This window comes from Musca domestica, unplaced genomic scaffold (genome assembly GCF_030504385.1).
Source record: "Musca domestica strain aabys unplaced genomic scaffold, Musca_domestica.polishedcontigs.V.1.1 27, whole genome shotgun sequence".
Lineage (NCBI taxonomy): Eukaryota > Metazoa > Arthropoda > Insecta > Diptera > Muscidae > Musca > Musca domestica.
In genome coordinates, this window is record NW_026712286.1 from 5534402 (window position 1) to 5650646 (window position 116245).

A 116245-nucleotide genomic window follows, 5' to 3' on the forward strand; every position below is an offset into this window, starting at 1 on the left:
ATCGACTCTTTCAGGCGTCAAATAAAAAAAAACCTGAAAAAAGTCGATCAGAAAGGTAAAGAAATATTTTCGATTTTTTTCGGGAAATTGATGCAAAAATACTTGGGGATATAATGGAAGTACAGATTTCTTTCCTTGGTGACCTGTAGTAAAATTAGATGAAGAAAATTTTTGTCTTTGACGTTAACCTTCGGGTCATTTTTGCACAAACTCACACAAGGTACGGCTTTAACCCTAAAATGTGTTTTAATATTTATGAATTTTTGGCGTTTAGATAAGATGTAGACCCTTGACGTCTTCTAGAGCCTATAGTAGAATTTTATGACAAATAATTTTGTTAAATATTTTGATTTGCTACGATCCCGTTAAAAGGGTGAGATTTACAATATTTAAAAAATGGACCAAAAAGTCCCCTTTGTTGACTCGTTCGAGGGTTAAAATCTTTGAATAAAAAATTTCTCGTATTTTTATCTGCAATATTGTCGAAGACACCATATTCCTATTACGCACAGATTTCATGGAATCTCAATCGGAAATTTTCCAAAAGTGCGGAAGAGGGGGAACTTGAGTAACTCCTCTATTTAGGTTACTTTGCGATGTAAACTTACAATTCGCCAATGCACGTATCTTTTTTTATACCCTCCACCAAAGTATGGAGAGTATATTAAGTTTGTCATTCCGTTTGTAAAACCTCGAAATATACATTTTAGACCCCGAGAAGTATATGTATTCTTGATCAGCATAACATTTTATGTCCGTCCGTCTATCCGCCTGTCCCTCTGTTCGTCTGTGGAAATCACTTTAGCTTCCGAACGCATTGAAGTAGATTGATAAAATTTTACCCAAATGTATATTAAGTCTGAAGGACTTTTGGTATTGAAAATGGGCCATGTAGGTCCACGTTTTGATATAGCCCCCATATAACGGTACTTCCCGATATTCGGAATTTTGATGATTTTAGCGACATTATTCACTGGAATAGTTTCAAATTTGGTATTAGATGTTCGAAATGGTTACTACAGTCCAAAACAGAAAATTGTCTGTGCAAGTCCAAGTCTTCGTATAGCCCCCATATAACGGTACCTTCCGATATTCGGCATTTTGATGATTTTAGCAACATTATTCACCGGATTATTTATCGTAATGGAACTACAGCCTATGACAGAAAATTGACTGTGCAGCTCCACGTTATGGTATAGCCCCATATAATAGTACCTCCCTATATTCGGTATTTTGATGATGCAAGTCCACGTCGTCGTAGACCCTTATATAACGGTATTTTTAAGATTTTAACAGAATTTTTAACGGATTTTATTTAATTTTTTTTCTTTGAAAATTACCAAATTCGTTCCAAGTGGTGGAGGGTATTGAAAGTTCGTCGCAGACGAACTTATAGCTTCTTTACTTGTTTTTGCCATACTTTCATAATCTGTTGGATTTTCCCCGTAATTTTTTTTTTGTTTTGCACCTCCATATCTTAACCACAAACTCAAACAGTGACATCTATATCAAATTTCAGGATTTCAACTCTATTCCGTCACTCAGTACCCAATTTAGTAGCACATAGTACTTTTCGAATAATTATAGTGCGCATTTCCAAAACTACCTTCATATCTCCATATCCGATACAAATTTGTACCAAATGTAGTACTTTTTTGTACTTTTCGTACAATTGCACACATTTTCGAACCCACCTTCACAGCTGAATTCCAGATATCAACAGAGAACTCAATATCAAATTTAAGGATTTCAGCCAAAAACAATCGCTAAATCTCTAAAATCTCAGAATTTTATCCCGATCTCTTCACCCAATACCAAATTCCATACCATTCAGTATTTCTCGTACAATTATATACTTCCAAAATCACCTCCACTTTTCAAACTTCAATCAATATTTGATCATTCAATACCAAATTATACCAAATATAGTACTTATTAGTACCTTCGTCGAAATATGGGACACATTTCCAAACACATCATCATTTCTCAATACCAAATAGTAAAAAAGACCTCATTATTCAATTTGAGGATTTTAGCTCCAGCCCCTTATCCCATACGAAATATCGTACTATTTAGTAATTTTTGTACAATTGTATATGGCGTATATTACGGCGAAACATTAAACAGAGAACTTGATATAAAATTTAAGACTGCAAACAATACCTGTTTCCGCAACACCAAATTGTATCAAATATAGTACTATTTAGTGCTTTTCGTGCACTTGTAGTACACATTTTCATAACCACTTCTTTATCAAAAACCTCAAAAAATTGTGAAATTTTGACGAATTTTTCAAAAAATCTTCCTTTCCTGAATCTTGAGATATATAAAACGCAGATTCTGTAGAGACCAGTTTACCATCCAGTTTGAAGTTCTCTCCAGGAGTCTTTCAGACGATTTTTTTTAATGTAAGGAGAAGCTCAGAAAATCTCCCATGAATGATAGTCCTTTACAGATCTTCGTTAAACAAATAAGTCCCGAAGCTTTACCATATAAGACTCTCTAAAATTTTTTGTAATTTTTTTGTTTTACTTTTGACAACATAAAATTCCTTTGCTTCCATCTCAAACCCCTTTTGAATTCTTGGTCTACATCACTGAAAAAAAAAATTCTGTTTTAAATTTATCTCCCCAAAACATATGTCCTCCAACACTAAGTGGATATCAGAAATCATATTTGTTTAGGTTTCAAGGAAGAGCCAACAGCAGCTACCTTTTTATTATCCTTTCGTGGGCCAGGAGTATTCCCAAAGCTAATTTTCTTTGTCTTAACACTTCAATAACTCTTGAAATGATATGTCCTTTGTAAACAAATAACTTTCGGTCTCATCATTGGGTACAACACCCACCCAACCAACACACCATCGCACAACACCCCCAAAAAACACCCCCTTTTCCGTTCAAACATGAATTCGATTAATGCACCAGCTTCTGAGGCTAACATATTGAGTGAGGCGGTTGGGCTTGGGGGGGGGGGGGTTATTATTGGCACTTTGTAAAATTAAAACGAAATTCACATAAAAAAATATTTTTTTTTGCAACCACAGAAAATATTTATAAAAATTTGTTATTATCCGGCCAAACCACACACACACGCACATACACATATATATTGGATATTTCAGTCTGACATACTGTGGCAAGTGTGGCAGTTTAGTTTCAGTGGTTTTTGAGAAGAAAATCTAATAATTCCGTTTTTGAACAAAACATTTTTTTCCTGATGAGGGGGGAAACTTGAGGGGAGATATGAGTAGTCTAGCCACAACTAGCCTTAAAATTGCAACAATGCATCCTTGTTCGATATGGACACGTTCCATGTTCCGCACACATAAAACAACAATAATAAAGAATTGGCAACACTTGTTACGAAAACATAAAGACAAGAAGGGGAGGAATATTTCCGACCGCCTTAAAGAACATCGTTTTTTTTTTTTTTTTTGGGGGGGGGGGTAGATATTTTCAACCCCTGTTTTCTTCCAGCCAGAAAACGCCTGCCAAGTCATCATTGTAATAATTGTAATCAAAACCAAATTATAACAAAAAGTTTTTTTGTTCTCGCATCTAGCCAAAAGCCGGATGAATGTTGGAGGGGTTGGGGGGAGGGGAGGGAGGGGGTAAGCATATTATTTGAATTTTTTGACAAGAAGATGACAATAGTGCGGCATAGTATATGACACTGTTTTGGAGTATTGAATCCTTTCACCAAAGACGTAGATTTTCCTTTTTGGGGGAGAGGGGTGACAAGGTCTAGAGATTCATGAAAATTTATGGGAAAAGTACAAAATATGTAGAACGAACTCGGTGGAAGACTATCGGTAGGTAAGAAAAATCAGATATTTTCCACATTTTCCAAACTTCACCAGGTTTTCTAACATCCCTTTAGATTTTTTCGTTATATTTTCCTATAACTTTAGGATAATATTTAGAAAAAAAATCATGAGAAATCATGAGATCTAATTCTAAAATATTGAAATATATTTCCCCAAAATATTGAAAATCTACATCAATATTTAAATTATGATTTTTCTAACACCCCCACTCCTAACAAACCTCATACGCCCCTGCCATAATGCCCAACTATTTTCTTTCCTCACAAATTTTTGGGGGTTGGCCAAAACGTCACAGCCGCCCCCAAAAACCCCGAAAATTATTGTTCAGAGCGGGGTAACTGTCACTTGTTAATATGATTTTTCGTTTTGTTTTGAATTTTTTTTTCGCCTGATATATGAGAGGCTATAATTAAAGACACCCCCCCCCCCCCATCTAAGCTGTGGCTTATGGCCCAACGGCCGAGTCGAGACATCTTCAATGATGCAGAATAATGAGAGAATATTTGGGGTTAAATGGATACAATGCCATGTCGTCGTCGTCGTGTAGTGTTTAATGGCATTAATCAAGGCATATTACGAATGAAGGGTAGGAAGAGTCGGGAAGGGGAAAAAGGGGGAGCAACGAATATTTTTAATTTAAATGCAAATTGTATTGTTGTTCCAAATATTAATGTGTGAAAGGAAATTTAAGGCAGTTTTTTGAGTAGCAAATGCCTTGGAAAGTTTTCTCTGTCTAGAAAAAAATCAAAAATATTACACTGTGCAACAAAACTCAATTCCGTCATAATTACAGTAAAAACTCAGAGGATTATGAAAGCAGAGTTAAAAATAGAACCCATGTGTATTGGTGTTTTGAAAGTTTACATTGCATAATAACCTAAATAGAGGGGGAGGGGGCTAGATTCTCCCTCTTCTACATATTTGGAAATTTTCGGATTAGTATTCCTTGGAATCATTGTATTTTAGGCTTAAGAAACCTTATTTAGTATTTTCGTACTCTACAGCGATTTACCAAAGGTGTCCTTTTTGAAAAACACCCATTAAACGGGATCATAACGAGTCAAAATATCCTATGAAATAATCTACATATGTAAGAGAGAGAGAGAGAGAGAAGGAGAGAGAGAATGACTGACTGAACGAGAATCAACGCCCTGATGAAACGGCTAAAGCCAAAATCTTGATCTTTTTTTTTTTGTGATAAAGCTTGGTTTTTGGAAATTCGTAAAGTACGTAAAAGTGTACGAAAGTCTCAATGAGTAACAGATGGAGTGCAGAATAGCTGAACCAAAGGGTATTTGTGAAGTTTGAACTTTAAGGTTACGAAAAGTTCTAAAATGGTACTAAATTTCTAAAACGGTACAATTTGGAATTATGTGAACAAATTTCAAAAAAAATTGAAATTTGGTATAAGAATGGAGGATGGAAAGTATATTTAATATATGAAAGTGGTCCTTGAAATGTGTAATAAGTGCGCGAACTGTACTAAATCGCACTAAATTTGTACCAAGTTGAACGGGTGAAGCCGGAATTTTGACATTTTGTACTGAGTTGGTGGTAGTTGGTGTTGGGTAAACAGATTGTGCTTGAAATCTGAAAATTGTTATTTGTTGTCTGAACATATGGAGATGGTTTTGAAAATGTGAACTATAATTGTACGAAAAGTACTAAATAGTACTATATTTGGTATTGGGTGAAGGAGTGGAGATGAAATTTGGTACTTAGATTACTGATGGAAATGCGCCCTACATTTGTACGAAAAGTACCAAATGGTACCAAATTTGATATTGGGTACAGGCTTAGAGTTTGAATCCTCAAGTTTGGCATTGAGGTCTCAGTTGGAATCTGGTGTTGAGATCTGGTGATGGTTTTGAAAACGTGTCCTACACGTTCACGAAAAGAACTAGAGAGTATTCTATTTTTGTACAATTTAGTATTTAATTAAGAGATTGTACTTGAAATCTGAAATCTTGGTATTAGGGTCCCTGCATGTCATGTGTAGCCTGGACATATGGAGATGGTTTTGGAAATTTGTACTATAATTGTACGAAAAGTACTGAGTGGTACTATATTTGGTATTGCATGAGGGAATAGAGCTGAAATTCTGAAATTTGATATTGAGTTTTGTTTTGGTGTATGAAAGTGGTTATGAAAATGTGAACTATGATTGTACGAAAAGTACCAAAATTTGGTACTGGGTAAAGGAATAAGCCTGGAATCCTTCAATTTCATAAAAGAGCCTCTATTGGTATCTGGAATTGAGACATGGAGGTGGTTTTTTTAATTTGTACTGTATGAAATTTGTACTTGGACGAAAAGTACTGAATTGTACTAAATTTGGTAGTGAGTGAAAGGATAGAGTTAAAATCCTGAAAAACTGAATAGATGTCACTGTTGGTGTCTGTGGTTAAGATATTGCGGCAGTTTTGGAAATGTGTACTATAATTGTTCGAATAGTACTTAGTGGTACTAAATTAGGCATTGGTACTAAATTAGGCATTGGTACTAAATTGGGCATAGGAATTTCGAAATTAGATATTAAGACCTCTGTTGGTATCTGGAATTTAGGCATGGAAATTGTTTTTTTAAATTTGTACTAAAATTGTGCGAAAAGTACTAAATAGTGTTAAATTTGGTATTAGGTGAAGGAATAGGGTTAAAATCATGTAATTTGGTATAGATGTCACTGTTAATGTCTGTGGTTAAGATATGGAGGTGGTTTTGAAAATGTGTACTATAATTGTTGGATAAGTCCAAAGTGGTACTAAATTGGGCACTGGTTGAAGGTATAGATTTGAAACTCTGAAATTTGATATCAATCTCACTGTTGGTGATATGGAGGTAGTTTTGGAAATGTGTACTACAATTGTTCGAATAGTATTTAGTGGTACTAAATTGGGTACTGACGAAAATATAGGTATTAACGCCTCTTGCTGGTATCTGGAATTGAGACCTGCAAGTGGTTTTTCAAATATGTACTATAATTGTGCGAAAAGTACTAAATAGTACTAAATTCGTTATAAGGTGAAGAAATAGAGTTGAAATCCTGAAAAAATATATAGATGTCACTGTTGGTGTCGCAGGTTAAGATATGAAGGTGGTTTTTGAAATGTGTACGAAAAGTACTAAATAGTGTCGAAGTTTTGTATTGGGAGGAGAAATAGAACTGAAATGCTGGAATTTGATATAGATGTCACTTTTGGTGTCTGTGGTTGTGTGGATAAGCTATTTGTGGGAATGCGTACTAAAGGTACTAAATTTGGTAATGAGGGAAATTAAGGAGCTGAAATACTGAAATTGGATATTAAGGTCACTGGAGGTTGAAAAGTACTCAATAGTACTTAATTTGGTATATGGTGAAGGAATAGAGCTGGAATCCCGAAATTATTTATTGAGGTCTCCCCAAATGCGCACTACAATTGTTCGAAGAGTATTACTTGATACTTATTTTGGTTCACTGCTGGTGTCTAGTTTGGAGAGATTTAGATTGTTTTGGATTTGCGTATTAAGGTTACTAAATTTGGTATAGGGTGAGGGCATAGAGCTGAAATTCCGAAATTTGATAATAAGGTCACTGGTGGTTTCTAGGGATTACATACGAAGTCATTGAAATAGTTTTGGACATAAAAAATGCCACGCACAGAGGATCCGTGAACTGGTTTTACTAATATCCTCCGCGGTAAAATTCAAAATTAAAGATTTTAAAGACTTTTTGGTGGAAAAAGTAAAAATTTTCCTATTTCCTATTTTTTCAGAAAAAGGAAAAACTTGGATAATATATAAAACCTTGGAAGTCTGAAAATTTTGCATGATATATGAAGTTTTGATTGAAATATTCTGTCAAACTGAACAAATTGTGAATTATGTATACTAAAGCCAACCTAACACGAAGTCTTGGAACAAATCTAAAATTTTAAGATAGAATTTCCGCTGACGAAGTAGTGGCCAAATATCTATAATTTCAAAAATTCTTCTACGGAAATCGTATGTCGCTTAAAGACCTCTCTGTTGCAGATACTTCCATTATCCTAAAAGTCTTTGTGATGTTTTATTTAATTAATTTTGGTTTCTACCCCACTCCCCCTCCCCCCACCTTTCCATTCACCACGCTAGACCACAAAAACAAATAGTACAAGTTGCAACATTACATTATTATGGTCTCACACAAAAAGTTTTGATCTTCTAAGTCAGGCATGAAAATGAGAACCCCCCTCTTGCAAAAGCATGACAATATTTTTAATGTTTTCAAAAATTCGTTCCAAATTTCACGCTGCCGTATGTTTTGAAAAACGCAAAAATATTGTCATTAAATCGAATAATACGGGGAGGGGGAGGGGGGCGGTGTCAGAAAAGACAAAAGGATGCAATGTTACCCCCAAATCGGAATTCAGTTGAGGCGAACAAGTGTGTGTGTGCGTGTGAGTGTGAGGAAATTTAATAACAAAAATAGCTTTAAATTCTGGAAAGTGGTGACAACAACAATGCACAAGAATTCTAGGTTTTTTTTGAAAATTTCATGAGACAATTGCCAATGTTTGACATTGAGTTATGGCTGCAAGACGTTGAAATGACAATGGCAGTGAGAGAGAGGATGAAGGCATTTCTGGATTTGGGGAACAGTTACATTTTTCCGAGCCGGGGATTACATGGATATTAGCATATTTTGAGGGGGTTTACAACACATGCACGTGTTCCCTGGTCTCAGCAGTGGGTGGATGGAAAGTGTCGATGAGGCTGGTAGTGGGAGTCAATGCAAAATGGGGTGGAATTTTTGTAATGCAATTTTGGGGGTGGTTTCGTTGATTAAATTGGATTGCGTTGGAGTTTGGAAAAATATTTTCATATTTCGATTTAAAAAAAAAACAACAAAACTTTTTTTCGAGTTATGTGTAAATATTTGATTTGTTGCTTTCGGATTTCATTTGTTTTTTTTTTTGACCACCATTAGCCAGGATTAAGGAAATAAAATTGAGTTTTATTTCAAACACTTTATGTTTATTACAAATCCAAAAACAATTTTCAATTTTGGGTTATTTTAGCCGACACGTGCTGCTAAGGAAAATGGAAATTTCCCTTTTTTTTAAACAATTTACAATTAACTTAATTCGCATCCAACAACATAAGTAAGAGACCATAATCTTTCCCGCTCTCTGGTCCCCCTCTCTCATTCTCTCGGAGGAAACATTAGTTTATCTATTGAGAAGGGGGAGACCAAAACATACTCAACATCCTTGCAAGGCAAACCAGACATGTGTCACAGATCTTGATAAGAGAGATCCCCCCTCGTCATAGGAATTAAGTCAACAGCCAAATTCATTTTAAGCTTCCAGTCAGAAGTTATCAACATCCTTCCTGTCTCTCTCTCCCTCTCTCTCTCCGAAGGCAATGTTACGCTGAAAACTGTAAATGTGAAAATAAAATCATTTAACAAATTTTACGTGATTGCGATCATTGTCTAAATCCACATTTAATAAACTCAATTTTAAGTCCTTTGCCACACACACCACCCCACCACCTGTTCCCGAAGATGCCTCGGGGCATCAAAAGTCATGATAGAATCTCTGATGTTTGCCACTTTTGCCAGTCATTGACATTAATAAAGTGTCAACATTTCTTCTCACCTCCTCGCCACCTTAACTTGATTAGCTTCTGAAAACACAGGATAACACGAAAATGAAAAAGAAGAGAACTTGGAATTCCGTTTCCCCCTTTCATCAGTTAGATGTGTTTACAGATAAACGCCGTTGATTTGTTTGCTACCGAAAATTTTTGCGACTTTTTTGCATTTCCAAGTATTTGACATTTAACTGTGTTTTTGTTGTTCTTGAATATTTTTGTTTATATCTCACCTTTGTCAATCATCCAAGTGTCTTCAGAGAAAATTGAGTTTTTCTTTTTCAAGAAAAAAATTTTTTTTTTCCTGGAGCAAAGTTTATTGCCAAAAGGAACAATGATGAATTATGTATTATTTAATGAGGCTGCATAAAAATATGCCACAAGGAGGTATTATGTAGGCAGAAGAGCTTTCACAAGAATTCTAGGTAAATATGTTGAGAGCGTTGTCGCCAAACAGCAGTACTCGCGTGCGGTCCCACATAAAACCATAAAGAGGAGGGTAAGAGAGTATAAAATTAATACTCTTCGAGCACTACCATCAGAGAATATTTTTCTCTGGCGAGTAAAAGCTAGCATATTGGAGCTCTGATGACATGACCTTTTGGTTGGAACATTATGAATCCATTTTACAATGACAGAGAGAAGTGTTATTTCCTTTTCACACAAGAGGACGCCACACCAGTTTTGTGCAACCAGTACGCAACTAACCCATTCGACTCCCAAAAAAAAAATATGTAAAAAAAATAATTCTCTCTAAATCGAACACCTTCATCTCTCGGAGAGAGAATAAATTTCGTCTAAAACTCCTACACTTCAGATACTCCTATTCGCGGTTATTTTTCTCTGGCAGGTAAAATCGAGCAAATCGTAGCTCTGCTAAAAAAAATGTAGCCTGTTTGAGGATTTTCTACAAAAACAGATCCCAAAAATGCTGCTATTGCATAAAATACTCCATAATCGTTTGTAGTGATTTCAAGACCCTCTAATTTTTGGTATTGAATTGAAGGACTTCTTAAGATCTGCAATAAAAAAATACCTTTTTATGAACTTTTCTGCATGAAAGGCTATTAAAAAGTGCCAAAAATTAAAAGAATTTCTGAAATTCGACGGGAGACATTCAACAGATTTTCTATGTATAGGGGACCCTCTAGCACATTTCTTTAAATAGAATACCCTCCAAATGGCTTCGAAGATAAAAAACCTTCCCATTATCTTTAATAAGACAAAATATTTTAAGAAACCCTTTTAGCGGTCTCCTATCCATGGAAGGTATTAGATCGCCATGAGAGAGTATCTCATAGACAGATAACCAAATGTCACTTATGGAACATTCTGTCATTCTCAGGGAGCTTACTTTTTAAAGATTTAAGGGACGTACACAGAAACGTCGAAACCATTTTAAATAAGGAATTGGTTTATCCCATCACCTTTTCATTGAAAATGCATAAAAATAGCAAAATGTATCGTAGGGAGCCCGAGCTTCCAGAGTCCCATCCTGCGCACGTCCATGACAGGTGCAACACCATGAGAAAAAAAGATTTTGTAAGATCTTCTAATAATTAAAGAACTTTTCAAGCTTTTTGAAAGACCTTCTAACTCCTGCTGCTATCCTTCAGAAGACCTTCAAATGATAACCGAGCTTCTCCAAATGCCAAAGAGCTTCCACGTACGTAAGGAACTCTTAAGGAATGCATGTCCAAACAATTTTGAGATGGGGTCAATTGGCAAAGATTCCTTTTTCAATATAAAATATATCAATAAAGTAATCATTTTTTTGGGGGAGCCTGGAACCGTGCACCAGAACCCCCCTTTATACGTGGGTAGATACTTTAAGGTCTTCTGAAGATAGAGTTTGTATAGAATTGTTTCTACATTAGACCCCATGCATGACGACTTTCTACAGACAGAAAACCTTCTGTGTTATCCTACAAGTCGAACCCCTATTAGAAATAGGAGACCTCCTGCAAGCAGTTTACCATATGGACGGAAGACCTTCTGAGGGGTTTGAAGGGACTTATATGGCCTTTGGAACAACTCTAGTTCAGCAAAAACTCTCGATTTTTTTCAGAGTTAGGTATTTTTACCCTGACTCCGGGAAAGTTTTTTTTTTCTTGGGGAACGGACCCGAGTACCCGGATAACTATCCCCAGACCTACTAAAACGATATGGACTGTATGGTAAGAAAAATAGGATAGGAAATGAAAATACCTATCCAACAAGTGGGTTATTGGTTGGTTCTTTGAGCTATTATCTTTCTTGGATCCAGAGATATGGGTCTTTGAACCTGGTCGAGCCGATTATTTTCAGTACATTCTGTTCAGTTTTTCTAAATTTTATGCTATATTGGGTAGCCCGGGTAGATGGTCTAGGCCGGGGATTGCGATTTACTCCTCTGGGTATGTCCTACAAGAGCTGCGTGAACTAAAATTTTTTAAAATTTAATACTCCTTTTAAGTAGGAGGCCTTCGGCCGGGGCTTATGAAACGGCTACGCGAACTAAATTTTTTCTAAATTTGATACTCTTTTTAAGTAGGCAACCTTCGTCTGGGGCTTGAGATTTTCTTCTCTGGGTATGTCCCACACCGGCATCGCGAAGTAAAGTTTTGTTTATACTGGAAACACAATTCTAACATAATCGCCCATCCAAGTTCTAAGACCCATATCTCTGGTTCCAAGAAAGACAATAACGAAATAAATGATTCAGAATTTTGGAAGGATATAGTGTCAAAAATAATTTGGCAATGAACAGCCTTTTTCGACTTTTGGTGGGTTTTTTAAAAAATCCGAATCTAAAATATCAATAATTTCGGGGCAACTACGGAACCGTTTTAAACTTGTTTGATAGGTATTTTCATTAACTTTCAGATGATACCTATATTGTCCATATCGGTTTAGTAGGTCCGATCTAACCCGGGTTTTGACCTGAATTGTCGGGTCAAACATCCGGGTATCCGGATCCGTCCCCCAAGAAAAAAAAATTTTCCGGAATCAGTGTACAAATACCTACATCTGGCATACATTTCCAAAAAAAAAAACAGAGTTTTTACGAAGCCCGAGTTAATCCAGATCTTCTATGCAGAGGATATCTTTAGCCTTTTCCATCTAATCTCTAAGGAATTCAAACTTAACAATTTGAATCATTTATCTTGATTCAAAATATAACAAATTCTGAAAATATTTTCATTTTCTTTTGCCTCTCTCTATCTCTCTCTCTCTCTCTCTCAGTGAATTTATACATTTCCCCCCATAAAAATCCTGATTAACATATTTATTATGTTGTTATTATTATTATTACGATTTTTCTTACAGTTGAGTGGTGATTCTTCCGTCTTCATCTCTTTTCCTTTGTGTTGGCGTTTTTTTCAGTCTGACACCAATCACGTCTTCTGACACCATGTTATTGTTGGATTTTTCTTGTGTTGTATTGGAAAAAAAACTAAGTTTCACAGAGTTTCCATAGAAATTGTTCGGGCATTTGCATATGGATAACAACAACAACACAGAAAAGAAAAAGAAGAGAAAAAACACGTCATGTAACCTAACAACAGATTTGGTTGAGAGCAAGTATTGCATTCTGTAATAGCTACTCCTTTGGTGGCTTTTGGCCCTGTAATCGCATAACGAGGTGTGATGTTGTATCCCGCCCAAACTCCCTTTGCCATCATTTCTTATTCAAATCAAATTATCATCATCGCCCAGAACATCACATCATGTTCATCTTTTCACGCTTTTCCCCCTTCCCCTCCCCTTCTTTCACCCTGTGACTAGCAGAAGACAGAGTTAGAACATCACCACCATTTCGTCTTATGCATATAAAGTACTTGATTTTCCTAGCTCCATGTGGAGCCACTGGAAACCTATTTGATATGCGTGACCATGTCACAAAACCAAACGAGAGCATCCAAAATGCAGGCAGCCATGGGATACCCCTCCTCCCCCTCCACCAATTGCAATGCAGTTCTTAACTGCTGTAGTTCAATCGAAGATTTGTTGCAGAGAATTGCTCCCTAAGCCCTAACCCAACAAAAAAAAAGAAAACGAGGAAAAACAAAATGCGCTGCTTCAATTTTTCCAAGATTTTTCTTTTTCAAAACTGTTTTGACTTCTTATGGGATTGTGTGGCTGAATGTGTGTGTTTTGATTTCTTTTCCAATAAATATGATTGCATTTTATTATGTGCACACACAGACACACCAACACACACATACAAACCTGGGGAATAAGCATTTGTTACTGGCTTCTATTGACGAAGTTCTTTGGCTGGTTCTTGGCTCTGCTGCTGCTGCTACCGCCGCTTGAAGTTCATGGAATTTTTTGAATGTTTTCACAAGAAATCCTCTTAAAGTGTTTAGATTTTTTTCTGGGATTTCTTCAAGAAAACAAATCAAAACTATTGCCACAGCTATCTACAGACGAGACAGTGGAACCCTTCTTAGGTGAATTCAAACAAAATTTGAGCAAAGAAAAGAGAAATTGTTAAAAATTAATTTCTGAGGGAAATACAAAAAAAAGAGGTTGCATAAATGATAAATCGTTGGTGAGAGGTTCTACTGTACCTGAATTATATAATAACTCCTCATAAAGTAAAGTCAACGAAGGTGAATTGTGGGATAGTGGAAAAACAACTTATGAGTGAATTATGTAATTCAAGGAGGTATTTTTTGGATAAATCAGAAATTTATACGAATTTAGAATGAATTTGAAAAAAAAAAAACAACAAAAAACCCAAAATGAAAATTTTATTGAGAAGAAGCAAGGCTGGGAAGTCCTGGCTGATCAGGAGATGTCCTATAGGGAAAGCTCTATTCAGCCCGGGCTGAATAGGTGATTTCACATAACTGTTATACACTGCAACATTTATGTACTTCAATACATTTTGAATGCTAGTGCTCGTCGATATCATATAGAAGAGTATATAAGTCGTATAACAGTTGCTCATAACTGTTATACTCTGCAGAATGCATATTTTTTACTATATTGTGAATGCCACTGCCATTATACATCATTAAGATGAGAAATAATGGTAGTATAACAGTTTCACACAACTGTTATACACGGCAAAATGCATATATTTTGATATATTTTGAAAGCCGCTGCAATTCGACATTATTTAGAAGAGTATATAAGTTGTGTAACAGTTCTACAAAACTGTTATACTCACTAAAATATGTATATTTTTGATGGAGTTTGATTATAATGGTTGTAGTTGGAGGATATGATGGTGACAGTGAGAAAAAATCAAACCACGTATAAGCTATCATGACCGACTGATTCAAAAAGGCTGTCAACGAAGAAACTGCCAGAAAACTGGCACCTGGAAGCCACTTGCAGGTATGCATCTCGCTTTGTTTACATTAGTAGGCCCGATCTAAGTATTGTGGTGGACATATTGACTGGCCACTGCAGTATCAGATAGATGTGGACCATGTGGGGACGAAGGATGTTTTATCCACTTATAAGCTATTATGTCAGCCTGATTGAAAAAGGCTCTGGTAGAAGACCTGGCACCTGGATACCGTTTGCAAGGTACTCGAGAAAAAGAACTTGTTCCCTTTGTTTTAATTAATAGGATCGATTTTAGAATCGTGGTGGACTTATTGACTGGCCCTTATTAGAAAGCTAACGGCAAGATGGGATAATGGTATCCTCGACTACTGGGGACCTCGTGAGGACGAAGAAGAGGTAGGAAAGGCTGAATATTTTGTATAACAGTTTGTCAAACTTGTTGTAGATATGAAAATGTGTGGATTTAAATATTTTCTTTTGTCATTACATCAATTTGGTACCAGTATAACAGTTTCACATAACTGTTATACTGTACAAAATGTGTGTATTTTGATATATTTTGAATGTTACTACCCGCCGACATCATTTAAAAGTGTATACAAGTTGTATAACAGTTTAACAAAACTGTTATACTCACGTAAATGAATGGAACGGCATCTAAAGATCTTCTTCTATGGATAAAATAAAGTTCTTCTAAGGAAAAATATCTTCCCAAGGATTTTCTGTGGCTAGAACACCTTTTAGATATCTACCATAGAAGAAATTCTGGAGCTCTTCAATCTACGTTCTCAAGACCCTGTGTTTCTTTGAATAAAACCCATTCCAGCACATTTTGGAGTCGATTTAGCCATGTTCTTGATTCCCCCCATCTCTCTGCCTGGTGTACACAAGAACTTCAGAAAAAGAGTATCGGATTTTATCCAAAATATCGGAGTATTTCTATGAACTTTAAATCGAGTTGGAAATGGACAATTTCGCTGCACTCCTTTTGGTAATTTTGGTTTCTAGCGCTCTCCCCCTTCCCCCACCTTTCCATTCACCACGCTAGACCACAAAAACAAATAGTAAAAAAAACATTACATTATTGTGGCCTTTCACGAAAGTTTAGGTCTTTTAAGTCAGGCATGAAACTGAAATCAGGATAAATAGAACTTTCCCCATGGGAAATCTACTATTCAGCCCTGGGGCTGATTATGGCTATAGGAAATTTACTATTCAGTCCCGGCTACATTCAGTTTTCAACATAAATTCTACCTACTTCAGTTTCCTTTCATCATAAAATGTGTTAAAAAGTATCTTCACTTTTATCGCTCCCTAACTTCTTTCCGCTCGCAGAGATCAAAATTTTTTCCGCAGAAAATAAATCGTAACGAACTTCAAGTACATTTCAAATATTATTTAACAGATAAATCCTTGCATCAATAAAAAAAATTGCAACCCAAAAAAAAAAATTCCTCCATGAAATCCGGGCAAAGCATTTTCGCAGAGCTTTAGCTTGGAACGCTTCAACAACTTCTCAACTCTTCATTTTTATCAGCTACTTCAAGCAAAAACTACTTTTCGAAACTTTACTTTGCTGTTGCAATCACTTTGCGGCTTGTTATCAAGCTCATCATCGGCATGCTTACCCTTATCCCTGGCTCTGCGGAGCTTATGGCCAAGGGGAAGCGATGGCATGGTTCTCCCCTTTAGAATTTCTGTTACATTCTGACCATTTGGGAAATGTTTCATTTGCTTACTTTATCACCTTTAAGTACTTCAGCAAAAAAAACTGGAAATGCTGGAGCAACTTGTCGATGACGATAATGGCCACGATGACGATGATGGTCACTTCTCTTACCCGTCACAGCTCAAGAGCTCTCCTGCACTGGACAAACTTTTGGGTAAAGTTCTATTCGTTTTTTTTTTATTTTCGTGTGGTTTCATTTAGTGGCTTTGTTGTAGGGTCTTCAGCACCAGCCAGAACAACAACAACATCACAAAAACTCCTCGAACCGTTGTTATTTGGTCTGGGTGATACTTGAGTTTAAGCGCCATACACTTCAAACACCACAGCAGCAATGGAGTCACTTCAGTGGTCGTCATTATTACAAAATGATTGGAAATGAAGGTTTAATGAAATTGAAGGAATGGAAAAAACTAAGAATTTTTGTTACAAAAAGTTGTTGGAACAAAAAAATCGAGGGGCGAGGGGTGGTGGTCAGGGATTCTGAGAACTATTTAACATAATATTGAAATGATTCGGGGGAATTATTTAAGAGGTATTCAGTGACAAAGTTCAAATTGAAAAGAAAATGGAGTTTAAGGCAATGAGTGAGAAATTGGTTGATTTGATGTAGAAATATAAATAGGGCCTCTAGCTCAGAGAAGGCCTATAAAAATATATAGCATTGGGAAGAAGATCGGAAATGTTTCTTGGTACAGAAAATCAGCAGAGTTCATTTAGAAGGTATTCTGTGAAAAAGGGATATTCAATGCGGAACTGTAAACCGATTTCAATAAATAACAGGTTTTTCTCTATGAAAATGGGAAAAAAGTTCTCCTGAAGAACCTCCATTTTTTGAGGTATATATTGATTATACAAATTCCTTTTGTTCCGAGACTCCTAATGAAATTTTGTCTAAAATGTTTCTTTCTTTGACACTTGGCTGAAAAATTAAAAAATTAATGGAGATTTTGGCTCAAAATTGAAAAATATAAAGTAAAGAGACAAAAATGCAAACATGTGATTTCCATTTTTAATACATAAATTCAAATGGAAATTTTTCTTACAACTATTATACCTAGATATATAGTTTATTCTAGGACTCATAGTCAAATTCGGTGTAGATCATTTTCTCTTCTGGTACTTATTGTCTAAAACGACATTTTATGTTACTTTCAGGTGTCAATTAGAAAAAAAGTCGAAGAAAAAAGCATGGAAAAAAATAGGAAAAAATTTCGCGTTTTTTTTTTTCGACAAAATTAAAATAAATATTTTCTTAATATGGAATGGATTTATTTTTTCTGAAGACTTACAGTGAAATTTTGTGTGGAATATTTTCTCTTTTAAGACTTCAGGTCTAAAATGAAGTTTTGTGTTCCTTCCATTCATTAAGTCAAAAAACGGCCAAAGGAAAATCAATGAAAAAATATTGAATTTTTTTTTATTTTTTTTTTTTTTTTCAAATTTGAAATAAATAATTTCTTGTTACATAATGGAAATAGAGATTTCTTTTCTGTGGAAACTCATAGTGGAATTTGATGAAGAATATTTTTGCCTTTAACGTCATCCTTCTAAAGTGGTGTTTTGTGGGAGAATTTTACATATGCTCATATGAAGTAGGGTCATAAACCCAAAGTGTGTTTTTTTATATTTATAATATAGTTTTCTTAAAAACTATTGTACCCAGATACATAGTTTATTCTGAGACTCATAGTAAAATTTGGTGTAGATTATTCCGTCTTTTGTCACTTTTTGTCTAATATAAAGTTTTCCGTACCTTTATGTATCACATCCCAAAAACGTCAAAGAAAATTGCCTTACTATACAACAAAAATCGCGTTTTTTTTTTTTTTTTTTTTTTTTTTGACAAAATTGAAGCAAATATTTTTTTGATACAAAGTGGAAATATAGATTTTTCTTCTTTGATGACATATAGTGAAATTTGATGAAGAATATTTTTGTCCTTAACGTCATATTTCAAAAATGATATTTAGTAGGAGGATTTTGCATAAGTTCATATAAAGTACTGCCTTAACCCTAAAATATGTTTTTAATATTTGTAATGTAATTTTCTTAAAAACTATTCTACCCAGTTATATTGTTTATTCTGGGACTCATAGTAAAATTTGGTGTAGATTATTCCCTCTTTTGTCACTTTTTGTCTAATATAAAGTTTTACGTACCTTTATGTATCACATTCCAAAAACGTCAAAGAAAATTCCCTTAAAGATACAAAAAAAAATCGCGTTTTTTTGGCAAAATTGAAACAAAGATTTTTTTGATACAAAGTGTAAATAGAGATTTCTCTTCTTTGATGACATATAGTGAAATTCGATGAAGAATATTTTAGTCTTTGAGGTCATCTTTCTAAAATGATGTGTTGTACGAGAAATTTGCATACTCTCATATGAAATATGGTCTTAACCCTTAAAAGTGTTTTTCATTTTTTTTTTTTATAATGTAATTTTCTTAAAAACTATTATACCCAGATATACAGTTTATTCTGAGACTCATAGTAAAATTTGGTGTAGATTATTTGCTCTTTTGTCACTTTTTGTTTAACATAAAGTTTTACGTACCTTTATGTATCACATCCCAAAAACGTCAAAGAAAATTCCCTTAAAGATACAAAAAAAATTGAGTTTTTTTTTTGGCAAAATTGAAGCAAATATTTTTTTGATATGAAATGAAAATAGAGATTTCTCTTCGTTAATGACTTATAATGAAATTTAATGAAGAATATTTTTGTCTTTGAGGTCATCTTTCTAAAATGGTGTATTGTACGAGAAATTTGCATACTCTCATATGAAATATGGTCTTAACCCTTAAAAGTGTTTTTCATTTTTATAATGTAATTTTCTTAAAAACTATTATACCCAGATATATAGTTTATTCTGAGACTCATAGTGAAATTTGGTGTAGATTATTCCCTCTTTTATCACTAATCGCTAATATAAATTTTTACGTACCTTCATGAATTAAATCCAAAAAAAGTTCGAAGAAAAATCGCTTAAAAATATATATTTTTTTTTTTTTTTTTTTTTGAAAATCTCTTTAGGGTTAAAATTTTCATATTTTTAATCAATAATATTGCCGAGGACACTGTTTAACTAAAATGCAAGAAATCTTAATCCGAAAATTTAAAAAAAAAATCTGGTGGCCGTTTACTTGCCCCCTCCTTTTATGTTAGTTTTTGGGCTGCAGACTTTAAAAATGGCAATACATGTGTCTCCTATTTCTTATCTCACTTTTATTTTTCTACAAAAACTATGAAAATATACTTTAAATATCGTAAAAACGAAGAATTCCTTTGAATTTCTCCTCATCAATGCTGCTTATTTTTTTAGGCGTTTAAAAAAAACCAAGACATTGACATCACTGAAAAAAGCTCAACTAACAGTTTTACACACACACTCACTCTCCCTCTCGCGTATCTCAGGTGTTAAACAGTTAACTAACAACCCAGACTCTCTCTCTCTCTCTTTTGCCGCTCAGGTGTAAACAAACATCGATTGCCCGCTAACCAGAAGTTCGCAGATGCCTAACGAAGAATTGCCATTAAACAAATAGAGGCCCGATAAAAGAAAATAAAATAAGAAAATTATTTTTTTAATAAAAATAAAAACAGTTTTGGAGATCAGGCAAAGGTGGCGAGAAGCTGGCGGAACATACATTTCAAGATCAACAACAACAAACAAGAAAAACCGATGAGTGTGTCACCGAGCTGGGGGCCTTGCAGTTTCCTTTTCAAAGCGTTAACAAACGGACAGTGAGATAAAAACGATTGACGCGCACTCCTCAACACACAAAAGGCAAAAACAAAAATGCCAAGCAACTCCCCCAAAGACTCCCACATTGCCGAGGATCAGTTGCTGATTATGGTGAACAGTGGTGTAGCATCGCACCTGGAGAATCCCATGGAGAATGTGTTTATCGTCAGCATGATGGTATTGGCCTGGTTCCTTTTAATTGTGGGCTTTTCGTTTTGTTTTTGCAATCAATGCGGTCGTACGGGTTGTCTACTCTTCCGTCTATCATGCTGTGGCCTGCAAGGGGTACACAGTGAGCAGGGCGATTTTGATAGTGACAGCATTACGACCGTGGGAACGGTGAGGGGTAAGTGAAGAGCTAGTACTGTAGATATAAGATAGAATTTGATAAAAACAAAAGGCGATAAGAGGCGAACTAACTCGGTATCTTTGGCAATGTGTGTTGCTTGAAATTCAAAGCATACTTTTAGGCTGGCAAATAGCAAAACACCACTTCATTCATCATTGGGTAAATTTGAACGTTTTTTTTTTTTTTTTTTTTTTTGGTTTTGAGTGTGTGTGTGTGTGTTTTGCCCCTAACATTGCATGGCAAATTAACAATTTGTTCGATGTCAAATCCTACAAAATGTTCTTCTTCAAAGTTTTTGTTGTTTTTGTTTTTTTTCGTTATCTGTGGCCAAAAGTCTATGTGGCAACATTGTTGGCCCATAAACTCCAGTGTTTTATGGTTTCAACATATATTGCTGTTTGGTTTGGTTTTCAAACAAATTGTTGCTGCTGGCTTTCTCTACTCGACTGTTGCTGCTGCTTCTGCCATCCATTTGTTTGCCATAGTTTTGTTAAAAAAAATGAAAGAAAAATTGCAAATTGTGGTATAATTTTTGTACAGAGAAAAAAATTGGCTCCAGGCCAAGTAGTTTTGAAAACCAACTCGGTTATCTGTTGAGGAACTTTTTGTGGAAGAGGAGGTTATTTGAGTAAAAGTTGTTTTGGTGAAATGAGACAATTTTTTTTCTTTATTTGACCATGACTATGGAAATAATGATCATGATGAAGAAGAAGAGAAGACAGTTTGTTTTGAAATATTCTATAACAATATTTGAAATATTTTCAAAATCTTCAAATTTATTATGGTGACCCAATGTAATAATAAAATGAAAAAATATATATTTTTATACCCTCCACCATAGTATGGAGGGTATATTAGGTTTGTCATTCGAAATATACATTTAAGACCCCACAAAGTATATATATTCTTGATCAGCATTAAATTCTATGTCGATTTAGCAGTCCGTCTGTGGAAATCACTCCAGCTTCCGAACGAATTCAAGCAGATTGATGAAATTTTACTCCAATGTATATTCTGTCTGCAGGACTTTTGGTATTGAAAATGGACCATGTAGGTCCCCCTTTTTGGTATAGCCCCCATATAACGCTACCTCCCGATATTCGGCATTTTGTTGATTTTAGCGACATTATTGAGCGGAATTGTTTCAAATTTGGTGTTTGATGTTCGTAATAGATACTGCAGCCTATGACAGTAGATTGTCTGTGCAGGTCCACATCTTCGTATAGCACCCATATAACAGTACCTCCCGATATTCGGTACTTTGTTGATTTTAGCGACATTATTCAGCGGAATTCTTTCACTTTTTGGTGTTTGATGTGCGTAATGGATGCTTCAGCCTGTGACAGGAGATTCCACGTCCACGTCTTCGTATAGCCCCCATATAACGGTACCTTCCGATATTCGGTATTTTCATAATTCAAGCTATATTATTACCGATGTTTTTTAAGTTTCGAATATTGTAATGGCTTATGACAAATTATACCTATACTGGTCCCTGTCGTCGTATAGACCCTAATATAACAGCTACATTCGGTATTTAAAGGATTTTAACAGAATTTTTAACGGATTTTATTGTTTTTGAGAATTGCCAAATTCGTTCCAAATTGTGGAGGTTATTCAAAGTTCGGCCCGGCTCGGCTTTTTTTACTTGTTTTCTAATAATATAATCTTGGAATCTTTTCAACACTGAAAGCTTCCTATAAGACAATCAGGGTTTACAATGTAGGTGGTTGGGATGTTGATGCCCAGGTCTTTGGATACGGGTAGGGGACTTTTGGTATAATCGTTAGGGGACGGTAATTCAGTGTAGAAATACTCAGGAGAAAATGTCAAGGTCGTGTTAGGTTTTTCGGAATCGGCTGCCCATGTTCGTTACTAGCTGTCCAGGTCTTCTAAGATGAATCGGGATTTGTTAGAGTTCGGCAAGTAACATGGTTATACTCAGGAGTAGTTGTCCAGGCCTTGGTAAATGGATGGGAATTCGTTGGGATTCGGCAGCTCGCTGTGGGTATGTTCGATAGGAAACTATTCTAGCTAGCATTACGGTCTATGACTACTCTAAATAATTACCAATGTTTGAGCTACGATAGGGTACAACGAGCCAAAGACTCATGTTGTTGTTGTTGTAGCAGTAGTACACATAAGTGTTTGTTTCGTGAACGACTTGAGGACTAGTGGGATATTTGTTAGGGGACAGCAATTCACTCTAGAAATGCTCGAAAGAATATGTCCAGGTCGTCTTAGATTTTTCGGGTTCGGCAGCCCATGGGTGGTATGTTCGGGAGCAGCTGTCAAGGCCTTCATAGATGAATTGGGATTCGTTTGGGTTCGGCAACTTACTGTGTGCTTGCACGGGAGTCGTTGTCTAAGCTAAATCAGATGGATCGGAATCGTTTGTATTCGGCAACTCGCTGTTCGGGTTTAGCTGTTTGAATCGTTTATAATGGCTAGGAAACTGTTCTAGCTAGCACTATGGTCTATAACAACTCTAAATAATTAAGAATGTTTGAGCAATATAGGGTACAACGAGCCGAAGGCTCCTGTGAAACAACGAGCAGAAGCTTCTGCGGAACATCGAGCCAAAACTACTGCCGAAAAACGAGTCGAAAGGCATGCGAAACTGCGAACCGAAACTCCTGTGGAACAGTGAGCCGAAGCTCCTGCGGAAAAGCGAGCCGAAAAGCAACTCGAAACCCATGCGAAGCAGTGACCCAAAACTCCTGTGGAACAGTGAGCCGAAGCTCCTGCGGAACAGCGAGCCGAAGTTATTTACGGATAGTTACTGTGTCAATGAATTGCCGGCCACTTAACTTTATGAGAGGCAGTTGAAAAAGTATTCCCAACTAACGATTCGGTTAGTTGGAGGACAGAAAATGATTCAGAAAATCACTAACTATCCTATGACAAGCCATCGGCGGAAGCAAGCCAGTCTCATCGTAACCCATACCGAACACTATCTGTGAACGGCATTACCAAGTGAATGAGAATTATTTGCCTTATTGGGTAAACGGCATAAAATGTGTAAACGGGGCTCAAAATGTGTTTGAATTTAATTTACTCAGCTTGTGTTCCGTGAGGATAAGTAAAAAAAAGGAGCGCCTAAAATTATGTAATATACCCTTGAAGTTAAGTTAAATGTGGAATAAGTCACTTTACATATGTCTCTTCCATGAAGTGTAAACTAGCCTTTATTTGTAATTACCCATATATGTCTATACAAACGTTTTTCCAACTTATTTTCTTTCTGCACCCAAAGGTATGCCTCATTTCCGCATTATTTCATTGAAAATTCCAAAGTTACAAATGTTTGCCATTTTTGTCTTGAATTTAATTTCCTTAGCTTGTGTTCGTTGAAGAAAAGCAAAAAAGCAAAAGCGCCTAAAAGTATGCTATAAAAATGGTAAAATTGACTTACTTTACATATGCCTCTAACATGATGTGTAAACTAGTCTTTAATTGTAATTAGCCAATAAATATATTTAGAAACGTTTTCTTTTTCAACTTCTTACCGACCCTGCCCCCAAAGGTATGCTACAATTTTGGGCTAACTCATTGGAAATTCCAAAGTTTTCAAACAGAGAAAAAAAAACAACTGCTCCAAATGTTTGCCATTTGTGTTTTGAATTTAATTTACTCACCTTTTTCTACGTTTAGAATTTATTTCACTTCATTCGTTTTCTCAATCTCTGCCTTACAATGAGCCCCTAAATGTATGCCATGGATTATTGTAATGGATTCCTTATAAATCATTCAAGTCTTGGAGTCTGGTCTGGTAAATATTTAAAGAAGAGCATTCAAATGGAATGTTAAATTCATCTGCTTCGCATTTTTTTTTTTTGCCAAAGTTATTTTCAATTTAATTTACTTCAAAAAGTCCTTTTGATTGTGCCGGGGGGTGGGAAATCCTCCTTGAGAAAATTTATTTTCATTCAAGTTTTGGCATCTTGGTTGTTCGGGGGTCTTTTTTCTGTTATTGTAAAAAACAGAAACAACTGAATTGATGCCAATTGCTGGTCATGAATTTAAATTAGTTGCTTCACAACATCAATGACAACATGAAAAACATATTCCTTGGCTCATCAGTAGCAGCAGCAGCAACGGCCGCTGTGGAGGTGGAGGCGAGGCTTACTGGAGCAGAACTTCGAGCAGCAGCAGCAGCAGCAGACGAAGTTGAATTGGGCGCCAAGAAATGTGGCAAAACATTTGCATCCCCAAGACATTGACAAACGGGACTTAATGTTTTTCTTTTGCTCCTTTTTGCCTGGGAGGGAGTCCTCTCCCGAATTCCCTCTCTTCCTGCATCTCCTGTATAAATTACTAAATTATGCAGAAATTTTTACAGGCTTTTAAATTGATCAACAAACGTGAGGTGTACAGCAAATTGACAATATTTGCCCGTGGTCTCATTTATCTTCATTCCATCATCAAATGGCAGGAGTAACACCTACCTCAATGCCATTGTAAAATTCTCCAAAGGTCCATAAAGAGCCTACAAATAGGCTAAGTAATGGCCTCGAAAATGGTGTTCTCTGTCGAAAAGGAACACAACTTTTATTATGTGGCTTCATGAAATATTTAGAAAGCGAATAAATGTTCGACACGAGACATTAAGGAGAAAATGGTAATGACTACAACGAAACAAAAAACCGAAAATTAAAGCATATGCCAGAGCACCAGCACACAACAAATCATTGCGGGGTATAACTTCAGGGAGTCAAGTTGTGGTTTCATTTTCAAAAACAAATCCAGGTCATTGCCTAATGAATGTTGGCATCCTTTACTCATGAATTAATTACCCAATTGTAGTGCATATCTTAAGGCTTTTCTTGGACAATTAAAAAAGGCTTATATTGTCTAGGAGATACTTCAAAATTCATACAAATTCATTATTTTAAACAACAGTTTTTCAAAATTTATTCTCTTTTCAAACCAAGTGGTATTTGTGGTTTTTGTTGGTCACAAAAAGCCTTCTATGCATGGGTGCGTGTGTGTGTGCGGATTTCTCTGTTGTTGGCATCATAGTTTAAGCCTTCAAACATCGTTCTTTTGTTCTTTGCAGCATATCTTAAGGCAAATTTGTTATTATCATTATTTGTAATTAGTTACGGTTCATTGAACTGCAACACAGCCATCGAAATAATCGACAATATTTTGTGGATTTGGAAATCATGTTTCAGTAGTTGTTGTTGTTGTAGAGCTATGGAGAGCTAGTTGTTGTGGTTTTTGTAACAGAAAACTGAAATATTTGAATTCAAATCAAGTAGAAAAAGTAAATCAAAAATAAACGGGTTTAAGGGACTATGGAAAAGGATCAGGGTTTTAGGATAACCAGGAACCCGCCAACCACTCTCAAAAATGGTACATTTTCCGAGATTTTTCGCACATTTTTATACCCTCCACCATAGGAGGGTATATTAAGTTTGTCATTTCGAGTGTAACACCTCGAAATATACATGGATTTCAGACCCCACCCGAAGAATATATATTCTTGATCAGCATAAAATTCTATGTCGATTTAGCGATGTCCGTCCGTCTGTCCGTCTGTAGAAATCACTCTAGCTTCCGAACGAAATGAAGTAGATTGATAAAATTTTACTCAAATGTGTATTATGTCTGCAGAACTTTTGGTATTGAAAATGGGCTATGTAGGTCCACGTCTTCGTATAGCCCCCATATAACGGTACCTCCCTATATTCGAAATTTTTATGATTTAAGCCACATTATTCACCGGAAATGTTTCAAAATTGGTATTTGAAGTTCGCAATGGATACTACAGCCTATGACAGAAAATTGTCTGTGCAGATCCACGTCTTCGTATAGCCCCCATATAGAGGTACCTCCCGATATTCGTTACTTTGATGATTTTAGCGACATTATTCACCGGAATTGTTTCAAATTTGGTATTTGTTGTTCGTAATGGATACTACAGTCTATGACAGAAAATTGTTTGTGCAGGTCAACGTCTTCATATAGCCCCCATACAACGGTACGTCCCCATGTTCGGTATTTTGATAATTTTAACGAGATTATTCACCGGAATTGTTTCAAATTTCGTATTTGAAGTTCGTAATGGACACTACAGCCTGTGACAGAAAATTGTCTGTGCAGGTCCACGTCTTCGTATAGCCCCCATGTAACGATGCCCCCCGATAATCGGTATTTTGATGATTTTAGCGATCCTTTTCACCGGAATTGTTTCAAATTTGGTATTTGAAGTCCGGAATGGATATTACAACCTTCGAAAAAAAATTGTCTATGCAGGTTCACTTTTTCGTATAGCCCCCATATAACGGTACCTCCCGATATTCGGTATTTTGATGATTTTAGCGACAATATTCACCGGATTTGTTTCAAATTTGGTATTTGAAGTTCGTAATGAATACTACAGCCTCTGACAGAAAATTGTGTGTGCAGATCCAAGTCTTCATATAGCCCCCATATAACGGTACCTCGCTATATTCGGAATTTTAATGATTTAAGCCACATTATTCACCGGAATTGTTTCAAATTTGATATTTTAAATTCGTAATGAGTACTGCAGCCTACGACAGAAAATTGTCTGTGCGGGTTCACTTTTTCGTATAGCCCCATATAACGGGACCTCCCGATATTCGGTATTTTGATGATTTTAGCGACAATATTCACCAGAATTCTTTCAAATTTGGCATTTGAAGTTCGCAATGGATACTGCAGCCTATGAAAGAAAATTGTCTGTGTAGGTCCACGTCTTCGTATAGCCCCAATATAACGGCACCTCCGGAAATTCGGTATTTTGATGATTTTAGCGACATTATTCACTGGAATTCTTTCAAATTTGGTATTTGATGTTCGTAGTGGATACTGCAGCCTATGGCAGAAAATTGTCTGTACATGTCCACGTCTTCGTCTTCGTATATAACGGCACCTCCCGATATTCGGCATTTTGATGGTTTTTGCGACAATATTTACCAGAATTGTTTCAAATTTGGCATTTGAAGTTCGTAATGAATACTACAGCCTCAGACAGAAAATTTTTTGCACGGGTCCACGTCATAATATAGCCCCCATATGACGGTACCTACCCATATTCGGTATTTTCATGATTTTAGCGACATTATTCATCGGAATTGTTTCAACTTTGGTATTTGATATTCGTAGTGGATACTACAGCCTATGACAGAAAATATTCCACATTTTGGTATTTGCAGGTCCACATGTTGGTATAGGTTCACCGATTTTTTTTTTCAAGTTTCGCATTTGAATATTGTAATGGCTTATTGCAAAAGTTGCCTATGCAGGTCCAAGTCGTCGTCTAGGCCCTACTAAGATGGTATTTTCAAAATTTTAACAGAATTTTTAACGGATTTTTTTTTTTTTTTGAAAATTGCCAAATTACTTCCAAAAGTTCGGCCCTGTCGAACTTACAGATTTTTTACTTGCTCTACTTATATTGTTATCATTTTCCTGTCGACTTAATTCATGCCCGAAGTCTGTATTTTTTTGCAAACAATTTCCCCCGCTAATTATATGCTAAGTGTTTAAAGTTTGTCTACGATGACGCCTAAAAGTATACTCTTATTCATAACATAAACTTGCATATTTTGTGGACAAACTATTGCGGCAATGTGTTTATCACAATTTAGGAAAATAGTTTTGTTTTCTGCAAGGTGTGAAATAAGTTTTGCACAAAAATTTAGTGCATACATTTAGGAGTTGGGAAAGAAAGTTTGTGCTGCATACAATTGGAGACAACATTTTTAAAATATTTTTAAAAAATAATAAAATAAAAAGAAAAATTGCGTGTAATTAATGTGTGGTGCATACTTTTAGGCAAACCATAATATGAACAGCTGAGTTGCCTTCTAACTAGTTTACTTTTCTTCCATTTTCAGTTAAATTATTTTCCTTAAACTCAACTTTAAATTTTCCATCTTCAAGAACATAGAAGTCCACACATAACAACTTCCTCAAGATCCAAAAGATAGAACACAAAAAAAAGTTCCAAACAGAGACACATAAAATTTCTTATGACCATCATTATTGCAGGGCATTGTCAATACTTGGGATATTTCCAATACGTTTTGTTATCACATTCGTTATTGCATTATTGTGAGAACCATTGTCACCAATCTGCCAGGGCAGGGTGTTGGAAGCCAGGATCCATATGTGTGGCTGAGTCAGTGTGTGTGTGTGTATGGGTTCGAATATAAAGCCATCATAAAAAAGTCAGCAGATTGTTCTTTTCTGTCGGGGAGTAAATTCAAATATAAATACTCAATACCTCCCTCGTTCTCCCTCTGTGCTTGCCCCTCTCCACACATCCCTGCCTCACTCCCTCCCTCGTTCGAGCTATTAAGGTGCTGATATGTTCCTTCGTTGGCCATTATTCCAATGATGTCTGCATAATATTGGTGGAGCAAAATGCACGATAAGGTTTGTGCTCTCCTCTACGAACACACACATATTTCCTTTGAAGCCATTCCCCTAATACCCCACCAAGCACCCACACATGAAGCTTCCATACAATAAACATAATCATTTTTTGTTGTTCTTTTTGCTGTTCTTGTGGTTGTTGGGGGTACATGTGTAAAACTTTTACTCACGCACACAATGCCAAATGAAATGAAAAAAAAATTGGAGGGAATAACAAGGACTCGCAAATGAAACCTCAATGAAATTTTTATTGTGCATGTATTTGCATTACAATGACAACTTTTTTGTTGTTGTTGTTCTCTTCGTTTATCCTGCTTGGTATGATATTGCTTTGGTAATTGTTGTTTTTGTTGTTGCTGTAGTTTTTTTTTTTACTTCATAATAATAAGGAGTGAATACACATAATGATCACTTGCCATAGGATGCGGTTGGAAAGTGAGCAAGGAAAATCGGAATGGAGGGGGGTGTGAAGAGGTTTGATTTGGATTTGTGTCTAGAGGTCATGGATAACTTATTCGAGTTATATACAGAGCATGAATAGCTCATCTACGCTCTCTAGAGGCCGTGGATAACTCGGCAACATGATCCGCAAGCCCTGGATAACTTTTTTATGTTATCAAGAGACCATGGATAACTTATCCGCATTATCCGCGGTGGTGGATAACCTTCTTATGTCATCTAGAGTCGGTGGATAACTTTTTTATGTTATCTAGAGCTCATAGATAACTTATTCGCTTAACCCACAAGCTTTGGATAACCTACTTATGTTATCCAGAGCCAAGGGATAACTTATCCACTGGCGTGGATAACCTCTTTATGTCATCTGGAGGCCGTGGATAACTTACTTATTCTATCTAGAGGCCATGGATAACTTATCCGCTTTATTCCCAGGCCTTGGATAACCTATTAATGTTATCTAGAGGTCATGGATAACTGATCCGCATTATCCACAGGCAGCGAATACCCTGATTATGTTATCTAGAGGCCAAGGATAACTTATCCGCATTATCTAGAGGCCGTAGATAACCTATTTATATTATCTAGAGTCCGTGGATAACTTATCCGCATTGTCCACATGCCCTGGACAACTTATTTATAGGTCATGGATAATTTATCCACATTATCCGAGACAGTGGATAATCTATTTATGTTATCTAGAGACCATGGATTACTTATTCGCATTATTCACAGGCCGTGGATACCTGATTAGGTTATCTATAGGCCATGGATAACTTGTCCTCCCTATCCTCAGGCCGTGGATAACCTATTTATGTTATCTTGGGACCATGGATAACTTATCCGCATTATCCACATGCCATGGATAACCTTTTTATGTTATCTAGAGGTCATGGATAAATTACCAGCATTATCCAAGGCCATGAATAACCTATTTATTTGATCGAGAGGCCATGGATAACTCATCCGAATTATCCAAGGCCGTGGATAACCATTTATGTTATCTAGAGACCATTGATAACTTATGCAAGTTATGAACATGCTTTGGATAAATGTTATCTAGAGGCCATGGATAATTCATCCACATTATCCGAGGTCGTGGATAACCTCTTTATGTCATTTAGAAGCCATGGATAACTCATCCGCATTATCCAAAGGCCGTGGATAACTTATTAATGTTATTTAGAGACCATGGATAACTTATCGGCGTTATCCAAGGCCGTGGATAAATTATTTATTCTATCTAGAGGCCATGGATAACTTATCCGCATTATCCGCAGGCCTTGTATAACTGATTTATGTTATATAGAGGCCGTGGATAACTCATCTGCATTATCCGCAGGCCGTGGATAACCTTATTATGTTATCTAGTGGCCATGAATAACTTATCCGCATTAACCTCAGGCCGTGGATAAACTATTTATGCTATCTCGAGTCCATGGATAATTTATTCGCTTTATCCTCAGGCCGTGGATAACCTATCTATGTTATCTAGAGGCCATAGATAACTCATCCACATTATCCGAGGCCATGGATAACCTATCTATGTTATCTAGAGGCCAAAGATAACTCATCCACATTATCCGAGGCCATGGATAACCTATTTATGTTATCTAGAGGCCATGGATAACTTATCCCCATTACCCTCAGGCCATGGATAATATATCTATCTTATCGTAAGTTCATAGACACTTATCCTTAGACCGCGGATAACTTATTCACGTTATCTGCAGGCAATGGATAATTTATCCACTCTGTCTAGAAACCATGAATAACCCATATATAATATCTAGAGGTCACGGATAACTTATCCGCGTTATAGACAGCCCATGTACAATTTATCCACGATGTCTAGGGGCCATGGATAATTTATCCACACTTCCTAGAGGCTTATTCATGTTGCCTAGACACCTTAACCGCATTATCTACAGGTCTTGGATAAGCAATAAAACCATGGATAATTTATTCATTTTATATAGAAACGATGGATAATTGTTTTAGAGCCGTTTCAAGTTTTTTGGAGAGCAAGAATATTTATCCACTTTGTCTAGTTACCATATCAACATTATCCACGAAGTCTATTGGCAGTAAATAATTTATCCGCCCTTTCCAGGGACTATAGATACATTATCCAAGTTATCCGCATTGTCTTACTTTTTTTAAAAGAAATCTAAAATCCCCTTCATTTTTTAACATTTTAAAATTTTTGTCAGTTTCCTCATTTCTCTCAAAATTCCCATACTACCTCCTCCACCTCACCCCATGTGGCTGGGCTTCTACTAATGTGACAATAGTAGTTTTGCGGATATGAGCTCACAGAGCAAGGAAATTTATGCTTGTTATCGCATAAAAACTGTTGCTACTAATTGTTCCCTATTTGACGCTTTTGTATTGCTTGCAACGAGAAGTCGAAGTTCGAATAAAGAGCCCATCAAACCTAACCACCCACCCACCAATCAACCAACCGCAACTGCCAATCATATCGCGTTACGTACGTTGCCTCACTATTAAGTTTTGTATTGAGTTCCATTTCCAGTTTCAGAATTCTTCTCTTTTTTATGGTTTCATATCTATTCTGTTTTTTTTTTTTTGGTTTTCCATTCCCCATTTTATATCCTGTTTTGTTATGCCAGGGACTAACATGGCATAAATATCCTGTCTTTAGATAGTCCTGCCAGTCAGTCAGTCAGTTGATTTCTTTAACAAGGCCACACTAACTAACTGGACGAAATGACTGACATTTGAATAAAGACTGACAGAGAGAGAGAGAGACAGACAGCCACACAACTTAAATTCCGATTCCGTACTGCCGGCAGTCATTGTAACCTTTGGCTATTCATTTTTTGTACCATCTATTGTGGCAGGGATCCAAGGAAGGAGAGGGAAAATGAAGAAGATGAGGAAGAAGAAACTGCCAGTCTGTCAAGACGGAATCTAGTGAAGAAGAAAAAAAAACGAAGAAGAAAGGAAAGGAGAACCATACACATTTGATAGTGTCAAGTGTGAATTTATATACAAACAATTATGATTGATAGCAACAGATATGATACGCCATAAAAACCTTGCATACGCATCGCCGCTCTTCCTCCCCATATGCCACAGCATCCAAGGAAAGAAGCATGGAAACAGTGATGATAAGAAAATGATAGAAAGAGAAGAAAAAATTGGAAATGAAGTTTAAGAATAAAAAAAATAAAATTCGTTAAAGAACCTGGCAAAAAGAGAAGTGTTTTGGAGGAATCTTTAATAAGTATAGCATACCTTTAGGCTGACATCAAAGGCCATGGATGTCTTTTCGCATCGTCTAGAGGCCATGGATAACTTAATCACATTATCTTGAGATGGTGGATAACATATCCGCCTTATCTAGAGTTAATGGGTAATTTATCCAGATCGTCTTGAGGCCACGGATAACTTATCCACGTTATATAGAGACCATGGATAACTATCCATATTAACTGGAGACCATGGATAACTTATACACATCGTCTAGAGACCTCGGAAACATATCCAGATTGTCTAAAGATAATGGATAACTTATCTACATTGTCAGGGAGCCATGGATAATGTATCCACATTGACTAGAGGACGCGGATAACTTATCCAAATTGTCTAGAGGCCATGTATAACTTATCCACATTGTGTAGAAGCCACGTATGAATTATTCACATTGTGTAGAGACCACGGATAAATTACCCACATTGTCTAGATGCCACGGATAACTCATCCCATTATCCAAGGCCGTGGATAACCTATTTATGTTATCTAGAGGTCATGGATAATTTATCCGTATGGATAATGGATAATTTATCTGTATTATAAACATGTTTATGTTATCTAGAGGCCGTTGATAACTTATTTATGTTATTTAGAAGCCATGGATACCTCATCAGCATTATCCACAGGCCTTGGATAACCTTTTATGTTATTTAGAAGGCACGGATAAATTATCCACATTGCCTATACGCCATGGATAATTTATCCACATTGTGTAGAGGCAATGGATAAGTTATACAAATTGTCTAGAGGCCACGGATACATTATCCACATTTTGTAGATGCCATGGAGAACTTATCCACATTGTGTAGAGGTCATGAAAAACTTATCCTCATTGTCTGGAAGCCATGGATATCTTATCCACTTTGTCTAGAGGCCATGGACGACTTATCTACATTGTCTGCCATGGATAATTTATCCACATTGTCCAGAGACCACGGATAAATTTTACACATTGTCTAAAGATCATGGATAACTTATCCGCTTAACCCACAAGCCTTGGGTAAGCTATAACTTATTAATGTTCTCTATAGACCATGGATAACTTATCCGCATTATCCGAGGCCATGGATAACCTATTTATGTTATCTAGAGGTCGTGGATAACTTATCCGTATTATCCACAGGCCGTGGATAACTTATTTATGTTATCTTGAGGCCATGGATAACTTATCCGTATTATCCACAGGCCGTGGATAACTTATTTATGTTATCTGGAGGTCGTGGATAACTTATCCGTATTATCCACAGGCCGTGGATAACTTATCCGTATTATCCACAGGCCGTGGATAACTTATTTATGTTATCTTGAGGCCTTGGATAACTTATCCGCATTATCCACAGACCGTGGATAAACTGATTTATGTTATCTGCATTATCCACAGACCGTGGATAACCTATTTATGTTATCTAGAAGTCATGGATAATTTATCCGTATTATCCACAGGTCGTGGATAACTTTTTATGTTATCTAGAGATCATGGATAACTTATCCACATTGTCATAGGCCGTGGATAACCTATTTATTTTATGGATAACTTATCCACAATGTCTGAAAGCCACGCATAAATATCCACATTGTCTAGAGGCCACGGATAACTTATCCACATTGCGTAGAAGCCGTGGATAACTTATCCACGTTGTCTAGGGGCCAAGAATAAAATATCCACATTATCTAGAGGCCATGGATAGCTTATCCACATTGTCCAGAGACCATAGATAACTTATCCACATTGTCCGGAGCCACGGATAAATTATCCACATAGTATAGAGATCATGATTAACTTATCAGCTTAACCCACAAGCCTTGGATAAGCTATTTATGTTATCTAGAGGCCGTGGATTACTTATTAATGTTATCTATAGACCATGGATAACTTGTCCGCATTATTCGAGGCCGTGCATAACCTATTTTTGTTATCTTGAGGCCATGGATAACTTGTCCGCATTATCCGAGGCCGTGCATAACCTATTTTTGTTATCTTGAGGCCATGAATAACTTATCCGAATTATCCACAGGCCGTGGATAACTTATTTATGTTATCTAGAGGCCATGGATAACTTATCCGCATTATCCACAGACCGTGGATACCTTCTTTTTTGTTATCTAGAGGCCATGTATAACTTATCCGTATTATCCACAGACCGTGGATAACCGTTTTATGTTATCTAGATGCAATGGGTAACTTATCTACATTATCCACATGCCGTGGATAACTTTTTTATGTTATCTAGAGATCATGGATAATTTATCCACATTATCCAAGGCCGTGAATATATATCTATAAATTCAAGAAAGCGTGGGTGATGTATATATAGCCTCTAGACCGCATGAATAATGTATCTACATTCGCTAGGCAGCGTGGATAATTTATCTACAGTCTGTAGACAAAGCGGATAATGTATCTACTGTCTTTAGACAGCGTTGATAATGTATCTATGGTCTGTAGTCAACGTGGATAATTTATCTAAAGTCTATAGACAAAGCGGAAAATATATCTACAGTCTTTAATAAGCGTGGATAATGTATCTACAGTCCCCAGATAACGTATAGAATGTATCTATGATATTAAGTCCACGTGGATAATGTATCAAGATCTAATGAATTATGTATCTATGGTTTCTAGACAACGTGGACAAGATACTTATGAGCTCAATTGAACGTGGCAATGTATATACGGAATCTGGGCCACACTGCCAGTTTATCTATGGTTTTTTAACAATGTGGATAGTGAAGTTTACACGTTCAGATAATATATCAATAGTCTCTGTAGTCTGTAGTCCACATGGATAAAGTATCTGCTGATATCTAGGCGGCTTAAATAATCTATAGCAAGTACATTACTAAAACCTAGTCTTTTCCGTTCAATATTACGGCTAATAATCAATTCATTGACCTACAATCCTAATTTTCTCTATTTGCTTTCATCAGAAAATTTTCAAAATTTACCTCCTTCCCACCCCCGAAGAAAATCAGATTTAAATTCTATGCACAGTTTTTTTCCATTCATAACATTCTGCCAAATGAATGTCAAGAAAGTTGAAATTCAATTTTTCGTTTTATCCCAGTACCGATGTCATCTTCAATGTCCTTTCCATCTTATTCTCATCCAACACCAGTTGTCTCCTCCGAATTGAATATCGACTGCATTGGCGAGGGGGAGATGAGTGAAGTAAAATGCCTTTGATATTCCAAGAAATTCCTTTGTTACTGCTTTCATTTGACAGAAAGCATTGGAATGATAAAAAGAAATCTGCTTATGTCATCATCAGTTTCATACTTTTCTAAGGAAGCTAGCTGGCTAGGAAGCTAGGGAGCGAATGAAAGAGCATACGGATTCGCTTGTTATCTAGGCAAATATGTTCCGTGACAGAAATATGTTTGATTTTCGTTTCGTTTACTTTTTTTGTTTTCATTTGTTTGCATATCCTACAACACCTCTGACACATCCACATACCAAAAGTGATGAGGGCACAGAGACGGAGAGTGAGGGGTAAACGTAGTCGAGGAAGATGACGATGTCTCATACTGATGATATCACAGGTGTTGTATTTGCTATTTGCATTGAAAATTCCTTAACAGGTGCCGATTAGAGCAAGAGATGAGAGAGAGAATTCCGTTGCCATGCTGCATTGCCATGGTGAAGATGATAACCATTTTCCCCACCTAAAGTCCTCAATCTTAGTCAGCTATTTACGGATGGATGATACACTGACCTCCATATCAAGAAGTGACACAACGACGGCGACGAAGCATTTGTGGAATGTAAAAACGATGCACGAACGCACACACTCTTTCTCGTTTTGGATAGAATAAAGATTACATCGAGCTGATAATTTTAGAATGCTGACATGACACTAAGCCGGGAGATGGATGGATGAGTAAATATCCTCCTGACTGTTGATACAAAAGTCATTTCAAGTTAATAAAAACACAGAGGCAGCCGCGATAAGCTACGCAGCATAGCAAAAGGTGTTTGCCAAATGTAAACGGTGAAATGTCAAAATGTACTTAGCCGGTCTGACAGCGGCAATATTTGGAGTCACAAATTCATTAACTTCAGAAGTCCAGGCGAGGGGAATGAGAAGGGGGGTGGGGGGTGGGTGGCGGTTAAGTTTAAAAATTTCTTTGGAGGTGATTTAAAGTGCATTAATTGCTTGGCAATTTCAGAAGACATGCCAGGTAGAGAACGTGGATAATTTATCCATGTTTTCTTATCCGTGGCCTCTAGACAAAGTGGTGACTATAGATGCATTACCAACGCTGTCTAGAGAGTATAGATACATTATCCACGCTGTCTAGGGACTGTAGATACATTATTATCTTGGTCAAGAGACTGTAGACACATTATCCATGCTCTCTAGAGACTGTAGATACATTATCCACGCTGTCTAGAGACCATAGATACATTATCAACTTGGTTAAGAGACTGTAGATACATTATCCATACTTTCTGGAGACTATAGATGCATTATCTACGTTGTCTAGTGACTATAGATAATTATCCACGCTGCCTAGAGACTGAAGATAAATTATCAGCTTGGTCTAGAGACTGAAGATACATTATCCATGCTTTCTAGAGACTATAAATACATTATCCACGCTGTCTAGGGACTATAGATACTTTATCCACGCTATCTATGGACTAAAGATACAGTACCAACTTGGTCAAAAGACTGTAGATACATTATCCATGCATTCTAGAGACTATAGATACATTATCAACGCTGTTTACAGACCATAGAGACATTATCCACATTATTAAGATACTGTAGATACATCATGCATTTGGTCTAGAGACTGTAGATACATTATCCATGCTTTCTAGAGACTATAGATACATTATCAACGTTATTAAGATACTGTAGATACATTATCAACTTGGTCTACAGACTGTAGATACATTTTCCATGCTTTCTAGAGACGTTAGATACCTTATCCACGCTGTCTAGAGACTATAGATACATTATCAACGCTGTTTACAGACCATAGATACATTATGCACATGATTAAGATACTGTAGATACATTATCAACTTAGTCTAGAGATTGTAGATACATTATCCATGCTGTCTACAGACCATAGATACATTACCAACGTTGTCTACAGACCATAGATAAATTATCCACGTTATTAAGATACTGTAGATACATTATCAATTTGGTCTAGAGACTGTAGATACTTTTTCCATGCTTTCTGGAGACTATCCACGCCTACAGACCATAGATACATTATTCACGTTATTAAGATACTGTATATACATTATCAATTTGGTTTAGAAACTGTAGATACATTATCCATGCTTTCTAGATACGTTAGATACTTTATCTACGCTGTCTAGAGACCATAGATACATTATCATCTTGGTCAAGAGACTGTAGATACATTATCCATACTTTCTAGAGACTATAGATACGTTGTCTAGTGACTATAGATAATTATCCACGCTGTCTAGAGACTATAGATACTTTATCCACGCTATCTATGGGCTAAAGATACATTTAGAGACTATAGATACATTATCCACGTTGCCTAGAGTTTATAGATACATTATCCACGTTATTAAGATACTGTAGATACATTATCAACTTAGTCTAGAGACTACATTATCTATGCTTCTACATTATCTACATTATCTATGCTTTCTAGAGACTATAGATTCATTATCTACGTTGTCTAGTGACTATAGATACATTATCCACGCTGTCTAGAGATTATAGATACTTTATTCACACTATCTATGGACTAAAGATACATTACCATCTTGGTCTAGAGACTGTAGATACATTATTCACGATGTCTAGAGACTATGGATACATTATCCATGCTTTCTAGAGATCGTAGATACATTATCCATGCTTTCTAGATACTGTAGATACTATATCCATGAGTTCTAGATACTATAGATACATTATCCACGCTGTCTAGAGACCATAGATACAATATCATCTTGGTCAAGGGACTGTAGATACATTATCAACTTGGTCAAGAGACTGTAGATACATTATCCATGCTTTCTAGAGACTGTAGATACCATATCCATGAGTTCTAGATACTATAGATACATTATCCACGCTGTCTAGAGACTGTAGATACGTTATCCATGTTATCTAGAGACCGTAGATACATAAACCACGCGGTTTAGATACCTTAGATACAATATTTATGTTATCTGGAGACCGTACATACATTATCGGCTTTCTTTATAGACTTCAGATTCAGATCCAAGCGATCTAGAAGTCATAGATACATTATCCATATTGTCTTCGCCTATAGATACTTTATCCAGGCTACCTTAATTTTTTGGCGGCATTTTACCTTTAATTATCTGTAGTTAAATACAATTTTTAATTCAAACAAATATTAATTACTTACCTCCTCTCTTTCCTCTCAACTGAAGCGGATCTCTTCAAAATAAATTGCCACCCAGAAAGAGAAGAATATTTATTTTTTATAATTATTTTCAATTAAAAATTTACCCCCCACCCCATATGACCCACCAAATGGCTTTGATATCAGCCTCTCATTACATTTCCTGTTTACTCAGGTGTGAATCGGAGATAAAAAAAAAAAAACAAAGAACAAAAATGAAAAAAAAAATAAAAAAATTATCCGACAACTTTTAAATCCTTTAAGTGGTTGTCAATCAATCTAACACGATTGGAGATTATTGTGTCTTGGGCAAATCGGCCAACTGTCGTTTCAATTTTTCCTACCAAATATCAGAGAGGAAACCCCTTTCTTTTGATCGGGCATCCTTTTTTCTTGGGCCATTATCAAAGGGAAAACAACGAAGTGAAACCAATCAATTGAGTTTTTTTCCTCTCACCCTCTCTTTCTCTGACACAAATCGGCATTTAATACCCCATAATTTTTTCTCAAATGATCATTTCCGTTCTCAGAGACATAGAAACACGTAATTGTCTTCGTCGTCGTCGTCTGATTGTTGTTGTGAGAAGGATCTTGTTTTTGTGTTGTCCTTGTGTAAACAAACGGTAAAATCAAATGCAATCTTCAAATAAGGTTTGATCTCAACTAAAAATCTCCTAAAGTGTGTGTGAGAGAGTGAAAGAGAGGGAGAGAGAGAGGAAGATGTTTACCTACCAAACCATTTGTGTATCGTCAAACACCAAACCCAATTCCGAACAAATAGAGTAACAGTTGGGGTAATTCGTTATTTATCGCCATGTACCTGTGTGTGGTTTAAGGATCAAATATTGTTCCGAGGGCGGCTATCTCAAAGGATATCCTTGATTGTACCTCTTTTTTGCACCTCTCTCTCTCTCTCTGGCTATTTCCGTTTAATAAAAATAACATTATTGTTTTCCTATTCGATACAATCTCCCTTCACATTCCTTTGATTGGAAAATTTCGATGATCATTTAGTATTAAGGTTTTTTCCCATTCATCCTTCTGCCGATAATATCCTTTGGGTTTTGTAAACACTTAACAGGATTTAATTGTGAACAAATTGCATTTAATAAAATCATTGAGGCATAGATTGGAAATTTTGTTGCAATATGGCGTTTTTTTTTTTTTTTTTTTGATAGGAAACATATGGTGGGGTATCGCAGGTTAACAATGCCTTGTAAAAAATTGATAAGGATTTTTTCGTCATCCTGTTATGGAAAATATTTCTATTGTTTTGTAGATAAAATGATTTTTTTATGGAGAAGATGTTGCATATGCTTCGTGGAATATGAAGCAGATGCTGCAAGGAAGGTGAAGCTCATTTTCTTAGAACGGCAAAGGGGGAGATTGAAGACTTTAAGAATATACAGATATACACAGAAGATCTTCTACGTCTGTTTCCAGGTCCTTGTGTAAGAAGAACACATTCCAGGTAATTAGGAGATCTCCGAGAACCTCTTGAGACCTTCCATAAGAACCCGTAAGACCTGAAGTTCTTCTATAGATTAAAGATTTATGAAGCCTTCTAAAAATAGAAGACATTTGAGATCTTCCGACAGACAGGATTTCTTTGAGGTATCGTATATATGGAAGATTTTTGAAATTTTCTTGAGAGAGAAGACCTTTAAGGCTCCAAAAAATGAAATACGTTTTGGTCTTAAATTTAAAGAAAACCGGGCGGAACTTTTTATATCCTCCACCATTCGGAAGGAAGTTGAACCTTTTGCAAAAAAAAATCCGTCAAAAATACCGCTTAAATAAAAAACCCTTCTTTAGGGGGGCTATACGAAGGCGTGGTGCTGGATAAGTAATTTTCTGTCATAGGCTGTAATAACGATTCCGAACTTCAAATACGAAATTTGAAAGAATTCCGGTGAATAATGTCTCTAATATCATCAAAATACCGAATAAAGGGAGTTACTGTTGTATGGGGGCTATACCAAGACATGGACCTGCATAGACAATTTTCCGCCATAGGTTATGGTACCCATTACGAACTTCAAATACGAAATTTGACGCAACTCCGGTGAATAATGTTACGAAAATCCCAGAAATTCCGAATATCGGAAGGTACCGTTATATGGGGGCTATACCAAGACGTGGATCTGCATAGACAATTTTCCGCCATAGGTTGTAGTACCCATTACGAACTACAAATACGAAATTTGACGCAATTCCGGTGAATAATGTAGCGAAAATATTCTAGAAATACCAAAAATCTCGGGTAGCGTTATATGATCGCTATACTAAAACGTAGACCTATACAGGGTGAAATTTGAAAAAAAAACTGCAACAAAGTCAAACGCCATAATTTTTACATTTTTTTTAAATTTTATTGAATAAAACCAAAAAAATATCGGAAATAGCTTAAAATTTCGGAATAATTTTAGATTTGTTCGAATTTGTCACCCTTGGCACGAATTATGGCCTTCAAACGGCCAATAAAACCGTCACACGCTGCCGGAATGTTGTTATGCGGTATTTTGGCCGGTATTCCCGGCGAAGTGCTTGTTTGAGGTGATCGACACTTTGGTATTTTTTTAGTGCCAACCTTGCTTTCCAAAATACTCTAGACACAATAGTCCAACGGATTGGTATCCGGAGATTTTGGTGGCCATTGTGCGCTGGAAATAAAGCGAGGAACCTCATTTTGTAACCATTCTTAGGTGGCGAGTGCTGAGTGCGATGGTGCTGAGCCCTGTTGGAATGTCCAAGGTCTGCGGCCAAAATGACTGCGTGCCCAAGGTTTTAATACACCCTCCAGAATATTTTTCGCGATAATATTCGGCGTTTATTCTGATGCCATGATCGATTAATACGAGCGGAGAGCGACCATTGGCTGTTATGGCGGCCCACACCATCACCATGGCCGGCGCTTAAGTTCTGGTGGCCAACCGAAGTTGCACATTTTCAGCAGTCCTCTTTACATTACACGATCATTTTGTTTGTTTACAAACTGCTGGACAACGAATGTTTTCTCATCGGAGACCACCAAACCAAATTCGGCAGTTCATCACTTACGGCCAAGCGAAGCAACTCTTTAGCTCTTTTGAGTCTATTTTCTTTCTGTTGCGGTGTAAGTTCTTCCACTTTTTGGAATTTCAATGGCTTTACCCCGAGCTCATTTTTTATGTTCAGCTCACGAGCCATTTTCCGGCCACTGCTATGCGGGTTTCGATCAAGTCGCTTCTTTACTTTTCGAACCATTTCGGCAGATGTTGCTGTTTTCTTCCGTCCACTTCCTTGACGTCGGGCTACGCTACGAGCGATGGTACGAGACACAAAATATTTATTCACATTTAAATGCTGGAGTGCTCTAACGATAACCACTAGTAGTTTTCCAGCCAAATATAAAGAAATCACACTACCACGCTTGAATTCCATCACGAATAACTTTTTTCCTGGAAAATTGTCTGACAGCAGTCCGAAGTTGGTTACAGTTTTGTCATCTCACCCTGTAATCGCTGACTCTTAGGTAATATTTAGAGTTCTGATGTCTTTTAGGACCCATGGTAGAACTTTATCACGAATGAATTCCTAGAATATTTTGACTTGCTGCGATCCCACTCAAAGAAAGTTTTGAACCATAGCTTGAAAAAAGCACAAAAAAGACCTGTTGGTGACTCGCTTGAGGATTAAATTTTTTACCAAAACAAGCTCCATACATTGTTATCTGTAATATTTTAGAAGACACTAGGTACCTATAATGTTAGGATTCGAAGGAATCTTACTTCGAAAATTTACCCTTACTTTGCAATATAAATTTTCTATAACCTGATGCATGTGCCTTTTATTTTTAGCACAACTTTCAAAATCTGATACATTTTTTCCGTATTTTTTTGTGTTGCATAATGCAACTAATTAAAAAAATCCTTGAATATTTTTCCGCGCTCACATATCCCATATTCATGCCAACATTGTTTTCCAATTTCCAATTGTGACAGGAAGTGGAAATATTAACGCCTCATTTATCAGGCTATTGGCAATTGGGTGATTAGTGTCATTAATTGCTGACCATCCATTGTCTCTCCCTCACTCCCTCCCTCTCCCTCAATCACTCGTTCTCTCTGGGCCATAACAAAAGTCAATTTGTCCCGACTTTGTGTCAAACTAATGGATTTCGTTCCGTTTATGTTTTACTTCCCTAGTTCCTTTGTTGGCTGTTTCGTGTTTTTTATCTCCTCCACATTTGATGACGTGAGGTTGGCCAAGCGATTTGAATTTATTTTGCCGCTCATCCTCTCTCCCTGTTCTCTCTTTTTTACTCCCATAACAATGGCCACCATGATTAAGTCCATTACAATGCAAAGGTACGAACCATAAATTATTACCATTACATTTTTTAGCTGTGTCATCTTTTGTCACCTTTGACTTGGACACCATGGAACAGGCCGTTCCTACAGCCTTCGTTTTGTTTTGTTCCGTGTTTTTTTTCCATTTGTCCCATTGTCTGGACGTTTTTTAACCAGCCGTGGGTTTTTATTTCGCTTATGGTCTTAGGAGGTTTTTCTTTGGTTTTAGTCCAACCGGAAATGCAATGAAAGAGATCATTAGGTCATCCTGTTTAAATGTTGCCTCATAAAATGCGGCATTAGAAAGAGTTTAGAGTTTTGAGCCGTTGTGTGAGACCAGTAGCCAGCCAGGCAATAAAAAAAAGGTATTCCTATACCAATTTGAAATGGTAATTTTATGTCGATTAAAGAAAGAAGAAGACAAGGAACAATAGCAAAAGAAATCGGAAAGGAGTGAAAGGAAATATGAGGTAAGTTAGTCTCTTTAAAGAGAGGACAGATAATTTGAGAGAGAAATCCACAAAAAAATAAATTTTAAGGATATTCTATCTATAGAAGCCTTGCTCAAAATATATATGCATTAATAGTAGTGAGAATCGTCTTGCCCAAATTCAGACAGCTGTCATTTCTAAGACACTCGTCCGAAAGCTGTTAAAATTATTCCAGTGGCAGCAAATTATATTGTTTATAAGCGTACAAAAGCATTTTGGTGAGAATTTTTCTGGAAAAAAGTTATTCGCCATGGAATTCAAGCGTGATAGCGTGGTTTTTTGATATTTGGCTGGAAAACCCACAAGTGGCTATCGTTAGAGCACTCCAGCATTTAAATGTGAATAAATCGCTTGTGTCTCGTACCATCGCTCGTTACCGTGATACTGGTAGCGTAGGCACGACGTCAAGGAAGTGGACCGAAGAAAACAGCAACATCAGCGGAAATGGTTCGAAAAGTAAAGAGGTGACTTGATAAAAATCCGCATCACAGTGGCCAAAAATTGGCTCTTGAGCTGAACATATCGCAATATTCCATTCGGCAAATATTGAAAAATGAGCCATTGAAATTCCAAAAAGTGCAAGAACTTTCACCGCAACAGAAAGAAAATAGACCCAAAAGAGCTAAAGAGTTGCTACGCTTGGCCGAAAGTGATGAACTGCCGAATTAGGTTTTCTCCGTCTCCCATGAGAAAACATTCGTTGTCCAGCAGTTTGTAATCAAACAAAATGAGCGTGTTTACTTGCCAAAGAGGTCAGCTGAAAAAATGCACCTTCGGTTGGCCACCAGAACTCAAGCGCCGGCCATGGTAATGGTGTGGGCCGCCATAACAGCTGATGGTTGCTCTTCGCTCGTAATAATCGACCGTGTCATCAGAATAAATGCCGAATATTATTGCGAAAATATTCTGGAGGGTGTATAAAGCCTTGGGCACACAAACATTTTGGCCGCAGACCTTGGACATTTCAACAGGAGTGGTTACAAAATGAGATTCCTCGCTTCATTTCCAGCCACCAAAACCTCCGGATATCAATCCGTTGGACTATTGTGTCTGGAGTATTTTTGGTTGGCATTAAGAAATATCAAAGTGTCGATCACCTCAAGCAAGCGCTTCGCCGATGATGATGGCGTTTGACTTTGTTGCATAAGTCATCGTCTGGCTTCTTCGTAGAGGAACAAAGGGGTTTTAGGTTAACTTATTTCGATTTTGGCCCCACGCTCCTTTGTTCTTTTCCGAAGAAGCCGATGACTTAAGCGAGCCAAATATGCGCTCTATGTATTGCCGACCTTATGTATCTCCACCTTTTATAGTTATATATATAACTACTTTTGCATATACGTCGTTGCCATATTGAATGATGCATTAACCCGTTATTACATCACGTTTATTTTGATTCACTTAAAAGTGTTTCAAAATTTTCCCTAAAAAAATACTTGATATGTATAACCCAATTTTGTTTTTATTTTAATATTTTTTGTGTGATTTTTGTATTTTTTTTTCGTATTTGTGTCAAATTGATAACCAAAAAACGTCACTGGCGTTCATTTTTTGCCCATAAAAAAATTTTAAACTGTCATCATGTGATGTGACTTCGATTCGGTTTTAATTTAATAAAAACAAAAGCAAAAAAACTTGTTATTTTTATGAATCGTAACAGCCAATGCCAGGGAATTCCTAACGATTTGTGAAGATGAACAAAGGTTTTGTTTTTTTTTTTTTTTTTTTTTTTTTTTTTTTGATTTTTCGAAATAATGATGTGTGTTTTATTTATGCCGGTCTTTCATCAGCCATTTGGCTGCCTTTATGGCTTTGTGATTTATTTGGAAGACGGTTCGAAGTTCTGTTCTGTTCTGTTCTGTTCTGTTTGCGGACACAAGAACTCGTGTGTGATTTTTAATTTGCAGCATGTGATTTGAAATTTTAAACAGAACGAGAGGGAGAGAGAGAGAATTAATTAGCGACATCTGTGTTTGGGTGTTAGTGGATTACCAAAGTGTGTGATATTCTAATTGGAAAACAAGATATTTGAGATCAAAACCATGGATGTCAACACATCCCATAGACGCAACAACAAAAAAAAACAGACTTTATCTCTCTTTGCCTACGTCAACAATCTTACTCCCTTTCCAATTCGCTCACATCTCTTTTTGGACAACTATGCTCACAACTCTCAATCATATTCCAATTGGTTTTTTAACACTGCGTTTACACAAGACAACTGAGTCTCTGTATGCATTTTCAAAATATGTTATAATATTGACATCTTATTGTCAAATTACAGGGTGAGATAAAAAAAGGCACACGCCATAATTTTTTATTTTTTTTAATTTTGTTGAATAAAAGCAAAAATTTCGGAAATAGCATCAAATTTTAGAATAAGTCTAGATTTGTTCGAATTGGTCAATTTTGGCAGGAATTATGGTCTTCAAACGGCCAATGAAACTCTCACACGCTGTTCGAATGTTGTTCTGCGATATCTTGGCCTATTCCCGGCGAAGCGCTTGCTTGAGGTGATCGACACTTTGGTGTTTTTTAGTGCCAACCTTGCTTTCCAAAATACTCCAGACACAATAGTCCGACGGCTTGGTATCCGGAGATTTTGCTGCGGAAATAAAGCGAGAAACCTTATTTTGTGACCATTCTTGGGTGGCGCGTTCTAAGTGCTACGGTGCTGAGTCCTGGTTGGAATGTCGAAGGTCTGCGGCCAAAATGTCTGCGTGCCCAAGGCTTTAATATACCCTCCAGAATATTTTCGCGATAATTTTCGGCATTTATTCTGATGCCACGGTCGATTAATACGATCGGAGAGCCACAATTGACTGTTTTGGCGGCCCACACCATCACCATGGCCGGCACTTGTGTTCTGGTGGCCATCCGAAGGTGCACATTTTCAGTTGACCTCTGTGGCAAGTAAACACGAGCGGATCATTTTGTTTGTTTACAAACTGCTGGACAACAAATGTATTCTCATCGAAGATAACAAAATTCGGCAGTTTGCCACTTTCGGTCAAGCAAAGCTACTCTTTAGCTCTTTTGAGTCTATTTTCTTTCCGATGCGGTGTAAGTTCCTGCACGTTTTGGAATTTCAATGGCTTTACCCCGAGCTCATTTTCCAATATTTGCCGAATGGAATATTGTGATATGTTCAGCTCACGAGCCATTTTTCGGTCACTGCGATGCGGGTTTCGATCAAGTCGCTTCTTTACTTTTCGAACCTTTTCTGCTGATGTTGCTGTTTTCTTCCGTCCACTTCCTTGACGTCGTGCGTACGCTACCAGTATCACTGTAACGAGCAACGGTACGAGAGACATAAAAGATTTATTCACATTTCAATGCTGGATTGCTCTAACGATAGCCACTTGTGGTTTTCCAGTCAAATATAAAGAAATCACACTATCACGCATGAATTCCATCACGAATAACTTTTTATTGGGGCTATACGAAGACGTGAACCTGCACAGATAATTTTCTGTCTAGGCTGTAGTATCCATTTCGAACTTCAAATGCCAATTTCGAAACAATTCCGGTGAATAATGTTTAATGTTTACAGCTGTCGGATAAGTGGCTTCGAAATGACAGCAGTCTGAAGTTGGTTGCAGTTTTTCTTTTTACCGAAAAATACTCGACAATTCGGAATGCTATATTTTCAGCAAAGTACAACTCGGATTCAAGAAAATTTGTCTTGTGTAGAAGCCGTGGTAGAAGAATACAGGTAGTCGCATCGACACAGCTGCCGGGACTGTCAAACCGGTTTTGGAATTGAAAATGTTAAATGAAAAATTATTGAAATTTGTAAAAATTGTTGAAAAAGGCATATTATAACAAATATAACGGTAAAAATATAAACATATACTTATTTTGAAAAAACTTATTTTTTTTGGCAAATCAATGTTCTGAAGCGTTTTTGCCCCTACCTGTATTCTTCTACCATGGTAGAAGCCACTTCATCACTACTTTTAATTACTTGTGTCATCTGGCAACCCTATTTTGGTCGGCCCAATTTCCTTAAACATCATTCCACCCGAAAACGAACCCCACCATCATAAAATTTAAGTTTTGCCATTAAAACTAATTGCATAAATTGCATAATTGTGCGAGGATCCAATGTCATTTGTCACTTTAATTATGGCCTCCAGGCAATCACACTTGAAAATTATGATGAAGAGCAAGTGGTGTGGGGCGAGAGAGGCGGGGTAGGCAGAAATGGAGTTTCCCCGGTAGTTATGGAAAAACGTGCATATTTAGCATCTGAACGTATATTTTTCCTCAACGAGTAACAATAAAATTAATTGCATTCGCAGCAAAACGTGATTTATGTGCAGCAGAGTGCTCTCATTCTCTCTTCCTCACACACAACATGTGTAGGGAGAGCACACACGCACTCACTCTGTGACAGTTGTTGGTAGTGGAGAAGTAACATCCTAATGGATTTTATTATATTGGTAGGTGTTATTCTCATAAAAAATATTGATAATATACGGCATAATACCGTTAAGTGTGCGGGTGTTTGGGGGAAGGGGTTTGCATGTCATTAAAGCCAGGTGAACATTTACTAAACATTGAAGTTGTGTTCCAGTACTTTTTTAGTAGTAAAACTAGCAGAAGAGAGAACAGTTCGAAATGTCATTCTCAATTAGGTGTGCTCAAAAAATAAGGGAACGGAAAAATAGCAGAAATGCGATAAAATGTCAAAATTCAAAATTCCAAGAGTAAACAGTCCAAATCGGACTGGTGAAACCTTACTGAAACGGACGCCAAAATTTAAAAAAATTAGTATTGAAGACGATACCTTAAAATTAATAATCTATAATAATAATTAATAATCTGATTCATCATTCAGCCAGTCCTCTTCACTACTGGAATCATCCAAAAGTGCTCCATATTTTCTCTTTTTGTTTTTTTGCACTACATTAGTTTTTCCTTTAGTTTTTAAGTTGATAATTTCTTTATTTTTGTTATGACGCGGGAACATTGAAATGTATCAATACATTTTTCAACCTTGTTAGCCCTGCTAATTAAATTCACAATTTGCACATTTCTGGTCGGCCAAATTCATGTAGCTAAAATAAGCAGAAATGTGCACCACTCAGCGCCATTTTTTTCTCGAGAGAGCTGCAAGTTTTGCTAGTTTTTGCAGTACGGGAACGCGTTGTAGCAGAATTAGTGCTAATTAGTACTAATTTGTAGGTTCTGGAACACAACTTGAGAACCATAAAAATTGGCTATTCGTTAGAAGAGAGAGGGAGAAAATGTCAATGGAAACATAAAGTCATACCATGTTACGACGAACTTAAATCAAAGTGTTTGTATGTCCATAATCAGACGGGAAAAGTTAAGAAAGAAGAAGAGTTAGTTTTATGGGAAAAGAGGAACCCATAGTAAAAGAATACAGGGAACGCTTGGGAACATTGATATGTCAAAAAATTTTAAATGTTTTTTTTCGAAAATAAGTAGAAATCTATAAGTTTTCTCATGCAACGCCAATCGGAGATTGTTATGATATGCATTTTTTAAGAAGTTTTACAACTTTGAATTTGCGACTAACTTCTGTATTCTTTTGAAGGAACCATACCATGGTAGAAGAATACACGCTTAGGAACATTGATATGTCAAAAATTTTAAAATGTTTGTCAAAAATAAGCAGATTTCTATATGTTTTCCTATACGACGCCAATCGGAGCTTGTTATGGTGTGCATTTTTTTTTAACAATTTTCACAAAATTTTAACAATTTTTCATTCAAAAATGTCAATTTCAAAATTGGTTTGACAGTTCATTCTCCCAGCAGCCGTGTCGATGCGACTATCTGTATTCTGCTACCATGAACCGTACCCGACCCAAAAAATCACTTTGTGTGTGTGAATTGAGGTATGACAATGCCGCACGCTCATCGTATTGGTACTCTTCATATCTTTATAACCGAGTCACCCGGTATTTTTTAACATCAATTTCCCACAATTTATTACACGTGGAATGGAATCGAGTGGAATGACTGAATCATGGTACTATAAGGAGGTAGAACAGCTTCGAGACTATACCCACTTCCGCGTCAGAATTATTCAAAATTATATCCAACAAGTTGTTTTCATTTATTTGATATATTTTGTTCATTTTTAATATTTGAGTCAAATATCGCGAAAGATGAATGAAATGTCGGAATGTTCTCTCAAATATGTATATGATTCTAAGTGTTCCATTTTTCAATTCCGTGGCAAATCTGGTTAATATCATTAATGGGCGCAGCGCAATTAAGTTTCTTCCAATCATTGATTTTGAAAATATTTTATTTTACGTTTTTCAAAACAATAAATAAATTCACACAATTGACAGAAGTCGGGCACACTCAGAAAAAAAATTGTAATCAGCTGGTAGCTCTACCTTAACGTTTTATTGTACCATGGACTGAGTCATCGTTTGAAGGAGATATTGTCCAAAATATGGGGAACCATAAAAAGTGGATTTTTTTTGGAGAGAGAGAGATGAAGAAAATGACATTGAAAAAATAAACCATACCATGTTACAACGGACTCGAATCCTGGTACATGCATGGCAATGCCTTACTCCTGACATATACCTTTCCTCTATAACCGAGTCACCCTGTATTTGTTAACATTAATTTTTTACAAGCAATAAACATTAATTGAACATGAAATGGAATCGAGTGGAATGACTGGAAAATTAACTATGGCTCGGCAAATGGTTGAATTGATAGTATGATATAAATAAACAACATCCAATCGGGTTATCAGGTGGGAAGACTCGTTGAAAGTAATCGTGGAGAATCGCCTTTTGAGGCAGAAAATGTCCAAAACATAGAGAACCATAAAAATTACATTCCGTCTGAAGAGAGACAAGGAAGATGACAACCATGGTAGAAGAATATAGGTAGACGCATCGACACAACTGCTGGGACAATGAACTGTCAAACCAATGTTGATATTGAAAATGTTGAATGAAAAATTATTTAAATTTGTAAAAATTATTGAAAAACATGAATTATAATAACCTCCGGAAGACGTCGTATAAGAAAACATATAAAAGTCTATTTAAATTTGAAAAAATAAAATTTTTGACATATCAATGTTCCCATGTAGAATAATATAGGTAGTCGCATCAAAATAGCTGCTGAACAATGAACTGTCAAACCAATTTTGGAATTGAAAATGTTGAATGAAAAATTACTTAGATTTGTAAAATTTTTTGAAAGACGCGAGTTATAATTACCTCCCATTGGCGTCGTATAAAAAATATAAAAATCTACTTATCTTTGAAAAAACATTAATTTTTTGACATATCAATGTTCCCAAGCGTTGATGCATCTACCTGTATTCTTCTACCATGATAACAACTAATAAATTAAGTCATGCCATGTTACGACGATCTCGATTCGAAGTATTTGTATGGCAATGCCTCACCCTGGACAAATGGGTCGTGGTAGAAGAATATAGGTAGATGCATCAACGCTTGAGAACATTGATATGTAAAATTTTTAAAATGTTTTTTCATAGTTTTATTTTGCGACGCGATTGGAGATTTTTACGATATGCATTTTTCAACATTTTTTACAAATTTCAATAATTTTTCATTTAAAATTGGTCCCAGCAGCTGTGTCAATCCTGATTTCTTCTACCATGCAAGGAAATTAAGTACCACCATGTTACGACGTTCTTGAATTACAGCATGGCAACGCCTCACTTCTTATTCATTTGTAACTGAGTCACCCTGTCACCCAGTTTTTCATCATCAATAAACAATTAATTAAACCTGCAATGGAATCGAGTGGAATGACTGGAAAATGAACGATGATGACTCGACGAAATGTTGAATTGACAAAATGATGTAAATAAAAGGGTATCAGGTGTAAACAAAACGATGAAAGTGTTGAAAGCATGTCATCATTTTACAGCCTATGACTGGAGAATCCCTTTTTCGAGGATGATTAATATTTTACAACTCCCATTGAAGGTACTTTATTTTATAATTGCCATATTTTTTTACACGATTTACGTCCAAGGAATTCTTGCCAGTATCTATTGCAAAATCACGTTGTTACAAACTTATTATCTGTAGATAAGAGAGGAGGGCTTGTTGTCATACGTAGCAGATATGGTATTGACGTTAATTGTTGTAAGGCCAATACTTAAGAGGTGTACCGAATGAACTTGTAGATTAGGAAAAATAATATTTTTCAAAGAAAATCATGTTTGTTAAAAAGAGGCCAATTCTCTTGAAATATAACGAACTTTCCACGAAGAGGAAAGAATTTTCGTTGAAAATCGGAATTTTTGATGAAGATAGCATGTCCTTATTAAAGTTTTTTCTGACATAAGTCATCTGCTGGCTTTTTGGTAAAATAACCAAAAACTAAATGGTCTTTCATAAAAACTTGTTTCCTATAAATTAGGCTTAAAATGTCCGATCGCCAGCTACGCATTTTCGTGAGGTATCTTACCTGAAGTTGGCTGTAGTTCCATTAACACAACATTTCTTCATAAGGTTGCCACCTAGCAAAGAAAATCACCAATTTTACTTAAAAGCAGTCCCTTCAGATGGAAGCATGGCAAAATTAAGAAGGCAAAGACATTTCAAATAAGCATTACCCATCTCTGCATTTTTCTGTAATTCACCTTGTCAATTTTCACTGCATAAAATATAAGTTTCCATATCCGATTTATGTATTTATAATGCAATAAATACAGGGTGAGACGGAAAAAAACTGCAACCAACTCCGGACTACCCTCATTTCTAAGCCACTTGTCCGACAGCCGTTAAAATTATTCCAGTAACAGCTCATTATATTGTCTGCAAGCGTACAAAAACATTTTGGTGAGATTTTTCCCAAAAAAATGTTATTCGTGATGGAATTCAAGCGTGATAGTGTGATTTCTTTATATTTGGCTGGAGAACCACAAGTGGCTATCGTTAGAGCACTCCAGCATTTAATTGTGAATAAATCTTTTGTATCTCGTACCAGCGCTCGTTAGCGTGATACTGGTAGCGTAGCCAGATGTCAAGGAAGTGGACGCAAGAAAACAGGAACATCAGCAGAAATGGTTCGAAAAGTAAAGAAGCGACTTGAAACCCGCGTCGCAGTGGCCGAAAAATGGGTGGTGAGCTGAACATATCTCAATATTCCATTCCCATTCGGCAAATACTGAAAAATGAGCTCGGGGTTAAGTCATTGAAATTCAAAAAAGTGCAAGAAAATAGACTCAAAAGAGCTAAAGTGTTGCTTCGCTTGGCCGAATGTGGTGAACTCCCGAATTTGGTTTTCTCCGATGAGAGAACATTCGTTGTCCAGCAGTTTACTTCCAAAGAGGTCAGCTGAAATGTGCACCTTCGATTCGCCACCAGAACCCAAGCGCTGGCATTGGCGATGGTGTGGGCCGCCATAATAGCCGATGGTCGCTTTCCGCTCGTATTAATCGAACGTGGCATCAGAATAAATGCCCAATATTATTGCGAAAATATTCTGGAGGGTGTATTAAAGCCTTGGGCATGCAAACATTTTGGCTGCATACCTTGGACATTCCAACAGTACTCAGCACCATTGCACTCAGCACGCGCCACCCAAGAATGGTCGCAAAATGAGGTTTCTAGCTTCATTTCCAACGCACAATGGCCACCAAAATCTCTGTACACCAATCTATTGTCTGGAGTATTCTGAAAAGCAAGGTTGGCACTAAAAAATACCTAAGTGTTGATCACCTCAAGCAAGCGCTTCGCCGGGAATGGGACAAAATACCGCAGAGCAACATTTGGGCAGCATTTGACGGTTTCATTGGCCGTCTGAAGGCCATAATTCGTGCCAATTCCAAGAAATCTAAACTAAAATTTGATGCTATTTCCGACATTTTCTGCTTTCACTCATAAAATTTAAAGAATGTAAAAATTATGGCGTTTGACTTTGTTACAGTTTTTTTCTTTCACCGTGTATTTTAGTTTTTTTTTAGATTATATTTTTCGTTGACTTTTATAACCTCTGAAAGGCCTGAAAATTACAAAATAGTTGGTCGATAATAAATGTAATTGCCCTGCCACCTGTACGTCCATATTTAAGAAGGAGCTACAAAATTTGACAATGGAGGGACATAAAATTAAAAAAAAGCAAACCGGGTAAAAAAGCTGTAAGTTCGGTCGGGCCGAACGTTGAATACCCTCCACCATTTGGAACGAATTTGGTAATTCTCAAAAACAAAAACATCCGTTAAAAATTTTGTGAAAATCGTAAAAATACCGAATATAGCTGCTATATTATGGTCTGTACGACGACTTGGACCTGAAACATTTGTCATAAGCCATTACAATATTCAAATTCGAAACTTAAAAAAATCGCTAATATCATAAAAATACCGAATATCGGGTGGTACCGCTATATGGGGGCTATACGAAGACGGGGACCTGCACAGACAATCTCCTGTCATAGGCTGTACTATCCATTACGAACATCAAATACCAAATTTGAAACAATTCCGGTGAATAATGTCGCTAAAATCAAGAAAATACCGAATATCGGGAGGTACCGTTATATGGGGGCTATACCAAAACGTGGACATACAGTGCCCATTTACAATACCAAAAGTCCTGCAGACATAACATACATTTGAGTAAAATTTTATCAATCTACTTCAATTCGTTCGGAAGATAGTGTGATTTCCACAGACGAACAGACAAACGGACATCGCTAAATCGACATAGAATTTTAGGCTGATCAAGAATATATACATACATTGTGGGGTCTAAAATGTATATTTCGAGGTGTTACACACGGTATGACAAACTTAATATACCCTCCATACTATGAGATTACCTTGGTAATTGTAGCATGGTTGCCAGCTTCTGATTTACTGATATGTTGATTTTGAAGGATTGCCATCTCTCAGAACTAATTTAACATCTCTCTTGCTAGTTTATTATTACATTTCAATTACTCCATGGGATAGGCGCGATTTCCTTACGAAAACTGTGTCTTTTAAACAATAGTACCATTATGGAACAGGGAATGCTGCTTTCTTCTTAGATGGAAGGAAAAGAAGCAGGTACTTTTTTGAATTTAAGACATGAAGGTAATTCCTTCTGCATAGAATTCTGTTGATAAAAATTTATTTTTATGTAGAAACAGAAGAGAATTTTTTTTTAATTAAAGAGTTAATTATTTGTAGACAAGTGTAATTTCCTTGTCATTATTTATATACAGCTTAATTTATGGAAAATCCCATGCCAGATTGTTGTTTGTATCATAAATTTTAAGTAGATGTGCATATAACCCCCTCCTCTCCCTACCAATGCCGTTTCTAACAAATCTCTTTCCCTCTCCCTCTCTCTGAACGCTGTTATCTTCATTCTTCTGTATTAAATTGTTAATATTAGTTTTACAACTGGAACAATAAATATCAGACATTTATCTCACAACGAAGAGATACGAACGCGTTTAATTTGTTTTTGCCAACGAAGAATCGTAAAAAATTGACAAGCTGCTTGGTATTCCTTGACAGAAGTCCGTCGGCCTTATCACTCACTTCACTTCATTCACTCAGTCACTTATCACTAATGTTGACATTTTTTTTTTTTGTTTTTTTTTTGCTATTGTGGCGTAAATTATATTTGGTTTTGTTGCAGTAATTTAGCTGTTGTATAGCGTTTTAATTAGTTTAATTGTCCTCAGTTTTTTGTTACTTTTTTCTTCGATTTAATAAAAGAAATGTGATTTCTTGTTCTCGGGGATGATAAGTTTTTTTCAGTTTTAAGTTGGTAATCATGGTAAAACTAAGAAGGTAACCTCATGCAATCATATGTTTGGAATTTTTTTTCAAAATTACAGGGTGTGATAAAAAAACAGGAACAAAGTCAAACGCCATATTTTTATCTTTTTTTAAAATGTCATTGAATAAAAACAAAAAATGTCGGAAATAGCATCAAATTTTGGAATAAGTTTAGATTTCTTCGAATTGGTCATCTTTGGCACGAATTATCAATGCCAGCCAATGAAACCGTCACACGCTGCCCGAATGTTGCTCTGCGGTATTTTGGCCCATTCCCGGCGAAGAGCTTACTTGAGGTGATCGACACTTTGTTATTTTTTTAGTGTCATCCTTGCTTTCCAAAATAGTGGATTACCAAAGTGTGTGATATTCTAATTGGAAAACAAGATATTTGAGATCAAAACCATGGATGTCAAGTCATCCCATAGACGCAGCAACAAAAAAAACAGGTCTCTCTTTGCCTACGTCAACAATCTCTCTCCCTGTCCAATTCGCTCACATCTCTTTTTGGACAACTATACCCACAACTCTCAATCATCTTTCAATTGGTTTTTTAACACTGCGTTTACACAAGACAGCTGAGTCTTTGTATGAATTTTCAAAATATGTTATAAATTTGACATCTTATTGGCAAATTACAGGGTGAGATAAAAAAAACTGTAACAAAGTCAAACGCCATCATTTTCACATTTATTTTAAAATTTTATTGAATGAAAGCAAATAAATGTCGGAAATTGCATCAAACTGTAGAATAAGCTTAGATTTGTTGGAATTGGTCACCTTTGGCACGAATTATGGCCCTCAAAAGGCCAATGAAACCGTCACACGTTGCCCGAATGTTGCTCTGCGGTATTTTGGCCCATTTCGGGCGAAGCGCTTGCTTGAGGTGATCGACACTTTGGTATTTTTTGGAGCCGCCAACCTTGCTTTCCAAAATACTCCAGACACAATAGTCCAACGGATAGGTATCCGGAGATTTTGGTGGCCATTGTGCGCTGGAAATGAAGCGAGGAACCTCGTTTTGTAACCATTCTTGGTTGGCTCGTGCTGAGTCCTATTGGAATGACCAAAATCTGCGATCAAAATTTTTGCGTACCCAAGGCTTTAATACGACCTCCAGAATATTTTCGCTATAATATTCGGTATTTATATGATGCCAAGGCCGATTAATACGAGCGGAGAGCGACCATCGGCTATTATGGCGTCCAACACCATCACCAGGGCCGGCGCTTGAGCTTTGGTGGCCAACCGAAGGTGCACATTTTCAGCTGACCTCTTTGGCAAGTAAACACGAGCGGATCATTTTGTTTATTTACAAACCGCTCGGCAACGAATGTTTTCTCATCGGATAAAACCAAATTCAGCAGTTCACGTCCTTCGGCCAAGCGAAGCAACTCTTTAGCTCTTTTGAATGTATTTTCTTTCCGTTGCGGTGTAAGTTCTTGCACTTTTTGGAATTTCAAAAGCTTTACCCCCAGCTCATTTTTCAATGTTTGCCGAATGGAATATTGCGATATGTTCAGCTCACGAACCATTTTTCGGCCACTGTAGTCTGAAGTTGGTTGTAGTTTTTTCATCTCACCCTGTGGTGTTCGAGGTGTTACAAACGGAATAATAAACTTTACATACCCTTTATGCTATGGTGGAGTGTATAAAAAATGCTTTACGAAACAAAAGGCAACGAGGAACGTTTTTAAACAAAGTTGATGATTTTCTTTGCTAAGTGGCAACCTTAAGAAGAATTGCCGTGTTAATGGAACTACAGCCAACTTCAAGTGAGAGACTTTAGAAAACAACTCCACAAGTCCTCCATTGTAGTACTATAAAATAAAGCTGGAGTATTTTTATAAAGACTTTTTCAAAATGACATTAAAAAAAGGAATCGGCCTCCTTTTTTAGTTAAGGTGAAGCTCTTTTGAATGGCTTAAGTCATCGACTGGCTTCTTCGTATAGGAGCAAAGGAGTCTTAGGTTCACATAGTTCGTTACCGTGGTATTGGTAGCATAGCCCGACCGACGTCAATGAAGTGGACGGAAGAAAACAGCAACATCAGCAGAAATGGTTGGAAAAGTAAAGAAACTACCTGATCGAAACCCGCGTAGCAGTGGCTGAAACATGGCTCGTGAGCTGAACAAAATTCTTCTGTCAAGGCGAAAATTTGTATTTTCGCCTCAAGCATGAATTTTGACATTTCATCCGATAAAATAACAGCTGTTTTTAGATTAATTCGCTCGAAGAAAGATCTTATAATTGGGCCATGATCCATTGTACATACAGATCAGAGATGGGAACCCGTTTTCTATGCAGGGAAATTTGCCATTGTAAATTACAGAAAATGCAGAGATGGGTATGCTTATTTGAAATGACTTTACCTTTTTAATTTTACCATGCTGTTCAGCTTCTAACAAACCAATCTCAGCTTCAATCTAAATTTTATAGCATCTTCATAAGCACCATTTAAAATTCATATCCTCTTCTCCAGAGTCAGGATATCCTTCCTTGGTGTGTCTATAGTGTTGTCTATAATTTCCATCAATTATTTATTTATTTTGTGTGTGTGTTTCTGTGTTTTCAACATTTAAATTTTATTTTAATATTGTCAAGTCAATTTCCATTTGTTTGATATGATTTATTTGCAATACAATTTAATTGCTGCCGTTGTTATTGTTATTCTTCTGCTTCTTCTTCTTGTTGTTCAATAAGTGTTATTTGTTTTTCGTAGTTTGTTATTATTTTACACAACAGTTAAATATCGCTTCCATATTTATTTAAGACTCATTTGACTTGCAAATGATTTTGAGGTTAAATCAATTTGAAATTAATGAAGGAAATTAACATAAATGGAATTTTAATTTACAAATTTAATTTGAGATTATTGTTGTTATTACATACATATTTGTTAACAATATGATTTGTAAATATTTTCGGAGAGCAAATAATAAAATAGCAAGGCTGAAATGAGCGTGGGGGAGAGAGGGCACTGACACTGAGAGTTGAAGGAAAGTTGAGAGATGAAAGCGAGTTACTTCCTTGTTATGAATATTTAAAGGTGCGAATACATAAAACGCTTTTTTGACTGGCTTATGCCATTGGCTGGCTTCTTCGGAAAAAATCAAAGGAGCCTTGGGCCAAAATCGAACTATGTTAACCTAAGACTCCTTTGTTCCTATACGAAGAAGCCAGCCAAATTTGCGCATTATATATTTCCACCCTTAAGGCATTCAAAAATCACATTAACTAAAAAAGGAGGCAGATTCCTTATTTTTTTAATGTCATTTGGAAAAAGTCTTTATAAAAATACTCCAGCTTTCTTTCAAAGTATTACAATGGAGGACTTGTGGAGTTGTTTTCTAAAGTCTCTTACTTGAAGTTGGCTGTAGTTCCATTAATACGGCAATTCTTCATAAGGTTGCCACTTAGCAAAGACAAACACCAACTTTGTATAAAAACGTTCCTCGTATGTCTTTTGTATTGTAAAGTATTTTTTATACCCTCCACCATAGTATGGAGGATATATTAAGTTTGTCATTTGTAACACCTCGAAATATACACTTTAGATCCCATAAAGTATATATATTCTTGATCAGCATAAAATTCTATGTCGATTTAGCGTTGACCGTCCGTCTATCCGTCTGTTGAAATCACTCTAGCTTCTGAACGAAATGAAGTAGGTTGATAAAATTTTACTCAAATGTGTATTATGTGTGCAGAACTTCTGGTTTTGAAAATAGGCCATACAGATCCACGTTTTGGTATAACCACCATATAATGGTACCTCCCTTTTTGGGTATTTTGTTGATTTTAGCGACATTATTTACCGGAATTGTTTTAAATTTGGTATTTGAAGTTCGTAATTGATACTCCAGCCTAAGACAGAACATTGTCTGTGCAAGTCCACGTCTTCGTATAGCCCCCATATAACGGTACCTCCCGATATTCGGTATTTTGATGATTTTAGCGACATTATTTACGGTAATTGTTTCAAATTTGGTATTTTAAGTTCGTAACGGATACTACATCCTAAGACAAAAAATTATCTATGCAGGTCCAGGTCTTCGTATAGCCCTCATATAACGGTATCTCCCGATATTGTTTATTTAGATGATTTTAGAGACATTATTTGCCGGAACTATTTCAAATTTGGTATTTGAAGATCGTAATGGATACTACAGCCTGCGACAGAAAATTGTCTGTGCAAGTCCACGTCTTCGTATAGCCCCCATATAACGGTACCTCCCGATATTGTTTATTTTGATGATTTTAGAGACATTATTTGCCGGAATTGTTTCAAATTTGGTATTTGAAGTTCGTAATGGATACTACAGCCTTCGACAGAAAATTGTTTTTGCAGGTTCACGTCTTCTTATAGCCCCCATATAACAGTACCTCCCCATATTCGGTATTTTGATGATTTTAACGACATTTTTCGCCGGAATTGTTTCAAATTTGGTATTTGATGTTCATAATAGGTACTACAGCCTGTGACAGAAAATTGCCTGTGCAGGTCCACGTCTTCGTATAGCCCCCATATAACGGTACCTCCCCATATTCGGTATTTTGATGATTTTAACGACATTATTTACCGGAATTGTTTCAAATTTGGTGTTTAAAGTTCGTAATGGATACTACAGCCTATGACAGAAAATTGTCTGTGCAAGTTCACGTCTTCGTATAGCCCCCATATAACGGTACCTCCCGATATTCGGTATTTTGATGATTTTGGCGACATTATTCACCGGAATTGTTTCAAATTTGGTATTTGATGTTCCTAATAGGTACTACAGCCTGTGACAGAAAATTGTCTTTGCAGGTCCACGTCTTTTTATTGCCCGCATATAACGGTACCTCCCGATATTCGGTATTTTGATGATTTCAGCTACATTATTCACCGGAATTGTTTCAAATTTGGTATTTGAAGTTCGTAATGGATACTACAGCCTACGACAGAAAATTGTCTATGTAGGTCCAGGTCTTCGTATAGCCCCCATATAACTGTACGTCCCCATATTCGGTATTTTGTTGATTTTAGCGACATTATTTACCGGAATTGTTTTAAATTTGGTGTATGAAGTACGTAATAAATACTACGGCTTAAGACAGAAAATGGGTCATGTTGGTCCACGTCTTCGTATAGCCCCCATATAACGGTACCTCCCGATATTCGGTATTTTGATGATTTTAGCGACATTATTCACCGGAATTGTTTCAAATTTGGTATTTGAAGTTCGTAATGGATACTACAGCCTACGACAGAAAATTTTATTTGCAGGTTCACGTCTTCTTATAGCCCCCATATAACGGAACCTCCCCATATTTTAATGATTTTAGCGACATTTTTCAACAGAATTGTTTCAAATTTGGTATTTGAAGTTCGTAATGGATACTACAGCCTATGACAGAAAATTGTCTGTGCAAGTCCACGTCTTCGTATAGCCCCCATATAACGGTACCTCCCCATATTCGGTGTTTTGATGATTTTAGCGATTTTTTCATCGGAATTGTTTCAAATTTGGTATTTGATGTTCCTAATAGGTACTACAGCCTGTGACAGAAAATTGTCTATGCAGGTCCAGGTCTTCTTATAGCCCCGATGTAACGGTACCTCCCTATATTCGGTATTTTGATTATTATAGATACATTATTACCGTTTTTTTAAGTTTCGCATTTGAATATTGTTATGACTTATGACCAACGTTGCCTATTCAGGTCCACGTCGTCATATAGACCCTTAATATAACGGCTATATTCGATATTTTTAAGATTTTAAAAGATTTTTTTATGGATTTTTTTTATTTGTTCTATTTATTTATTTATTTATTTATTTATTTTTTTTTTTTTTTTTTGAAAATTGGCGAATTGTTTCCCTTTTTGTGGAGGGCATTCAAAGTTCATCCCGGCTGAACTTACAGCTTTTTTTCTCGTTTTTCATTAAAAAAATTAAATTTCAAAATTAGTTTGACAGTTCATTGTCCCATCAGCTGTGTCGACTCGTTCACCTGTATTCTTCTACCATGGTCTGCTGCCTTACGTTTGCGTGAAGTCTCTTACTTGAAGTTGGCTGTAGTTTCATTAACACAATATTTCTTCATAAGGTTGCCACCTACATAAAATGAAAACCACCAACTTTGTTAAAAAACGTTCCCTGTCAACTTTTATGTGGCGCTCCCGATTTCAAGTTAAGTCGGTCCCGACCGACGCTAGGTTTTTCTTTACATTTTTTTTAAATATTTTTCTCTCCTTCAAAACTAAGTTAATTTTCCTTCAGAAAAGGAGCACAATTTTAAAAAAATATTTTTTTGTTATAAATATATTTTGTTAATGTGTAACGTTCCTTCTGAGTCGTACTCTAAATGACAACGTTTTATATCTTTAAAAATCAATACTTATTAATGAGAATCCTTCCCCCATGATATTTTTCCCTAAAATATTTTAATATTTGTGTCGCATTTTAAGTACTTGATTGATTAGCTGGTCTTTGCTGTCAATCAATCACAAGACATTTTTTGTTATGGTTTCACTCTTTTTTTTCATTTCAATTGATAAAAATATATCAGTTCCCAAAACTTCCACTATACGTCATTATCATTAGTGACAGATAGCTATCTATCACACACCTCGATTTTATTGTACCTAATTCCTATTAAAATAGATTTGTTTTAATTGCAATCTAAAAATCTGTTTTTTTTTCTTCAAAAGTCAGATATTTTTAATTGCTCAAATGTCGAAATTAATTCACCATATAGTGCGCGAGATAAGAATTTTTAAGTTACCAAGTGTATCAGTTTATAGGTATTGTAAAAACCCCCATTTTTTAATTGCACCCCCAATTGACACACCTAATAATTTGTGCTGTGATTTTTCGCAAGTCTTTAAACTATTGAGTTTCTGGCGACAATTTGTGTGCTGAGTTGCTAATTTCAAAACTATGACAACGACTGGATCATCCTTAGCTGCTTGGTATTTGATTGTCAGTCATTCATTGCTACCGACTGCTAGTCATTAATTGTTGCTAATCGTTGTTTTTTGTGGCAAAACCAGTTAATGCATTTCATTAACAACCTTAGAATTTAATGAACTTTCACGTCCATGGAAATAACCGCTTTGCGTGTGCGTAATATTTATGTTATGTTTACCTTACCCTTACGTTACAACTAACTATTTCCTCTCTACACAGTGAGTACAACAAACCAAAATACTGCTACATTTCTCACATCTCCAGTGTCTCTTATCCATTCCTCTCGTAAAACAACGAGATCACTTCGTTTGTGATGACAGTTCTTTGTGCCCGTGCAAAGGCGAGTGTGTATATGTGTGTGTGTGTGCGTATGTACATTTCTGGGTTTACCTGGCCAGAATGAAAAACAGACAACCTGTCGTACCTTTTGTTTACACTTCTACATACCAACAACAACAAGAACAACAGCAATAACAAAAAAGTATCTCTCTACCGAATCAGACAACAACAAGAAAGCAAGAAAAAACAACCAAACAACGATCGTTGACGACGATGTTGTCGCCGTTGTCATCAGCTCTTATGTCGTGAAGTGGTTATATTTTGTTGTTGTTGTTGTTGCTGCTATGGCTGGGGTTGCCTCCCCAAGCAGCTCTTAAAAAACTGAAGCAAAACAGTTAAATAAAGTACAAAAAATTATTGCAAACAAAACAGTTTAGTTAATTGTTGTAAACATTGGCGAGCGGTTTATATTTTTTCCACTGGCAGTTCTTCCGATCCTGAGGTGTTTGGAAAAAGTTACAAAATTAAAGACAAAATTTAGTTAAAGAAAATATTTCCCAAAAACCGCTTCTCCGTTTGCGCGCCATTTTCGTCTAACCGGTCAAAAATCTCTCGATTTTTTTTCGGTATTTTTAAATGTAAACAAATATCTAAACTTGTTTTTTTTTCTGAAACAAGCATTTTAATTTAACGAAAAAAAAAATATTAGAATTAACAAAAGTGTTCAATGGAAAACCTTGTGAATAATATTAATGACTAAGTGTTGATACGAAAAAAATAAGTTATTTAAATAACAGTTAACGAGTTAAATAAAACAAAAATGGAATTGGAACAACAAAAAAACATGTGGTCCCGGTCTAAAATAAATGTGACAATGAAAATTGTGGAAAAAATCGGGATAATGTGTAGTGGCTTCTGAAATGAAAAAGGACTTTTGTGGAAAGATATAACATTTGTAAGGAAGGAATGTTCTTATTAAAAAGAGCAGATTTTTTCCAAAAATTGGTAAATTTCTTCATAGAAAACTAACTTATATCTAGATTTTTTTTTGTTTTTTTTTTTTTCAAATAAATTAAATTTTTCTTAAAAAACCAGTAAAGGAAGTGAAAAAGTTGGTTGGCGGCGACTTTATGATACCCCACATCCCTTTGCATATTTAGTAGAGCTTCATATAACAAATAATAAATATAGAGCCATAGATATATCTGAACCGATTTTCACCAAATTTGACATACATGTTTCTATGCTCAATTTGGTCGCAAGTGCCAAATACCATCTCATTTGGGCTAATACTGCACGTTTGGTGCACAATAAAAGGTAAATCGGACGAAGATATCTATGGGAGCCATATCCAAATCTGAACCGATCTCGATAAAATTTGGCAAAGATATTTCTGTGCTGTATTTGGTATATTACCCCAAATATCGTTGTTACAGAGTGCATATTACGGCTGCGTAGGGGAAAAATATCAAATCGGATGAATAATATATTTGCGAGCTATAACTATATCTAAACCGATTTCGTTTAAATTTGACATACTTATTTCCAGGCCTAATTTGGTCGTACTAGCAAAATTCCATATTATTTAGACTGATATTACACGTTTGGTGCACAAAAACAGGCAAATCGGACGAAGATATATATGGAAGCTATATCTACATTTTCAAGGATTATCTCCAATTTTAATAGGGCCCATCCTTGGGCCAAACAAATGACTTGTGCAAAATTTCATCTGAATCGGGCAATAAATGCGACCTGTACTTTGTTTACAAATATACCTGGACAGGCAGACGAACGGAAACGCCGATACCTCTGGACCTAGATAAGGCATTGGCACAAATTGCAGCATTTTGGAAAGGTAAGAGTGTCAGCTATAATTTGGCGTCAATTTTGTTGACACGGGTTCTTCTTCGACTTTTTGGGGGTTTTATAAAAAATCCGGGTCCAAAAAAACGATAATTTGGCTATAATTTACGAACCGCTTATAAATAACCCCCATCATTATTGTCTATATCGGGTAAGGGGATCCAGGTCTAGCCCGAGTCTTGAACTCTGGCCAAAAATCTTGGGACCCGGGTGCGTCCCACAAGAAAAAAAATAGTTTCGCGGAATCAGAGTAAAAATACCCACGTCTGGAAAAAATCGAATAGTTTTTAGCAAACTAGAGTTGTTCCAACGTTTATTAGCGAAACAGATGTGCCACAAAGAGCTCTTTTTCCGACTTTTTGGAGGTTTTATAAAAAAATCCTGGTCCATAAAACTATAATTTGATTATAATTTCCGAACCGCTTTTTATTGTCTCCATCGAGTAAGTGAATCCAGTTCTAGCCCGGGTCTTGAACCCAGACTTTCGGGTCAAAAATCTGGGGTCCCAGGTATTTCAGCCAAGAAAAAACAGTTTCGCGGAATCCGGATAAAAATACCTATCTCTGGAAAAAATCGGAAAGTTTTCACTAAAGTAGGGTTGTTCCAACGTTTGTTAGCTAAACAGAGAAACAGAAGCATTTTCGTCATTACTATTGGTATTTATCTATTGAATTTCATCTAATTTCCAAAATTAGTTCTTTGCCTGCTCCCTCTGCTTCTGTACCTACAAAAAATAAAAGATAGATCGTTTTGACGAAGTCTCCAACTTGAAGTTGGCCGTAGTTCCATCAACACAACATTTCTTCAGAAGGTTGCCACCTAGCAAAGAAAATCGTTAACTTTGTTTAGAAGCGTTCCTTGTTGAATCAGACGTTGTGAGAACATAGGTAGGCGCATCGACACAGCTGCTGGGACAATGAACTGTCAAACCAATTTCGGAATTGAAAATGTTGAATGAAAAATTATTTAAATTTGTAAAAATTGTTCAAAAAAATAACGTCGTATAAGAAAACATAAAAAACTATTTATTTTTGAAGAAACATTCAAAATTTTTTGACATATCAATGTTTCCAAGCGTTGATGCATCTACCTGTATTCTTCTACCATGGTTCTCACGAAGTCTCTTACTTGAAGTTGGTTGTAGTTCCATCAACACAACATTTCTTCAGAAGGTTGCCACCTAGCAAAGAAAATCGCTAACCTCCCTTAAAAGTGTTCCTTGTTGAATCAGGCGTTGTGAGTGTACATTCCTTATTCGAAAAATCTCTTCTCCTCAGAGAAATAGTACTCTCTTTTAAAAAAGGGTGCGGATATTTATAAAAGTAACTGTACGAAAGTAGTTTTGCTCTTGTCAGAAAAATTGTGTCTTTCTTCAACGAAGTGGAATATTTCCTCAAGGAAAGGGTACATTAGTTCTAACGGAAGGAATTTTTTCTCCAAACATTTTATCTTTGAAGAAAAGCATCATTCCATTTAGGAATGACCACTTTTGGGTGAAGAAAAATGTTGCAGCCTTAAGGTGAGGATACATAAAACGCTTTCTCGAGTGGCTTAAGTCATCGGCTGGCTCCTTCGTAGAATAGAAAAGGAGTTTTAGGTTGACTTAGTTCGATTTTGGCCCTACGCTCCTTTGTTATTTTCCGAAGAAGCCAGCCTATGACTTAAACCTGTCAAATAATCGTTTTATGTATTCTCTCCTTTAGAATTTTACGCTGCGAGTATAAAGGAGTTTTAGGTTGTCCTAGTTCGAATTTGGCCCTTCGCTCGCTTGTTCTTTTCCGAAGAAGTCAGCCGATGACTTAAGCCTGTCAAATAAACGTTATATGTATTCTCTCATTTAGAATCTCTACACTACGATTGTAAAGGAGTTTTAGGTTGACTTAGTTCGATTTTGGCCCTACGCTCCTTTCTTCTTTTCCGAAGAAGCCAGCCTATGACTTAAGCCAGTCAAATAAACGTTTTATGTATTCTCTCCTTTAGAATCTCTACACTACGAGTGTAAGGAGGACACCCACAGACTTTGCCAATAGCGTGGTAGAATGAAGAAGTTACAGTCATGCAATCATATGTTCAGAATTTTTTCAAAATTATTTATTTGACAACATCTCATTGTCAAAATTTATACTTGTACATCACAATCAGAGATGGGAGACATACACAAATCAGAGATGGGAACCTCTTTTCTATGCAGTGAAATGTAACAAGGTAAATTACAGAAAATGCAGAGATGGATATGCTTATTTGAAACGACTTCTACCTACCTTCTTCATTTTATTATGGTCAATAGATTTCTTTTACGATAATGGCTCATTTCTCTAAAAAGATGGTGAGTTAGCTTAGGCGAAAATAGTACTTTTACGGAATTGAAAGCTTTTGAAAACTTGTGCATACCGGGGTAAGTGTATTTAAGTCCGTCTCGATTCAAGTAAATTTAAATTGCCAATCCTTATGAAGGGGATGAGCACTGCAAAATACATCATATGTAAACATATTGTAAGTGTCATCATCTCAAGGTGACTGATTTGACACTCGACACGTTATCAGTTGAGGGTACTCTCCCCAAAAGAAAGTTACATTTTCTTAGAAGAATTTCCATCTGTTGCTAGGTTCCACAATCTCACGTGCCCCAGCCATGAGATTGGAGGACGCCATGACTTTCATTCATTATAAAATGTAAAAAGAAAACAATATACAAATCTACCAACTTTCAACAAATTCATTGTGACTAATGAATGATTTACACCGGCTCAGTTTGTTTGCTTTGCAAATTTTTTCCCCAGTTTAACGGCATTTAATGCAACGCAAAATGTCTATTAACATTTAATTTATCTAAATGTAAAGTTTTAGGTTAACCTTAGAAAAATAAAAACAACAACAAATAAATATTTATATGAGAAATGATTTTGTTATTGATTTTTAAGTGGATGTTGTTTTTTGCATTACTGCGGCTTTTGTTGCTATGGATTTAACGAATTAAACGAAATAGAAGAGGAAACAACGTGATAATGTATTCAATTTTGTGACGATAAAATTATGCCTGGCACAGGTTTGATGTTGTGGAGGGAGGTCGCTGCCTGTTTTTGTATACTTTCAAGATTTACAAAAATTTGTTCAAAAAAAATTCAGAAAGTTTTAAAAACACTTGGATTTGTTTTTAATCATATGCATAGAAGAGCTTCAGCGAAAGCTGAAATCTAATCAATTATTTAAAATACTTCAGAATATTGATTAGCGCTACGAAACAAATTCTCTCACTGTCTTCGAAGCCCATACTCATCGAGGCTAGCAACTCAGGCAGAAAATACTTTAATGAGTGTTTGTTTACCCTCCATCTCAGGTGTAATTCTTTTAAGCCCACCCCTCTCCCACTTCGGGGTGTGTGTGTGTGGTTTGTGGATTCTCCTATTAGCTTCGTCTAGCTAATGAATGAACGACTGAATGGCTAATGGTCAATAGACAATTTGTGCAAATAGATAAATCGACAGAGATATGTGCACCCGCGGAAAATATTGACACACTTAACAAATCTCATTAAATGCAAATATACCTTGAAATAATTTTCAAATTGACGTCATCCGACGTTTTGAGAACGTTGTAAAGTGCACGTAGATATATTGGTTTCTATGTGGGGGGAGAAAGGAATGTCAAAAGGGAGCTAGAAAGGAAATGAGGAGATTTAGATTTTTTAAAATTTTACCACATCAATGCTCCCAAGCGTCAATGCATCCACCTGCATTTTTCTACCATGGAAGTGAAATTGGTCTTAAGGTGAGAATACATAAATACATTTTTTGACTGGTTTCAGTCATTATCTGGCTTCATCGGAAAATAATAAAGAAGCCTAGAACCGAAATCGAACTAAGTCTACCCACAACTCCTTTGTTCCTCTACGAAGAAGACTTAAGCCAGTATAAAGCCTTTTATGTACTCTCATCATTAGTTACATCAACACAACATTTTTAAGAAGGTTGACACCTAGCATAAAGCGTTTCTTTTTGACATGAACGTTGTGATTCTACATTCGTTTTTAAAAGACCTGCTGCCTTTGCTTCTGTAGGCACAAGAAAAAGGAACAATTCTCTTACTTGAAGTTGGCCGTAGTTCCATCATCACGACATTTCTTTAGAAGGTTGCCACCTAGCAAAGAAACTGAAACTTTTTCTAATAATTGACTTCTTCATATCATAAATTTAAATGAAAATATGTTAAAACTAGTTTTTGGCCTGATGTCGAATAGATCTTATTCGTGGTAGAAGAATACAGACGCATCTAGGTAGATAGAAAAGAAAATGTAACTTTTGTTTGCTTGACTTGTTGATATCATAACTTTAAATGCAAATATGTTGAGACTAAAATTTGGCCTGACTTGGCCTCTATCGCCATGATTTTCAATACTTCGTCTGCAACAGCAATTCTCTTAAATATAAGCAACAAGCATGGCGCCCATTACCTCCTCAATTTCCGATACTTTGGATTTACTACAGAACTCTTCGGCGTTAATAAATAAACTCAAACAACTGGTATTGGGTGTCGATTCTACACTGATCAACATTTCAGTGGATCACAAGGAATTTTAAATCTCATTGGTCACGGGTGGTCAGCGATATATGGATTGGTATAATACTGAATACGGCTCTGATATCCCCTTATGATATGTCGCAAAATATGGCCCGCGAAGACTTCAAGCGGCTTTTGTACCGACACCTTTAGGATGCCTTTCACTCCCACGCTGTTTTTACCGGCATACTTTAAACACCTGATGTAATAACTTTAAATGCAAATATGTTAAAATAGAATTCTCGGTACAAAGTGACGGTTAAAATGTCCAGCAGTCATTTGAGGCCTTTTCCTAAAACGAAAATATAAGAAACAAATAATAAAGTTATAAATAAATTATTCTACAATGGGGCGCCCCATCTAAACAAAAAGAAACAAATCTTTCTAGTTGATCGAATTTGAATATTTTTTCAAAATTTTCAATTTCAAAATTGATTTGACAGTTATTTGTCCCAGTAGCTGTGTCGATGCGACTACCTATATTAGTCTACCATGGTTCCAACATAAAAAAGGGTTGTCATTACCAACTTGACAAATGAACTTATCTTTTTAATTATACTATGGACTTTTGGGACTTTTTTATAAACATAATTTTTCCTTGTCCGTCTCTCTCTCCCTCTCTTCTAGATATTGTCCCCTTAATTAATATTTGTAATTTCCCTTACAAAAATATATCGGTCACAGATAATCAAGTACTCTGTCATAACCTCTTTTCCTTGTCAAGTATTGCCGCAAATCACTTGCAATTTAGCCATGCCAGTGGATTTCTATATATAGAATATATTTCGTGCTTTACTTGCGGTTGTCCATTAACTGTCATCAAGTTATTGACTTCTGTGAATTTGTAACAGATAAAAAAATGAACAACACCAACCACATTGTCATATCTGCCTGTTCAGCGCATATGCCGCGACATACTGTCACACGTAAATAAATAAATAAATATCTCTGGACAAATTTGTGGTAATAATTAACAGAGATTTATTTTTTCAATTTTTATTGCAAGAATACAGCACACAAAAAAATACATATCAATTATTTTTTATGGCTTGCAATATCTGATGACAGATATTGATTTCGTTATGTGGCGGAGTTTATAAATGAAAATTGGGGGATACTACAGTTACAGTACAGTGAAGACGACAAATAATTTAGGTAGTGGATAAAGGAAAATTATCCAATAAACCAGAGCTCCAACAGTCAACACAATATTTGCTGAAGCGGTCATCCTGAATTAAGGTGTTTAGGGTTTAGGGTTTGTAAAGAAACAAAGGAGTTTTAGGTTAACTTATTTCGATTTTGGCCCTACGCTCCTTTGTTCTTTTCCAAAGAAGCCAACAGATACCTTAAGGCAGTCAAGAAAGGCTTTTATGTATTATCAACTTTAGAATTGAATAGTTCAAGAAGGAACTAGTTCATTCTGTTCGCTCCAGTTCACGAAATAATAGCGCGTTTAGACTTACTAAATCGAGTGGATCTCAAAGGTGAGAATACATAAAACGTTGTTTTGACTGGCTTATGTCATCGGCTGGCTTCTTCGGAAAAGGACAAATGAAGCGTAGGGCGAACTATAACATACCTTTAGGACTTTCATTCACTTATTCCGAGTCTTTAAGGTGAGACTATATAGAACAATTTTTTTTAATGGCTTAAGTCATCGCCTGACTTCTGAGAACATAGGAGTTTTTTTTCGTAAAAGAAACAAGGAGTTTTAGGTTAACTTAGGTCAATTTCGACCCATAATTTATACTTGCTCACCCTACACTCTTTTGTACTTTTGCGAAAAAAATCAGCCGATGACTGAAAGGTGAGAATACTTAATACGCTCTTTAGACTGGCTTAAGTTATCGGCTGGCTTCTTTGTAGAGGATCAAAGGAGTTTTAGGTAGACTTAGTTCGATTTTGGACCACGACTCCTTTTATCCGAAAAAGCCAGCCAAAAAAGCGTTTTATGTATTCTCACCTTAAGCCAGTAAAAAACTAACTCTTTATGTTCTCACCTTTACTACTTCATGAATTATGATTTCAATTCTGATCCGAACAATTGAACTCAAAAGTGAACTATGAAACACAAATTGGGAACTAGTTCCGTGGAAAGAGCTGAACTAAAAGAAAGCTCACTAAAATGAACTAGAATATCCAAATCTACCCTGAAATACCTAACAAGGAGCAAAGTAGAAAGATATCGATCCAGCTTCTGGAACAATGGATTGTCAAACCAATTTTGAAATTTAAACATTTAAATGAAAAAATATTAAAATTTGTTGAAAAATGCTTATCATAAAATGCTTATCATAATTGGCGTCGTATAAAAATCTATTAATTTTTGAAAAAAATGTTTGATATTTCAATATTCAAAGACTTGAAGCATGTACCTGCATTATTCTACCATGACAAAGCGGGAGACTCGGTTAAACTTGACATGACGTATTGTCAAATATTTATATCATGGTAGAAGGATACAGGTAGTCGCATCGACACAGCTGCTGGGACAATGAACTGTCAAACTAAATTTGAAATTGAAAATTTTGAATGAAAAATTATTCAAATTTGTAAAAAATGTTGAAAAACGAATATCATAATAATCTCCGATTGTCGTCGTATAAGAAAACATATACAAATCTACTTGATTTTGAAAAAAACATTTCAAAATTTTTGACATATCAATGATCCCAAGTGTTGATGCATCTACCTGAATTTTTCTACCATGATTTACATATATTTTTGAGGTCTCAAATTTTGAGATCTTAAGAATCGCTCAAGTAATTCTTTTAGAATGTGGTGCAAAATTGTTGATCATTTTCAGAATTATCCACCACTAACCAGATTTTTTTCCACAATTTCTCAAACAAAACACTTTATTTATTTATTTAATTGATTTTATTTTTATTATTACAGTTCGCATATTGTTGAACATTAAAAATAATCCAAAAAAAGAAACATTTTCGCATCAAAGCTTAAAAAGAAAAACAAAAGTATAGCAACAAAATTAATTAACATTTCGGTGCTAATGAAAATCCTACCACACCAGGCGTAGACAAAAAACGCAACGCAAAAATAACAACAAATTATTAAACAAAATATTTATTAAATACAAAAAAAGTGGCAAATAAAAGTATTAACTCTGGAACCTTTGGCAAAGTTGTGATAGTAACGCTTGAGTGTGAAATCAATAAAACGAAAAGATTCAGTAACAACATGACAACGAATAACTAAAGACGAAATATTGAAAAGTTAAAAAAAGAAAATAAAGAACAGTGTATCAAACAATTGCAAAACAAAAAATAATAATTAAAAACCATAAATCATTACTATATTCGAAAGTGATCTACGCAACAGACTCCAACAACATGACTGACTTATTGACAAATGCCACCGCCGCTGCAACGGCAATTCTCTCAAATATCAGCACCACAACTGTGGCACCCATTGCCTCCTCAATTTCGGATGCTTTGGATTTGGATTTACTACAAAACTATTCGGTATTGATAAATAAACTGGAACAACTGGCATTGGGCGTCGACTCAACACTGGCCAATATTTCAGTGGACCACAAGGAATTTGAAATCTCTTTGGCCAATGGGGGTACGGTCGATTTGCTCGGCGATCCCATTGCCTCAAGTCGTGCCGGCCCACCACGCATCACATATGCCAAAGGCCTGGACGAGGCCGACTATTCACGGGTGGTCAGTGATATATGGATTGGTATAATACTGACATTACTCATTGTATCTGTGATATTTTTTATATGTGCCTGCTTTTTGTATCACAAATTTCAACAATGGAAAAATTCATGTGAGTATTTTTTAAGGCCGGAGATATTTTTTGTTAAAATCTTAAAATTTGGTTAACACAAAAAGTGCAATTATTTATATCCAGCTCCGCATTTTCTGTAATTTACCTCGTCAATTTCAATTTTATTGAATTTCCGATTTTTGCATTTATAAAGGAGCCCTAAATATATATTTTAATGAGATATTGTCAAAGGCGTAATTTCGAAAAAATATATATTTGGACATATGATTGCGCAAGGTTACCTTCTTAATTGTACCATGGCATGAAATATATGCCTCTTTTTAGGCCTCATCTCTTTCCCAAGATGTTTTTTCGGCATAATTTAAACGTTTGATGTAATAACTTTAAATGCAAATATGTTAAAATAAGAGTCTCGGTACAAAGTGATTCCAATATTGTCTAGCCGTCATCTGTGGTCTTTTCCTGAAAAGTTATAAGAAACAAGAAGTGAAGTTATAAATAAATAGCTCTACACTATGGCGCCCAATCTTAATAAAAAGAAACTAATCTTCATGACCAAAAATTTGTTCAATTTGCAACATTAGCTGAAGTATAAATCTACCGGGATACGTGAAACAAAATTGAATGGTCGAGTGCAATAGTTCTTGTTCATTTCATACTACAAATTAAGCATTTTATATGACCTATTTACATTGACATATATTTTAGGAGTAGATTTAATAATAGACAACAGCAGTCTCCGTCATGAAGTCTCAGATACTTTTTTCCTTCTGAAATGCTTAGAACATCCGCTGGCTTCTTTGTAAAAGAACAAAGGTACGTAGGGCGAACAAGTATGAATTAAGGTTCGAAATTGAACTAAGTCAATCTAAAATTTCTTTGCTCTTTTACGAAGAAGCTAGCCAATGACTTAAAGGTGAGATGCACAATCCACTGTTTTGACTGACTTAAGTCATCGGATGGCTTTTTCGTTCAGGAACAAAGGAGTTTTAGGTTAACTTATTTCGATTTTAGCCCTATGCTCCTTTGTTCTTTTCCGAAGAAGCCGGTCGATGACGCAAACAAGTCAAAAAAGCATTTTATATATTCTCACCTTAATACTGGCTAAATTTTATCATAAGCTGCCTGACATCATATGGTATAAGGTTGTTTCCGCCAAAAAAACTCCATTGTAAACATACTATAATTTCTAATCGCGTTATGTGTTCCTTGGTGAAATAGTTCCAATATTTATTCAACGAATGGAACTATGGGGAGTAGATCAAAATGTTTTATTTAATTTTTCTAGGTTTTTGCCATGGTAAACGAATACAGGTAGACGGATCGACACAGCTGCTGGGACAATGAACTTTCAAACCAATTTTGGAACTGAAAATTTTGAATGAAAAAAATATTGAAATTTTGTAAAAAATTTTGAAAAATTCATGTCATAACAATCTCAGATTGGCGTCGTATAAGAAAACATATGAAAATCTTCTAAAGTTTGGATGCTATGTCACTTTTTCTAAAAAAAAATATTTTCATATCTGAAATATTTACGTATGACGAGTGGCATATTTTACAAAAATAATAAATAATCTATTATCTTCGGCATTCCTAGGCAAATAAAACAGTTATGTGTTCCATATCTTAGGAAGACGAATTTTATTTAACTTGACTTAAAATGTAGATTTTTAACCCTTCATCTTAAGGAAGCATTCTCGGTGCTGTTAGTTGTGGTGTTGTTTTCAAATAACGTTTGCTTTTACGTCAGTCATTAAGGACCAAAATCCCAGAATGAAAAATGCTTGTAAAATCTTCGCAATATGTTCTGTATATAAAACACATCTTTCGCCGACAATATTGTGCAATGAAATTAAAGTTAATTCGATCGAAAATTCGGGATGACAATTATCTACCAGTGTTGTATTTTCACGCCGGAGTCACGATTTAAGCTTTGATTTATTTTAACGTGAGCTTCCGAAAGCATTATGCGTTCCATTATGAACAAGTTCCAGTAATTTATTCAGAAAAATGAACTATGGGTACTAGATACCAACACCAAAAATTACCCCTTTTTTCAAGATTCGAACTTTACCAAAACATTTTCGGTGTAAATAAAATTAAAGCTTTTATGTTCATACAGTACGATTCGATTTTAAAGGACTGAATCCTTTACGTGTCAGAATATTCAACTTTCAACCAGAAAAAGCATTTCTCCACCCTACCAAAAAGTTATGCAAATAAATATGGCAATCTCAAGGCATCTTTAGATATTTTTATTTTGAAATATTAACTAGTTCCTTCGAATTTTACATTTCTCTCTTTTATTCATGGAAAAATTAAGAAGGTAAAGTCATTTCAAATAAGCATATCCATCTTTGCATTTTCTGCAATTTACCTTGTCAAATTGCACCGCATAAGAAATAGTTTCCCATCTTTGATTTGTGTTTATACAATGAATTTATAAATATACATTTTGACAATGAGATGTCAAAAAACAATTTTTAAAAAATTCCAAACATATGATTGCATGTCTTTACCATCTTAATTCTACCATGTTTTAAAGGTGAGGATACATAAGCAGCTTGGCATCATGGCTAGGTATATAAATGTCAAATTATATACGAAAACGGCGGCAGAATTCAAATGAGGCTCTGGCATCCCTTTGAGATATGTCACGCGAATACTTCAAGCTGTTTATATACGCAAATGAACACAAGTAAATATGTGCTCCTTTGGTGAACTAGTTCCCATAAATTATTTGCCAAGTGGAACATGGGGACTAGATCAAACTGTTATATTTATTTACTATTTCTTTAGTTTATAGAACGGTTGAAGAATATAGGTAGACGCATCGACACAGCTGCTGGGACAATGAACTGTCCAACAAATTTGGAAATAGAAAATGTTGAATGAAAAATTATTTAAATTTTGTAAAAATTGTTGTGTTATAATTGCCTCCGAATGACGTCGTATAAGAAAACATATAAAAATCTACTTTTATTTGAAAAGACATTTAAAATTTTTTGACATATCAAATGTTCCCAAGCGTTGCTGCACCCTACCTGTATTCTTCTACCATGGAAGTGAATTTGTAAATAAACATTTTGACAATGAGATGTTGCCATGTGTATAAATTTGACAATTTTGCAATCATATGTTAGCTTATGCTCTGTTCCAGAACTGCAAGAATGTAAAAGTTTTTACTACAATAACTGATTTTTCAATAAGTGAATCATGGGGACTAGATCAAACTGTTATATTATGTTACAGTTTAGTGGATTTAGTAAATCCAGGGGATTTAAATTGTCAATTCCATTGCATATACGTCAAATAAAACCTCATAAATCCGGCTCTAATGTAATTACACTATTTCATAGGTTTTTAAGTTCATCTTGATTTTGTATAATGCTACAATTATTAAAAAATAAACTCTTCTTGAACTCTTAAAAATTGAACGGAATTAACCACCTCACGTGAACCCAAAGAAAACCTCCCAGTCACGGTATTAATTTGCACATACCTTAGTATTTATATTGCCATTTATAAAATAAATTGGCATGGCATTTGATCCATGTACCAGCTGTTACCATGGCTCCGCCACAAGCTAGCTTTCCGCCCATTCACACCTTCTTCTTTTATTTGAGCGTGTGTTGGAACCACAAACAAAAAACGAGTATTTGAAAAAAAAACGTGCCTTAAAAATTATGGTCTGGGCTGGAAGCTATCATATTTTTCTGTTTTATCATATGATAAATAAATAAAACAATCGTAAGCATTTTGTTATTCCATTTTTATAAATATATTGTCGAATTAACGCCAATTTAAGCCAAAAGTCAAACAAGCGAAGGGGGCAAACAGTAAAAAATGCCAGGCGGTTGGGTTAAGCTGTGTGACGTACAAGTTAAATAAACATTATAAAACTATAATCTGGCAAGTCCAATAATCCAATCTACAGAGACACTTTGACGTATGTAAAATAGGTTTCATTTGTTTTTTGGCAAAATAAAAAAAAATGAACCAAAAAACATGAAAAAGATTTCTCAGTTTTTCTGCAAAAGATAAGCGCCCCCAGTACTTGACCTTGTTGTTTGTCTAAAATCTCTTGAGCAAATATGATTATCGTAAAATCGTAGCGTAAAAACACCAAGTTGGCAAACCTCAATACTCCGCTGTGGATGGATATCTTTGACACTGAACTTGAGTCATAAGAATATAAGCCGGAGGGGAAAAACTGCAAATAATCGCTGAAAATTTGCATAACTTAGCGCCGTGTTGTTTTTTTACGATTTGCCAAACAAACTCAGGGTTTAAGTTCACAGTTTTGTTATTGCCCTCCGTTTATTTTCCATTTTCTTTTTGGGTGGAAAGTTTAATAACCCCCAATGAAAATAAAGTTTAACAACTTTTAGTTTTTTTGACAGCGGAAAAGAACTCGAAAGTTTTTGTGTGGATGTTTGCTGAGCAAAGTTGGCAGGGGGCGTATAACTAATGGCGTCATGTATACGCCACTGGAATCGGTGGATTTTGTTTATAAATCTTCAATAGAAGCCGATGAAGGCTGATTTATACCGACACTCAAATTATGAGTTTTACTAAAATACGGCATACAGGGTGAGATAAAAAAAAACTGCAACAAAATCTAATGCCATAATTTTTAAATTTTTTTTTAATTTCATTGAATGAAAGCAAAAAATGTCGGAAATACCATCAAATTTTAAAATAATTTTATATTTGTTCGAATTGGTCACCTTTGAAACGAATTATGGCCTTCAAACGGACAATGAAACCATCACACGCTGTCCGAATGTTGCTCTGCGGTATTTTGGTCCATTCCCGGCGATACGCTTGCTTGAGGTGATCGACACTTTGGTATGTTTTAGTGCCAACCTTGCTTTCCAAAATACTCCAACAGATTGGTATCCGGAGATTTTGTTTGGCCATTCTGCGCTGGAAATGAAGCGAAGAACCTTATTTTGTAACCATTTTTGGGTGGCGCGTGCTGAGTCCTATTGGAATGTCCAAGGTCTGCGGCCAAAATGTTTGCGTGTACATGGCTTTAATACACCCTCCAGAATATTTTCGCAATAATATTCGGCATATATTCTGATGCCACGGTCGATTAATACCGGAGAGCGGAGAGCGACCATCGGCTGTTATGGCGGCCCACACCATCACCATGGCCGGCTTGAGGCTTGAGTTGTGGTGGCCAACCGAAGGTGCACATTTTCAGCTGACCTCTTTGGCAAGTAAACACGATCATTTTGTTTGTTTACAAACTGCTGGGCAACAAATATTTTCTAATCGGAGACCACCAAACCAAATTCGGCAGTTTACCACTTTCGGCCAAGCAAAGCAACGCTTTAGCTCTTTTGAGTCTATTTTCATTCCGTTGCGGTGTAAAGGTGAGACTAGATAAACAGCTTGAAGTCTTCGCATGGCATATTTGGTAACATATCATAAAGGGATGTCAGAGCCGCACTCAAATTCTGCCGTCGTTTCTTTTATAATTTGACATTAAAATGCCTAGCCAAGATGCCAAGCTGCTTATGTAACCTCACCTTAAATTCTTGCACTTTTTGGAATTTTAACGAGCCATTTTTCGGCCACTGCGAGGCGGTTCTCGATCAAGTCGCTTCTTTACTATTCGAACCATTTCTGCTGAAGTTGATGTTTCGTCCGTCCACTTTCTTGACTTCAGGCTACGCTACCAGTATCGCGGTAACGAGCGATGATACGAGACACAAAAGATTTATTCACATTTAAATGCTGAAGTGCTCTAACGATAGCCACTTGTAGTTTTCCAGCCAAATATCAGAAAGAAATCACACTATCACGCTTGAATTCTATCACGCCTACATTTTTTTTCTAGAGAATGCTCACCAAAATGATTTGGTACGCTTGTAAACAATATAATGAGCTGTCACTGGAATAAATTTAACAGCTGTCGGTCGAGTGGCTTAGAAATGACAGCACTCTGAAGTTGGTTGCAGTTTTCCATTTCACCCTGTAATTTTGAATTATTCTGAAAGGAAGCGGGCATAGCCTCAGGGCTGTATTTCTGTAGTTTTAGGAAGCTGTTCTATCTCCTTATTGTACCGTGGTTGTACCCTATGATCCAGTATTACAATTCGCTCTTTTACTGGCTTAGAAAGAAAACTCACTTTTGAACGCCTTATGTGTTCCTTGGTGAACTAGTTCCATTAAATGATTCATTGATTGGAAGTGACAGCATTAAGCTGTTATTTTTATAATCTCGAATTTGGAAACCCCAGGGATGGGCATATTCCATTACATATACGTCAAATAACTTCTCATAAACGAGGTTAAACCGGCAAGAAACTCTAATGTTAAAATACTATGATTTCTGATCACATTATGTGTTCATTGAAGAACTAGTTCCCAACAATTATTCAGTAAAAGGAACTAACTAACAATTATTCAGAAAAGGAATTTAAACTTTTTTCAGTTTGAAGTAAACACAGAGGATTTAAATTTAGGATTTATAAAGGAGGAGAATTAAACGCACTATAAGGCTTAATAGTATGTTTACAGACTACAGGTTTTAATGAATCGAGTGCATTTAAACTGTCATTTACTTAGCATATACGTCAAATAAATCCTGATGAAGGAGGTTAACACGTCAAAATAGTCTAATAGAGCTGCCTTCCAAAAATTCCCATTAAGACATTCAAAAATCCCCTCAACTTCCCCATTCTTTTGTAGTACATTGGCTACATGATTACCGCAATACTTTACAAATCTGTTAAATATTTAAACAAAAATGACCAACAATTACCCCTATTTGTTTAAGGAAAAATACAAAGTATTCCTACCCCCTCTCTCTTTCCCTCCTCATCCCTACCTGTAATTTTTATTTAACATGTATTATGTAAATGCTATTTTAATTGATTATTTTTATGCCCAATACATTCTGGAACTATTATGTATGCATGTTTGTACATGTGTACGATGCGTTGTAAACATAACTCAAAACATAATTAAGTTATGTAAATGCTTTGCTTGCATTATTTTTGTTAAACAATTTGCTATATTTAATTAGTTTAATTATCTACTAAATGGTTGAAACAAAAACCAGATTTTATTGAAACCCAACAAATGTCAAATGAGTTAGGGGGATGGGGGGATGGTTATTTTTAGTGTTTGCAATGTATGGTAGTAATGAAGGTGTGAATTGAAGGGATTGACAAATTCGAAATTTTTAATTCGATTTGTGTAAATGGGACATACACACACACGTGCGCTTTATTAATTGAATTAAAAATTTGAAACAGAATGTGTAAAAATATTTTTTGAATAAAATTTTATTTATTGGGAAATTTCATGGTAAAATTAAGAAGGTAAGGTCATTTCAAACAAGCATACCCATCTCTGCATTCTCTATAATTTACCTTGTCAAATTCCACTTCGACGTTCTACTATGGACCTTTACCTTATTGATTCTACCATGGAAAATGTCAAGTTTTTTTCATTTTATATCTTTTTACAATATTTTTTTATAATTCGTTATTTTAGAAGAAAAATTATATTAATTTGAAATTGATAGGATAATAGTCTCATTTCAAATAAATATATCCAGCTCAGCATTTTTCTGTAATATATTTTGTCAAATATAAGTGCAGAGAAAGCAATTTCCCATCTCTGATTTGTGTATATACAATAGATTTATAAACACTCACTTTAACAATGTGATATTGTCAAAGGAATCATTTGTAAACATATGATGACAAAGGGTCACCTTTCTAATTCTACCATAATTTTTTATGAAATTTTAAATTTTTTGCAAGTTTGTTTCTTACATTAATATTATACAAGTTACAGTTCCTCATCATACCAATCCTTAATAATTACATCAAAATTCTTTAAATAGGGAATTCATGATTATAATACGTATACGTCCCATTATACTCAAAGAGAAGCATTCGTTTTCTTGCATCTTTTCTACATGGAGCCCAAATTATCACAGTTTTCGTTATGAAGAAAAACATAAGAAAACATTTTTATAATATCACAACAACAATTTCCCACTATTTTGTTAAAAAAAATCATTTCAAATCAATATTTAAACCTAACGTCTTCACTACATATTATTCCCCGCATTTACTACTCTTTAATGCAACTCTGTGAGCCTCAATTGCCAAACAAAATACCATCCACAAAGGCAAAACGAAGAAAAACACACACAACCGGTTTATTTTGTAAAACCACACACACACACACAATAACAAAAACAAACACAAAAATGCTTAAAAAGAGAGCATCTGCAAAGAGCGAACACTCAACAATGTATTTGAAATGGCAAATGATGTTGTGTGAGTTGTTTACGGTGGGAAACAGACAAAGGAAGAGCGTGAGTGCGGGCGCGAGAGAGAGCGCCGTTCATTAACGGTAGTAGTAATGTAGTGGAGTGGCAAAGTACAAAGTAATAACAAATAAACAAAAAAACCGACGCCTCATAATAACACACAGCAGCTGCCAACAACAAAACCCAACACAAAGGAACATGACGGCACACACACACATACTTATGCATGTGAATAAAGAAAAATTAAAGCAAATCAACCAACCACCATACATACATATTGGTACATTTACTTTGTACTAACCGTATATGAAGATGACAATATGGAAATGTTAGGCCTGAAACAAGCAAATGCATGCATGAAAAACAACGGTAACAAAAAAAAAGAAAACAATTACAATGAGATAGCTGCTGGTGGTTGTATTGTTCATTTAATGAGCCAAAAGAAGTTAAATGCCGATGTCCATGTCCGTTTGAAAAACAATGACAATGAGAGAAAAACTGGAAACGAGAGAGAAATATAAAAGAGTTAAACAAAAGCATCAAAACTCCATAAAGCGCTAATTATAAAATCACTGGGCCATGAACGACAATAAACTTTAATTGTACAAAGAACAAAGAAAAAAACAAATGAAAGAAGAAATATTCTTTGTGGTTTAATGGAAGAAAGAAAAAAAAATTCCATTATACGTGGCAATTGTGGCGTATGCTTGTTTTTCCTGCTTTTATTCCCAAGCCGAATTTTGTTCATTTTCAAAACTTTCAAGCCACAAGCTCACATTCTTCACATTACTTTGTTGCTGTCTTGTTTGTGTGTGCTGTGGTCATTATCGTTCGCCTGTACTTTTCTTGTTTGTATTGCGTTGTAGTATTTATTGTGAATAGCATTGTTGTTGCTCTTGTAGTTTTGAAAAAAAAAAAAACAAGTCGACCTCAGCAAATTTTGTTTTAATTTCGCAGCTTACTCTACTGTACTACTTGACGTATGAATAACTTGAAATGTTATCCGTCGTATCGCTGTACAAAAATGAAATACAATGCAAAATGAAATGAAATGAAACCAAACAAAAAAATATTCAAGAAAGGGGTTGTTTGTTTGAATTGCGATATTACTGTCATATAAAAGCTAATTTTATATGAAGGCAATGTTCGCATTATTTATGGACAAATTTCTGAATAAAAAAGAGATGATTACCAACAGATGGCCACCAGGTGGAGAATGATAAACAAAAAATTCTTAAAAGGAATTTTTGGCTTGAAAACGAAAATTGGCACATTTTTTTCAATTAGTAGTTTTATAATGAGGGTATGAACAACAACCAATAGCGTATTACTCATACCACCCATTGTTTGCTATTCCAATTGCTCATCAAGAATAGAATATCGAATCGGCGGATCGAAAAAATTCACATTCTTTTTATTTTTAGATTATATGTCTTTATTTGATCATAAAAGGGGAAAATATTAAACATAAAGGCAGTTAAAATTGATAAAATGTTATAAAAACATAAAGTGATTAGATCTACAAAAAGTACTTCTTACGATAGGAGGGGGTAATACAGACAGACATATGAGTTAGATAGTATATCTAATAGTCTTCGAATATATAAGTGTTTACTGTCAAAGAAGGTAGGGAAGTATTCTCAAAGTCTTTGAATATAAAAATTGTTAAAAAAAAATTGTAAAGTTGTTAGGAATTCTTCAAATATAAATTGGATTATAGGAAGGTAGGTAGGTAGGTGGTTTATTTTCTTAACAATATAAGACTTAGTATGAACACCAACATAACTGACTATTACATAGTTAAATAAACTAAATAAGGACGAGAACTTTAGAAAATATTAAGGCACACAAATTAACATGACATACATAAACAATACATGTATATTCTAGAATCTAAGCTGCTTGGCTTTTTATAATAGTAAGAAAGTAAAGAAATGTCAATGAAGGAGACTAGCAGCAGAAACACTACACCACATTTTATGGAGATTTATATTCAAATTGCAAAAAAAATGTCATTCGAAATCATTATAACCTCTTAAAACATTATATTTGCCATAGTAAATGGATATGGGATCTAACATGCTTAATTATGTGACTTATGACGGTTCCATAATGATACTTTAGAGTCATTTTCAAATGGCTATGAATTCACATACTCCATAGAAGAAGCTGATGGAGTTTAGGTTCATCCACCCTTAGCGGATAACCTATATACTCGACTACCTTATATTAGGTGACACCTTTGGTCCTTAGCTTCTAGAAGTTGGACTCCTAGTTCATGTAGTGCACACAGATGATTTTTAAAGTAATCTGCTCTATAGCATTCGACCTAATGAGTCGCATACTCTATAGTAGTAAACCTATAGAATCATCTACTATAAGTGAGTAAGCCCTAAAAGTCACATGTTATACAAAAGACGACCTCTAGGGCCGTATGCTCGGTAGTTGATGATGTCTAAAGAAAATTTTCAGGATCAAATGCTTGATAGTAGGTATATCCTGGGGCCATCTGCTGTGTAGTTGGGGCGTTAGTGTCATTCAATTTCTAGACATCGGCTTCAAGACTCAGGGACGTACGCAGGGTGCGGACCCGGACCGTCTCCGTGATATTTTTTGTATATTTTACATGAAAATTTTCATATTTTTCAAATTGGGGACCTCCAGATTGAGTTTTAGGTAAATTTCTGTGCATTTCCCAGGTACAGTTGAGAAAAGTCTGGGTAGTCTAATCTTTAGAATATTATTCTCAGGGCCTAGTCCGCAGTATATGACCTCTAGCATTATCAATTCCATAGTATATGATATCAAGGTTCATCTATTCTTTTATGATAATATATTCTCTATGGTAATTGATACTTAGGATGATATGAAGAATCTTCCACGTCATACCTTACAGCCCCAAAGGTCATCCACGCTATTGTTAATGACCTTAATAAAAATCTAATGTATAGTACATGACCACTTCGAGCTTAAAATCCATTGTAAATGTCTTCTAGGCCAATCTACTCTTTTGTAAATAGCATATTGAACAGTTTGCTTTAGCGATCGTAAAGTTCATGATCCCATATTCTGCATAAAAATGTGGTGTAGCAAATATTCCGTTTTATTACAATTACTTTGCTTTCAATCTTTCGACAGTCTCCTCATTCAGCTTCTTACCTCCACTAGCTAGTCACATCTTTCTCTTTCTTAATATTACGTACTCTTCGATTGGGAGCCTCTGGCATTTCTTCATTACTTTCCTGTTTTACACAAAAAACACTTAACCCACTTACATCAGGTTTCTTTTCATCCTCGCCATCTAGCCCGTCCTCCTCAACAATCACCTGACAGTCGGGCACAATTATCTCCTCCTGTTTAACTTGTTGTTTTAACTTTTCCTGCAACTCCTCTATTAACTTTTGCTGTCTAGCTATTTGTTCTTTCCAATCTTTCGGTTTTGGTCCCGGTTTCTTACGTATTACCGGACCCTCTGAATGATCACGTTCCATGTGGGCTTTAACATTGACATTCGATGAATAGCTACGATCACAGAACTTACATTTGTACGGTTTCTCGCCAGTATGTTTACGCATGTGAATCTTACGATCGATATTTCGCAGAAATTTCTTTTCACAATATTCACATTTGAAATTTTTCAAGGCATCGCCCATGTGTAGTTTCTTGTGGGCTATGAGATTTTGATTGGCTCGAAAAGATTTGCTACACACTTCACAGACATAGGGTTTTTCGCCCGTATGAACTCGTATGTGGGTCTTTAAGTCGGCACTGCGGACAAAAGCTTTGGGACACATGGAACACTGGAAACGCCTATCGTTAGTGTGATGCCGCATGTGCAGATTGTAATCGGCCCGGGTACAACAACCTAAATTACATATTTCACAAATAAATTTCAGCTGTTTGGAATGTCTCTGTTTGTGTTCCTCCAGGCGATGAAAGAAACGGAATTGTTTGTTGCATTCATCGCATGTAAAGGGTTTTTCTCCATTGTGTATAAATTGATGTTCCACGAGGCGAGAATGTTTGTTAAATGACCGCGGACAATCAGGACAGGCAAAGCGTTTTTCAACGTTTTGTCTATTTGCCTTGGGAGATGTGGTCGAGTCACTAGATTCATTACCCTCAGATTGGGAGTCTTTAAGTGATAGTTTTCTTTTTGGAGGCGACGATGGCTAATGGAGAAAAAAAGTATTTATTGGAAGTATGATTTAAATTTTCCTTTTACCAACCTCCTTTAGGTTCCTTGTGCTTCTTCTGCGTGGTGGCGACGAGACGACAAGAAAATCTTGTGTTTGTGCCCCTGCACCATGGGATTTCTCTTGTTTAATGGGAAAATTCGCATATTCCAATACCTCTTTGGCATTCAATGTTTGAGCTTCATCGACTTCATCCTCCCGTTCCTTCTTTATTTTTAGGCCTTTCAAATTGTTTACCATTGCAGTCTTAACTTTGACAGGCATCAGGCGACTCTCAAATCTGGATAGAAGACAACTTTATCTGCTTTGCATTTATTATTTTTGGTCTATGAAAACATTTATAACATAATCTTTGTTGTTATTAACAAAATGTTTGCTTATTTTGGGATATATTTGTTAATTTTCGGTCTTTTGCCTAATATTTTTCTGATAACAATTAGAAATCGACGCGCTTGTATGTCTCTCAGCACACTCTCACATGTCAAAAAAATCAGGGAACACTAGGTGTGAATTTGACCGCCTTTAAAATGCTTGTGTGATGAGTGCTTATAGAACCCTACCTAGTTATTGTCAATGAATTAAATTTTAGAAATTATATAAAAAGGCGTTAAAAATCATTAAGCTAAAATTTCGTGGTAAAATATTGTATGAAATATAAGGACACTAAATAACAGGGCAAAAAATAGAACTTTGCTGGTAAATTTACTAAAAGTAGCAGTAGAAGAATCCGGGTAGATGCACTGGCGTTTATGCAAAAATATTTGATTTTTTAATGACATTTGAAATGTGATATTGAATAATACTATTTAATTAGAGTAAATAATGTTTTAATAATAAATAAAATATGAGAAATAATGCAGGATATCCCAAAAACATTAAAAAGGTTTGCAAAATTCAATTGATTTTCACATATTTTCTTATACCAGATTGTTGAAATATGTGTGTTCTCAACAAATTTAACTCAATTTGTCAATCAAAAATGCGAATTTCAAAATTGTTTAGCTCATTGCAGCAACAGATGTTTTGCATCGAATAATTACAAGGTAGAACAGGTTGAATAAATATGGAAAATGCAACTCTGTTTTTTTAAAAGCACAAAACTGTCCTGTCACCCATTTTGGCTCCACCCACAGGTAGACGCATCGGCACAGCTGCTGGGACCATAAACTGTCAAAACAATTTTGGAATTGAAAATGTTGAATGAAAAATCATTTAAATTTGTAAAAAAAAATTTTGAAAACGCGAATAATAATCGTATAAGAAAACATATAAAAATCTACTTACATTTGAAAAAACATTTAAAATTTTTTTGACATATCAATGTTCCCAAGCGTTGATGCATCTACCTGTATTCTTCTACCATGGCTCCACCTCACAATTATTATTGATTAAAAGAACAGATTTTAGTATGTTTGTGTAAAAAATACATGTATTTCAATATACATAAAGTGAAATTATAATTAATAATAATGAATAATAAATCTTAGCGTATAATAATATTAAAATATAATTTTAAGAATAAACCAAAATTAATTGATATTCATAAACTTAAAACTAATTTCATGGAAGAATAGTATATTACTTTGTGGTATTAAAAATAAAAGTTTAGTTACAAATTAAGTAGATTTAATGTCTTTTCATCCTGGGAAGAATACAATTTAATGACGGCAGAATCTTGTATGGAAAATCTTACACTTACTTAGACAAATTATATATTTTTAGGTATTAAAAAAAGTTATTTTGTAATCCATGTCCTTAAAAAAATAAACCTTTTTCAAAATATAAATACAATTGTGCGGGAAATTTATGCTTCGGAAAAATATATACTTAATTGATGAAATTTAATTTGTTGTAATATATTATATAAAAAAATATTGAGTATAATATTGTTTAATTGTGGTATATAATAAAATGAAAAAAGTAGTTTTTGTTTGTGTAGGATTTTAAATCCTTCTTCACTAACTTTGTAGTTTATATTTTATAAAAAATATATATTATTGTTTAGATTTATGTATATGTATTTCAAAAAGAATGTATTTATAGTAATATTTAACCTGGTTTTATTACATTAAGTCTTATGAGTCTTTTAGTTTGTGTGTGCGTTTAGTTTTTTTTTTGTAAAAAATTCAATATTTCCTTGTATCAAAAATAGTTGCGTGTATATTTTTAACAAATTTCTTTCTTTCTCTCTTTTTTTGTATATATTCATATATAACAACAGTTATACTTTTAGTAATAATATCATATTTTTTTTTCGTTTCCAAACATTTTTAAAAATTTGTTAAACAAAGACAAGGCTCTAGATTTCCTGTCTATTTTTTGTTTGCATGGGGCAAGTAACGTTTCGGTTTTATGATTCAATTTGTTGTGAAGTACATATTTTACATAAATATTTCGGTTTGTGCGAGGCTTTTGTATGGAAATAAGTTTGAATTGAATGCCCTTTTCAGGTATTGGAATAGTGGAGTTGAGTTGAATGACAGCTTTGATCAAAAAATGTTGATCCTTGGTGAGTCTTCCTAAAAGTATGCACCGATTTATAATTTTAAAATCGTTACTTGTTCAATTTTTTTATCAAATCTCCAATGAACTTGAATTAATTCTGCTTTTAAATAAATATAGTTATAATTTATATTTATATCTCTGTAGAGCTCCTAGAAGTATGTCCCATTTTCTTACTGTACTACCTAATTATACCTTCATTTTCTTGGCTCTTCCTTTGCAAATAATTTTTCTTCGACAAATATATGTCCCCATCTCCTTTCATTTCTCCGTCTCCCTTGGCAAAAACTATTACCGTTTTTCATTCAAATCTCTCTCTCTTTCTCTCTCCCTTCAACACTTACGTTTTCTGACCGACCACTGTAAAATAGCTGGTTATTTTCCTTTCCTTTTTGACACCCGCACTTGATGATCCCACCGCTTTTGGACTGCTGGAATTTTCTTTTTCCGGAGTAGATCCACTGCTGCCGCCGCCACCGCTTGTATCATTAACACTGGTGGGAGTTGAAATGTTGTCGACTTGCATGGAAACTGTGACAGATACCTGTTGTATGCCCAAAGAAGTTTTCTGTTGCACCACTTGAGTGGTTGTGGCGGCCGCAGCATCTTTTTTAACCAGGGGCAAGTGAATATTTGAGGACTTGGCAGTGGAGGCTGCCACCACATTTCTCTGTTTGGCCGCCTTGGTGAAAGGCGTAACCTTAAGACCCTCCTCAGGCGATGCATGTTGTGGTAGAGATTGTTGATCCATGGAATTGTTAGTGGGCGGAGAACTAATCTCCGAAATTATATATGTTTCATTTTCCACTGCAGCTGCGGCTACCGCATTCGCCGTTGCAGTTGTTGTTGTGGGCCCAATCATCTCCTCCATATGTTGATCCTCCATATCACTTTCGTTGATGGGTTGCATTTCAGCCGGTATTATCTTTTCATCCGTTTTAATTTGCATCATCAGCTGCTTCTGCAATTCTTCAATAAGTCTCTTTTGTATTTTCAATTCCTCTCGCAGACTGTGTGGTTTGGGCCCCGGTTTCTTTCGACCATTCTCCGATATATGATCGCGTTCAATGTGAGCGCGAACATTAAATTTCGATGAATAGGCCCGGTCACATATCTCACATTTGAAGGGCTTCTCTCCCGTATGGGAACGCATGTGTACGGTGCGATCAATTTTTCGCAGAAATTTCTTATCACAATGTTCACACTGAAAGGTTCGGGACGCCTCGCCCATATGGGATTTCCTGTGAACAATGAGATTCTGATTGGCTCGGAAGCATTTGTGACAAATTTCACAGACATAAGGCTTTTCGCCGGTGTGAACGCGTATGTGTATTTTCAGATCGGAATTACGTACAAAAGCCTTGGGGCACATGGTGCAATGGAATCGCCTGTCGTTGGTGTGATGTCTCATGTGTAGATTCAGATCTTGTTTGGTGGTACAACCCAATTGACATATCTCACAAATGAACCTCTTCTCTTTGGAATGTCGAAGTTTGTGTGTGTTGAGTTGCATGCGTATGCGGAAAGTTTTGCCACATTCATCGCAGGCAAAGGGTTTCACACCGTCATGCAGACGTTTATGTTCCACCAGGCGTACATTTTTCTTGAAGGTGCGAGGGCACTGATCACAGGCATATCGACGTTCACCCAAATGATTGATGATGGGTTTCACATCTTCTGGGGAATTCGGATTGTGGTTGATGACAGTTGTTGTGGTAAATGTGGGTGACATTTGGTTGCTGGGGTTATTGGCCACAGTTATGATAACCTGCTTGGAGGATGTGGGTGCAAATGGGCTCACCGCCAATGTTGTGGGCGGGATAGGATGAAGATTTTCCTGTGCCATATTTTCTTCATTTTGTATTTGCTGAATTATATCGGCCACAGGGTCTTCCAGGAATTCTTCATCTCTGTCCGAGGGACCTGTTCCAATAGAGGATTCTATTTCTGTGTTGGTTGGGACGATAGGTGCCTCAAAGAGAACAGGGGTTGGTTGATCCTCCTTTTCAATTTTGGTCTTAATGGTTTTACGCTTCCTTTTGGGTCCCTCTGCAGCCCCTGCTGCGGATTTCTTTGAACGTTTAGTTGTGGAATTGTTGGTTTCGGGGGATTTTGGAGTTGGCTCTTGAACCGGAATGCTTTCGGCTGTACTGGCAATATCCGTGGAAGTTTCAGCCTGAGTTTCGTTATTCTTGGGAGATTTTTTATTTTCCTTTTTAATGTTATTTGCAGGTTTGCGTGCGGATTTAGTTGCTTCTTTAGGTTTCTGGGATTCCAGCTGAAAGTGAAAGGCATTATTAGATTTAAAACCCCAAAAAATAAATTCACTTAAACTTACCTCTGCCACGGGTGCCCTAACACTCCTGCGTGGCCTTTTGTAAGGAGATTTGGGAGTAGCTGGCTTTTCGGGAGAAGAACGTCTTTTGCGGCTACTTTTCTTGGTTGGTGGGGGACTGCCTACTGTCTCCGTTTCTTTTGCCACTTTCTCGGGTATTTGCTCCAAGGCAGCAGTCTCTTGAATTGTTTCTTGGGGAATAGGGGAAGGCGATGGAATTTCTTCTATGGTGACGGTATCCTCTGCCGTTGCAATTATGACAGGGATCTCTGCCACTGTCACCCCAGAGTCATGTATTTGTATGGACGATATAACCTCTGTGTCCATGGGAATATCACTGGACAGTATGACCGTCTCTTCTGACTCCTCAACATTGTGTTCATTGATTGCCTCCTCTGTGGTACTAATGTCTAAAGGTATCTCCGCCGGTATTGCCACCATTGCTTCTTGGGCTATCACGGGTGTTTTCTCCACCACCTCGGTAATGATGAAAACCTCCTCCTTAATCTCTGTTTTGGGTATAACATTGACCTCATTACAGGCCGGTTGGTCCTTGAACAGCTCATGTTGTTGACGCAAATGCTTTTCGAACAGCTCCACATTGGCATATTTGCTTTCACAGTGGCCACAGACCAAAAACAATTTGCGATGGTTTAGAATGAAAACATTACCGCACGACTGTAGGCTATGCTCGGTCACCACATCTAGGGTAAGAGCAACAGTTGGCGAAGCAGAGCTCTCCGCTGTTTGCAATGGTTCCTTTTTCACTCTCAACGCTTGCAGTTGGGGGGTTTTGGTCGTGGGCAAACGATTATTTCGATTGCGCAGGTTTCGTGGAGAATTCTCCTTTTCTTGATCTTCATCGCTTTGATGGTGGTGGTGGGCATTATTGTTGTCGTTGTGGAATAGCTGATGGGCGTCGTGTAAGTGGCGACTGAGATTCACCAAATCGGGATATTTTAAATCGCAAAATTCACAATTGAATATCAGCTTCTGTTCCTGCTGATAGACATAGATGTTGCCGCAGGACTCTGTTTCAGCGGATTCCGTTGAGCCAATCGAGGAGGCAACACTGCAGGTGGAATTGCTGCTTTGGCGGCGGGCAACTTGTCGTAGGTCACCGGCAGCTGGCAAATTGTCTAGGTTTTTGTTGTTTTCCTTTCGGTTGCGTGGAGATGTTCTTTGTGGTGGTGGTGTTGTTGTTGTTGTCGTCGATTCTGTCTCTGATGTTTTCTCTGGCGCAATGTTTGCGTTTTTGGATGTTGTTGGCCTTTTCTCTTTTGTTGTTGTTGCCGTGGTTAAATCTTTTTTGTTTGTTTTCGTTGAATTTGCAGGAATGTTGTTGTTGTTGGTGGTGGTGTGGTTGCTGACATTGGTTGCGTTAGATGTTTGGCTGGTGTTGCTATTTCGGCTTGTACTACGGCTTGATTTACTGTCATGAGACTTCTTCCTAGACGCTCGTTTTTCTGGAAAACGTATGCGCTGGGCCTCCAGCTCAGCTTCCTCATCACTGCTCATAAGCATAGTAACCTCTTGTTCCACCTCCAGCACATCACTGGCCAAATCATCTACCTCCTCGTCGTCGTCCTCGTCATCATCCTCATCCAGGTCCTCTTCTAGATCATCTTCATCGTCCTCCTCCTCTGCATCACCTTCGGAATTGATATCGTTGTCATCTCGTATGTGCTCCTCGCCATTGTCATTCACTTCCACTTCTTTATTTTCCATTTTAATTGGCACATGTGTCAGCAAAGTGTTGATCATTGTTTCCACCTCAAAATGTTGCAGAAATTTCTCAACTTTTAATTCACCAAACTTTCTTAGCAATTGTACAATGTAATGTTTATATTATTTGTGGAATTATTTGTAATATTTTGCAAGCAAATAATATTTTTGTTTTCGGATTTCATTTAGTTTTTAACGCACCACCACACTCAACTCAACTTTGATTATTCTGTTGAGACGCCGTTTTTCTGGTGCTTGTTGCTTTATCTTCCACATAATAGCAAACACACTCGCTCTCCGTCTCTCCCGCTCTCTGGTTTCTCATAAACACCACACAATTTGTTATTGCGTGTGTGTGTTTGCAATTCTTGTGTTGTTGTGTTTTTGCGATCTCCATCCACATTCCACAAACATTCAGTTGTTTTGTTTTCGTATGGAGGTTAGATAGAGAGCAGGGTTGTATTTTTTTTGGGTATTTTGGTGGTGTATAGAAAATGTAGTTGGTTTGTAACGGCTTTTAATGTATGACAAAGGGAAAAATAACGGTTAGACGGCAAAAATAGAATTTATTTTGCAAAATTGTGGGAAATAAGGAATATTTAATGGGATTTTAATATGCAACAAAATGGCACTAATAGAAATTTAAAAAAAAATACATTTTGATTAGATTAGATTTTTTTCTTCTGGGTTTTCGTTTGGCTCGAGGTCAGACTTTAAAAAAACAGACGAATTTGTTTTTTTATATATTAATTTATTTGTCCGATATTTCGACTATCTTCGATAGTCATCATCAGGGATTTGAATTGGATTTTAGCTCTTCTGTTTTTAAGTTCTCTGATGCAGCTTTTCCATCCTTTCCTTTTTTCTCGAATTTTTTTTTTCGCATGTTATATGTGAAGAGATTGGATGGAGTATTCTGAGGAGATATTTCAAATATTGTTGCATAATATTTACCACAATATAATTGAACGTCAAAACAAGTTTCAAAATTTCTGTACTTGTCGTTGTTGCAGTACGCAAATTTAAAGACAAATATATAAAATCCCGCATTTTACTTATGTTTTGTGATCATTTATTACGAATTTCATCTATGGAAACTTCTAAATTTATTTTATGTGGTGAATATATGTTGTTTTCCATATTTTGTTTACTCCTATCTCAATGTTACTGCCATTTTTGGCAACTCTGTAGCCAAGAGATCACTACTCTTTGTTTTTATTGTCAATATAACTCCCTACTTCTTTTATGAAGAGAGAGTTCATCGATTCATTTCACTGACGCACACACACATACTAATGCAAATACACGGTAATGAATTGTGGCGTCCATTATGGCTGAAGGCGTGATAGGTACATTTTTTTGAGAAAGAGAGCAATGAAGGGAATCATTGCAAAACAGAGACAAGAAAGAACGAAAGAACTGGTTTTGTTCCCAAATGTAAATATAATAACAATAACAACGGTCATATATTAGCTGGTCAAAGAAGAATACACACACAACAGAGAATGATTCAAAGATGAGAAATGAAAACAATAAAAGGAAGAAAATGTATACTGCAGGGGTGCTCAAAACCGTGTTCTAGAACATGAAGAGAAAAAAGAGATAATTTAAGAGAAAATTAAAATTCTGTTTTTCTTTATATTTTACGGTTCTATTTAATTGTTTTTAAACACGAATGTTTGCCAAAATAATTTATAAAACAAATGGATACAAAATATTTGTATAAATAATGACTTAACACTGTTTTGTTCTTGATTTAAATAAGCAAAGAGAAATTTGACTGAAAAGAGATATTTCTTTTTGAGCACCCCTGATACTGTCTTGTCAAAGATGAGTCATTCATGCAATAAAATGCAATTTTGAGAGGATCTCAAAGAGATTTTAGTAGAAGAAATAAATAAAAATTAATTGAGGATTTTTTGTAGTAGAAAATGTTAGCCAATTTTAATTTATTTAAATAATTGTAAATTTTTTAAAAACTACAAGTGAATCTAAACATGTTTTTTTAGTGGACTTTATTTAAATTTCAAAAGCAATCTTAAAATAACTTCTAATAAATTTTAGAAATTATTGCGGGCCTCAAATGTGTTTTTGTATAAAAAATGTGTCAATATAAGTTATTGACTAGCAAAGTTCAATAAAAAGCTTAACGTATACGTGACAAATAGCTAATACGCACAATATTTCGTTCGAAGTGGAGCAAAAGTGTTAATTTGCTATAATAGTATGGGTAAAAATATAAATAAATAAGTAGAGCTGATGGGTAGTAATTTGATTTTCAATTCGTTTTCGAATTATTTTCAACATTTAAGGTGATGGTATACAAGGTGAGATGAAAAGCTGCAACTAACTTCAGACTTCTGTTATTTCTAAGCCAGTCGTTCGCCAGGTGTTAAAATTATTCCAGTGACAGCTTTACAAGCATTTTGGCAAATATTGAAAAATGATCTCGGGGTAAGCCATTGAAATTCCTAAAAGTGCAAGAACTTACACCGCAACAAAAAGAAAATAGACCCAAAAGAGCTTGGCCGAAAGTGGTGAATTGCCGAATTTGGTTTTCTCCCATGAGAAAACATCCGTTGTCCAGCAGTTTGTAAACAAGCGAAATGATCGTGTTTACTTGCCAAAGAGTTCAGCTGAAAATGTGCACCTTCGGTTGGCCACCGGAACTCAAGTGCCGGTCATGGTGTTGGTGTGGGCCGCCATAACAGCCGATGGTTGCTCTCCGCTCGTATTTATCCACCATGACATAAGAATAAATGCCGAATAATATCGCTAAAATATTTTGGAGGGCCGCAGACCTTGGATATTCCAGCAAGACTCATCACCATCACACTCAGCACGCGCCACCCAAAAATGGTTACAAAATGAGTTTCTCGCTTCGTTACCAATCCGTTGGACTATTGTGTCTGGGGTATTTTGGGAAGCAAAGTTGGCACTAAAAAATACCAAAATGTCGATCACCTCAAGCAAGCGCTTCGCCGAGAATGGGCCAAAATGCCGCAGAGCAACATTCAGGCAGCGTGTGACGGTTTCATTGCCAATTAACCAAAAAATTTAAACTTATTCTAAAATTCCATGCTATTTCCGATATTTTTTTGATTTCATTTGATAAAATTAAAAAAAAAAAATGTAAAAATTATGGCTGTTGAATTTGTTGTAGTTTTTTTATCTCACCCTGTATTTGTTCATTTAATATATTCAATAAAAATCAAGAAATAATAAGTTTAAAAAATATATAATACGAATCATACCGTATGGACATGTTAATATCCGTGGGTTATATTGCAATGGGAACATGGTATAAGGAGAGCAGGGATAAGGAGAAAATAATATTTGTTTGACATCTATCCCAAGCCATTTGTTTTCTTTTTAAGATTAACATTTTATGAAAGCAGATTATTATCATTTGATTATTGTTATTATCAGTTTCCTTTCATGAAATTTTCGATATTTAAATCTGGTCACTCCTCTGCAAAAATCAATCATTTTTATCACAAGAATCTCGTCAAGAGCGGCACAATTATTTTAAAATTTGTTTTTTTTTATAAAGATTAGTTTAAAGTACTTAGTATTTCGGATGCAATGACCTGTTAGTAAACAACATTTCACTGAAAATTGATATCCAGACATTTAAAATTTGTTTATTTCTTGTTATCTACATAATTTGGAAAATATTCAATGAATTCCAAAAAATGTTTTTTTTTTTTTTTTTTTTTAACTAAAACCCCTAAAAAATTCAAGAAATTTAGGGTTTCAAATAACCACTTCATCATTCTTTTAATTGCAGCACATTTGTATTCGATTTTTTCAAAATTATCACCAAAAAACAATTCAGAATTCTCGCCTGAGAGGGGATGGGATTTGTTTACATGTTCTTGTTCTTGTTGTTGCTGTTACTTTGTTACACTTTGTCATAATTCTAACACATTTAGTTAGATGGATTTTGTGTTGTCGTTGTTGCTGTTGTTTTTGTGGTCTCATAATTCCAATATGTTGCCGTTGTAATATTTTATGACTTCTATTCGCCTTGATGCCGTTTTGCGGTTTGTTTGAAAAGAAAAAATAAAAGAATTGCGTTTTAATGGTCCACAATATGAAGCAGAGGATTACAATTGCAAATGCTATTATTTTTGCCACACATGTTGGCAATGTCAACTATCTTGGGGGAAAATAGAATTTCAAAAAAAAAAAAAAAAACTGGGAAAGTAACAGTGAGGAAGGAGCCAGTTTGGATTATGAAAACTACAACAACTGGAAAGAAAAAAAATAAAATCTAAGTGTCCTTGGGGGAAAGAACGTTCTCTCTGAATTCCAAGAGGAATTCTTACAAAATACCCAGTAGTCATATTTTGGAAGGTTAATGCGTCCTGGAAACCGAGAGTATTTTTGTAGAGGACCAATAGGTGGTAAAATAGATGTCCAAAAGAAATTTTTATAGAGTCCCTCAATATCTTACGGAGGAAAGTGTATCAGAGTGTCCTAATACAAAAATTAAGGTGTTCTTCTTATGAAAGTAGAAAAAATGCTCCTATCAAGGGAAGAGAACTTTATTGTTATATATTACCCTTTCTTGAAGATATTTTCTTATATAAGGTCCTGGATGGATGTTTTTGTATATAATCAGGGGGAGTCCTTTGTATTGACATTTTGCTCTTATATAAGGACGAGAGGTTGTTATCTAGAGAATTCTTTTTTCGTATTGGCCTATCCTTCTTGTCCAGATTTTTTCTGATACTAGAAGGGCCTTTTAGAGAGTTCTTTTTATGGAGAATTATTTGTTATATAAAGAGATTTTATACCCTCAGGGAACAAATCCGTTTTAGGACATTTGTAGTCGATCTAGCGATGATCGTCCGTCCGTCTGTGTGTCTGGTGCGCACGATAACTCTCGAATGGAGTATCTGATTTGGGCTAGAGAGGGTATATATCATTTGATACGACCAAAAGGTGCCTCATCGGAATAATGATTTTAAACCCTAGGTCTATTTGCACCAAATCCGATTTAGGATTTTTGGAGTCGATCTAGCAATGTCCATCCGCCCGTCTGTCTGTCAGTCTGGCTGATGCGCACGATAACTCTCGAAGGGAGAATTACATGTGGTCCAACCGTGGTACATCGTTATATTATTATTAAACTTAGATCGAGTTCGGAGATGGGCAATATTGGTCCATTCCTTCTGGTACCTTCTCTACAAAAGGACGAAATTTTCAACAAAAAAAATATATATATATTTTACTGCACAGAAAGAGAAAGGATAATCCGATATTGCTCCAACTTTGCAAATCCTAATATTTGCATAAGTGCTAGGTCAGGTACGCAAATGGACAATATAGGGCCACTCCATCAAGTACCCCTGCCAAAAAAGGGTAAAAAATTTAAATAATTATAACTCTTATAAAATTTGATGTAACAGTCCGATTGTCTTCAAATTACATGCATCACAATATTTTTATTAACCTAAGGACTGGTGTGAAGATGGAATATATCGGTCTACTTCTTCTGGTACCTCCCCCACAAAGGATCAAAATTTTGAATGTCCATGAAGCTAATAGAATACGAAATTAACATCCGATTCCATTATGACTTGGTACATCTCAATATATCCATCAACACAAAATTTGCTATAAAGATGGTAGGGATAGGCCCACTCCTTCTGGTACCTCCCCCCACAAAAGGTCAAAGTTTTAAACAACCAACACGATCATAAAATCCAAAATAAGCATCGGGTTCTCTTCTTATTTTACACATCCCATTATTTCTACTAACACAAGATCTGCTGTGAAGTTGGGATGTATCGAACCACTCCTTCTGGTACCTCGCCCACAGAGGGTCAAAATTTTTAATACCCATGAAGCTCATAAAACGGGAAATTCACATCCGATTCCATTCAGACTTGGCACATCTTAATATTTCCATCAACACAAGATCTGTTAAAAAGATGGTAGAGATCGGACAACTCCTTCCGGTACCTGCCCCCAATGAGTCAAAGTTTTGATTAATCAAAACTATCATAAAATCGGAAATAAGCATCCGGTTCTCTTCAAATTTCACGCATGCCATTATTTCTACTAACACAAGATCTGCTGTGAAGATGGGATACATCGGCCCACTCCTTCTGGTACCTCCCCCACATAGGTTTGAAGATTTTGAAAAAAAAAAACGTTCAAAGAAAGGGAAATATTCATCCAAATCTCTTCAAATTTCACACAGACAAACATTTTTGCTAACACAAGATCTGTTGTAAAGATGATATATATCTGCGAACCCTTTCTGGTACCTCACCCACAAAGGCTCATAATTTTCAATATCGTTTTTCTGTCATAACTTGCGAAACAAGCCAGCGATTCTTTACAACTTGCTATATCTAAACATTTCTCTCAACCAGAAACCTGAGATAAATATGAAATTTATGATTCCGCATAAAATTGGTTCCATTTTCCTGTAATTTTGCCCATATCAATATTTTTATCTGTATTAGATGAGGTATGTAAATGGAATACTTTGGTCGATTATATCTCGTACCTGATGCACATTTTAACCTTTTCTAAAAATTACCACATATCTGATATAAAGTGAAGGAAATATTTGATGTAGCTCAACCCGGGCACCTCGAAACATTTATATCATTTTTATTTAGAACCTAAACGAAATTGACAATATTGGTCCATTCCTTCGTAACCCAACTCCATAGAGGCCCAATAATTTGAATAATCATAAGAGAAGTCAGAATATATTAAAAAAATCAAACATTGGCTGGGGTTATACATTTGTCGGAAAAACCTACAGATACTTTTTAGCTTGTTTTTCTGAAGATTTGTTTCTAAGTTAAGGACGGGAGGTCTTTTTTATTTTCTTTTAATTTTCTCTTTAAAAGGCCTAGAGGACCTTAACATTTTTTCTATAAAAATTCACGTTTTAAGGGTTGTGGAAGGAAATCTCTTCTCTTGCCCCTGACTTTAATGGAATTTTCAAAAAAAAAATTAAATAAAAAATAACATCAGTCTCAGCACAATAACTTTAATGTAATAGAATTTAGAAAGACACCCTCTTGCATCACCCACCGAGAAAAAAATTCTCTCAGATCATAAGCATAGCGTAAAACAAACTTCCCTTTAAAAATGTTCCATCAAAAAATGCTGACACCCTATGTTTTTGGTCTTCTAACAACGAAGCGAAGCGAAAATGCCAAAACAGCAAAGGTCGATGATTTTAATAACGGCAGCCAGTGGTGGCCAAAAGCGACTGGTGGCGGTTTGCGATGGCGGTGGTTGTTTTTGGTTTAATGTTGGCCCAGGAACCCACTGCAGGAATTAATGAAATTTCACTACAACCAGTGGCAACACACAGATAGATATTGGCTGGAAAACGTTTTGTAATTTTCTAAAGTGCAACCTGTTTAAACATATGCTCCGCACACACACACGCATACAGCTGTCAAACCTCATACCAAGCCACCCAAGCAACCAACCACCCACCCCTAAAATGTAAACAAAAAGGTAACCGGCAAAACATTTACATGCCATGAAGTGTCTGTTTTTTGTTTTGCTATTCATTTCCCCCCTGTTTTTTTTTTGGTGAGAGTAGATTTGTTGCGCTTTTTATGCCGGTTTGACAGGCAAGGGAGAGAGAGAGGAGGGAGAGGGGGGAGGGAGGGAGTTGGAAGGTAATCTCAAATGTTTCCTTTTTTTGTTGGGGAAATCCATGTTTATTGTCTCATGGCTGAGTGATTGAGTGAATAAATGAATGGATAGATACATGAAAGAGAAGGGGTGGGGGGTTAGGTATTCCCCAGTCTGTTACAAGTGATGACTCATACTCTTGCTTTGAAAAAAAGAACAAAATACCAAGTGTATCTAACACTTGCTTACTTTTGATTCTTTGGGGCTGGCAAATTGTCAGGGAATTCCCTGGCCAAACCCGGTCTCCTTTGGTTGGATCATTTCGCACCCCTTTTTGAGTTCCTTTTTTGTGTTCGTTTCAAAACTTTTCGTAAGTGTGTAATATTCCACCAAAAGGTGTTTGTTTTATTAAGCATGATGAGTGATGCTGCCCTTCATCCCCACCCCCATCCCCAAAAATCGAAAACTTCCAACTTGTCTGCCATTCATTTTTTGGGAGCAGTAACATTTATTACGACATTTATTATGGCTGTCTGTTGCAGGGGGAGTTGGGGGGAGGGGTGGTGCTACAATTGTTATGAAATTGTTACAAAACGTGTTGCCATTAAAACTGAAAAAAACTGCATATTTAAAACTTGTGTTGCCCCTCATCCCACCCCAAATATGGGGGAGAGAGGGGAGATGAGTTTCTGAAAAATAATTCAAATATTTTGAAAGCTTTACTTTGGCCATCTAATAAATGTTCCTTTCCTTCTAAAACATTTGAGGTAAAGTTCAGTTGGTCTTTGTGGTGGTTGTTTGGATATTCGTTTGAATGACTGTCGGGCGTTTGGTTGCTTGGTCTCTGTGGTCTCCAAATGTTGTATTCATTGTCTGTGCCACAAAAAGCTGACGTTTTGAAAAATGACGTTGATGAAAATGCAATTAATTTTTTCTTTTTGGATTGTCTTCTACGGAGTTTTTTCCTCTAGAAATAGGGCAAAAGGGAATTCTGATATTCTATAAGACCAAGAGATATATTTCCAGATGACCAAAGGGAATTCTTAAAGGACAACATCTTGTCTTCTACCTGGTTTTCCAATAGAACATCAATTCGACATCACTCAGAGAAGATAAGGTTGGTCTTCTTATAAAAGTGCAGTTAGACTGGGAGTTCTCGGAAAGGAAATCCCTTAGGAGGTTAGCATCTTTTTAGTAGCTTTTCTTAGAAGAAAGTTGGCTCTTAGAAGCGCTTCCTAAAACGAAAGTAAATTTTAGTTTTTTAGGAACGAAGCTTTGGGTTTGGTTCATTTCTATCGATGAAAGTTGATTTTTAGTGGTTCTCCCCCAAGGAATGATATTCCTACTTCGAAGATTGGTACTTTTTTGTACTAGCTATTAAAGGAAACATACCTTTTCGTATGCCTCCTTCATAAATCGCCGCCCAATGAACGATGCTTTTTTGTACCCTTTCGTGGAAAAATATCTATTTATTTATTTTACCCTCCACCATTCTATGGAGGGTATATTAGCTTTTTCATTCCGTTTGTAACTCCTCGAAATATTCCTGATAGACCTATAGAAGGCTATATTTTCTGGATCAGCGTAAAATTCTAAGACGATTTAGCGATGTCCGTCTGTATGTTTTAATAATCTTCGAACAAATTGAGACAGAAGGCTAAAATTTCGCCCACATGTGTATTTTACAGGTGTATTAGGCAGCTTAAATTCGTAAATAAGCCATGCCGGTCCACGCCTTCGTGTAGTCCCCATATATCGGTACTACATTCTTCAATGGAATTTTCTGAAATTCTACACAAGGAGTTTTTTGTGACTTAAAAAGAGCTGTCTATATAGGCCCACGATATCGTATATCCCCCATATATCGGTACCTCCCGATATTCGGTATTTTGATGATTTTAACCACATTTTTTAATGGAATCGTCTGAAACTCTGCACAAGGAGTCCTTAGGGACTACTTTACCCTCTGAAAAAGAACTGTCTATATAGGTCCACGCTATCGTATATCCCCCATATAACTGTACCTCCCGATAATCGGTACTTTGATGATTTTAGGCACATTTTTTAATGGAATTGTCGGTAACTCTACACATGGAGGTCTCTGTGAGTACTTTATCCAGTGGAAGAGATTTGTCTATATAGGTCCAATATATCGTATGGCCCCCATGCAATGGTGCCCTCCCCCAATATTCGGTATTTTCATGATTTTAGCCAAATTTTTCAATTGAATGGTCTGAAAATACACACAAGGAGTTCTCTCTGAGTACCTTACCACCTGGAAGAGAATTATCTATATAGGTCTACGTTTTGGTATAGCACCCATATAACGCTATCCCGAGATATTCGGTATTTTGATGGTTTTTGGCGACATTATTCACCGGAATTGTTTCAAATTTCGTATTTGAGGATGTTAATGGGTACTACAGCCTTTGACAAAAAATTGAGCTGGGAATACATAAAGCGCTTGTTTGGCTGGCTTAAGTCATCGGCTGGCTTCTTCGGAAATGAACAAAGGGGCCTAGGGCCAAAATCGACCTAGGTCAACCTAAAACTCCTTTGTTCATTTACGAAGAAGCCAGCCGATGACTTAAGCCAGCTAAATATGCGCTTTATGTATTTCCAGCCTTACTTATGCAGGTCCACGTCTTCGTGTAGCTCCCATATAACCGTACCTCTCTTTATTCGGTATTTTGATGATTTTACCGACCTTGTTCACTCGAATTTTTTCGAATTTAGTATTCGAAGTTGGTAATGGGTACTACAGCGTATGAAAAACAAAAATTCGTATGCATGTCCACGTCTTCGTATGGCCTCCGTATTAAGGTTATCATTTAAACGGTATTTTTCGGGATTTTTTGAAAATTTTCAAATTTTCTCCAAATGGTGGAGGATATTACTTGTTTGTTTTTGTACAACATCCCAAGGAAACGGACAATTTTTAAAACAATTTCCAAAAAAAAAAAAAAAAAAAAAACAGAAAAAAACTCTTGCTTTTAGCTTTTCTAAGGAAAATATTTTTTTTAAATAATTTTTTAGTACATTTCCTAAAATGAAGGAGAGAACTTAACCTCAAAGTAAAAGTAATTGTTTGTAACTTACGGGAGAGTTACTTTTAAGTACCTTCTAGAAGTTTTAGCTTGAAATTGTGCTTCTTAGTACTTTAGTAGCAATAGAGGGGTTCTTTTTAGTACTCGTCCCTAGAGGAACGGTGCTTTTAGTACATTTTCTATGAGGATTTTTTTTAGTACCGTTCCTCTGAAAAAAGTGTTCTTTAGTACTTAAGGAGAAAGTTACTTTTCAGCAAAAAGGGGGAAAGCATATTTTTAGCATTTGTCCTAAAGGGATTAGGTATTTTAGTGCTTAGGGAGAAAAAGGCTTTTAAGTACTTGTCCCGAAAAGAGTGCTTTTTACTACTTCCCCCCGCCAAAAGAAATGACCCACTTTAATAACATCCTACACATGCCAATTGTGCCATTTTACACCGGTCCTTAAGAGGAATGTTTAGTACCTGTATTTTAAAGTACCTCAGGACAGACAGTACTTTTGTGTTTGAGTCCTTTATGGGAAAGTCACTTTTCAGCAAAAAGGGAAAGCGTTCCTTTTAGTATTTGTCCTAAAGATATAAGGTATTTTAGTCCTTAGAGGGTAAGAGGCTTTTAAGTACTTTTACCCGAAAAAAGTGTTTTTTACTACCTCCCCCAAACAAAAATGTAACATTTTAATAACCTCCTACATGTAATTGTGCCTTTTTGCAGCGGTCCTTAAGAGGAAGTTTTAGTACCGGTACTTTAGAGTACCTCAGGCCAGACAGTGCCTTTGATGTAGAAAATACCACTTGGCCTTCTCACAAAAATTCCAATAATTCCCATTATTTTTTTAATTAACATTTCAAAATTTCACATTGTAGTGCCGGGAGCAAGCACGATATACACACTTAGTTTAGTAAACACTAATTAACAAATTTTAGTAAAGCCAGACGCTGAAAATACGCTTTAGTCATTAAAACAAAACATTATAGTTTTAAGTATTTCTTTCTTCAATTTAAAATTGTAAACTTTCGTGTTAAAAAAAATACTCAATAAATTTGAATTGAAAAATATTAAATGTCAACTCCTATAAGTATGCTTTAATTTTAAATTATAAATAAATTTTCTCAAGGAAGACCATTTTCTAATGTCGCAAATATACCAAACTTTCTCGAAAACATCAACATACCATTTTCTAAAACACCAACTCCTACAAGTATGCTTTAATTTTCAGTTAACATTACTTAAAGTAAACGATTACAACTCCCGTAGCACAATTTCTTTAAATAAATATGTATTTATATCTTTAAGCACTTCCCTTTCAAGGCCACCGCATGTTCGTTTGTCCTTTACCAATCCCTATATCCTTCAACATCGTATATCCTTATCTGCCAGCAGCTTTGCTGTGTTTACACCATAGGGACTCTTTAAACATTAACTTTCATCATAAAATATTCTTAGCTTCGCAATGATGACTTTTGGCTAAGGGGAGACGAGTTGCGAGAATATCAACATGGGAATTGAGAGAAACAAAAAAAACCTGAAAAGTGACCTTGTGCCCACACACTTTTACTTTAAGGATTTGGTATTTACTTTATGGAGAGTTTTGGGAAAAATAGGAGTTTAAGAAATAAAAATGGCTTAAATTGTTTATTTTAAAGTTTTCTTTTAGGCGTTTAATATAAAATTGTACGTTGTGTGATAAACACAGAAGTAAATTGCCATAAAAGGGATGATAATCTTTGAGGTGTATAAAATTTATAAAGAAGGGATATTTATAGGTATAAATAGGCAAAATTTGTGGCATACTTTCAGGAGTGATATTAAAGTTAGTTGTATTTTTGATAGACTTTCACAGGTTATATTTTATTAAGTTTTGTTAGAACAAAATATTTAAAACATAATAAAATTTAAAAAATAATACTCACGACTATATTGTAATATGCTAACAACATTGGAAAGCGTATTGCATATACTAATAGCTATGAATGTTCGTCCTTGCTCCCTGAAAATTAGAATATTTTTTGATATTATTTCAGAAATAAAAAAATTATTTTTGTAATAATAACTTTCAAAATTTGTTACATACTTTTAGGAGTTCTATTCAAATTTAATATACGTCAACAAGAAAGAATCCGTTTCGGAATTGATCACTAAATAATAAACTAACATTATGTTCCAAAATTTTATCATAGGCTCTTCTTTTCGAATTCCCAACATATGTAGAAGCATACTTTTCGGCGTTATATATTCAGCTACACTTATAATATTAAAAGGAATTACTTCCAGAGTGCCATACTGAAAATCACCCTTATATGGTATAATATTAGTTGAACCCGTAATTTCATAAGGGAGTTTTTACTTCAGTGTTCCTATTTAAATATGTTGGTCTTTAAACATCTATTTTAATGTATTTTAAATTTATAAACAAATATTGTAAATTAGTGCCCACTCCTTTTGTTTGATTTACCCCTGGGCATACTTGACACTTGCCAGAACACTTAAGCACACTTGTTCGGTGAGCCAATGCAGCTCCCCTTTAATTGACTTTCATTATGCTAAGTAATCCGCTGCTGAAAGGGGTTGATTTTCAGCTCAATCTCATTATTCATTCCATTTATTTCTTTTGTCAACAGGGTTTTAAATTACTTGAATTTTGATTTGAGTATTTCACTTTCGAGACGATAATATACCCAGAAAAGGTAACGATTCCAATAAAGAAAATAGTGTCTTTCATCAATTTTCCCCAGAGAAAACGTGCTTTTAGTACATCTTCTATAGGGGATGGACGAACCTAACATCTTTATAACTTTTTCCACAAGGAACGCTAATTTTTTTGTAACTTTTTATATCCTCAGCCATATGGTTGGAGAGGGTATATCATTTAATACGGCCAAAACGTGTCTCTTCAAAATAACGGTTTTGGAAACTGGGTCTCTTTGGACCAAATCCGTTTCATTATACCCTATGCTATATGGCTCGAGAGGGTATATATCATTTGATATGGCCAAAACGTGCCTCATCGAAATAACGGTTTTAGGCCCTAGGTCTCTTTGGGCCAAATCCGTTTCAGAACATTTGGAGTCGATCTAGCGATGTCCGTTCGTCCGTCCGTCTGTCTGGCTGGCTGGTGCACTCTGGAAGGGAGTATCCGATTTGGTCTAAATTTGATACATCGTAATATTATTATCAAACTTAGATCGAGTTCGGAGATAGGCAATATCGGTACATTCCTTCTGGTACCTCCCCCACAAAAGTTCGAAATTTTCAAAAAATATATTTTTAGCATAGAGAGAGAAAGGATAATCGGATTTTGCTTCAAATTTGCAAATCCTAATATTTGCACCAGTTCTAGGTCCGCCAAATACCTCCTCACAAAGGGTCAAAATTTTGAATAATTACAACTCTCATAAAATGTGGTGTAAGAGTCCGATTGTCTTCAAATTTCACACCTCCCAATATTTATATTAACCAAAGGTCTGGTGTTAAGATGGAATATATCGGTCACCTCCTTCTGATACCTTCCCCCATAAAATGACAATATTTTCAAAGAAAATAATTTACTGCACAGAAAGAGAAAGGATAATCCAATTTTGCTTCAACTTCGCAAATCCTAATATTTGCGTCAGTGTTACAGCTGGTGCGATAATGGACAATATCGGTCCACTCAATCAGGTACCTCCCCCACAAAGAGTCAAAATTTTGAATAATTACAACTCTTATAAAATGTTATGTAAGAGTCCGATTGTCTCCAAATTTCACACATCCCAATAATTCTATTAGCCCAAGGTCTGGTGTTATGATGGAGTATATTGGTACACTCCTCCTGGTACCTCCCACACAAAATATCAAAATTTTCAAAGAAAATTTATTGCACAGAAAGAGAAAGGATAATCCGATTTTCTTCCAACTTTGCAAATCCTAATACCTGCGTCAGTTGTAGGTCAAGTGCAACAATGGATAATATCAGTCCACTCCTTCTGGTACCTCTCCCACAAAAGGGCGAAATTTTGAATATCCATTGAACTCATAAAACGCGGAATGAACATCCGATTCTATTCAGACTTGGTACATCTCAATATTTCCATCAAGAAAAGACCTTTTATAAAGATGGTAGAGATTGGACCATTCCTCCTGGTACCTCCCCCACAAAGGTTCCAAATTTTGAATAAGCAAAACGATAATAAAATACGAAATAAGCATCAGGTTCTCTTCAAATTTTACACATCCCATTACTTCTACTACCACAAGATCTGGCCTGAAGATGGAATATATCGGACCACTCCTTGTGGTACCTCCTCCACAAAGGGTCAACATTTTGAATATCCTTGATGCTCATAAATCGCGAAATTAACATCCGATTCCATTGAGACTTGGCGCATCTCAATATTTCCATCAACAAAAGATCTGTTATAAAGAAGGTAGAGATCAGTCATTCCTTCTGGTACCTCTCCCACAAAGGTTCCAAGTTTTGAATAAGCAAAACGATAATAAAATCCGAAATAAGCATCCGATTGTCTTCATATTCCTCACACTCCATTATTTCTACTAACACAAGATCTGCTGTGAAAATAGAATATATCGGTACACTCCTTCTGGTATCTCCCCCAAAAAGGTTCAAAATTTTGAATATCCCTGAAGCTCATAAAACACCAAATTAACATCCGATTCCATTCAGACTTGGAACATCTCAATATTTCCATCAACAAAAGACCTGTTATAAAGATGGTAAAGATCGGCCAATCCTTCTGGTACCTCCCCCACAAGAGGGTCAACGTTTTGAATAACCAAAACGATAATAAAATCCGAAATAAGCATTCGATTGTCTTCATATTTCACACACGCCATTATCTCTACTAACACAAGATCTGCTGTGAAGATGGAAGATATATCGGTACATTCCTTCTGTTACCTCCCCCACAAAAGGTCAACATTTTGAATATCCATGAAGCTCATAAATCGCGAAATTTACTCAATATTTCTATCAACACAAGATCTGTTATACAGATGGATTACTTTTTTTGGTACCTCCCCCGATGCCGGTAAGGGGATTTATTGAATATTTTTCCTTTGAAAGAAAGTCTTTGAAGTACCTTTCCATTAAAAAAGACTTATATTTTAGTCCGTTTTCTCAGAGTAAAGTTTGTTTTAGGTACCCTTGATTATTAAAAAGATATAGAATTTAATTTTTAATTCGTATTTTTTGAAATCTCTTATTATTCCATTTTCTAATCAAAATTTTCCCCTCCCCTTGTCTTTACAGATCGCACCAACAATGCCGAGCCGGTGGAACTTTGTCGCAATTGCCCGCCCAATTACGAAGTCGAATCTTTACCTTCCTACACCATTGTATCGGGACTGCCAACCTATGATGATGCCATTGAAGAATTCCGCAAGGCCGGCATAATTCTCACCCCACCAGTGCCAATTATTAAGATTTTCGAATCGAAAGATTCCAAGGATATACTCAATATTGAAAGTGGCGGCGGTAATGATGGTGATAATATTTCACTGAACTCAACGAACAACAACTGCACCTGTGGTGCAAATAATAACAACAACAACAATTGCACCAGCAACAACAACATATCAAATATCAGCACCAACAACCTGCTGCTATCGCCCAACAACAATACACAATTTATTGAACTAACTCCTGAACAACTGGCCCATTTGTCACAGAAACGTTTGTCTTTGCAAATTGCCTTCCCACAACCGCCCCTGGCTGGGCAATTCCGTCGCCATTCCCGTCCACGCATTGATATGCGTAATAATTTGCTAAGATCTCGCATGGGCAATATTCCAGCCTTTGAGGGCCTTCCCGAGATACATCGCAGTGCGTCCACATTCTCGCTGGCCAATGAGAGAAATATCAATATGGCGTTACACATGCAGCATAGGGGTTCATTGTTTTGAGTATGCGATCCGACGATGATGTAAAATGACGAGAGAGAGAGAGAAAGAGAGTATTTTTCATAGATGTTTAAGAAACAACTTGTGTATAAATTTAAGTTTTATTTTTTTAATTTATGGCAATGTTCAGTTAATTATTTACTGTGACGTGTGTGTTAATTTAAGTTCATTTTTTGTAAATATAAATATTATATATTTAATATTTTAGCTTTTCGAAAATATGTAGCATAAGTTAATAAAACAAAAAAACATGATATAAACCTCCAGAGACGAGGGCAATGAAGTTCTTAAGACAATTTTTAAATATTGTTATTTTTGTTATCTAAAATAGGCACCTAAAAATATGCCCCACAAGGTATTTATATTCTTGATCAGCATAAAATTCTATGTCGATTTAGCGATGTCCGTCTGTGGAAATCACTCTAACTTCCGAACGAAATAAAGTAGGTTGATAAAATTTTACTCAAATGTGTATTATGTCTGCAGGACTTTTGATATTGAAAACGGGCCATGTAGATAGACCGGAATTTTTTCAAATTTGGTATTTGAAGTTCGTAATGGATACTACAGCCTAATACAGAAAATTGTCTGTGCAGGTCCACGTCTTCTTATAGCCCCCATATATATTCGGCATTTTGATGATTTCAGTTACATTATTCATCGATTTTTTTTCAAGTTTCGCATTTGAATATTGCAATGGCTTATGACACGCCTTTGCAGGTCCAAGTCGTCTCATATGTCCTAATATTTTTAAAAATTTTAACAGAATTTTTAACTGATTTTATTTTTTTGAAAATTGCCAAATTCTTTCCAAATGGTGGAGGATATTCACTACTTATTTTTTTAAGCTAGGAGACCCTTATATAGAACATTTCAAGTGGTCCGCTACTAAAAGAATGCTCTTAAAGGAATCATAGACTAATAAAAGGCCAAATAACGTGTCTTTCTTTGATATAATATGCTTAAAAGGTGTTCTGTCCATAAAACCGATATCGCCTTCTCCTTATATAAGTTCCCTAATAAAAGACCCTATAAAGGTTGTTCTGCTGATAAATGTTCTTTTACGGGTCTTATATTGATATAAGATCCTTGAAGGGGTATTCTACTCATAAAATGCACTTCAAAGGAATATTCTACTCATAGAAGGTTCTTTAACGCCTAATAGTAGACGCATCATGGGGTCTTCTACCGATGAAGGGCCCTTCAAATGGTCTTTTGCCAAGATAACACCCTTCAAAGAATCTTCTGCGTATACAAGGCCCCACAAAGTGGATTCTACTCATAAAAGACCCTTCAAGAAATGTTATACTAAAAGAAGGACTTCAAAGAGTCTTCTAATGATAAAATACACTTCCAGAGGCACTCTACTGGGAAAAAGTCTTTTCAATTAGTCTTCTACAGATAGGAGACCTGTCAAGTGGCCTTTTACTAATATCCCTTCCAAGGGTTTCCTCAAATATAAAACCCGTCATAAAGGGTTTCCTTTAAAGGAATCTTAAATTATGGGAAAATACTTTAAGATATTTTCCACTTATACAAGACCCCACAAGGTGTATAAAATATCCTTCAAGATACTGATAGAAAGTCTTCAAAGAATTTTCTATTGATAAAATACACTTCCAGGGGTATTCTACTGGACAAAATGTCTTTTCAAGGGATCTGCTACATATACAAGATCTATCAAGTGGCCTTATGCTAATGTGAGACCCCTCAAAGTGTTTCCACTAATAGAAGCCCATTTAAAGAATCTTCAATCATCGGAAGACTCTTCAACCCGCAAGTTTGATTCTACTGATTACAGATCCTTCAAGAGGTCTTAAACTGACAGAAGGTTTTCAAAGGGTTCTCTACTGATGAAATACACTTCAATGGATCTTCTACTGAAAAAAAGTTTTATAAAGGAATCTACTGATTTTCTACTGAGCAAGGCTGTTGAAGTGGCCTTTCCAAAAGAAAGACCTGCCAAAAGGCCTTTTACGAATATGAGAACTTACAAAGGTTATTCTACCAATTAAAAAGACCCTTTATAAGGTATTCCACTTATAGAAGCCCCTTTAAATCATATTTAACTAATGAAAGGCCCTTTAACTTTTTTATATCTCCTTTGTGAAAAAAAAACGAATATAGTGTTTAGACTGTCCTTCAAAAGGATATAGGCATGTAAATAACATTGATATTATGGTTGTTGTCAATGACAAGACTTTGTGGATTTACAGTTTGTGTTACTAAAGTTCAAAGCTTTCCAATTAGCTTTCGCTTATACATTTTATTGTGAAGAAAGCTGCAACAGGATTCGAGGACTGTAAAGTTCTCCAAAAGGGAAAGGAGTTTGCAAATGAATTGATTACAAAAAAGATTCAACACACATTAGTCTGTCTAGTCACCTTATTTGGGAAGTTGCAAATTTTTAATAATTTTAGGTCTAAATGATTCTATTGAATGAAGGTGAGATGTTCAGCTTAATATCCTCACAGTAAATAAAACAATTCTACTTTAATATTTCAAATATATTTCTAGGCTCTATCATTTGGGCGCCACCGTAACTGGTCTAACATTTGTTGTTAAAATGGGAACTGTTTCAATTTTTAATGGGAACGAAATGAAAGGATTTTCTTTGTTATGTAACCTTTTAAAACTTTCCAGAATTTTTAAATGCAGAAACGTTTTCTAGTATTGAATATATGATGAATATATTAATAGCATTATTATAGCATTACAATATTATATATTTTATATAAAAAGTCTTACTTAAAAATTATAAAAATTTTTATAAGTACTTGAAAGTATTTAAATGTTAAATTTATAAAAGTCACACCACATATGGCTCTTACATGATGTGTACGCAAGCCTCAAAGATCCCTTTCTTATATCCATAGTTAGAATCAATAAAAAACTTAATAGTCCTAGGGATCAATTCTGATATCATTGGGTCTACACAAACTATTTTTGATGATATAGAGATTTTCACACCTTCTTTGGAAATAAAAAACAATTAAATATTCCTATATCATTTGGGCGCCATTGTGGTTCGTCTTCCATTTTTTTTGGGTAAAATAGGGCTGCAAAGAAACATACTGAATAGGTTCTCTTCATTTTGTCTTCTACAACTCTAGATGAATTATTCCTAAAAAGCGTTAATCTATAACTGCTTGGGCGCCAGCATAATTGAAACACATGTGTATGTTTAAAATTAACATTTTACCCCACCTGACCTTTTGGAACGTGACAGGTGTCACATACATATCATTGACAAGTGCCTCGTACATATCGTAATAGGCACTACCTATTACGTACAGTTACACAATCATTCGATTTTTGCATTTCACTGCTTTATTTATTGTGCTCAACTAATATAATTCTCATTCACCTCGTGTCACCTGAACCTTTAATGCATTGGTATTTGCTAATTGGGGCGAGCTACTGCAGGGAGCCTGTTACCCAAATTGTTGGTTGTCGTTTACGACGGGTGTTTTTAACGACTTTTGGAAAGGCGTCGCATAGTGGAAGCCATGTCAATTCATAACACAGAGACTTCGGTTTCCTGTACCCCCACCGAGGTTTGCGTTCCTCACAGAGTCTTCGGATCCCTGTACCACATTTCAATGTGAAGAAAGCTGCAACAGGATCCGAGGACGGTAAAATTCTCCAAAAGAAAAAGGAGTTTGCAAATGAATTGTTTACAGCAAGGGTTGTGACGATTTTGTAGGCCATTCGACACACATGAGTCTGGTCACCTTATTTGGGAAGTTGTAGAGATTTAGCGATACACTTTGTTATTTCTAATAATTTTAGGGGTAAAGGATTCTATAGAATGAAGGTGAGATGTTCGGCTTCATACCCTCACAGTAAATGAAACAATTCTACTTTAATATTTCTAGGCTCTATACCGGAGGCCTCGGTTTTTCGTCCCACACACAGACTTCGGATTACTGTAGCCCACGAAAGCTTCGGCTTTCCGTCCCACTCAGAGACTTTGGATTAATGTACCCCACGTAAGCTTCGGCTGACTGTCCCAATCAGAGACTTAGGTTTTCTGTACTCCACGGAGGTTTCCGTTCCCTACAGAGACTTCGGTTTACTGTACCCAAGGGGGGGCCTCTAATTCCCTGTCCATACAATTATGGAGTAGTTTGTGATCGTAGCTCATAGAAATAGTATTAATAAAGCATAGCATCATCGTTCCCGATCATCAACCAAATTCCCGAATTTCATCGCATCTTCGTTCCCGATCATCAACGGAATTCCCGAATATTACCCCATCGTCGCTTCCCGACAATCAAACGGAATCCCGAACACAATCGCATCGTCGTTTTTGATCATCAACTGAATTCCAGAACATTACCATAACGTCGCTTCCCGATCATCAGCAGAATTCTCGAAACTCATCATATCGAAGGGTTACATTTGAACTCAAAAATTGTAAGGAGTGCCTTAAAATAGTAGTAGTTTGTGATCGTAACCCGCAGAAATAGTATTAATAGCGCATCGCATCATCTTTCCCAATCATCAACCAAATTCCCGAACTTCATCGCATCTTCGTTTCCGATCATCAACCGAATTCCCGAACATCACCGCATCGTCGTTCTCGACCATCAACCGGAATTCCGAACATAATCGCGTCGTCGTTTTCAATCATCACCCGAATTTCCGAACATTACCATATCGTCGCTTCCCGATCATCAGCCGAATTCTCGAAACTCATCATTTCGAAGAGTTACATTTGAACTCAAAAATTGTGAGAAGCGCCTAAAAATATGATTTTAATATGCTAAAGATAACGGTGGAAAAACTCACTTTACATATGACTCTAACATTATGTGTAAACAACCCTTTATGGGGCTTTCAAATTTTTAAATCAAAAGATTGCAAAACTACAACCATTGAAAAATAATTGTAAATTTTATTTTTTTTTTTTGCTGATTTACAACATTATTCTCCTTGTCCTTGGTCAGTTGCTACAAAAAACGAAGAAAAATCCCCACACTTAAATAATGAGGTTATTGCACTGCCAGCAACAAAAACAAGTCTAAACAAACAAAAACTATCCTAGCAGCTTTGGTATAATTTACGATTTACCATCAATTATCTTCTTGGCTAATTTTAGTCCCACAACGCCACGGCAAATAATCTAGTCTAGCAAAGCCGCCGCCGCCGCCACCGTCCAACTGATAAAAGCTAATTGTTCTAATTTGACTTGTAATCAAAACATAGACATTCACAGTAACAACAACAACAACAACTATCGTACATGCAACAACTTTCACCGACATTACTTTGAACTGACGTGTCCTTTTTTCCGGTAGCTATGATTATTCAATTCATCTGTGAACGGAAAACGGACAAACTAGTCGGACTTTGTTTCATTCCTTCATTCATTCGCTCACTCAACACTCCATTTATTGTGACGCGTGCCTTTCGCTTGTTCATTCGTTCGTTTCCTTTGCCGGTTAGAGACCGTTCGATAAGTTTTTGGCAACATAGTTTACAAAAGCAATTTATAAATAAAAAAAAATAAAAAAACTGCGTTTGAAATGTCGGAAATTAAAAAAATATTTTCAAAATGAAATGAATGATTCAATGTCTAAAAATGGTTTATATAAATGAACATGGTACAAGTGTGTGATTATCGTTTTTTTTTTCGTTTTAATTTGTGTTCCTTATATTTGTACATAAGCCGGAAAAGGCTCTCCTGGCCGAACTTTCGGCGTTTTAAAAATATAAACGAAAGAAAACCGCCTCAACTTTGGTTAGTATTTTTTTGATTTTTTGCTCTCAAACAGATCAAAAATTTAAAAGCGAAGAGGTCGAGGAGTTCTTCTTCCCCATTCACTTTCGAATCGACATGAATAAACAGGCTCTAGATGATGATAAAAAGTATAAAAACCGTTTGGAACTCAAAATTATTTCATGAGAGCTCAGGGAATATGTTTAACCTTAAATCCTTTGAAATACTTTAATTTCGACTGATTGAGTTCGTAAAATTCGTAGTAAAACTTCTAGGCGAACGTTCTGCTGCCCATGCATGGAAATATTTTTGTACTTCGATTTTTTTTCTACAAACGAAAATTTCTTTTATACCCTCCACCTTGAAAATATTCGTCATAGACCCCATAAAATATATACAGGGTGAATTCTATTGAATGAAAGCAAAAAATGTCGGAAATAGCATCAAATTTTAGAATAAGTTTAGAAATTATTCGAATTGGTCACCTTAGGCACGAATTATGACATTCAAACGGCCAATGAAACCGTCACTCGTTGCCCGAATGTTGTTCTGCGGTATTTTGGCCCATTCCCGGGGAATTGCTTGTTTGTGGTGATCGACACTTTGGTATTTTTTAGTTCCAACCTTGCTTTCCCAATTACTCCAGACACAATAGTCCAACGGATTGGTATCTGGAGATTTTGGTGGCCATTGTGCGCTGGAACTGAAGTGAGGAACCTGATTTTGTAACCATTCTTGGGTGGCGCTTGCTGAGTGCGATGGTGCTGAGTCCTGTTGCCATGTCCAAGGTCTGCGGCCAAAATGTATACGTGTCCAAGGCTTTAATACACCCTCCAGAATATTTTCGCGATAATATTTGGCATTTATTCTGATTTATTCGGAGAGCGACCATTGGCTGTTATGGGGCCTACACCCCATCCCCATGGCCGGCGCTTGAGTTCTGGTGGCCAACCGAAGGTGCACATTTTCAGCTGACCTCCTTGGCAGGTAAACACGAGCGGATCATTTTTTTTGTTTACAAACTGCATGACAACGAATGTTTTCTCATCGGAGAAAACCAAATTCGGCAGTTCACCATTCACCACTTTCGGCCAAGCGAAGCAACTCTTTAGCTCTTTTGAGTCTATTTTGTTTCTGTTGCGGTGTAAGTTCTAGCACTTTTTGGAATTTCAATGGCTTTACCCCGAGCTCATTTTTCAATATTTGCCGAATGGTATTCAATTCAACTATATGTTCAGCTCACGAGCCATTTTCGGCCACTCCGACACGGGTTTCGATCAAGTCGCTTCTTTAGTTTTCGAACCATTTCTGCTGATGTTGCTGTTTTCTTCCGTCCACTTCCTCGACGTCGTGCGTACGCTACCAATATCACGGTAACGAGCGATGGTACGAGACACAAAAGATTTATTCACATTTAAATGCTGGAGTACTCTAACCAGAGCCACTTGTGGTTTTCCAGCCAAATATAAAGAAATCACATTATCACGCTTGAATTTTATCACGAATAACTGTTTTTCTGGAAAATTCCAAACAAAATGCTTTTGTGCGCTTGTAAACAATATAATGAGCTGTGGCTGGAATAATTTTAACAGCTGTCGGACGAGTGGCTTGCAAATGACAGCAGTCTGAAGTTGGTTGCATTTTTTCATCTCACCCTGTAATGCCGCTAAAATCATCAAAATACCGAATATAGGGAGATAGCGTTATATGGGACTATACGAAGACGTGGACGGGCATAGGCAATTTTTTCTTATAGGCTACAGCACCTATTACGAACTTTAAATACGAAATTTCAAACAATTCCGGTAAATAAAATCGCTAAAATCAT

The 116245-nt window shown here is 35.9% G+C and overlaps 3 protein-coding genes across 5 annotated transcripts; 1 reads left to right on the forward strand and 2 right to left on the reverse strand.

Moving 5' to 3' along the window:
- Positions 1-20171: 20171 nt before the first annotated feature.
- Positions 20172-108827, forward strand: LOC101893674 (protein commissureless 2 homolog). Of its 3 annotated transcripts, none has more exons than XM_059124019.1 (3): positions 63292-63387; positions 72207-73103; positions 108043-108796. In XM_059124019.1, the coding sequence occupies exons 2-3, from the start codon at positions 72659-72661 to the stop codon at positions 108693-108695; spliced, it is 1098 nt and encodes a 365-aa protein (XP_058980002.1). In that variant the 5' UTR covers positions 63292-63387; positions 72207-72658; the 3' UTR covers positions 108696-108796. The 3 variants fall into 3 exon arrangements, with proteins under 3 accessions (XP_005175860.1, XP_058980002.1, XP_005175859.1); XM_005175802.4 differs by having other exon boundaries at positions 63298-63523; XM_005175803.4 differs by lacking the exons at positions 63292-63387; positions 72207-73103 and adding an exon at positions 20172-20549 and having other exon boundaries at positions 108043-108827.
- Positions 82781-86071, reverse strand: LOC105262045 (zinc finger protein 660). The gene is made up of 2 exons (XM_011295627.3): positions 85602-86071; positions 82781-85544 (listed from the first exon to the last, which is right to left on the reverse strand). Exons 1-2 carry the CDS (start codon positions 85830-85832, stop codon positions 84537-84539), a joined length of 1239 nt encoding a protein of 412 aa, XP_011293929.1. The 5' UTR covers positions 85833-86071; the 3' UTR covers positions 82781-84536.
- Positions 87605-92505, reverse strand: LOC101894471 (uncharacterized). The gene is made up of 2 exons (XM_011295621.3): positions 90409-92505; positions 87605-90348 (listed from the first exon to the last, which is right to left on the reverse strand). Exons 1-2 carry the CDS (start codon positions 92167-92169, stop codon positions 88411-88413), a joined length of 3699 nt encoding a protein of 1232 aa, XP_011293923.2. The 5' UTR covers positions 92170-92505; the 3' UTR covers positions 87605-88410.
- Positions 108828-116245: the final 7418 nt, after the last annotated feature.

Coding starts and splice junctions, on each gene's coding strand:
- LOC101893674 (XM_059124019.1), top strand. CDS start 72,659: ATGACTGACTTATTGACAAATGCCACCGCCGCTGCAACGGCAATTCTC. Junction 73,104..108,042: donor TCAACAATGGAAAAATTCAT/GTGAGTATTTTT, acceptor TTGTCTTTACAG/ATCGCACCAACAATGCCGAG.
- LOC105262045 (XM_011295627.3), bottom strand. CDS start 85,832: ATGCCTGTCAAAGTTAAGACTGCAATGGTAAACAATTTGAAAGGCCTA. Junction 85,545..85,601: donor GCACAAGGAACCTAAAGGAG/GTTGGTAAAAGG, acceptor TTTCTCCATTAG/CCATCGTCGCCTCCAAAAAG.
- LOC101894471 (XM_011295621.3), bottom strand. CDS start 92,169: ATGATCAACACTTTGCTGACACATGTGCCAATTAAAATGGAAAATAAA. Junction 90,349..90,408: donor TTAGGGCACCCGTGGCAGAG/GTAAGTTTAAGT, acceptor TTTCACTTTCAG/CTGGAATCCCAGAAACCTAA.